This window comes from Lepus europaeus, chromosome 7, assembly GCF_033115175.1.
Source record: "Lepus europaeus isolate LE1 chromosome 7, mLepTim1.pri, whole genome shotgun sequence".
Lineage (NCBI taxonomy): Eukaryota > Metazoa > Chordata > Mammalia > Lagomorpha > Leporidae > Lepus > Lepus europaeus.
In genome coordinates this window covers 57186433-57330611 of record NC_084833.1, presented here as the reverse complement: position 1 = coordinate 57330611, position 144179 = coordinate 57186433, and the positions used below count along the sequence as shown (strand labels likewise).

The following is a 144179-nucleotide window of genomic DNA, read 5'->3' as shown; positions in this document are numbered from 1 at the left end:
ATTTTAACTGAAAAGTGATCCCTGTTAAATATAAGAGTGGGAATAAGAGAGGGAGGAGATGTACAATTTGGGACATGATCAATTGGACTTGCCCCAAATGGTGGAGTTAGAAATGTGCCAGGGGATTCCAGTTCAATCCCATCAAGGTGGCATGTACCAATGCCATCTCACTAGTCCAAGTGACCATCTTCAGTTCACAATTGATCACACTGATAGGTCTAAGAGTCAAAGGAATCTCACAAACAAGACTAGTGTCTTCTAATACTAACTGATAGAATTAAAAAGGGAGAGAATAATCCAGCATGGGAAGTGGGATACACAGCAGACTCATAGAATGGCAGATGTCCTAAACAACACTCTGGCCTCAGAATCAGCCCTTAAGGCATTCGGATATGGCTCAAGAGCCCATTAGAGTATTGTAGGCATGGAAAGCCAAGACACTCTGGGGAAAAAAAAAAAAAGACCTAAATGAAAGATCTCTGTGAGTGAGATCCCAGTGGAAAGAACGGGCCATCAAAGAAGGAGGTACCTTTCTCTGAAGGAGAAGCGAACTTCCACTTTGACTATGACCCTATCGGAATAAGATCAAAGTCGGCAAACTCAAAAGGCTTCCATAGCCTTGGCAACTCATGACTAGAGCCTAGGGAGATTACTGACGCCATAAAAAAAACTTGATTTAAATTGGAAATTGCATAGAAAATTAATCAATTTTTTAAAAAAATATCCTGTAGGATCTCTGTGCTTAATGTACAGTTCAATGTGATTTAATGCTATAACTAGTACTCCAACAGTATTTTGCACTTTGTGTTGCTATGTGGGGGCAAACTGTTGAAATCTTTACTTAATATATACTAAACTGATCTGTATATAAAGAGAATTGAAAATGAATCTTGATGTGAATGGAAGGGGAGAGGGAGTGGGAAAGGGGAGTGTTGCGGGTGGGAGGGAAGTTATGGGTGGGGGGAGCCATTGTAATCCATAAGCTGTACTTTGGAAATTTATATTCATTAAATAAAAGTTTAAAAACAAAAAACGTGACTACTCTACAAAGAGCAGTGCTTTGTTAGACTCACCAGACACAGTATTTTGATGGGTAATGTGGCTAAGCCATAATTTCTGTGATCTTGTTGTTGGCCTAACTAAGGTGTGTTAGACTACAGCACATCTCTAGTCCACTGATTTCTTCTATTGCATTGTCTGTATATCATGGCTATGTTTAAGGAAAATGTTAGAGCATTTTGAAGAAAAACAGGAACCAAGGTCAAATCATCATTAGAAAAATCAGACAACAGCTTAAAGAAGTAGTATATGCCCAATATTGGATAAACACACTAAATCTTGAATTATTTTTTATATTAAAATTGTATTCTATATGAAATTATAATTGTTCTATTAAAAAAGGCATAGCTTTTGAGCGTGCTTGGTTATATCACTGGAAAAAATAAAATGAAACTAAATTCCTTGGCAAGAACTACAAGTGCAAAGCTCAAAGACCCCATTCATAAAGAATTAAGGAGGTTGAAATGCTGGTTACCATGATTTGATCAGTATATATTATATACATATGTTAAAAATCACACTATACTACATAAATCTTTATAATTGTGTTAATCAAAAATTAACTTAAAAATAAATGATAAACTCTTCCACAAAACCCAAATTATCTCTGAAGGTAAGGTGATGTGAAAAGCTAGGTCACCACAAATAGCCACATTTAGAAATGCCACAGATTTCTGCAACCACACAAGTCATTGTTTTATGACTTATTTATTTATTTGAAAGGCAGAGTTCTGGAGAGGCAGAAAAAGAGAAATGTTTTCCAACCTCTGGTTCACTCCTTAAATGGCCGTAATGACCGGAGCTGCGCCGATCCAAAGCCAGGAGCCAGGAGTTTTTCTGGGTCTCTCACTTGGGTGCAGGGGCTCAAGGACTTGGGTCGTCTTCCACTGCTTTCCCAGGCCATAGCAGAGAGCTGGATTGGAAGTGGAGCAACCAGGACTCGAACCAGTGTCCATATGGGATACTGGCACTGCAGACTGAGGCTTTAACCCACTGTGCCAGCTCCCACACCAGTCATTTTGATCTAAATATCAATTTCAGTGAAAGTAAAATGTTATAATTTCTTTTTTCAATCATTTAATTGAAAGACAAAATGGAGCCCTTAAGTATTTAGGAAAATTTCATTCATACACCTTCACATAATCATGTGTGTATTTTATATCTGTCCCAATGTACATGTACATGTAATTTCTCTATCCCAATGGATCATCAGTACATTTTTTCAAGACAAGTAAAGTAGATAATTTGAGGTTATATCCCAAATGACCAAAACTTCACTTAAATAAGGCTTTGCTGTACAGCAACAATTCCTTGGAGCCCGTCCTAAGTCTTTCAGCTAGATGTATCGCTGGTTTGTGATTATTTTTAAGGATACAGAATTATTTGAATCTCCTATATAAACTAGAAGTAACAAATTGATTATTTCAAGAAAACTTCTAGGAATTGAGAAAATATTTCTTATATAATTAGTGCTTGTTGTTTTCATCCACATCATGTGAATTAGCACAAGAATTGTTGTATGTATTATTGTCATCTCCTATTTGAAGGAAAGGAAATGGAAGATCAGAGAGCTTTTGTTAAGTTGCCTGAGATTCCATAGATGTAGTAAGAGGCAGAGCTGGAAACTGATTCCAGTCTTAGATGCTGCACGGTCCATGGTATTTCTTTCTGTACACCACTTTGCCTTCCATTTGAACAACCATATCCAACTTGGAAAACATTTGTGTCTTTCTTACATCTATTTTCTTTAAAACAAAATTCATTTCTGGCTTGGGCCTTGGAGAATTCTTCTTTTTTTTTTTTTTTTTTTTGACAGGCAGAGTTAGAGAGAGAGAGAAGAAAGATCTTCCTTCCGTTGGTTCACCCCCCAAATGGCCGCTACAGCCGGTGCGCTGTGCCGATCCGAAGCCAGGAGCCTGGTGCTTCCTTCTGGTATCACATGTGGGTGCAGGGCCCAAGCACTTGGGCCATCCTCCACTGCCTTCCCGGGCCACAGCAGAGAGCTGGACTGGAAGAGGAGCAGCCGGGACAAAACTGGCACCCCAACTGGGACTAGAACCTGGGGTGCTGGTGCCACAGGTGGAGAATTAGCCTAGTGAGCTGTGGCGCCGACCGGGCCTTGAATTCTGACATGTACTTCTGTACTAGTCACACCATGGTGTACCATCGTCATGATTCACATGTAACTTTGAACACCATTTGATCGAATGTTGGCAAACATCATGGCTGCTGATAATGACTCTTCAAAGTTTCTTAAAGAAACAGCACATTATATTGAAGAATACATTGGTCTCCAGAGCGATGAGAAAGGATGAATATAACTACCATATTGTCCCTGTCCTTCATCATATGCTGTATTTAGAACATAGGGATCATTATTCTGAAATGCAAATTAGTATTATTTTCAATGTGATTTGCTGGCTTTCCTAAGGTGGATACTGCCATGCTGACCAGTTGCTCTGTGACTTAATCTTAGTTCACAGTGATTCTTATTACTTCAAAAAACTCATGATTGTAGAAAGGTATGGTGTAGGAGATAAGTCATAAGATCCTTTGTAAAATAGCTTGCATGCTGGTCCATGATAACAGTAAAAATGTGGTTTTTTGTATTCCAAGAAAAGGAAAAACAGAGAGGAACGGAGGGAGAGAGATAACGAAGTCAATTATATATCTGTTTCCTGTTCTAATCAACTGTATAAATGGAGATACTAATTAATAATAAAACACTGAGAAGTCAAAATATTTTGGATGGAAAGGAAAATCAAGAGCTTTCTATAAATGTTTAAGTTACATTTTATATTGTAGTCAATATTGTTATAAATAAGCTTTTATTTATATCTCCTTTCACATGAGGATTAGACTTCTGTGGCAGCAAGTAGGGGTACAATAGCTGGGTCCTAATAAAATTCAGTCTTCAATTTATTTTTTTATAATTATTATTTATTTTTTGCATGCATTTCATAAATAAACTTTAGGAACATATTAATTATTCCCACTATACCCACCCACACTCCCACTCCTCCTCCTCTTCTTTCTCAAATTCCCCATCTTGCTTTTTACTAAGATGTGTTTTCATTTAACTTTATACACAGAAGGTTAGCTCTATTCTAGGTAAAGAGTTCAAAAAAAAAGTATGAGAAAGGAAAAGAAAAAAATAAAACTATTCCTCAACAGTCCAGACAAGGGCTGTTCAAAATCATTGCATTGTGAAGGGAGTTTTGCCTTTTTTTTTTTAGAAACTTAATTATCTTTAAAGAAGAACCCAAAAATGATGCATATTTTGCGAGTGTTTAGACTTAATTATCACTTATGAGATATAAGAATATCCCCCACTTACTACACTTAAATGAAGTAAATCCTTGAGATCAAGTTTTACTATTAAGTCTCATAATATAACGCTTTGAGAACAGAGGTCCTGCATGGAAAGTTAGTGCACTCCACAACAGTGACTCCTGTTGTTTATTTAACAACTAACACTCTTATTTATGAAGTCAGTGATCACCCAGGCTCTTGACATGAGCTGTCTAGGCTATGTCTTAGCTATCGTGAATTGAGCTGCAGTAAATATGGACTTACAGATGTCTCTTTCATATGCTGATTTCATTTTCTTTAGATTCCCAGGAGTGGGGCTGGCGCTGCTGCTCAGTAGGCTAATCCTCTGCCTTGCGGCACCGGCACACCAGGTTCTAGTCCTGGTCGGGGCACCGAATTCTGTCCCGGTTGCCCCTCTTCCAGTCTAGCTCTCTGCTGTGGCCCAGGAGTGCAGTGGAAGATGGCCCAAGTCCTTGGGCCCTGCACCCACATGGGAGACCAGGAGAAGCACCTGGCTCCCGGCTTTGGATTGGCGTGGTGCGCCGGCCGCAGCACGCTGGCCACAGCGGCTATTGAAGGGTGAACCAACTGAAAAAGAAGACCTTTCTCTCTGTCTCTCTCTCTCTCTCACTGTCCACTCTGCCTGTCAAAAATTAAAAAAAATAAAAAATAGATTCCCAGGAGTGGGATGGCTGGGTCATACAATAGGTCTATATTCAGATTTCTGGGGTATCGCCATACCGTCTTCCATAGTGGTTTTACCAGCTTACATTCCCACGGACAGTGGATTAGGATACCTTTCCCCCTACATCCTCACCAGCATTTGTTATTTGTTGATTTCTGTATGAAGGTCATTCTGATGGGTGTGAAGTGAAACTTCATTTTGGTTTTGATTTGCATTTCTCTGACAGCTAGTGATCCTGAACATTTTTTCATGTGTCTGCTGGCCATTTGGATTTCCTCTTTTGAAAAATGCTCGTTTAAGTCCTTAACCACTTCTAAACTGGGTTGTTTGCTTTATTGTTGTTGGGTTACTTGATCCCTTTGTATATTCTGGTAATTCTTTATCCACTGTATTGTTTCTAAATACTTTCTCCCATTCTCTCAGTTGCCTCATCACTTTGCTGATTCTTTCTTTACAGTACAGAAGCTTCTCAATTTGATGTAATCCCATTTTTTAATTTTGGCTTTGATTGCCTGTGCCTCTCAGATCTTTTCCAAGAACTCCTTGTCTATGCTGATGTCTTGTGGGGTTTCCCCAATGTTCTCTCTCTATTTATTTTGTGGTATCGAGTCATAGAGAGGTCTTTAGTCCATTTTGAGTAGATTTTAGTGACAGCGGTAAGGTAGGGTTCTTGCTTCATGCTTCATGCTTCCTTTGTAGTTTTACTAGAAGATTTGCTGCCTTCACCTCATTTCATAGTGATGACCTTGTTTCTGTGTGGAGCATATCCTTAAGCATCTTTTGTAAGGCTGGATGAGTGGCAACAAATTCTTTCAGTTTCTGTTTGTTACGGATGGTCTTTATTTCACTTCATTCATAAGTGAGAGTTTTGCAGGGTACAGTATTCTGGGTTGAATTGTTTTTCTTTTAAGACTTGGACTATATCTCGCCATTCCCTTCTAGACTGTAGGGTTTCTGATGAGATATCAAATGCAAGTCTAATTGGAGATTCTCTAAAAGTAGCCTGGCATTTCTCTCATGCATATTTTAGAAACCTTTATGTTTTATTGTGCAGACTTTGACTATAATGTGTCATGATGAAGTCCTTTTATGATCATGTCTGTTAGGAGATCAATGTGCTTCCTATAATTGGACATCCTTTTCTTTCTCCAAATTGGGGGAGTTTTCTGTAATTATTTCACTAAATAGGCCTTCTATTCCATTCTCTCTCCACAGCTTTAGGAACTCCTAAAACCTGTATGTTGGGTCATTTGATGGTATCCCATAAATCTGCTACACTGATTTTAAGTTTTCTATTTTTCTCTTGTGTTTTTTGGTCTGACCGTTGGATTTCCAAAGATTCGTCTTCTAGTTCGGATATTTTTCTTCTAGTTTGGATATTTTTCTTCTGCTTCACTGAGTCTGCTGTTAAGGCTTTTTACTACATTTTTACTTGATCTATTGAGTTCTTCATTTCTAATATTTCATTCTGTTTTCTCCTTAAAATCTCAATGAGAAAAATTTTCATTCATGTCATGATGGTTTTCTTTTTTTTTAAAGATTTATTTATTTATTTATTTGAAAGTCAGAGTTACACAGAGAGAGGAGAGAGAGGAAGCAAGAAAGCAAGAGTTCACTCCCCAGATGGCCTCAACGGCCAGAGCTGCGCGATCTGAAGCCAGGAGCCAGGAACCTCTTCCAGGTCTCCTACTCGGGTGCAGGGGCCTAAGGACTTGGGCCATGATCCATTGCTTTCCCACGCAATAGCAGAGCCAGGATTTGAAATGGAGAAGCTGGGTCTTGAACTGGTGCCCATATGGGATGCTGGCACTTCAGGCCAGGGCGTTAATCCACTGTGCTACAGTGCCATCTCCACGATGGTTTTCTTTAGTTCATGGATTTCCTTCTGATTGCTTCTGAGTAGTCCTATTATTAATCTTTTGAATTCTGTTTCTGGCATTTCATCAGCCTCTTCATCTTCCCATTCTAGTATTGAAGTGTTATGTTTCTTTGGAGGCATCATGTTGGCTTCTTTATTTTTCCTTCTTTGATTGTTGCATTTATTTTTAGGCATTTGTGAAGATATTTGTTCTCCTCCCCATCACCCCCACTCCCATGATGGCTTTTATCTTTGTACTGTGCCTCTGTGGCTTGGTGGAGTATCTGTTCTTTCAATGACTACCAAGAAGCAGGTGCTGGGTGTCAGCAGGGAGCTCTGTTCAATGCTCCAGGGTGGGGTGAGTACCAGGATATCACCTGAGTTGGGAATGGTAGCTCTCCTCTTATTAACAGAAGCGGGGATGGAGGGGGATGTTCACATCTGCTGGTGTTATCACTTCCTCCGTTCCTCTCCTTTAAATTGTGTAATGTCTGGATGTTAGTCCCTAGCGTGTTCAACACTTATCTGCATGAGTGATCTGTGCAGAGCTCCCTGTGCCCAGGGTTCTAGCTACAGTGAGCTGCCCCAGTGAATGAGGAGTTCCAAGAGTTTGGCTCTGCACCCAGAGCTTCCCAGAACCTCAGCTACACCCTATCCCCTCTCATGCAGTCTCAGTGTTTTCAGTCTCAACAACTAGGGCTCCCACACACATAAGGAGTGCAGGAGAGTCCACTCTGTCCCACTAGACTGTCCTTTCCACAGAGAGGCTGAGGGGTTCCCAGAGCCATTGCCTGTATGTGTTCCACCCTGTGTAGATTGAGTCTAATTCCCCCAGCCAGACTCAAGATCCATGGGGAACTCTCTGGGAGCCTGTTGGCCTCTGAGGAGCCTTGAGGTGGGTGCAGCCATAGTGGGAAGGTACATGTGAGTGGCCATCCCAGGGCAATGGCCAGGGGAGCAACCAGCCTAGAGCGCTTTGGAGCTTTTCGGGAGTCTGGGCACCCCTGGGGAGCCTTGGGATGGGTGTGGCCGGCATGGGGAGCGTGCAAGTGAGATTTTTTTCCCCTGGTAGAATCCATGGGTAGGCAAGCAGGCACAATTCCCACCAGCCCTAGTGCTTTCAGAATTGTGCAGGGCAGGTACAAGTATCTGCAGGCGGCACTTCCCTTCGTTAGGGATGTCTCCCCATCCCTGTCCATTATGGGGTGTGTGCAGCAGGGCTGGTGTTGTTCTCCTGATTACAAGGTGGGGACAGGCAAACACACACCCACTGATTTATACTGCTGTGGTTGCCCAGCTGGTGAGGGCTGGGTACGCTCAGAGAATGTGGGGCCACTGCCCCTGTTTATGTCCAAAATGGAACCAGCTCTATCCCAGCTGGTTAGCTGTAGGGCACTGGTGTGGTGAGGGAAGAAGTGGAGAGAGAGGTGTGCCACCTCTGTTCCCCTCTGGGCAGGCAGTCACCCAGCTACCCTGAGGGTTCTGGGCTGGATCCAAACATGAGGTAATCTACTAGACTCTCCAGCTGTATCAACAGTGAGGTGGGCTGGTGTAGTCTGAACCTCACCTTGCAAACCTGGGTGGATTCTTGTGATTCCGGGCTGCTGGCTCTTTTTTGCTGTGTTCCTGCTCCACACTCCGTATTTACTGTGCATCCTAGCTGCTTTCACTGCTTTCACAAGATCTTCCACTGCAGTTTTCCCTGTAATTTTTCCCTGAGAGTGTAACTTCTCCAATTTTTTTTATCCACCAAGCTCACAGAGCATAGGGAAGACCTCCCTGTTGCTGTTCCACCATCTTGATCCCCCAGCATTAACTTCTCCAGTCTTCAATTCAAATAAATTATGAAAAAAATTTGTGTGCATAAAGTATTCTAGAAATAAGGCAAAACAGGGGCTGGAGCTGTGGCGCAGTGGGTTAACGCCCTGGCCTGAAGCGTCGGCATCCTATACAGGCGCTGGTTCGAGTCCCAGCTGCTCTACTTCTGATCCAGCTCTCTGCTATGGCCTTGGAAAGGAGTAGAAGATGGCCCAAGTGCTTGGACCCCTGTACCCACGTGGGAGACCTGGAAAAAGCTCCTGACTCCTGGCTACAGATCAGCACAGCTCCAGCCATTGCGGCCAGTTGGGAAGTGAACCATCAGATGGAAGACCTCTTTCTCTCTGTCTCTCCCTCTCCTCTGTCTGTGTAACTCTGACTTTAAAATAAATAAATAAGGGCCGGCACCACGGCTCACTAGGCTAATCCTCCACCTTGTGGCGCCGGCACACCGGGTTCTAGTCCCGGTCGGGGCATCGATCCTGTCCCAGTTGCCCCTCTTCCAGGCCAGCTCTCTGCTGTGGCCAGGGAGTGCAGTGGAGGATGGCCCAAGTCCTTGGGCCCTGCACCCCATGGGAGACCAGGAAAAGCACCTGGCTCCTGCCATCGGATCAGCGCAGTGCGCCGGCCGCAGCGCGCCTACCGCAGCAGCCATTGGAGGGTGAACCAATGGTAAAAAGGAAGACCTTTCTCTCTCTCTCTCTCTCACTGTCCACTCTGCCTGTCAAAAAAATAAATAAATAAATAAATAAATCTAAAAAAAAAAAAAGAAATAAGGCAGAGCTACCATTTAAAATTTAATTACAAGATTATGTTAAGATCTTTATATTAATTGTAAGATAATTTAATAGCCAATTTAATATTCTCTGATCTGGTTTCAATAGGCACCATTAAATATATAGATGGAGACTAAAAATGATACAACAGTGAGAGAGTTCATTATTTTTCATTGACTAATAACTATACACTGTGTCGTATTTGTGGTTTGTCTAGCAGTTTATGTAGCTACAATAGTAGGAAATATCAGCATAGTTGTATTAATCTGGAGCTTATGTGCACTCTGAGAGGCAGCAGGTGATGGCTTGAATGCTGGGGTCCCTGCCACCTCCATGTTAGACCCAGATTGAGTTCGTGGCTCCTGGCTTCATGCTGACCCATCCCCAAATGTGTGGGCATTTGAAATGCGATCCATTGGATGGAAGACTTATATTGCTTTTTCACTCTCTGTATCTTTCTTTTTTTAAAAAAAAGATTTATTTTATTTATAAAGAAATTATGGAACACATACTCTATAGAATACTATACAGCAGTAAAAAACAATGAAATCCGGTCATTTGCAAAAAAATGGAGGAATCTGGAACACATCACACTGAGTGAATTAAGCCAGTCCCAGAGGGACAAATATCATATGTTCTCCCTGATTGGTGACAACTAACCGAGCACCAAAAAGGAAACCTGTTGAAGTGAAATGGACACTATGAGAAACAGTTGATGTACAACGTAATACTTTATCCTTTTTAGTATTTTCTTTTTTGTTCTACTTAATACTATTGGTTGAACTCTGTAATTAACACACAATTATTCTTAGGTGTTTAAATTTTAACTGAAAAGTGATCTCTGTCAAATATGAGTGGGAATAAGAGAGGGAGGAGAGGCCGGCACCGCGGCTCACTAGGCTAATCCTCCGCCTTGCGGCGCCGGCACACCGGGTTCTAGTCCCGGTCAGGGCACCGATCCTGTCCCGGTTGCCCCTCTTCCAGGCCAGCTCTCTGCTGTGGCCAGGGAGTGCAGTGGAGGATGGCCCAAGTCCTTGGGCCCTGCACCCCATGGGAGACCAGGAGAAGCACCTGGCTCCTGCCATCGGATCAGCGCGGTGCGCCGGCCGCAGCGCGCTACCGCGGCGGCCATTGGAGAGTGAACCAACGGCAAAAGGAAGACCTTTCTCTCTGTCTCTCTCTCACTGTCCACTCTGCCTGTCAAAAAAAATAAAAAAAAAATAAGAGAGGGAGGAGATGTACAATTTGGGACATGCTCAATTGGACTTGCCCCAAATGGTGGAGTTAGAAATGTGCCAGGGGATTCCAGTTCAATCCCATCAAGGTGGCTTGTACCAATGCCATCTCACTAGTCTGAGTGATCAATTTCAGTTCACAATTGATGGCTCTGATAGGTCTAAGAGTCAAAGGGATCTCACAAACAAGACTAGTGTCTGCTAATACTAACTGATAGAATCAAAAAGGGAGAGAACGATCCAACATGGGAAGCGGGATACACAGCAGACTCATAGAATGGCAGATGCCCTAAACAGCACTGTGGCCTCAGAATTAGCCCTTGAGGCATTCGAATCTGGTTGAAGAGCCCATAAGAGTATTTTAGGCATGGAAAGCCAAGACACTCTGGCAAGAAAAAAAAAAAACCTAAATGAAAGATCTCTGTGAGTGAGATCCCAGTGGAAAGAACAGGGCCATCAAAGAAGGTACCTTTTCAGAAGGGAGGAGAGAACTTCCACTTTGACTATGACCTTGTCTAAATAAGATCGGAGTTGGCGAACCCTAAAAGCTTCCATAGCCTTGGCAACTCATGACTAGAGCCTAGGGAGATTACTGACGCCATAAACAAGAGTGTCAATTTGTTAAATCAACAACAGGAGTCACTGTGCACTTACTCCTCATGTAGGATCGCTGTCCTTAATGTGCTGTACATTGTGAATTAATGCTATAACTAGTACTGAAACAGTATTTTACACTTTATGTTCTGTGTGGGTGCAAACTGATGAAATCTCTACTTAGTATATACTGAATCGATCTTCTGTATATAAAGATAACTGAAAATGAATCTTGATGTGAATGGAATGGGAGAGGGAGAGGGAAAGGGGAGGGTTGCAGGTAGGAGGGAAGTTATGGGGTGGGGAAGCCATTGTAATCCATAAGCTGTAATTTGGAAATTTGTATTTACTAAATAAAAGTTTAAAAAAAAAGAAAGAAAGACATTTACAGAGAGAGGTAGAGACAGAGAAGTCTTCCATCCATTGGTTCACTCCCCAGATGGCTGCAGCAGCCGGAGCTGCGCTGATCTGAAGCCAGGAGCCAGGACCTTCTTCCAAGACCTCCACATGGGTGCAAGGGGCCCAAGGACTTGGGCTATCCTCTGCTGCTATCCCAGGCCATAGCAAAGAGCTGGATTGGAAGAGGAGCAGCCAAGACTAGAACCGGCACCCATATGGGATGTCGGCGCTTCAGGCCAGGGCTTTAACCTGCTGCACCACAGCACCGGCCACCTCTGTAACTTTTAAATAAAAAAAAAAAAGAGACATATTTTGATGAAAAATCCAGTTCTTTTAAATACTCTCCTGGAACGAAATGGAGGAGATGTCAAGTGGAAACTTACAGCAACTAATATTTTCAGAAGCCAAAAACAATACAAGCTAATACTTTCTCAGCCATTTAGCTTCATTAAATTGACATCCTGGTTGTGTAACTATTTCAATGCCTACCACAAAAATAAGAATTGCTTGCTTTAGGGTCAGTGTTATGGGACTGCAGGCTAAGCAGCCACAGATGTGGGTTTGAGACCCAACTGCTCTGCTTTTAATCCAGCTCCCTGCTAAGGTGCTTGAGAAAGCAGTTGAAGATCACCCAAGTCCTCAATCCCCTGCCAACCAATTGGAAGTACCAGATGGAATTCCTGGCTCCTTGCTTTGTGGCCCTTTGAGAAGTAAATCCCTGGATGGACAATTTCTCTCTTTCTCTGTCTCTGTCACTCTGCCTTTCAAATAAAGAAATAAATATATTTTTAAAAGGAAAAAATACTCTCTTGTAAAATAACATTTAGGAAATAGTTTTCAGTAGATGTCTAATAATTGATAATGTTGACATGTCAGATAATTTGAGTCACTTTTTCTAAAGGTACTACCCTGCTGTGGTCAACAGATAATTAAACTTTTAGAAACAGTAATGTTCATATCTCAGAAAAACTTCTATTTATTATCATTTTATTTATTTTATCATTTATTTAAGCCAAGGCAAAAATCCTGATTCCTTTATTTGGTCATTAGGATTCCCAATCCATTGACACAGAAGAAATTCTGAGTAAAATGTCAATTGACTCTTCTCATCACTGAAGCCTTAGAGTAAGATTTTTGGAAGCAGACATTTCTTTGAGTTAAAAAACCAGCAAGGTAAGACTTTTTGAACAATAGCTTATAATAGGAGAAATTATGGTTCAGGGAAAGATGTAAGTGCACATATTTTTGTAATGTTTCTCAAGGAGACAGCCATCATCTCTGCTTCTCCCATTGCTCTGTCTATAGGCAATGATTATCCAGACTGGTTATTTCTCTTTCCTCCAAATTGATTCGAGGTTCTCATTGACTACTTCTGGCACTCCTCCTCATCCTGCCGTCCACACTTCACTCTTCCATAGGGTTCATATTCATTTCTGTGGCCTTCTCCTGCCTCCAAACAATACCCTTGGATGACCTCATCTTCTCCTTTCTTTCTTTTTCTTCTCTCAAAAGGAAGAAACATCACAAAATAGCTTAATTTTTATCTAAGTCCTTTTTGTTTACAGGCTTAAGTGGTCGCCTAATGACTGTGATATGTCCTGGAAAATATCTCTCCTGTGTATTTCAACTCAAAGGAATTCAAGTAATTTAGTCATCATTTGTACAGGGTATGGTTGTAACTGATGTTGTTATAGTACTTTTTGGGTTGGATATATGTTTACATTAATTTTCTTCTCCCAAGTTCTGAATCAGCTGGAGAATGACCAAAGGAGAGGTTACATGGAAGAGCAAAATATTACCTATAGAAATGAAAGATCTGAGAGAATGTAGCATATAGCTGTGAACACATAGGTTTTCATGTTCTGAATCCCAGAATATGATGTTCTGTGCTTCTCTATCACTGGCAGTATTATGCCTTTACCCATCAGCATACAGTATGCCCAGGGCAGTCAGGTGTACTGAGAGAAGGCTTATTTCCAAGACACAGGAGGTGGGAGAAGGAATGGGATGCTTTGGGGGGGGAGTGAATTGTATCCCCCCGTATTAATATCCTAACTTTGAATCCCCAGTATCTCAGAATGTGATTTTATTTGGGAATAGGTTCAATCACACATTCCTGGTTTGCATTTCTTTCTGCTTTCATCTTTGCTGGAGGTTGCAGCTCCACCAGACCTTAAAGGATGGAATATACCAAGGCTTTTCCTAGATAGCTTTGTTACAACCACTTTTGATTGCATGCAATTTCATAAGTTTAGATCCTACTTTTCTTAGTCTATTTTCTGTTGCTGTCACAGAATACCATAGACTGGGAAATCTATGAAGAATAAATATTTAATAGTTCTGGAGGCTTCAAGTCCAAGATCAGGTCACCAGCACCTGGTATCCAGCAAGGCCTGCATCCTCTGGCAGGAAAGAACCCTGTGTCTTTACATGATGGAAAGTTCAAGAACAAGGCTGTGAAGCCTTTTATAAGGGGGACACCTAATCACCTCTTAAAGGCTTGATCTCAAGATTGTCAAACTGGCAATACTTGAATTTTGACGGGGACACAGTCAAGTAAATCATAGCACCTCTTCAATGTTGTTCACTCCCAAAATTATGTGCCCAATCTCAATTCCTCTGGGAAATAATAGACTTCTACATTCAACAGTAATAGATAGTGAGGGTTTAAGGAAAACATTTAAGAACTGAGAAAAGGAAGACAGTTACTGAATACTGATGAAAAGTTTGACAATGTTGTCACCTGTGATAATGGAAAGTAGAAAGGCTCTCTAATATTCTTTTGGATCTAGATGGGAAGGTTCTCGGGAAGATTGTAGAAAGTGTTTCCAGACTTCTTACCAGCTATGTGCCTATTATAAAATATAACAAGAGAGCAATGAACTAAAGAAGAATTTGTTTGGTTTTTGTTTTTGTTTTTTTTTAACTTTTATGTAATGAATATAAATTTCCAAAGTACAGCTTATGGATTACAATGGCTCCCCCCCCCCATAACTTCCCTCCCACCCACAACCCTCCCCTTTCCCGCTCCCTCTCCCCTTCCATTCACATCATGATTCATTTTCAATTCTCTTTATATACAGAAGATCAGTTTAGTATATATTAAGTAAAGATTTCAACAGTTTGCCTCCACATAGTAACAGAAAGTGAAAAAAATACTGTTGGAGTACTAGTTATAGCATTAAATAACAGTGTACAGCACATTAAAGACAGAGATCCTACATGATATATTTTTTTAAAGTTAATTAATTTTCTATGCAATTTCCAATTTAACACCAGGGTTTTTTTTTCATTTCCAATTATCTTTATATACAGATCGATTCAATATATACTAAGTAAAGATTGCATCAGTTTGCACCCACACAGAAACACAAAGTGTAAAAATACTGTTTCAGTGCTAGTTATAGCATCACTTCACATTGGACAACACATTAAGGACAGATCCCACATGAGATGTAAGTACACAGTGACTCCTGTTGTTGACTTAACAATTTGACACTCTTGTTTATGGCATCAGTAATCTCCCTAGGCTCTAGTCATAAGTTGCCAAGGCTATGGAACCCTATAGGGTTCGCTGACTTTGATCTTATTCTGATAGGGTCTTAGTCAAAGTGGAAGTTCTCTCCTCCCTTCGGAGAAAGGTACCTCCTTCTTTGATGGCCCCGTTCTTTCCACTGGGATCTCACTCACAGAGATCTTTCATTTAGGTCGTCTTCTTCTTTTTTTTTTTTGCCAGAGTGTCTTGGCTTTCCATGCCTACAATACTCTCATTGGCTCTTGAGCCAAATCTGAATGCCTTAAGGGCTGATTCTGAGGCCAGAGTGCTATTTAGGACATCTGCCATTCTATGAGTCTGCCGTGTATCCCACTTCCCATGTTGGATTGTTCTCTTCCTTTTTGATTCTAAAAAATATAGAAAACAAATCTATAGAAGCTAGATCTTGCTGTATTTGAAAATAAGGCTATTTTCATCCTCAGTCTCTTCCAGAAAATAAGATTCTCTAGGTACAAAATGGCTTCAGATCAAATGTCAACTCCAGATTGATGTTGTGAGATCATTTGCTTAGACCCTGAAAAGATTTAAGGCTTCATTCATCCCTTCAACTAGACTACATGCTTTTAATAAACCTAATGGCATGTCTCAATGAGCCTCTCTTTAAAAAAAAAAGTTAATAAAATCTCAAGGGGTTCTCACAATAACCTCATGAGCCTCCAGAAAAAAAGAATTATCTAAATAGATTTACAGGAATGGATTTAGGGTTTTCTTTGTTTGATTCAATAGATTATGATATGATACACAGGAAGCCCCAAAATATTTTTAATAGCTCTGTTGAGATACAATTTACATATCATTACAGTTCACACATTTATGTTATACAATTCAGTGGATTTTAGTATATCCACAGGTGTTTGTGAGATTCTCCACAATATTAGAATATTTTTAGAACCTCATAAAAGGAGTTGTGTATCCTTTTATTATCAACTCACATGCACCCATTTCCCTAGTCACTAATGACCACTAATGTACTTTTTGTCTCTCACTATATGGGCATTTCATATGAATGACCTAAAACAATTTGTGATCTTTTGGTGTGACATATTTTTATTTCTCTTGGGCATATATCTAGGAGTGAAATTTCTAGGTCAAAGGATATTACTATAGTTAATAGTTTAGAAATGTCACTGATGAATCCCATGTTTTTGGAGAAATTATAGAGTGTTGTTTAAAGGAGTTACGGATAGTGTGAATTAAAAAGAGATCTTTCAACTTTCAATCTACAATGATTAGTAAATAGACAAGAAAGCTACTCAAGTATAACATGGCCTTTTTTTCTGGAAATGGAAGGCTTTTTCAAAGGATGGAACCAACAACCCAGAAGGCAGAGCCAAGAGACACAGAGATTTACAAAAAGGGAGCAAGACTGGGCCCTGATCAATGAAATAGCAATGTGTATCAAGTTAGATTTTGGAATTGCTATGAACCAATGATTGCTGTGTAATTTCTATATTCCCCCTTATGAATGTGACTATTTACTGCAGATTTCATACCCTTGTCTCAATGGTTGTCAGTTATATAAGAGCAAATGACTTTTCTCTTTATTTCACTTGACCTCAGATCAAGTGACTATTTTCAAGGAGTTGTGCTCAAACGATCTTGCTTGAACTTAATTTCAATCCCATGATGATAGACTCCGTATTGATTCTTAATAGCATGTTTTATGGAATTGTAAGAGACTGTAAATGCATTTTGGCACATGAGAAGCATATAAATAATTGTGGCCAGAGAAATTGCAGCAGGCTGGAGATGGCTACAACATCTTTGCTAATTCTCCCATTGAGAAATACAATCTAATGTCCTTCTCCTTAAATCTGAACTGGAGTTAGTAATTTAGGTTACCAGTAGATGAGGGTAGAAAAGATGTTCTGGGCTTCCTGAAGCTAGGTAATATGAAATACCTTCAGTTTTTTTTTTATTCACTTGAAATACTTGTTATTGGCGTACTGAGCCATAGAATAAATTCAACTACCTTGCTGATGCGACCTTTTGGAAAGAGTCTAAGAGAGTGGGGATTGCCTTAAAGTTATCTATGGAATTGGGCATTTGAATGAAACCAAAGTGGACTCTCTAGATATACCCATGTGCCATCTTTATATCACTAAGTGACCCAATAATAATTCCTTTGGTTTGTTTCTTCCACAGTGCTTATCATGTTCTGCATTTGTGATGTTTAGTTAATCTCTAGTGTGTATTCCACAAAAATCTAAATTGCATGAGGGTTCTGTTCTACTCATAAAAGTGTCTTTTTTTTAAAAAAAAGCTTTATTATTTGAGAGGCATAGTTATAGACAGAGGGAGAGACATAGAGGTCTTACATCCACTGGTTCACTACCCAGATGGCCATAATGGTAGAGCTGGGCCTATCCAGGGCCAGGAGCCAGGAGCTTCTTCTGAGTCTCCTGTGTGAGTGCAGGGACCCAAGCACTTGGGCCATCTTCCTCTGCTTTCCCTGGCCATTAGCAGGGAGGTGTATCAGAAGTGGAGCAGCCAACCTGAACCAGCACATATATGGATGCCAGTGCTGCTGCAGAGATTTAACCCTCTAGACCACAGCACTGGCCCCTCATAGAAGCACTTTAAATGTTTGCTCAGTTCCCAGGATGCAATGAAAGCTCAAGAATTTTTTGAGAATCAGAAAGAGAGAGCTTGCTTCCATATTTCTGATTCATTTCCCAAATGCCTACAATAGTCAGGGCTGGGCCAGGCTGAAGTCAGGGAACTCATAGATGGTAGGCATCCAAACTCTTGAGCCATCATCACTGTCCCCCAGGGTATTCATTAGCAGGAAGTTGGTGTCAGAAGCTGAAGCAGAGTGTCAGTTCCAGGCACTGTGATATGGCAGGTGAAAATCAACCATGAGACCACATGCCTGACTCTGAAATGGATGGATACGTGATTGTTCCTTGTTGGCCTATAGAACAACTTATGAGACTTGATAAAATGTTCCTCATAGAATTTGAGGCAGAAATCACTTATGTTTGAAACCTACTTCACCACTTTCTTTCTAAATTATTCATAAACATACCAAGAAGGAGATACTACTCTTAACACATCTGGAAATAAGTCTTTGTCTCTGGTCTTTGACTTGAGTTAATTTTCCACTATCAGAGCCAATACCTGAGTCAAAGTACAGGAGACCCTTGAAAGCTCTGATCTCCAAGATATGAGTCTAAAATGTCCATAGGAAGGCTGATCTTTATATCCAGGACCGAAGAGTTCACATAACTCAAGTTTATGTAACTAAGATGTCAAAGGAGTCAGGGTGCATCTGAAATTTTTAGCTGACAGTAGATGATACTTACCAAAAGTACCCAGAATAGGACCTCAGGAGAGAAAGGTAAAAAGATCCCCACTTGTGAATGTCTGTTATGAGGGAGAAGCAGGGTAGGAAATGTAGGATTGAATTAAAAGATTACAGAATAGCAACCTGTGGATTTAAGCAGTTTTTTTTTTCTTTTAGCTGGGCTCTGCGTCTCACAGTGTCTGCTCTTAGGATAGCAGTGGGCACAGTGTGAGTGATAACAGATTTTACAGCTACCCTAGTGTAGTCTCTTTTTTCCCTAATGTACCTCAGGACTTCTAATACTGGACTGCTGCCAGTAACAGCACCTACTCACTTGAATTGGAATTGTAGGAGTCACCCTGGAATATTCCTTCTTTATGATTTCTCACATCTTACAATCAACAGTTTCTGCCAATTCTCTCTCCTAAGTTTTCCTCAAAGCTGCGCTCTCTCTCTCTCTCTCTCTCTCTCTCTCGCTCTCTCTCTCTCTCTTTATTTTTCTATTAAATTGATTTGGATATTTATCCTCTGGCAAACTTCACTTTGTCATCAAAGTGATCTGAACACATCTAACCATTTTACTTCTTTGCTAAAACCAATGTATAGTTCTTCATGGAATAAAACACACCTTAACGTGAAACTTATGGTTCTTCATGAACTGCTTCCGTTTGACAGCATCTATCACTACTTCTCAGTCCATTTTTAAGGCTTCATAAATGTTGAAAGACTTCAATTCCTCAAATATCCTATCTTTTCATTCTTACACACCATTTCTTGTGTTGCCTCTTATCTTGGAATACTTTTCTGATGCCCTTGCCTTGCTTCATTTAGTTGTAAGACTAAGCTTTAGTGCTTTATTCTCCAGAAAGTGTTATACTGTAATCCTGGCTGAGAAAAATACTACTCTCTCCCTACCTTTGGAATACTGTTCCTCGTTGCATTTGTAAGTACTGAGTTACTCTGAGATTATCTATGGTGAATACATAGATTTTATGCAATAAAGTAAGTGTTGAGAGGTCAGACAGTGGTTTTGTGTTTTGTATCAGCACAGTGTCTAGCACAAAAATACTCAGTAAACTATTATATTAAACTGAACTATATCCAACAAAACTGAAAGAACATCTTCCTGGGTTCTGTATCCCTCTCAATGCCATGTTCATAGAGAAAAAAGAGAAAAAAGCCCTGGAAAGGTCGTGGGGATTTACTATGTGACTGCACCTCTATGGACCATAAGTGGAAAGTAAACTGTAATCTCTCAGTATGCAAAGGGGAAATTCAGACATCTGTTCTGCCTGTTTTTAGGATAGCTGCATTGTCTTGAATGTCTAGTATTTATAAACTATTTCTCTCTCTCTCTCTCTCCCTCTCTCTCTCTCTCTACTGTTCCTTCTCTCTCTGTGTAACTCTGACTTTTAAATAAATAAATAAATCTTTAAAAAAAAAAAAGGGACCTGGCACATGGTAAGTGCAAATTACTATTTGCTAAATAAAGGAAAAGTGTTTGGTATCCTTAGGAATTCAACAATAGTGGTAATTATTACTGTCATGTTTCAGATGTCACAACATCTCCTAATTGAAATACAAATTTATTAAGGTGAATTAGCACAAACAAATATTATAATTTAAGCAATTAGTTAAGCAGCATGCGGTAGGAACTAAGTGTGATACAGGTAAATGAAAACTTTATATAGAAGCCATCCTGCACCGCGCCTCCACCAACGCACAGGTTTATATCTGGGTGTTGACACCTAGCCACTTCTCTGCCAATGAAGTACATCCTGGTCACTGGTGGGGTCATCTCTGGCATTGGTAAAGGGATCATTGCCAGCAGCATTGGGATGATTCTAAAATCATGTGGACTCCGAGTCACTGCTATCAAGATAGACCCTTATGTTAACATTGATGCTGGTACTTTTTCACCGTATGAACATGGTGAAGTGTTTGTCTTGAACGATGGTGGGGAAGTTGATTTAGACCTTGGGAATTATGAAAGATTCTTGGATATTAACCTGTATAAAGACAATAACATCACCACTGGGAAGATCTGTCAGCATGTGATCAATAAAGAGAGGCGTGGTGACTACCTGGGGAAAACAGTGCAAGTTGTTCCACACATTACAGATGCTGTCCAGGAATGGGTTATGAATCAAGCCAAGGTGCCTGTGGACGGTCATAAGGAAGAGCCCCAGATATGTGTTATTGAGCTGGGAGGTACCATTGGAGACATTGAAGGAATGCCATTTGTGGAAGCATTCAGACAATTCCAGTTTAAAGCAAAAAGAGAGAATTTCTGTAATATCCATGTTAGCCTTGTCCCTCAGCCCAGTAATACTGGAGAACAAAAAACCAAACCCGCCCAGAACAGTGTCCGCGCACTGAGGGGGTTAGGCCTATCTCCGGATCTGATCGTCTGCCGAAGTTCAACGCCCATTGAGATGCCAGTAAAGGAGAAGATTTCTATGTTTTGTCACATGAAGCCCGAATTGGTCATCTGCATCCATGATGTTTCTTCTACATACCGAGTGCCTGTGCTTCTGGAGGGACAAGGCATTGTCAAATATTTTAAAGAGAGATTGAACTTGCCCATTGGAGATTCTGCAAGTCATTTGCTTTTCAAATGGAGAAATATGGCTGACAGATATGAACGGTTACAGAAAACGTGCTCCATAGCTCTGGTTGGCAAATACACTAAGCTCAGGGATTGCTATGCCTCTGTGTTCAAAGCCCTGGAGCATTCAGCCTTGGCCATCAACCACAAGCTGAATCTGATGTACATAGACTCCCTCGACCTGGAGCAGATCACCAAAACGGAGGACCCAGTAAAATTCCACGAAGCTTGGCAGAAGCTGTGCAAAGCTGATGGTATTCTTGTGCCCAGGGGCTTCGGAATCAGAGGAACATTGGGAAAACTCCAGGCAATTTCTTGGGCAAGGGCAAAGAAGATTCCTTTTCTGGGAATTTGCCTTGGGATGCAACTAGCAGTGATAGAGTTTGCAAGGAACTGCCTTAACTTGAAAGATGCTGATTCCACAGAATTTGAACCAAATGCCGCTGTTCCTCTGGTGATTGATATGCCGGAACACAACCCGGGAGATCTGGGAGGAACGATGAGGCTGGGAATCAGAAGAACTGTCTTAAGAACTGAAAATTCAATATTGAGAAAACTTTACGGTGATGTTCCTTTTATAGAAGAAAGACACAGACATCGGTATGAGGTGAACCCTAACCTGATCAGCCAATTTGAGCAGAAAGGCTTCAGTTTTGTAGGTCAGGATGTTGATGGGGAGAGAATGGAAATCTTTGAACTGGCAAATCATCCCTATTTTGTTGGTGTCCAATTCCATCCTGAGTTTTCTTCTAGGCCGATGAAGCCTTCCCCTCCATACCTGGGGCTATCACTTGCGGCAACTGGGAACCTGAATGCCTACCTGCAACAGGGATGCAAACTGTCCTCCAGTGACAGATACAGTGATGCCAGCAATGACAGCTTTTCAGAGCCGAGGACAGCGGACTTGGAAATGAGCTGAAATGGGTGTGTGACTCAGAAGAATGGCTGCTCCCTGACCAGCTGCTGAAGTAACTGCAGTCAAGACGAAAGAACTATGCGAAGAAATCACGACACTGTTACAGACTCCGTGTGATCTGCACCAGCCATGGGATGTAGAGTCTCGAAGTGAATCTAATACACATACGTCCAGGAGCCAGAGCCAAAGGGGTACTTTTCTTTTCCCTCCAGAGGCAGTCTTTGGTCGTCACAAATTTCTGCAACCAATTAAATTTTCTCCAACAACCTCACGGGGGAGAAAGTGTGTTTGTATTTTGTGCAGGCTGTCATGATGTCGAGATAATGAGCAGGGATCCCGGTAACTGGGCCTTTGCCACACTGAATGGGACGAGTGGCAGGGTACGTGGCTGGGACGAATTTTGAGTCAAAAACGAGTCTTTCTGTTACCTGGAATTCAACCACAGATTTGTGTGTCGCCCATGGTTTTTCCAGTTTCTCACCCTGTTTATTTCTTGTTAAACAGAAAACTTAGCAGGTCCAAGAATGTGGGGTGGTAAATAAGGGCCTTCACCTCAAGCATACAATTAAAGGAAGTTTTAAAAAAAACTCGGGAATCAGGATCAATAATATATCTGTTTTTCTTTGGAGGTGAAATTCACGTAACATCTTTTAACCATTTTAAAGTTCAGTGGCATTCAATGATGCTGTACAAGCACCACCGTTACCTATTTCCCATTCTCAGCACTGTGAAATAAAGCCCTGTACCTATTAGTTGTTATTCCCCGTTCCTTTATCCTTTGGTAACCACCAATCTCCTTTCCATTTCTATGAATTTTCCTATTCTGAATATTTCATATACATGGAATCATACAATATGTGTCACCTTTTGTTTTCTGGTTTCTTTCATGTGGCATAATGTTGTCAAGGTTCATCCTTGTTGTAGTGTGTATCAGAACTTCATTCCTTTTTATGACTGAATAAAATTCCATTGTATGTATTCACCACAAAAAAAAAAAAAAACTTTATAGTTCATCTTAAATTCTGTCCCGTCCCACGGGACGTCAACTAGGGCCAAGTACCTAGAATGGGAATGAAAGGCACAGGAGACACAAAGATGACAGCAAGTCAAGGGTCCTGATTAAGCTGTGTATTTTATTTTTCAGCCACACACTTATATATCATAAAGGCAGGGTGTCAGGCGGGGGAAGGAGGGAGAGTTTATCTTGTAGCTGCAATGCCTGTGAAAGTAGGGGAAAGGTTACAAGTGCAAGTAGGGGAAAGGTTACAAGGTCTTAAGGCACAAGGTCACACAAGGTTGCGTTATCAGTACTCTCTGGTCTGGGCTGTTTTAGCCCTGCCTCAGTAGTTTTCCACTAAGAGGCCACATGCTGCGTGGTCCCTGACAAATTCAAGAAGTGGATCCTATCTCTGTCTTTAATGTGCTGTACACTGTTATTTAATGTTATAACTAGTACTCCAACAGTATTTTTTTCACTTTGTGTTGCTATATGGGGGCAAACTGGTGAAATCGTTACTTAATATATACTAAACTGATCTTCTGTATATAAAGAGAATTGAAAATGAATCATGATATGATTGGAAGGGGAGAGGGAGCGGGAAAGGGGAGGGTTGCGGGTGGGAGGGAAGTTTTGGGAGGGGGAAGCCATTGTAACCATAAGCTGTACTTTGGAAATTTATATTCATTAAATAAAAGTTTAATTAAAAAAAAAAAAGAAGTGGATCCTAAGAATATATTCTGACAATTTTCTTTCTCAGAGCCTCCTTTACATCTCTGTTCCTCAGACTATAAATAAGGGGGTTCAACATGGGGATCACCACCGTGTAGAACACAGAAATCACCTTGTTCTGGTCAAGTGAGTAGCTGGACTTGGGCATCACATAAATGAAGGTAATCGTTCCATAGTAGAGAGTGACTGCAGTGAGGTGAGAGGTACAGGTAGAGAAAGCTTTGTGGCGCCCTTCTGTGGAGCGCATCTTCAAGATGGTGATGAGGATGTAGATGTAGGAGACAGCTATGACAAACACTGTGACCACAATAATAGAGCCAGAAGAGATGGAAGGGATAATTTCAGTAATGGAGACATCTGAGCAGGAAACTTTCAACAAAGGGGAGAAATCACAAAAAAAGTGATCTATCTGATTTGGTCCACAGAAGGAAACGCTCAATAAAGAACTAGTAAACGTGGAAGCATTCACACAGCCACCCAGATAGGAGGCCGCCATGAAGACAGTGCAGACTCCAGGGGACATGTGGGTGGAGTAGAACAGGGGTGAGCAGATGGCCACGTAACGATCATAGGCCATGGCAGCCAGCAGGAAGCACTCAGCTGTCCCAAACATCACCACAGAAGAGAGCTGGGCTTCACAGCCAATGACAGGAAGAACTATTCCATGACCAAGGAATCCCATAAGCATTATAGGTGTGACTGATGTGGTAATTCCAATGTCCACAAAAGCCAAATGGCTGAGAAAGAGGTACATGGGGGTATGAAGGTGGGAGCAGCTTCTTATTAAAGTGATTATGCTGGCATTGCCTACTAAAGTGACAACATAGATTCCTAGAAACATCACAAAGAAGATGACACAAAGTGTAGGGTCCTCTGTCAACCCCATGAGGATGAATTCTGTCACAGTGCTGTGGTTTCCAACCTCCATCTCCTCTGTGACTTGTTCCTGCTGGGGGAAATGTCAATATTCATTTCTTTTATTGCTGGTTTTCATTGGTTATCCCTCATACTTACTTACAGTGGCTACTTTCTTTGCTTAACCTGTAAATATCAGTGTTGCACAGGATTGGGTTTTGCCTCTTTTTCTATGAAAAAACATGGGTGAGCCTCACTTTCTGAGATACTAGTTTTATTCCTCTCTTCATATAATACTTAGACAAAATGCCTCTTAAAACTTGGTTCCTTTGCAGATATCTCCCATTGTCCAGATACATATTTTCAATTAACTGTTGGGATTCTCCAGTTGGAAATCCCCCAAATATCTCAAACAGGCTCCTCCACACCAAACATCATCACTTTTTTAAAATTTAAAAAAAATTTTTTTTTTTGACAGGCAGAGTTAGACAGTGAGAGAGAGAGAGAGAGACAGAGAGAAAGGTCTTCTTTTTTCCATTTGTTCACCCCTCAAATGGCCACTACGGCCTGCGCGATCTGAAGCCAGGAGCCAGGTGCCTCCTCCCAGTCTCCCAAGTGGGTGCAGGGCCCAAGCACTTGGGCCATCCTCCACTGCCTTCCTGGACCACAGCATAGAGCTGGACTGGAAGAGGAGCAACCGGGACAGAATCTGGTGCCCCAACCAGGACCAGAACCTGGGGTTCTGGCGCCACAGGCGGAGGATTAACCAAGTGAGCAGCGGCGCCAGCCCAAACAACATCACTTTAAAAACTGCTATATCTCATATCTGGGAAACAACACCACCATCCACCCAGTCTCTTAGGGCTTAACTTTGGGATCCTCTCAGCTACCTCCTTCCCATTATACTACATCTGATAAAATCCAGTTGAATCCATCTGTAATTCAGCTTCTAATTTTACCTCTCTGTCTCCTCTTTTCACTCACAGTATCCCTTTTTTAGTAGAGGCCCTGATAATTTTGTCTCTTTATTTTAGTTATCTGCTTAACTCTCTGCCATCATTCTTATCCCCTTCTAACTCATAATCATGTGCCAGAGTGATCTGTTCCTAGAGCAAAAGACGGAAGTTCCAGAAGGATTCCTTTAATTCTACCAAGGCTGTCTCAAGCCTTCATGATGAAACTTAATTTCATTAACACAGTGTACAGTATGTTTCCAGGTGTATCCCCTATGTATGGTTGTGCTTGTCTCTCATGATGCAGCCTTCATAGAGAAGAGAGATGATGAAAACTGTATTAGTTCATGAAAAGTGCTGAAATGGTAATATAAGTGATGATTTACTTGGTTCTTAAGTAAAAATTATTTAACATTCTTGGTTAAAAAACACTTGAAAATTCCAAAGAGTAACCCTCTCCAGTCTGGTTGCTGTCACAGATGTCCATGATTAGAAACTTGGGGCAGATGTTGGACATAGCAGCTGAGATGTCTCTTGGGATAACCACATCCCTTATTAAAGTGCCTGGGTTCCTGTCCCAAATATACTCCCGATTTCAGCTTCCTGATAATATGCATCCTGGAAGGGAGCAGATGATAGCTCAAGTGCTTGGGTCACTGCCACCCATGTTGAGACTCAGATTGAGTTCTAGGCTCCTGGTTTTAGTCTAGCCCACTCCTAGATATTAATTGACGTTTGGAAGATGAGCCAGCAGATGTAATAATCTCTCTTCTTCCTTCCCTTCCCCTCTCCTCTCTCTCTTTCTGCCTTTCAAATAAATAAAAATTTAGGGCTGGCGCTGTGGCTCACTGGGTTAATCCTATGCCTGTGGCAACGGCATCCCATATGGGTGCCGGTTCTAGTCCCTGTTGCTCCTCTTCCAGTCCAGCTCTCTGCTGTGGCGCAGGAAGGCAGTGGAGGATGGCCCTGGTGCTTGGGTGCCTGCACCGCATGGGAGACCAGGAAGAAGCACCTGGCTCCTGGCTTCAGATCGGCATAGCTCTGGCCACAGTGGCCATTTCGGGGGTGAACCAATGGGAGGAAGACCTTCCTCTCTCTGTCTCTCTCTCTCTATCTCTGTCAAATAAATAATAAATAAATACATAAATAAAAATTTAGAAATTTGTACACTTCCTTCCATAAACTTTTCCCCTCTGGATATATTATGCTTTTTATCACATTGTAATTAGTTTGTAATATTGCTGTTTTGACTTTATAGTTCAATATAAAAATTTTATCAGATAATTCCTAATACAGTTTTTGAGATCTTCCTGATAATATATTGAGTGAGTAGAACTGAATTTAATTAATTGCCATTATTTTTGAGCATTTAGCCATTCACCAATTTTTGCTATTAAAACTAGTAAGTCCACAAATAGAATGTGACATAAGGAATATAAAATAATAAAATATGACAATTTAATAATTTCATTCCTAGTTATTTTCCTTAAGGCAGTAATTCAAAAGAAGTATGATCTGTGGTCCAAGGGAAGTTTACTTCCATGATTTGTAATTGGGATAATACTAAACTGAAGTGTTCCCTGTGGCTTACTGACCTATTGAAATTTTGTTTGCCTTTTGATTACAGAGTGCCTTCTCCATGTTTTCCTATTCTGAAAGGACAGAGACAAAGTTCCCGTGTTTGTAGCAATTCTAAGAGTGGGAGAGTTAATAAATAATAATCAATAAAAAAGACACAAATTACAGCTATAATAGAGATTCGGTCACAACTAGAAAAGAAACTTATAAGAATCAGAAAATCAAGATATGAAAATTATCTGACATTCTGTCAAATATTATGAAACACTAAGGAATATTTCATGGTCTGAAAATTTCACTTATGTGCATTATTGTTTTCCATTAACTTGTGCTAAATCAGCTAAATAAAAATTCCTCTAGGTAAGGTATACAGATTTACAAAACCTTTTTGTACATATTTTCTCTTACTGTTTTGCATATTCTTTAATAAGTAAAGGTAGTCTCCTGTAATCTTTAACTTTACTAATGCCTCACAATCCATTTTGATTCAAAAGTATTTTAAGTTTGAGGTATACGTATTTACTTATTTGTAATCATTTGCTATATTCTATTTTGTCATTTAAATTTTTACTTAATGTATTAAGTGAAGGATATTTTTATGTCATAAGTTTTAGTTATGCCTAAGTGTCCAACTCCATTGCTTATTTTGTTAGGTGTTTTTTTAATTAAAGATAAAACTTGTTCTCAAGGACTTACTTTCTTAATGTATCAAGTGGAGGGTATTCTTATGTCTCATAAGTTTTAGTTGTGTCTCAGTGCTCACAAAAGATGTATCATCCCTGGGTGCTTCTTTAAAGTCAATTTTCTAAAAAAAAAAAAAAAGTGAAATTAACTTCGAGATGCAATGACTTTAAACAACCTTTGTCTCAACTGTTGAGACAAGGTGGGTGTGTGCAAATTGTTGAGCTCTTTACTTACTATAGAGTTGGTCTTCTGTGTATAAAGTTGATTGAAAATAGATCTTAGTAGAGAATAGGACTGGGGAAGGGTGAGGGAGGAGGAAGACGAGTGGGAGTGTGGGTTGGAGAGTGGGTACAGTGAGAAGAATCTCTGTATTCCTAAAGTTGTAATTATGAAATGCGTGAAGTCTGTATTCCTCAAATAAAAGGTTTCTTTGGAAAAAAATTTTACTTAATATCAATCAAATGTTTCCTATTTTCTGAGTAACATTCCTAATTGAAATACTGTATGAAATATATGTTACAATCTTTAGCATATTTTTCACAGAGCTGGGAAAACCATCTATAATAACTTTTCTAAATACATCTCCTTATTACATATGCTTCCTTACAATTTTCATACTTTTCATGAGTCATGTTAGCATTTTCTTCTCAAGATTTGTTACTTATAATTTTCATTGAACACAATTTTTTACTGACTTATTCTCTTCTCTTTTTAAAGTTTTAAATATTTATCAGAAATGATAGGTAACAGTATTAAATGCCTTTAAAATATCTAATTCCTTAAAAGGTTTAGAAATTTCTTTATACTATGTAATCACTTAGTTTCTCTAATGGTGGAACTGATTTATTTGATTAAATGAATTGTGAGGCATAATGAACCAATAGTTAAAAATATATCCCATCTCTTCTTTATTTTATCTGCTTTGTATTTAAATTCCTCTGGTGCTAGGGGCCTTACTGCCTTTATTACTAATTCTGTCATTAAAATCTCTCTTTGATCTTAACAATTGTTTCATCATTATTTAAAGTAAAAATAATCTTACTATATAAACATATCAAAGTGTTTTAACACAGCTATTGTATGTCCACTGTCTCTCCATTTCTAAAATTCAGCATCCATTGTTCCTTTGGCCATTCTACCTATGGTATACTTTTCAGTGCCTTGTAGTTCTCTTTTTCAGCTTCGAAATATACCCTGGTTTAAGGAATGGTGCAAACCATTAAGCAATATTTGTGTGCTTCAACTTCTGATTCAAGTAGAGTATGGTGGGGCAACCCTGTTGTCATTGTGACGCTATATAAACTTCAACCTGTGCTGTAGCAGAGTCATAGAGACTTAAGTCAGAAAATTCAGACCGTTGGGCCTCCCATTGGTCTGCTGTATGAACTTGCTCATAAGCTCTGACTCTCCATTTTAGCACTGATAAAATGGAAATAATTATCCCTACAATGCAACTTTGTTACGATTTTTGAAAATGATATATGTAAAGTACCCAGAAATATTTGGTCATACATTAGGATTATATAACTTTTAAAATAAAGTTTTAAAATAAAAGTCAACTATGGGCAGATTTTTTTTATTAAAAATGAGAAATATAATTTTCCGTTCAACACCTGTCAGAGTATTTTCAGCACAAATCCAAAGTAAGACAGGAAGTATAGTATCTCATGTCTTCTTAGTTCTGGACTAAGCCATTCAGGTATATAACATGCTGACTGATTGTCATCTTTCTCCTCCTCTCCACTTACTACCCAAGGTCCTTTCTAGAGCTCTCCATTTTAACATATTACTAATATTGTCCACCTGGACCAAGGACTCTGACTCTTCAAATATCCTTTCCATCAATACATTTGACACTTTGAAGAGAGGCATGGGGCTGTGAGCCTCATCCAACCTGAGAATCAGAGTGTTTTCTATGCTCAGTTACTCACGTTGAACAATAGCATTGGTGGTTGCAGATCATCCACACTTCCCTGACATCTCTTGAGAAGTCTGGAATAGATGTGCCCAGAATGACCACTGTGTAGTATATGTCATGCTGAAGGCAGACTTTCCAGGAGTCAAGAGCTAAAATTGGTGAAAGTAGTTGCTTTATTTTGAATTTCTTGTTAAATGAATAGAATTTAACTTATTTTAACAAAATTCATGAACCTTGCACTCACCTTTTGGAACCATAATTATTGATGCTAAATTCCAAAGAGAACATCATAAAGTGGATGTTTTCCATTTACTTGTATAGGTATTTGGGACCAAGTAGTCATGATTGTGAACCACTGATTACATCCATCAGTCTAGGAACATAGTCAGCGTACTGTGAGGATGCACATGGATATCTTTGCATGGTGGGGGAGAAAATAAGACCCTAATAGAATATGTAAAACCCTCTAGAGGCATTGTTCCTTGCCCCTTTGAGAGAAAGGTCCTTGGGTTTTTTGTGCAGTAATAACTTGTGGAACCAGGTGACTCATTAAGGCCTGGCTGGCCCTCCCTAAAGGGACATCTGTGTGCCATGGTGTCTTTGGAATTCTTTCTCCCTTTTTTAATGAAATAGAAGGTTTCCCAGAAGTATGATGTTGAGAACAAATAACTTACCTACTTAATTGGAGTTAGTATGATGATGCCAAGGTTACTCCCAACTATAATATTCTTTGATTCAAGTTGGAAAGGAGTATTGAAGTTGAAGGAGGGAATAGTAAGGCAGGAGATTATTGCTTGATTCAGTGACCATTTTACTGTGCAGAAAAATTTGGATGATTCTTTCAAGAATTCTGCACACGTGACGCCCCTTTTTATGTGTCTTGGTATTATTTTCTTCCCATCCCTCAACAAAACAATTAAAGAAGCTTTTCTGACGTATGTAAGTTCCTACAGTGCATTGAGATACAAGACAATAAACCAAGTACATAGTTGACTCAATTCATAGCCCAAATACCCCACCTTCCTTTAAATTCCATAAGGGTTAACATTGAGATCCATCACTCCTACAGCTCTTTTGACAACTTCAGTCAGCAGAGACATCTCAAAGTGTTTTCTTTTGTAATATGTGGCTATCAGTGCCCACCTTCAAGTTCTGTTCAGAGCCAAACTCCTTGACTTCTTGCATCATGCATTTCCTCTATGCCACTTCTAGGAGTCTAAAACCATCAAACTATTTTTTTTTTTGCCCCTGCTAGTTGAACACTAAACTAGATGCCACTGTGGATATTGAAATGGTCTTTCAAATCAGCTTCAGCTCCTCAATATTACAGTCTAAGAGCGTGATCAAGAACTCTTTAGGAAACACATACATTTGTGACCTCGGTAACAGACTTGGAGACGTTATTCTCAGCTACCATGAAATATCCCTGTGACTCAGTCCCAGTACCTCTTAGCCACATGCTGCAGCAGCACTAACTGCCCAGAGACTTACTCAGTGATTCAGCAGGAATCTTCCACTGACCCAAAGGAAGCCAGTTCTGTCCATAAATGTGATAACAGACCCACTATCTGCAGACCCACAAGAAATTACAAGAAATGCTAAATGGAGTTCTTCCAGTAGAACCAAAGGACCCTAAGTAAAAATATGAAAACATATGAAAGAATAAAACTCATGAGTAGTGGTAAATATATAGGTAAACTCAGAATACTATGATACATTAATGGTGTTATATAAATCTCGAATTTTAACTTAAAAGATAAAGGTATGGGGCTGGCATTGTGGTGTAGCAGGTAAAGCCTGTGATGCTGTTATCCCATGTGAAGCTCCTGGCTTCAGAATGGGCCACTTTTGACTATTTCAGCCATTTGGGGAGTGAACCAGCGGATGGAAGATCTCTGCTGCTGTCTCTCCCTCTACCCATTTAACTCTGCATTTGAAATAATTAAGTAAATCTTTTTTAAAAAGTAATAAAATGGACAAAGATGTGGGTGGACACTTAGTACAAGGGTTAAGATACTATTTGAGGGGCTGGCGCCATAACGCAGTAGGTTAATCCAGCAGTGCCGGCATCCCATATGGGCGCCGGTTCTAGTCCTGACTGCTCCTCTTCCAATCCAGCTCTCTGCTATGGCCCGGGGAAGGCAGTGGAGGATATTGCAGGTGCTTGGGCCCCTGCACCCACGTGGGAGACCGGGAGGAAGCACCTGGCTCCTGGCTTTGGATCGGCGCAGCATCAGGTGTTGCGGTCATACCCAAGTGCCTGGTTTGAATCCCAGATCTGCTTCCAATTCCAACTTCTTGCTAATGTGCACAACCTTGGAAGCAGCCAGTGATGGCTCAAGTACTTAGGTCCCTGTCAGCCATGAGGGAGACCCAGATTGAATTCTATACTTTTGGCTTCAGCCTGGCCCAGCTCTAGCAGTTGTGGGGATTTGGGGAATAAATCAACAGATGCAACAGATGGGAGATCTCGCTCTCTCTCCCTCTCTCTCCTTCACTCTCTCCCCATTTCAAATAAAATGAAAATACATAAATCAGTAAAATTGTTAAATACACCACTGAATTTTTTAAGATCAGAAAGGAAAAATTAAAAATATATCTATTTTACAAGGAGCAAAAAAGTTTACAGGGAAAATTCTGAGTGACTTCAAAAACATAGACTAGAACTAATTTAGCAAAGTTGGTGGAGATAGAGTTAATATGTAAAAAATGAATTCTGTTTTAGCTGAGCACATGATTGAAAATTTTAAAAAGAAAAGTCTGTTATAGCCGGCACCGCTGTAGCTCAATAGGCTAATCCTCCACCGGGTTCTAGTCCTGGTCAGGGCGCCGGATTCTGTCCCGGTTGCTCCTCTTCCAGTCCAGCTCTCTGCTATGGCCTGGGAGTGCAGTGGAGGATGGCCCAAGTGCTTGGGCCCTGCACCCGCATGGGAGACCAGGGGAAGCACCTGGCTCCTGGCTTCGGATCAGCGCAGTGCGCCGGCAGCAGTGCGCTGGCCGCAGCAGCCATTTGGGGGTGAACCAAAGGAAAAGGAAGACCTTTCTGTCTGTCTCTCTCACTGTCCACTCTGCCTGTCAAAAAAAAAAAAAAAAAAAAGAAAAAAGAAAAGAAAAGTCTATTATAACAGAACAAAAACTGCAAAATACTTAATGAATAATTTTGTCAAAGTGGTGGAAGATGTCTTTGTTAAAATCTGTGGAGCCCAAATGTTCCCAGTGGAGCAGTTGGGACTCGAACCAGTGCTCACATGGGATGCCGGCATTGCAGGCAGTGGCTTAACACGCTGAGCCACAATGAATCTTGATGTGAATGGAAGGGGAGAGGGAGTGGGAGAGGGGAGGGTTGCGGGTGGGAGGGAAGTTATGGGAGGGGGAAGTGATTGTAATCCATAAGCTGTGCATTGGAAATTTATATCATTAAATAAAAGTTTAAAAAATTTTAAAAAAGTCTGTGGAGCCCTAGAGATCTAGGATGGATGGCTAAATAGTGAAAACCCACACTGCCCTCAGCCGCAGAAAGATATCAGAGAAAAGAAGGAAACATCATATTCCCAGGGGATTGATGGACAGAAATTTTCAGTGGAGAAGTGACAAAGCAAAAGAGAGACTCCATGGTACTGCAAGGAAAGATGATAGACTACCACCTAGGCCAGCCAAACTGCCAACCAAACCCTGTATCTACACGGTAAATAGGAGTATTACACCAGATGCACAGATGTCATTGTAGGGACACAGAAAACATGAAGAAACAAGGTAGACTGACATCTCCAAAAGAACACAGTAGGTCGCAGAAATAGAAATAGCCTAACATATTTCTCACTGGTCTTCAAAAAAATGCTGCCAAGCATTGATTGAGAATGTATAAAAAGCACTAAAAAGCAACACAGCCAAACTTAGAAATACATTAGAACAGACACATAGGTAACTAATATTTTTCTGTATGCCAACTACAAATTGCAGTTAAACCTCTCTAGTAAGCTGCTTAGTGCTGTGAATATTTTCTAGTTGTAGAATTTCCACTTTTTTAGATATAATTTATTTATCTGATTAGATTCTATGTTCATTTGTTCAACTCTTTGAACATATTTATCATACCTTCTTTGAAGTAAATCCAAAAGTTGTTATATGGAGTCCATTTTAATTGACCACTGTTTTCCCCTTGACAAATATTCTGCTGGCTGAGGTACACAGGGCAACCAAAGTTGGATTAGCATTAATTTATTGGCTGAGTTTTACTTTAAAGGGAAAGGTTTAAGAAGAAACAGCCCCAGGGGCCAGCTTTGTGGCCTAGCAGGCACCAGTTTGTGTCCCAGTTACTCCACTTCCAACCCAGTTCCCTGCTAATGACCTGAGAAAGCAGTGGAAGGCGATCCAAGTGTTTGGGACCCTTCTATCCATGTGGGAGACCTGGATGAAGCTCCTGACTCCTAGTTTTGACCTGGCCCAGGGCTGGCCATTGTAGCCATCTGGGGAGTAAACCAGCAGATTGAAGATATGTCTCTCCCTCTCTGTCATTCTGACTTTGAAAATAAACAAATAAATCTTTAAAAAAGAAGAGGAGGAGGAAGAGAAATGAAGGAGGAGGAGATAGTGGAAAGGGTTGGAGGAAGTGGAGGAGGAGGAGCAGAATAAACAGCCTAGGCTTTACTTCACAGGAGGACTGTGAAGGGCTGTGCCTCAAGAAGCAACAGCTCTGTGAGGCTGCATCTCAAGAAGCGGCAGATGCTAAGGGGCTGGGAGGATGTGTTTAAATGCTTTTTCTCCTGGGGACTTACAGTTGCCTGTATCAACCAGGCAGGAAGCACACTGGGTAACCAGGTGTGAAGACTTCCTGTGAAAGATGCCTCAGAGGGAAGGGAGGGAAAAAAAAACTTAGCTGAATGTGTATTTAATTCTGTGCCAAAGAAAGTATGGGGGTGGTCTTTTCTCCCTAACATCCCTGATATGGATTACAGTTCCCATTTTCTTAGCATTTATAGCTATTTTGGGGGGTTGAAAGTGGAGCGTTGAAGGTAACATTGTGCTGACTCTGCAATCTATTATGTTCTTCTGAAGATGGTTGGTTTTATGTTGTAGTAGACATTATGTAAATGTTCTGCATTTAAACTGTAAGTGCTGTTCCCTCCATGTTCATAGCAGATGAGAGCTGTTCTTTCAGCCTCCAGATGCTGACCTTTAAATCGGGCTCAGAGGGGCTCTGTGATTGTGAACGTGTCAGCTAATAATTTGGAATGTTCAATCTCAGTTTGGGGACAGTGGGGTTCATACTCTGCAGTTTCCTTACATTTAGATACCCACTGGATTTCCAGCTGTTCTTCTGTTCCCAAGCTCTGTCCTCTGACTGTTCAAGTCATTTAATATTTATTCTTTCTGCACTTGATACCTGGATTTAAGAATTCATTAAGTCAAAAGAGCAGTAAACTCATAAAATTTATCCTAGATAGTCTGGCCATTCATAGGTAGGTTCTTCTTTGCTGCCTTTCCTCCAAAGCTCTTAATATAGTTCATACTTAAAATAATTTTATTGTAAGCCTGAAGTTTGTAAGACAGAGTCTATAGCGTCTTCAGAGTTAGATGTCCATCCTTTTGCCTCTCTGTCTTCTTTCCTGGATGTCCCTCTAAATTTCCAAACAAGTTGCCAGACCTGAACACTGTCTTGCTGCCTCTGGCTTATAAACCTGGATTTGTCATTTTATTTTTACTTTCCACTGGAGCTGTGGAATCTTAGGAGTGTCCTTAGAAACAAACATTACAAACTCAAAGTTCTTACCCATCGCCATTGGCATCTTTAAGTAAAAACATTATGAGGCTTCTGCTTGTTTGCGTTTATTATACAGTTTCATCTAAATGTGTTTTCAAAATACTGTGTTTTTTATCATTTTTATCTGAAGAGGGTTTGTCCAAACAATTGACAATACTCCAACCAAAATCCAGAATGTATCATTGAGTTCTCAATTTGAACTCTATATTCTTATGCTTGTTTACTGGTTAAACTAATTTGTTCTGTGATGAAATTCTTTGCCTAAGTTTCTTTTTAATCTTCTTTCCTTCCTATTGATATATATGAATTTTTATAACTAATATAAGCCATTTTAATTAAATATGTTGCCAATATTTTCTATTATCTGTTTTTTGATTTCCCTAATTTTAATTAAATTCTTAATTTGACTTTATTCAAATATATCTTCTCCTCCTCCCTCCTCCTCTTCCTCCCTCCTCCCTCCTCCCTTCTCCCTCCTCCCTTCTCCCTTCTCCCTCCTCCCTTCTCCCTCCTCCCTCCTCCTCCTCCCTCTTCCTCCCTTCTCCTCCCTCCTCCTCCCTCCTCCTCCTTGGTCTTTTAGTGTTTATGCTGTCTCTACTAGCCCCCATTTTTGTATCTTGTTTAGGAATAATTGCTGCTTGTGTTATTTATTTATTTCTTCACTTCACTTTGAGATATTATTTCTTTTTATTTTCATTTATTTTATCTTTTTGCACATTAACAAAGGTTTTATTTTCTTCTTTTCTTTAAGTTACACAAGCTTCAGATATTTCATATATACAGATTTAGGAACAAAGTGATATATCCCACCTTACCTTCCCTCCCGCCCATGCTCCAACAAGTCTTCTTCCTCCCTCTCCTATTCCCACTCTTGATTTTTACATAGATCTACCTTCTATTTACTTAATACTTGTAAGGTTAACTCTACACTAAGAAAAGAGTTCAACAAATAGTTTGAAGAAAAAAAAAACGTAGCTCCTCAACAGAAGAGACTACTTCTTCTTGATCAAGCTTTGAGACTTACATGACTTCCATGGCTACAAATCTGAAATGACTGCTTACTTCACATTTCTCTTCTTCCTTGTGTTATGTGTCAGGCATATCAATCCAGTTTCTCACCAGATCATGTTTTGTTTTTGTTTTGATTTGTTTTTGATAAGCCACATAGGTCAAATTAGTAACACTTTGTTCAGACTTGGCAAATTCTCTCAAGGCAAAATAATATTTAAGTGTTAAGTGTAGTTCCCTGGGTCTTCAACCTTTCTTATCATGAAGCTTCCATTTAATGCCACAAGATCTATTTGATATTTTTTGATTATGTGTGTTCTTACTATTTGTTTTACATGTGCTCACCATGAGACTGATTAAAATGACAAACCCTGCCATTGTTGGAATAGAAACCTCAAAAAAATTACATGTATCTGAATGAAATATTAGACTCACGTAACTTCACAGGCAACACCAAATTCAGTATGAGCTGTTGTCACTTCCTGAGATCCTTCCACAGGTATTATATTCATGTTGAGATATGCACTGGCCACTTCCTGCTTCTTGCACATCACTCTATACTGAGCTATATTTATCCTTTCTCTGTAGTACTCGACCTTTTCTATTGGTCTATGTTACTTGTTAGTTTTATTGTCTGAGTTCTGGACAAGAAGATAAATTCATGAGGGGAGACATTTTGACTATCACTCATATCCTCAATAGACTAGGACAGTACGTGGAATATAATTATTACTCAATATAATTTTTAAGTGTTCCTTATTCTGTTAAGGGAAAAATGGATTTTCTGTCTGAAACATTAAAGAGGGACAAGAAATAGGAATAAATGTGGTCGTTTTCAGCACATGGATATTGAATAATTCTCTCCTGCGGGCATTCAAGTTTCAGGAGAAAAAGTACCTTTGGGTTTTCTGAGCAGGATATGGGTCTGGCCATTAACAAGTAGTTGCAAAAGTCTATTTCTTTCAAGCTCAGTGTCATGCTATGAGCTATATTCTCTTTTTGGAAATTAGCTTGTTTATTTTTCACTAAGTCTTTAGGAGTTCAGGAACCTTGCTCATTCCAGCAGAGGAAGTCACCTGTTCTTGACCTAACAGAAAAATTCACAGATTAATTACGGGCATCTCATCCTGTTCTTGGTAACTAAGCCAGAGCTAGAAAATAGCAACACAGACTAGAATTTTATGAACCCACAAACTCATCCCGAGCAGATCACCTTTCTACAAGAATGTTTCCAGCAAGTTTCCTATCTGGCTCCACTGTGTCATTTCTTCTCCAAATGTACTCAATCATAACTGTAGTTATCAGACTTATCTCAGAATTAGCAAATGTTGAAGTGGACACAGTCTAAAAGATTGAAGTGTAATAACCTTAACTTAGATAAGAGAACAACTTTTAAAAATGTAACTATAATTTAAAAAGGATTTGTAGCAGATTATTTTCCTCTAAATAATTTATATTCTCAATTCTAAATTTAACTTGTTTTATCAAGGTAACTCACTAAGGGTCTCTGATTTACTATTTTTGTCTAAAAATCAAATCCTACATTTATCAAAAAGTCCAATACCTACTAATGATATAGGAACTATATTTTATAGTTTATAGGAACTATATTTTAACTACAATCACTCAGTTACTCAGCTTCCTGTTACTGTACTCATAGGATATTTTTATATCAAAATATATTAAAAATAGCAAAGGTCACTAATATTCTACTACCAATCTCTCTCTTCAGAGCCCCTTTAATCTCATTATTCCTGAGACTGTAGATGAGGGGGTTCAACATGGGGATCACCACCATGTAGAACACAGATACTATCTTGTTCTGGTCAGTGGAGTAGCTGGACTTGGGCATCACATAAATGAATGTAATGGTCCCATAGAACAGAGTGACTGCAGTGAGGTGGGAGGTACAAGTAGAGAAGGCCTTGTGGCGCCCCTCAGTGGAGCGCATCTTCATGATGGTGATGAGGATGTAGATGTAGGAGACAGCTATGACAAACACTGTGATGGCAATGATGGAACCAGCGGAAAATGAGGGAACAACTGCAGGGACACTGACATCAGAACAGGAGAGTTCAAGTAAAGGAGCAAAGTCACAGAAAAAATGGTTGACTCTGTTTGGTCCACAGAAGAGTAAAGAAAAGAAAGTAATTGTAAAAGTAGAAGCATTAAGAAAACCACCTACATAAGCCACTACAAATAACTGGATACAGACTTGTGTAGACATTTTGGTTGAATAAAGCAGTGGATCGCAAATTGCCACAAAGCGGTCATATGCCATGGAAGCCAGAATGAAGCATTCAACTGTCCCAAAGAAAACTGCTGAGCCGAGCTGGATGGCACATCCAAGGTAGGAGATTGTGCTTCTCTCCACCAGGAAGTTTACGAGCATGTTAGGTGTGACAGAAGATGAATAGCCTATGTCAGCAAAAGCTAGGTGGCTCAGAAAAAAGTACATGGGATGATGGAGCTGAGAAGAGATTCTGATAAGAACGATTGTGCTGAGATTGCCAGATATAGTCACCAGGTAGATGCATAGGATGATCATGAAGAGGATGACTCGTAGCATGGGATCATCTGTTAAGCCCAGGAGAATGAACTCTGACACTGCAGTGTGGTTTCCATCCACCAGGGAATCCATAGGACAATGTAACTACTGACAAAATGAATCTGTGATGAAAACAGTACATTTTAGAAGTTAACCAATATGGTGTCTGGCTCTGTGGTACAGCGTGTTAAAGCCCTGTCCTAAAGCACCAGCATCCTATATGGGTGCCAGCTCTAGTCCAGGCTGCTCCTCTTCCGATCCAGCTCTCTGCTCTGGCCTGGGAAAGCAGTGGAAGATGGCCCAAGTTTTTGTCCCCGCACCCATGTGAGAGACCCGGAAGAAGCTCCTGGCTCCTGACTCCTGGATCCTGGCTCCCGGCTTTGGATCAGCTCAGCCCTGGCCATTGTAGCCAGCTGGGGAGTGAACCAGCAAATGCAAGACTCTCCCTCTCTCTCTCTACCTCTCTCTCTCTGTCTTTCAAAGAAATCTTTAACAAAAAAAAAAAAAAGCGTGGGAGACAAAGACAAGTAATAAACTTAAAAAAAATTAACCAATACGATGGTTTTATTTTCATTATATAGCATGTTATTATTAAGATATCCAAGCACCAATACATTTCATAAGACATCTATCTGAAATTTTAAAAATTTTTGGCAGAAACCCCAGAAAAATACCTTCATGTAATATATCCTTTTCTTTTTCTATTACATTGTTTCAAAAAAATACATGAAAATGTCTTTAAAACAAAAGAATAAAACTATAAGACTAAGGAAAATAACAAGAATGGTTGCTGAGTATAATGAAAAATAAAAACATACATAGAATTTTGTGGTAAAGAATTCAATAATAGCTAACATTTTACATGCTGCCTAAAAGATAAGCAGATAGATAAGAATTATGTGTATATATTATATAATTACATAAATTATATATGCATACATATAATTATATATCATGCCTTTTCATAGTGATTTCATTACTATTTCAAAGTACTTGGTAAAACAATATTTTCAATTTCAAATTTTTTAAAAATACCCAGTAAATTTATAATAAATGATCTAATTCATAATCATGTTTTATCTCATTACATGATTATACATATATATGTACAGTACAGTAATTTTCTGTAAAATACTATTACCTTAGTTATTATTTTATATATTAATAAACAGAGTCAGAAAGAGACTGTAGAACTTGCCCAAGATGACACAGCAAATGGTGGATTCAGAATATGGGCTCTGAGAAATCAGACTGCCCATGCCTTTAGTGACCATGCAATAAATGAAGTTAAATAACAGCTACAATAAAGCCAACACACCTGAAAACAATGTAAACAGCAGACCCTTTTAAGCCTTCTGACAGCAAATGTATAAAAGTCACCTAGGTTGTTACATGTTTCACAATGTCTATCAGTTGAATACAATTGATATTATAACTGGGATTATCAATGAGATCACCTACTATGAATTTATGGTATATCTTAAAATATTTGAAAATCATAATGTTATTTTACCAAATACTCTAAAATCAGTATAATCTCATGAAAACAGGCATAATTAATACCTAACACATAATTTAAATAGGTTCTTTCAAACAAATTAATTCATTTTACTGAACAGCATTTTCTATTTGGGGTTTTACAGAATGAAATAATAGCATTTCCAGTATAATAAGTGGTTGTATATAGTATTGCCGAAAAAGTTATGAGAGATCACTGAGCTTGTGAGCAGGTTGACTTTATCTCCAGATTTTCCAGGCATATATACCAAGCTTTTCTAACTCATAATTGCCTTGATTATAATTCATTCAGACCCGTTAGAACCATAAACAAAGTAAATATATCTACAAATATATTCACAACATATTTTTAAATCTTCATTGTAAACCTGTAAACATCAAAAATTGCAGTTTTGGCACTTCCACCAAGTGCCAGTTTTGGGCGCTGTTTAAAGACCAGGAGTTCTGTCTTATAGGTGGATTAACAGGGAATGCTAATAACTTATATTAAGTTTATTTATTCACATAAAATTAATGATGGATACCAAACAATTCAGCCCAAGTTGCTCAGTACAGATTGATTGGTTCCATCTGCCCTGTGTCCTCAGTATGGCTTGTGAGTGCAGATAACTAACTTAGTAAAGTGTCTTCAAATGGTGAATGAAAACCAATACCTCTGGGAATGTCTTGGCAAGCCTTACCTCTTGGAATGAGAACTCATTCATCTTTTAGTAACAAACCAAAGTGATAGTGGCTATATAACTATCTTTTAGTTTTGTTTTCCTTTGAGGATAAACCTCAGAGGACGCTGGGGAATCTGATTTGAAGTCAAAAGCATCATGGAGTGTCATATTTTCTGGAGTAAATGTTTAGCAGTTGAACTCATATACAAAACAACTAATTTTTCAAGAGACTCAATTCTCAAGTGGTCAATTATTCTTTTCTTTCTATCTTGTTATTTATTCCTAGTTCCATAACCTTTGTTTAGTCACTTTAGAGAGTATGATATAACAAAGCATATTATCAATATTGACTCCAAGTTTGCTTTGATATTCTGATTAAAAATTACCTAGCAATAAATTCCAGATATCAAAATTAACCTTAGCTTTATCCATTCATTATGTGTTTATTCAACAGTATTTTGTCTCAATATCTGTAACACATGTGATTAAGTAACTTAGGGGTACAAAGGAAGCAAGTACCACATGGCCTGTTGATAAAATTCAGTCTGTATGATTCTGTGACTATGACGATTGAAGATTACAGGTTGTAGGCCGGCATTTAGAACTTGATGCTTATACTTCTTTTTATTTTAAATTTTAAATGTGATGGGTCCGGCGCTGTGGCTCACTTAGTTAATCCTCTGCCTGCAGCGCCGGCAACCCATATGGGCGCCAGTTCTAATCCCAGTTGCTCCTCTTCCAGTCCAGCTCTCTGCTGTGGTCTGGGAAAGCAGTGGAGGATGGCGCAAGTCCTTGGGCCCCTGCACCCACATGGGAGACCACAAAAAAGCACCTGGCTCCTGGCTTCGGATAGGCACAGTGCCGGCCATAGCAGCTATTTGGGGAGTGAACCAACGGAAGGAAGACCTTTCTCTCTGTCTCTCTGTCTCACTGTCTATAACTCTACCTGTCCAAAAAAATAATATGCACAATAAAGTATATGAAGTCCTCATTCTGTGACTTCATTGAAACTTTGTATAATGACAAGTTCTCCAAAATCAAAACCTTAGAAACTCCTGTATAAGTGATTTATAGTAAAGAATGATCTCAGGGAAAACAGTTCAATGTGAGAGAGAATTCAGGACAAAATTTTGTAAACATCAGATAAAGATGTACAATTAGTAGCCTCTGGCGTGGCTCAGGATGCCCTTGGAAGTTCTTGGCACACTGAGTCATGGCCAGTCCAATGCAGCATGGTGGGGCCAGGTCTCTGGACCTGCTCCCGTCTTTGCTGCCTCTGAACTTGACCAATTTAAATCCCAATCCCTGCTCCAGGATACCACTTCAGATACCAGTGTCAGCCTTTGAGATTCAATAGACTGCAGTCTCTTACTGATTTGAGAAGAGTTGACCCTACACAGCCTATTGACTTAACTCAGCTTATCAGTGGGAGAGGTGCGACCATCCAGCCACTAAAGGGGTTATGGTGTCCTACTGGTAGAGGGTGCTGACACCTTTAAGATGAAAGTTAATATTGAAGAACAGCTGGCTTCAGAACTAGCTTTGCTGCAACTGAGAAAAATGGTAATGTTGTCACTGTAGATTCTATGACCCAAGAAGTCTGGAGATTCTGTGAAAACCTGTTGCATTCTTTCTGTGTAGACAATCAGTGCCAAAGTGAATGCCTCCACCTGAAGCACTGGTGCCTTGTTACACCAATGCTAAGTATGTGGTCACCTGGGGGAAAACCTGCCAGATTTCCTAAAGCAAAACTTGAACTGTCCAGAAAGTGTGGTTAATTTTTACCCACTACCTATAAAAAGGAAGTCTTCAAAATGCCCAGTTCTCAAGAGGATACAGAGCAGACAAAGCAGAGTTTCTTTGGTCTTATTCCAGGATGGGTGGTGAAAATGGCAGGTGAGAAAATCTTAAAATGTACAGATGAGATCTCCTCAGGTATTGCAGCTTGTAGGGCCAGCATTATGGTGCAGCAGGTTGGGCTGCCACCTGCAATGCTGGCATCCCAGCTGACCATCGGTTTGAGTCCCAGCAGCTCAGCTTCTGATCTGGCTCCCTGCTAATGCACCTTGGAAAGCAGCAGAGGATGACCCAAGTGCTTGGGCCCCTGCCATCCACATGGAAGACCCAGGTGGAATTCCAGGATCCTGGCTTCAGCTTGGCCTAGCCCTAGCTGTTGTGGCCATCGAGGGAATGAACCAGGAGATGGAAGATCTCTCTGTGTCTCTATATGTAACTTGGCCTTTCAAGTAAATAAATCTTTACAATTAAACAAGTAAGCTAAACATCTTTTTTCTGAAAAAAATATTATATCTCATGAATTTCTTCTACAAAAAAGGAGTATTGAAAGAATACCAGAATATTGCTAATAGAGGCCACAGCATCACATGAGGAGTGCCTGCAGCCTCCCCCACAACACCTCCTTGCTTGCCTACCATGGCTGGAAAGGAAGCAGTCATTGATGATGCAGTGAAAGAAGGAGTGATCAGTGAGGATTACAAAATATGGAAAAAGAACACCTTTTTCTTTATGATTTGATGATGACTCATACACTGGAGTTTCCCAGCCTAACAGCATGTGGCTTTAAGATGTAACCAGACCAGAAGGTAGAGATTTCAGCATTCATCATCTTGTCCTGGGGACATATGCATCAGCTGAACAAAAGCCACCTATTGAAATAGCAGCTCCCTGATGATGATGCTCACTTTGATAATTCACACTACAACAGTAAGAAAAATTCTGGTTCTATTAGTGGAAAAATTTAAGTAGAAATCAAGATCAACCATGGAGGAGAAGTAAACAGGGGTCATTATATGCCCCAGCACCTTTGTGTCAATGCATCGTTCTTGTTTCTGACTATACGAAATATCCTTCTAAACCAGACCTTTCTGGAGAGTGCCACCCAGACTTACATCCCTGTGGACATCAGAAAGAGGTATGTGGGCTTTCTTGGACATCAGTGCTGTTCCATGGGAAGGATAAGTGGTGGATGTGAAGATTATCTTTACAGGGCATACAGCAGTAGTAGAAGATGTTTCTTGGCATCTGACCCATGAATCTTTGGATCAGTTGCTGAAGACCAAAATCTTAGATCCTTGTTACTAGTTCAAACAATGCCTCCAAACCAAGCCACTCATTTGATGCTCACACTGCTGATGTAAACTCTCTCTTTCAACCATATATTGACTTGTTTAGTCATGATGTTTACACTGCTAAGATACCTGGTTACTTTTGAAATCTCAATTAAATTTAGGTGATTTACTCTGTGTCAGAAGACAATATCTTACAAGTGTGGCAATGGCAAAGAACATTTGCAATGAGAGTTCCCTGACAGAAGCGTGGATCCAGAAGGACAAGGATCCTAGATATGTCTGCACTTCTTGTGATTTTATATCCGTTATTTCCCCTCTCAACCCTGAGATTGACTTAACACTAGTTTTGAGGCCCACAGACTTCCTTCTGCTATACTCTGCAATAGGTAATCACCAACAATGCTATTAGCACAAGCAGTAGATGTTTTCTAAGCATTAACTGGGGAGTTTGAGTCAGCAAAGCCACTGAATTTATATGTAACTTCAAGGACTTTTTCGTACCAAACCAGGTCTAATGTAGCCATATAAACGGGAATATTATGTATGTTTATTTTTCTCCTTGTATCCCAAGTTTTTCAGATGCATTTAAGGTTATAGTGAGGAAGGAATAGAGCAAGCTGAAGTAGGTTTCTGCACTATGAATTTTGAATATTATAAAATATCATTTTTATTCAGGAAATAGAAGAGATTTAAGTCATATATATTCCTACTCTAAAATCGTAATACCTGACTCTCCAGTATGTACATTTCCCTATATAGATCAATCTTATCTTCATTTTTCCAGTTAAGGCAAAATTACATGTCCTTCTTTCGAGAGATATTTTTGCTCATTAATGTATTTCTTGAGTTGTATTCCTTTCTGTGAATTTTTTTAACTTGGAACTACCAATATATAAAGATGTATATTTTTAAGTGGTAGTTATAATACAGGTAGCCTGTCAACATGGAAGAGCGAATCAGTAGCTTGTATTTGTTTTTAAAATTGAATTGTTGATTTTAAAAAAAGAAAGAGTACCAGAAAAGAGGTCAAAACATACAGATTTCTGATTGCATTTTTAATATATATTCTCCATATGCTGGGGCTGGCATTGTAGTGCAGCAGGTTAAGGCACATGCGACACCATAGTCCTGTGTAGAGTGATTGTCCAAGTCCCAGCTGCTCTGCTTCTGATCAGCTTCTTGCTAATGTGCCTGGGAAGCCAACAGAAGATGGTCTGCATACTTGGGACCCTACCGTGGAGACCCAAATGGAGTTCTCTGCTCCTAGATTCGGCCTGGCACAGCTCTGACTGTTGTGGTCATCTTGGAAGTAAACAAGCATATTGGAGATCTTTGTTTTTCACTCTCTCTTTTTTAGTAACTGTCTTTCAAATAAATATGTGTTTTTTAACTTTTATTTAATAAATATAACTTTCCAAAGTACAGCTTATGGATTACAATGGCTTTTTCCCCCACATAACTTCCCTCCTACCCACAACCCTCCCCTCTCCTGCTCCCTCACCCATTCCATTCACATCAAGATTCATTTTCAATTATCTTTATACACAGAAGATCAATTTAGCATATATTAAGTAAAGCTCTCAACAGTTTGCACCCACACAGAAACACAAAGTGTAAAATACTGTTTGAATACTAATTATAGCATTAATTCACAATGTACAAAACATTAAGGACAGAGATCCTACATGAGGAGTAAGTGCACAGTGACTCCTGTTGTTGATTTAACAAATTGACACTCTTGTTTATGGTGTCAGTAATCACCTTAGGCTCTTGTCATGAGTTGCCAAGGCTATGGAAGCCTTTTGAGTTCGTTGACTCTGATTATATTTTTTTTAACTTTTATTTAATGCATATAAATTTCCAAAGTATAGCTTATGGATTACAATGGCTTCCCCCCCCATAACTTCCCTCCCACCCACAACCCTCCCCTTTCCCGCTCCCTCTCCCCTTCCATTCACATCAAGATTCATTATGAAGTCAAAATTTATCATTATAGACAACAACCTAGACTGCTGCACTACATCTGTGTTGATATTCTGGTACCTACTGGAAGTATTCAAAATAAATGCTCCCACATTCCTTTATAATGACTGTACTGTCTGTCTTGCTTTCATATTTTAGGCAGGCAAGGGGCTGCTTCGGTGAGATTGCATTTGTACTGAACTTTCAAATATGGACAAAATTGTGCATGGATTAAGTCAATAAAAGACCTTTTTGATAGAAAAAGAATCATAATGTAGAATGTTGACTAGTTTGCCATAGAAATTAAGATTATGAGGGCAAATATTGGAGGTGAATTTGATAGTTCAGATGGTAAGGAATTTGGCAGGAAGATGAAAGGGCAGTTATCGCTTGTGTATATCAAGAATGTGAGTGAAGTAACAACATTTAGTCATAAATGTATATTTTTTAAGTAAGGACCTGTACAACAGAGTTTTCTCCCATAAGAAAGCAGTTATGGTGATCATACTGCATATTTATTTTCTTCCTACCAAACTTATTTTTCATCCCCAGGCAATTGCTTCTCAGATCACCACAATTCCTTGTCCTGTAAATAAGGTAGAAGGGACCTGGGAGACTTGGAAAACTTTCAAAATTATAAAATAAGTTGTATGATGAAATAAAGGATGCCCAGGGGAATAATCTACATTCCAACATAATACTTTAAAAAGTAGACTTTCAATCATTTCTACTGTTATGCAAAATAATATGGGCAAACATACCAGTAAGTCTCTGTCATGTGTCACGATTTTAAAAGCATTTTTGTGGATATCACCTTGAAGCAAGATCTGAATGCAGAAGATTTCTAGTATCTAAAGCAGAGGTTTCAAGACAATTATCTTCTTGGCCCCAGGACTCCAATTAAAATCTTCATGGGTTTGTACTCTACCTTTTAAGGTATGGAGAAGACAGGACCTGCCATGAGACTCTCATTTCAGAGGGAACTCATCAGACATTGAAAAGGAGAATACTGTCTTAAAACTTAACCCTGGATTATAAGGAGTGGAAAATCACAAGACGAACTGCAAAAAGCTACTCCTGAGTTATAGGATTGTAACTTCATCCTATAATTTAATTACCCCATAATTTTAAGAGACTGAAAGGTGGCTCTCCTTCTATTTATTTATGCATCTATCTATAATTTATTTATTTATTTTTATTTAGCAAAATTAGAGGCAGATAGACAGAAGGAGACAGTGCTCCCACCCACTAGCTCAGAGAGAAAAGGTAGTAATGGAGAGAGGCTTCACTCCCAAATGCCTGTAATGGCCAGAATTTGGCCAGAGGCAAAGCAGAATTTGGCAAGGTAATCAAGGTCCCCCACATGGGTGGCGGGAACCCAATACTTGACCCATCACAGCTGCCTGCCAGCATCTGCATTAGCAGAAATTTGAGTGAGGATCCAGAGTCAGGAAACACTAATGGGGAAAGCAAGTGTAAATGTCTGCCTTCCTTCTTGTTTTAAAGGTGGAAACATTCAATGTTTATTTCAACTTTAAAATGAACACTCTTTATCTTCTGATAATCAAGTACCTGTAAATTCTTATAGCTTGTTAGAAGTTCCTGAAGAAACTATGGACATAGGTAAGCTGGAAATTAAGAATGTTGTCAATGTCTTAAGTTGAGAGGGAGGGAAGCTCAAGAACTACGTGAGTAAGATCGGAGGGCAGAGATTAGGATGGCAAACTCAAGGCAGAAGCCAGGTTTTAAAAAAGGATAAGGCTTGAGCAAAACAAGCATCTGGGTTGGCACAATGTTATAGGCATCTTGTTGTCTGGTAGCTGCCAGATTTGTTGGATAGAATAGAAAAAAAAATGTTCTGATATTTTTTCTTTGATTACTGTACTTGAATGATATAAGAAAGCAGAGTTTACTATCAACATGTATGAAAACATTATAAAAATCAAGTTCTTAATCAAAATCACTAATGAAGATTATGTAAACTCTACATATGTAGTATCCTGCAGATTTCTCTCCTTGGAGAGACTTGCCAGAGTTTGAGGTTTTTGTGGATGTATATAAATTGTTTAGGTTAACACTCTCCTGACAATTCTGATGTGCCCCTTAAGAGAAGACCATTTATAGGGGAAGTATGATTTGATACTACAAAAAATATGGGTAGTGTCTAAATGCAAAAATGTTACTTTTTATTCTCCTAGAATCAAAGTAACCACTATTGGTGTTTTTTATAACTTCTACTACCTTTTATGTTTGCTTATTTCTTTATTATTTGTGTATTTGATAAGCACAAATGAGGAAAGCACCTATGCATTCGCTCACATCGCTAAGCAACATTATTCTTAAAATCTATTTAGAGAATAGTTAACTATCTTCGGTGCATATGGAAGTAAAATAAAAGCAAAATAGATTAAAGAATATTTTGGAGAGGACTTAGTAAATGAACTCAGATAATAATCATAGAAGGCTTTCTGGAAAGTGTAAGATTCTCTTTTTTCTTATAATCATTTCACTAATCTAGTAAAGATTTATTTTTATTAGGTTAGGCCATAAGATGTTGAGTCAGTAACTTAAAACATGTGTTTGGCCGGCGCTGCGGCTCAGTAGGCTAATCCTCCGTCTTGCGGCGCCGGCACACCGGGTTCTAGTCCCGGTCGGGGCACCGATCCTGTCCCGGTTGCCCCTCTTCCAGGCCAGCTCTCTGCTGTGGCCAGGGAGTGCAGTGGAGGATGGCCCAAGTGCTTGGGCCCTGCACCCCATGGGAGGCCAGGATAAGCACCTGGCTCCTGCCATCGGATCAGCGCAGTGCGCCGGCTGCAGCGCGCCTACCGTGGCAGCCATTGGAGGGTGAACCAACGGCAAAAGGAAGACCTTTCTCTCTGTCTCCCTCTACTGTCCACTCTGCCTGTCAAAAAAAAAAAACAAAACAAAACAAAAAACAAAAAAAAAAAACATGTGTTTGCCCTGTCTCTTATAGGAATCAAGCTTGTTTCAAACAGCAACAATAGACTACTTTAAAATTTATTGTACATGGATGTAATGGTCATTTTCCATTCAATTATTGTTATAGCCATTGTAGATATTCCCACTAAAATAGCGTCTCACAACATAGTCTTGGGTGTATTACAAAGTCATTGCTGTGGCATTGCAGTGTGTCATCCAGCACATTATCATTGTTGAGTAGCTGCTCCTTAGCTGGAGTAACTCCTCTTCTATTTTGTGCCAAAGACTACAATGCAAATAGAAAACAGTCACTCTTCAACTGACAACAGAGTTTTATTTTTTATTTTTTTCTTTAGTATTTGCAAATACTACAGAGTAATTGTCAGCCAGTGTTTCTGTTTCTTCCCTAGCACTTCATTATCCATCCCTGCTTTCTTTCTTTCTTTTCAGCAGTGACTGAAGTAAAAATCAAAATTCTGTGGTAAGTCTACATACAAATTTTCTGCCTTCATCTCCCACATGGGTTGAATGCTTGATGAATAATTGAAATAGAAATGTAATTTGCCAAATTGATATAAAGAACTTTAGTGGAAACGTTTCAATCCATAATGCAAAAAAAAAAAAATAAATAAAAAGTATCCTAGCTGGAAAATGTCCTAGAGTTTCTGCTAAAAACTCAAAATTGAAATGAATATGAATAGAAAAATGCTATTCTGAAATTAATATCTTCAAAATCATTTGATTTCAAACTATTTTTAGGCAAATTTTAAAAGAATTTCAATGAGTTGTTATAAACTAAAAATATTGACATATATTAACAACTTATTTAGTATTATATTATAAGCATCAATCATGAGCATTATTCAGAAAATATGTGGAAAATGGAATGTGAAGTAATGCTATAACTAGTACTGAAACAGTATTTTACACTTTGTGTTTCTGTGTGGGTGCAAACTGATGCAATCTTTACTTAATATATACTAAATCGATCTTCTGTATATAAAGATAATTGAAAATGAATCTTGATGTGAATGGAATGGGAGAGGGAGCAGGAGATGGGAGGGGCACAAGTGGGAGGGAAATTATGGGCGGGAAAAGCCATTGTAATCTGTAAACTGTACTTTGGAAATTAATATTTACTAAATAAAAAAAGATAAGTTATGTTGGCACAAAATATTTTGAAAATGCATAATTTTTCATATACATATTCCATTTTTTTTTAGTACTCTTTTATTGCTTCTCAGCGTTTTGGCTAAGATCAAGTGTAGCCCGGCACTGCAGCTCAATAGGCTAATCCTCCACCTGCAGCACCTACACACTGGGCTCTAGTCCCATCTGGGCCCTGGATTCTGTCCCGGTTGCTCCTCCTCCAGTCTAGCTCTCTGCTGTGGCCCAGGAGTGCAGTGGAGGATGGCCCAAGTGCTTGGGCCCTGCACCCGCATGGGAGACCAGGAGGAAGCACCTGGCTCCTGGCTTTGGATCGGCGCAGCGTGCCAGCCGTAGCGGCCATTTTGGGGGTGAACCAACAGAAAAAGGAGGACCTTTCTCTCTGTCTCTCTCTCTCACTGTCCACTCTGCCTGTCAAAAAAAAAAAAAAAAGGTCAAGTGTAATACTCTTTTATTTCTATACATCTTAACCCAGCAAAATCACATGTCAAATTCATTCATCTAGTCCAGTCCTTTTCACAGATATCACCCTTGGGACCACTACATGGTCAGGAGCTCTGACGTAAAGAGATCTACGAGAAAAATATCAGCTCTTTTGGAAATTTTCACTGATCTCTCCAAAATATTTAAATGTCAAAAAATAGTTAAACTCATTTTAAATTATTTAAATGATTCATAAACATTTTTATTCAGTTAGTTGATCAAAGAAATCATTTCAAACATGTGGCATTAGGGGCCAGTGCTGTGGCGCAGTGGGTTAACACCCTGACCTGAAGCACCGACATCTCATATGGGCACCGGCTCAAATCCTGGCTGCTCCACTTCCGATCATGCTCTCTGCTATAGCCTGGAAAAGTAGTAAAGGGTGACCCAATTCCTTGGGCCCCTGTACCCGCGTGGGAGACCCAGAAGCTGCTCCTGGCTCCTGGCTTGGGATCGGTGCAGCTCTGGACATTGCAGCCAATTGGGGAGTTAACCATCAAATGGAAGGTCTCTCTCTCTCTCTCTCTCTCTCTCTCTCTCTCTCTCTCTCTCTCCCCCCCCCCCCATCCTCTCTCTATAACTGTGACTTTCAAATAAATAAATAAATCTTTTTTAAAAAATGTGACAATAAAAAATCCAGGGAGGCCAGCGTTGTGGCACAACAGGTTAAGCTGCCGTCCAGGACATTAGTATCCTATGTGAGGGCCTTGTTCAAGTCCCAATTATTCTATTTCCAGTCCAGCTCACTACTAATGTTCTTGGGTAGGCAGCAGGCTACAGTCCAAGTATTTGCACCCCTACACACATGTGGCAGACACTGATGGAGTTTTCTGTTCCTTGCTTTGGTCTGGCCCCACCTTGGCCATTGTGGCCATTTGGGGACTGAGCCAGTGGGTGGAAAATCTCATATTCTTTTGTCTTGTCTTCTCTCTCTTTTTCTCTCTGATCCTGACTTTCAAATAAATATATCATCTTTTAGGAAAGAAAAACAATAGGCCGGCTCCGTGGCTCACTAGGCTACTCTTCCGCCTGCAGCACCGGCACTCCGGGTTCTAGTCCTGGTTGGGGCGCCGGTTCTGTTCCGGTTGCTCATCGTCAGTCCAGCTCTCTGCTGTGGCCCGGAAAGGCAGTGGAGGATGGCCCAAGTGCTTGGGCCCTATACCCGCATGGGAGACCAGGAGGAAGCACTTGGCTCCTGGCTTCAGATTGGCGCAGCACACCGGCGGTAGCAGCCATTTGAGGGGTGAACCAACGGAAGGAAGACTCTGTCTCTCTCACTGTGTAACTCTGCCTGTGAGAGAGAGGGAGGGAGGAAGGGAGGGAGGGAGGGAGGGAATAAATGAGGGGGCGAAGGGGAATTTTGTTAATATTTTCTCTCTTCCTTGAAGATACTGATAGGAGGAGAGATAAAGAACAATTTTTTGGTAGATTCCAAAATTCACCCTATTGCATTTATACAGACTCTCATAGAATCATTCTCATCATTCAACTCCTGACCTTGACTTCTGCCAGGTGCATTTTCTCCCTTTCCTGAGGCTCCTTCACTAAGAATTGCCCTACACTTGTCCTGGGACGCTGTCCAGGTGACATCAAAGCAGAGGCTTTTTACAGTTATTTCAGTCTTGCCCTTAAGCACCTGTGCACCTGTAGGAAAAGGCCCATGGGCACTGGGAGGATGCACAATCACAGCACAGTGAACACGTTCATTCTGTGGGGATTTTCCAGTTTCCCAGACCTTCAGAGGCTACTCTTTGTGGTGATTTTCTTCTCCCATGTGACCATCCTGGCTGCAAATGTGTCCATTATGTTGGCCATCAAGCTCAGTCACAGCCTTCATACCCCCATGTACTTTTTCCTTCTTGGCCTCTCTCTCTCAGAAACTTGCACCACTATGGTGATCATCCCCCGCGTGTTAGTAGATCTGCTGTCAGAGAGCAAGACCATATCTCTTCCTGAGTGTGCCACACAGATGTTTTTCTTCTTTGGCTTGGGGGGCAATAACTGCTTCATCTTGGCTGCTATGTCCTATGACCGTTACACAGCCATCCACAACCCACTGTATTATCCCATCCTGATGACTCATAAGGCATGTTTTCTACTCATGATGGCCTCTTGTATTGTTGGAATCCTAATTTCTTTGTGCATCATCACCATTGTATTCAACTTGTCCTACTGTGGTTCCAACATTATCCAGCATTTCTTCTGTGACATTGCACCTGTGGTTCACCTTGCTTGTGATTACACTTCCTATCATGAAATAGCTATATTTGTGCTCTCTGCCTTTGTATTGTTAGGCAGTGTTGTTTTAATTATGGTTTCCTATGTCTTCATAATTACCGTAATTATGAAGATGCCCTCTACAGAAGGAAGGTATAAGGCCTTCTCAACCTGCTCCTCCCACTTCACTGTGGTGTCCATACACTATGGATTTGCTTGCTTTGTCTATCTGAGGCCCAAAGAGAGTGACACATTCCATGAAGACATGCTGATGGCTGTGACATACACGATGCTAACACCACTGCTTAATCCCATCGTTTATAGCCTTAGAAACAAAGAAATGCGAACAGCTCTAAGGAAAATTCGAGACAATGGCAATCGATTTTTCCTCCAGCTGTCAAGTAAAAGAGGTCAGAACATTTAAAAAGTCTCTAGTTTGTTAAATAAAAGTAGTAAAGTAGAATACTTCTAATAAAAAATTATAACTCGGCTGGCGCCACGGCTCAATAGGTTAATCCTCCGCCTGTGGCGCCGGCACACCAAGATCTAGTCCCGGTCAGGGCGCTGGATTCTGTCCCGGTTGCCCCTCTTCCAGGCCAGCTCTCTGCTGTGGCCAGGGAGTGCAGTGGAGGATGGCCCAAGTGCTTGGGCCCTGCACCCCATGGAAGACCAGGATAAGCACCTGGCTCCTGCCATCGGATCAGCGCGGTGCGCAGGCCGCGGCGGCCATTGGAGGGTGAACCAACAGCAAAAGAAGACCTTTCTCTCTGTCTCTCTCTCACTGTCCAGTCTGCCTGTCAAAAATAAAAATTATAACTCACACAAAGAATTTAACGTATTATCTAAATTACCTGATATATACTTGTTTTGCTATTTTTCTATTGTATACAGTTTTAAAATATTTTTGAATATTAAAAATATGTATATACATTCAGAAATACATCAAACACATTTTGAAACAATAGTTTCATAAAAGTAGTGGCCTGTGGGGAAGGAAGAGAATTATGCTAACGAGATAAAGAGAGAGACAAGTGGGCTGGCATATGGGAAAAGGAAGGTAGGAAAAGAAAGAAAATTAGTTTACTTAATCAGAAACTAGGCAGAAACTTAAGAACGAGGAGGTGAACATCATACAAAGAAAATTGAAAGCAATTTAAGAAGATATTTTGTTCATCGCTTTATTGAAACAAATAAGGATATTAGGATAAAATGGATGGTTAGGGGAAAAAACAATTTACAGATTTGTTTACCCTGATTTGAACATTATACAACATATATGTAGCAAAACATCACATAATATACCACATGTATAATTTTTCAACATTAAATGATGATTTATTTTCCATGTTTAAAAGGTTTCAAAACATTTATAAACAAGTTTAAAAAACTACAGAGAATTAATGTAGAGCAAAATACATAAACATACAGTGCCTATTATAGGATACAAAACCTGTGTCACCAGGCATGGAAAGCCGTGACACAGTGGCAAAAAACCATCTAAATGAAAGATCCTGGTGAACAAGACCCCAGCAGAAGGAACAGGCCATCAAGGAGAGAGGCGCCTTTTTCTGAAGGGAGGAAGGAACCTCCACTGTGACACGGCCTTGACTAAACAAGTTCAGAGTCGGTGAACTCAAGGGGCTTCCATAGCCTAGACAGCTCGTAGCAAGAGTCTCTGGTGATTGCTAACAGGGCACAAACCGATGCCCATATGGGATGCTGGCACCACAGGTGGAGGCTCAACATACTTCACTACAGCACTGGCCCCAGATTTTTCCAATTTTGTGTGGGTGTTTTAGATTTCTTTTATTCAAGTTCTGTAATTTTCATGGTAGAGATTTCACATCCTTGGTTAAATTTTTTTGCAAGGTATTTTTTGTAGTTATTATTGAATGGGACTGATCTTAGAAGTTCTTTCCCAACCAGACCATTGTTGGAATGCTATTGATTTGTATGTATTGATTTTATATCCTGCAACTTTTTATCAGTTCTAATAGTCTCTTTAAAAACAAGATTTTATTTATTTATTTATTTGAGAGAGAGAAAGAAAGAAAGGTCTTCCATCTGCTTTGGTTCACTCCCCTAATGTACTCAACAATGGGAACTGGGCAGATCCAAAGCTAGGATCCAGGGGTTTCTTCTGGATCTCCCACATGAATGTCGGGGTCCAAACACTTGGATCATCTTCTACTGCTATCCCAGGCCATAACAGAGAGCTGGATTGGAAGAAGAACAGCCGGGAAACAAACCCGCACACATATAGGATCCTCTGCACACACGCAGAGACTTAGCTTACTGCACTACACCACTGTCCCCCTAATAGTCTCTTAATGGAGTCTTTTGAGTCCCCGAAATAACACATCATGTCAGGGCCAGCATTGTGCTATAGCAGGTAAAGTCATTAACAGCAATGCCACTATCCCATATGGGTGCTGGTTCACATTCTACTTCTCCAGTTCTGATCCAGTTCCCTGTTAATCACCTGGGAAAACCAGTGGAAGATTGTACTTGGACGCCTACCATCCATGTGGGAAAACTGGATGAAGGTCCTAGTTCCTGACTTAAGCCTGGTTCATTCCTCACGGTTTCAGCCATCCTGAGTAATCAACAGATGGAAGATTTCTCCCTCTTCTTTCTTGGTCCCTCAACTTTGATTTTGAAATAAATAACACTTTTTAAATTTTTCTAATGTTTAGTTAATTTTTAACAGATTCAATATGGTTTGAAGACATAATTCTAAGAACATAGCGATATTTCCTTCCTCCTTCCCTTCCTTCCTCCCTTTTCTCCCTTCCATAGCCCTTTTTTCTCTCCTTCAATCTTTTCTTAGTTTTTGAGATAACATATTGAAGGGAGGAGAGAACTTCCACTTTGACTATGACCCTATCAGAATAAGATCAATGTCGGCGAACCCTAAAGGCTTCCATAGCCTTGGCAACTCATGACTAGAGCCTAGGGAGATTACTGACGCCATAAACAAGAGTGTCAAATTGTTAAGTCAACAACAGGAGTAACTGTGTACTTTCGTCTCATGTGGGTTTTGTCCTTAATGTGTTGTCCAATGTGAAGTAATGCTGTAACTAGTAGTGAAACAGTATTTTTACACTTTGTGTTTCTGTGTGGGTGCAAACTGATGAAAGCCTTACTTAGTATATACTGAAGAAATCTTCTGTATATAAAGATAATTGAAAATGAAAAAAAAAACTTGGTTTTAAATTGGAAATGGCATAGAAAATTAATCAATTTTTAAAAATATCATGTAGGCACTCTGGCCTCAGAATCAGCCCTTAAGGCATTCGGATATGGCTCAAGAGCCCATGAGAGTATTGTAGGCATGGAAAGCCAAGACACCATGGAAAAGAAAAAAAAAGAAGACCTAAATGAAAGATCTCTGTGAGTGAGATCCCAGTGGAAAGAACAGGGCCATCAAAGATGGAAGTACCTTTCTCTGAAGGCAGGAGAGAACTTCCACTTTGACTATGACCCTATCGGAATAAGATCAAAGTCAGCGAACTCTAAAGGCTTCCATAGCCCTGGCAACTCATGACTAGAGCCTAGGGAGATTACTGATGCCATGAACAGGAGTGTCAAATTGTTAAGTCAGCAACAGGAGTCACTGTGTACTTATATCCCATGTGGGATCTGTCCTTAATGTGTTGTCTAATGTGCAGTGATGCTATAACTAGTACTGAAACAGTATTTTTACACTTTGTGTTTCTGTGTGGGTACAAACTGATGTGATCTTTACTAATTATATACTGAATCGATCTTCTGTATATAAAGATAATTGGAAATGAAAAAAAAAAAAACCCTGGTGTTAAATTGGAAATGGCATAGAAAATTAATTAATTTTAAAAAAAAATATTATGTAGGATCTCTGTCTTTAATGTGCTGTACACTCTTATTTAATGCTATAACTAGTACTCCAGCAGTATTTTTTTTTTCACTATGTGTTGCTATATGGGGCAAACTGTTGAAATCTTTACCTAATATATACTAAACTGATCTTCTGTATATAAAGAGAATTGAAAATGAATCATGATGTGATTGGAAGGGGAGAGGGAGTGGGAAAGGGGAGGGCTGTGGGTGGGAGGGAAGTTATGGGAGGGGGAAGCCATTGTAACCCATAAGCTGTACTTTGGAAATTTATATTCATTAAATAAAAGTTTAATTAAAAAAAGCTACTTTGTTCGTCACTTTATTTAAATAAATTAGAAATTAGGATAAAATGGATGGTTTGGGGAAAAAACAAACATAAATATGTTTACCCTGACTTGAACATTCCACCATGTATATATGTATCAAAATATCACATAGTATACCGTATGTATAAGTTTTTTCAACATTAAATGATCATTTATTTTTTATGTTTAAAAGGTTTCAAAATATGTATATACAAGATATACAAAATTCAGAGAATCATTGTAGAGCAGAATACATAAACATACAGGGTCTTTTATAGGATATAAAAACTATGTCACTAAATTAAAAATTTCAAGTGATGTAGGCAAACTAGAACTTCTCAACAAAGAATATATTAACTATAACTAAGATGGACTAGAACAAACCTGCTAAACCTCAAAGTGAAATGTCTTTTCTATGTTTCCTACCTGCATGGTTTCCCTTTTCTGTGTTGAATTGTGTACATCAGAATCATCAACCTCTGGTAGATGATCAAGCACCTCTTACTCTTCATTCTTCTGATTTTGTCCACACCCTGGATTTCTCAAGGAATATTGGCTTATTTAAATTTTGAGGAAATGTCAGCCTTTAGCAGGTCATCAGGGTTGGGTTCTGACATGAGCAGCTGAATAGATGACAACACGGTTGCAATGTTAAGGGATGGTTTCCAGACACATTTTGGTGGCAATTTGAAAACATCTAAACCAATTCTTGGAGCAGAATCAATGTTTGGATGATAGGTTGGAGTAAGAAATCAGATCTGAAGAGGATTAAATGGATACCTCTCAGCAATAATTCCTGCTTGAAAACACCTTTCCCCTAAGGTGTGTTAGATCCACTTAGTATTCCTAGAAGCAAACAGAGCTCGCACATCATCCTTTTCTTGCCAGCACATGATGTCTGGGGATGGTTCTGTGGCTAGCTTCATATGTATAATTTTTACATGAGGTAAAAATTTTTCATAAACATTTAAATAATTGACAAAAATGGTTTAGGTCTATAGATTATAGCATAATGTCTTATAATACATACAGATTGTAGAATGACTAGGTAGAATTATTTAACATGCTACATTACCTCCTGTACTTTTTTTGTGGTGAGAAATCGTAATATCTACTATCTTAACAGTTTTAAAGAATGCTACACATCTTTAGCTATCATCATCATGTTGTACAATAGACCACTTTAAGCATTTTTTCTATATATTGAATTTATTTAAGTTTTCTTTTGTTCTTTCTTACCTTTGAATTAAATATACCTTTTAAGTAACATTTTTTTGATTAACAGTAATTTATATGTGTGTGGAGTACAGTGTGACATTTCAATTTATGTTGGCAGTATACACTGATCAAATCATATTAATTAGTATTTTCTCCTTTTTGTTACTACTTTATGATTGGAGCTTTGGAGATCATCTCTGCCTTTGCTCGGAAAATATGTAATAGATTATTCTAAACTACAGACACTGCACTATGCTATGTAACACTAGGTTCTTACTTGTCTGATTTTGCAATATTACCTGTTAACCAACCTCCAAGTTGCCTTCTATGCCGCCTGGCCTCCAGAAATTACTATTCTATGTTAAGATTCATATTGTTTTTAGCTTCCACATGCAAGGGAGAGCATGTAGTGTTTGTCTTTCTGTATCTGGCTTATGTCACTTAATATAATGTCCCATCCATTTTGTCATGTGTCTGTTGCTCATTTATTTGTATGTATTTGTATTTCACCATTTTAAAACTGCTTATCCAGGCTGGCGCCGTGGCTTAACAGGCTAATCCTCTGCCTTGTGGTGCCGGCACACCAGGTTCTAGTCCCAGTTGGGGCGCCGGATTCTATCCCGGTTGCCCCTCTTCTAGGCCAGCTCTCTGCTATGGCCCAGGAGTGCAGTGGAGGATGGCCCAAGTGCTTGGGCCCTGCACCCGCATTGGAGACCAGGATAAGCACCTGGCTCCTGGCTTCGGATCAGCGAGATGCGCCGGCCGCAGCGGCCATTGGAGGGTGAACCAACGGCAAAAAGGAAGACCTTTCTCTCTGCCTCCCTCTACTGTCCACTCTGCCTGTCAAAAATTAAAAAAAAAAAAAAAAGGAAGACCTTTCTCTCTATCTCTCTCTCTCACTATCCACTCTGCCTGTCAAAAAAACTGCCTATTCATATAATTTTCCCATTTCTTTAATGGATTGTTTGTTGCTGATGAGTTTTGTGAACTTGTTACATATTCTGGATGTTAATTTTTTTATTGGAAATAAAATAAAAATAATAAATAAAAATAATAATAAATAATAAATAAATAAAAATGGAGTCTTTGATTCCCCTAAATAATGGATCATATCAGAGCTGGCATTGTGGCATAGCAGGTAAAGTTACTACCTGCAATGCCACCATCCCTTATGAGTGCTGGTTCATGTCCTGGCTTCTACACTTCTGATCCAGCTCCCTGTTAATTGCCTGGGAAAACCAGTGGAAGATTGTATTTGGACCCCTGCCTTCCACATGGGAGACCTGGATGAAGTTCCTGGCTCCTGATTTAGGCCTGGTTCAGTCCTTGCAGTTGTAGCCATTCTGAGTAAACCAGCAGATGCAAGATTTCTCCCTGTCTCTCTGTCCTTCAACTTTGACTTTCAAATAAATAAATAACACTTTTTAAATTTTTTAATGTTTAGTTTTTAACAAATTCAATATTCTTTGAAGATACAATTCTAAGAACATAGTGATATTTCCTTCCGCTTTCCCTTTCTCCCTCCCTCTTTTTCCTCCTACCCTCATGTTTTCTACCCTTCTGAATTTTCTTAGTTTTTGAGATAACATATTTTACATATATATTACAGTAAAAAGGTTTAAGGCTTCACCAAGTAAGAAGTTTAACAGATAGAAAGGAAAACCACCCTAGTTTCAAGGGAATATAGACAATGGCTATAAACAATAATTGAATGGAAAATGACAACTTCACCCATATACAGTAAATTTTAAAGTAATCACAGATCATTAAAACTATAGTAGTGTAACATTCCTAACTGTTGATTTAACAAAAGTATAAAACAGAGTTTCACAGAACTACACTCGCAGCAATAATGATATACACAGGCATTATTTTCCTTTTTCCTTTTTTTTTAACTTTTACTTAATAAATATAAATTTCCAAAGTACAGCTTTTGGATTACAGTGGCTTTCCTCCCCCCATAACTTCCCTCCCACTTTAACCCTCCTGTCTCCCACTCCCTCTCCCATTCCATTCACATCAAGATTCATTTTCAATTATCTTTGTATACAGACCAATTTAGTATATATTAAGTAAAGATTTCAACAGTTTACACCCACACAGAAACACAAAGTGTAAAAATACTGTTTCACTACTAGTTATAGCATTACTTCACATTGGACAACACATTAAGGATAGAGATCCTACATGGGTAATAAGTGCACAGTGACTACTGTTGTTGACTTAACAATTGACACTCTTGTTTATGGCATCAGTAATCACCCTAGGCTCTTGTCATGAGTTGCCAAGGTTATGGAAACCTTTAGGGTTTGCCAAGTCTGATCTTATTTAGACAAGGTCATAGTGAAAGAGGAAGTTCTCCTCCCTTCAGAGAAAGGTACCTCCTTCTTTGATGGCCCGTTCTTTCCACTGGGATCTCACTTGCAGAGATCTTTCATTTAGGGTTTTTTGTTTGTTTGTTTGTTTGTTTGTTTTGCCAGAGTGTCTTGGCTTTCCATGCCTAAAATACTCTCATGGGCTCTTCAGCCAGATCCAAATGACTTAAGGGCTGATTCTGAGGCCAGAGTGCTATTTAGGATATCTGCCATTCTATGAGTCTGCTGTGTATCCTGCTTCCCACGTTGGATCATTCTCTCCCTTTTTAATTCTGTCAGTTAGTATTAGCAGAAACTAGTCTTGTTTATGTGATCCCTTTGACTCTTAATCCTATCATTATGATCAGTTGTGCCTGAAACTGATCACTTGGACTAGTGAGCTGGCATTGGTACATGCCACCTTGAGGGCATTGAATTGGAATCCGCTGGCATGTTTCTAACTCTACTGTTTGGGGGAAGTTCGATTGAGCGTGTCCCAAACTGTACATCTCCTCCCTCTCTTATTCCCACTCTCATATTTAACAGGGATCACTTTCCAGTTAAATTTAAACACCTAAGAATAATTGTGTGTTAATTAAAGATTGCAACCAATACTGTTAAGTAGAACAAAAAATTTTCTGAAAGGGATAAAGAATTAAGTTGTGCATCGACAGGACAAGGGCTGATCAAGTTACTGTTTCTCATAGTATCCATTTCACTTCAACATGCAACAGATAAAGGATTTATAACCAGAATCTACAAAGAGATCAAGAAATTAACTCTACAACAACAAAACAAGCAACCCACTTAAGAGATGGGCCAAGGACCTCAATAGACATTTTTCAAAAGAGGAAATCCAAATGGCCAACAGACAAATGAAAAAAAATGTTCAAGATCACTAGCAATCAGGGAAATGCAAATCAAAACCACAATGAGGTTTCACCTCACCCCAGTTAGAATGGCTCACATTCAGAAATCTACCAACAATAGATGCTGGAGAGGATGTGGGGAGAAAGAGACACTTACCCACTGTTGGGGGGAATGCAAACTGGTTAAGCCACTATGGAAGTCAGTCTGTAGATTCGCAGAAACCTGAAAATAACCCTACCAGACACCCAGCCATCCCACTCCTTGGAATTTACCCAAAGGAAATTAATTTGGCTAATAAAAAAGCCATCTGCACATTAATGTTTATTGCAGCTCAATTCACAATAGCTAAGACCTGGAACCAACCCAAATGCCCATCAACAGTAGACTGGATAAAGAAATTATGGGACCTGTACTCTATAGAATACTATACAGCAGTAAAACCAATGAGATCTGGTCATTTGCAACAAAATGGAGGAATCTGGAAAACATGCTGAGTGAAATAAGCCAGTCCCAAGGGACAAATATCATATGTTCTTCCTGATTGGTGATAACTAACCGAGTACCAAAAAGGAAACCTGTAGAAGTGAAATGGACACTATGAGAAACAGTGACTTTTTGAATTTTTTAATATTTAGCTTCCACATATAAGGGATAATATGAGGTATTTTTTTCTATGTCTAGCTTATGTCATTCAACATGATGTTCTCCAGTTTCATCCATTTTACTGCAAGTGTTAGAAATTCATTGTTTTTATAGCTAAATAATATTACTGTTGTGTATATATATATATATATACCACATTTTCTTTAGCCATTCGTCTGGTTTTTTTAGAAAACTTTTATTTAATAAATATAAATTTCAAAAGTACAACTTTTGGATTATAGCAGTTTTCCCCCCATACCCACCCTCCCACCCGCAAACCATCCCATCTCATAGTCCCTCTCCCTTGCCATTTTTCATTAAGTTTCATTTTTAATTATTTTTATATACAGAAGATCAACTTAGTATATACTAAAGATAGATTTCAACATATTGCACCCACACAGACACACAAAGTATAAAGTACTGTTTGAATACTAGTTTTACCGTTAATTCACGTAGTGCAACATATTAAGGACAGAGATCCTACTTGGGGAGTACATGCACAGTGACCTCTGTTGTTAAGAATTGACACTCTTATTTATGATTTAAGTAATCACCTGAGGCTCTTGTCATGAGCTACCAAGGCTATGGAAGCCTCTTGAGTTCACCAACTCCAATCTTATTTATTTATTATTTTTTAATATTATTTATTTATTATTATTTATGTATTATTACAATCCATGAGCCAGGAATAGTTCCATTTTTATATATATGTGTCTTTGATGATTTCATTCATCTTGAATTCATTGCATCTTGAAGTTATTTTTTTCATTCCTTTTTTTAGAAACTTAATATACTTTAAATAAGCACCCAATATTGATAGACCTTTTATGAGCACTTAGACATAATTATAATACAACTTTTTGAGGACAGAGGTCCTTCATGGGAAGTCAGTGCACACTGACTCCTGTTGTTAATTTAATAATTAACACTCTTATATATAATGTCAGTGATCACTCAAGGCACTTGATATGAGCTGCTTAGGCTATGCAAGTCTTTTCAATCCACAGACTTCATCAGTATTTATTTTTTTTAACTTTTATTTAATGAATATAAATTTCCAGTGTACAGCTTATGGATTACAATGGCTTCCCCCTCCCATAACTTCCCTCCCACCCACAACCCTCCCCTCTCCCACTCCCTCTCCCCTTCCGTTCACATCAAGATTCATTTTCAATTCTCTTTATATACAGAAGATCAATTTAGTATAAAGATTTCAACAGTTTGCACCCACATAGAAACACAAAGTGAAACATACTGTTTGAGTACTAGTTATAGCATTAAATCAAAATATACAGTACATTAAGGACAGAGATCCCACATGAGGAGCAAGTGCACTGTGGCTCTTGTTGTTGACCCAACAAATTGACATTCTAGTTTATGGAGCCAGTAACCACCCTAGGCTGTCGTCATGAGTTGCCAAGGCTATGGAAGCCTTCCAAGTTTGCCGACTCTGATCATATTTAGACAAGGTCATAAAAGACAGAGTGAGGATAGCAACCAATGATCCTAAGAGTGGCATTTACCAGGTTTGAACAATTATACAGCATTAAGTGGGGAAGAGGACCATCAGTACACACAGGTTGGGAGTAGAGCCATTGGTGGTAGAGCAGAGGTTATGATTACAAAGGAATGAGGCCCAAGTACGTTAGACAGGGTCTAGAACAAAGGACAGAGTCATTATTAGAGGAGCTAAGAAAGGTGCTGTCTAAGCTACAATTAAGTTTTCTGATTGAGAGGCAAATAGAACCTGATAGAAGGGGCTTGATAATAATCTGGTGGGCTTTAGGCCTTGTAAGTTAAGAGGCCCAGACCTATCTATCTCTTCACATGGGGTATATCCTAAGGGAGGTGTGAACCTCCTAGGGGAAGGCACTCTGTTGACTTTCATTACTTGGCTGGCCTGGGAGGAGAGCTGGCCAGGTAAAGGCAGGGGGCATCTCTAACAAGAAATTTACAGTTCTGCCTGCAATGTTGCTGACCCTACTTGACCATCCCCTCAGCTGCAGTGGTCACTTTGGAAGTTGGGCTGAGTGAAGGGCTTTTCAGCTTAGAGCCAATAAGATCTGTGGCTCTGACCTGGGCATCCTTCGACTCCAGGGCAGGTCCATTTCCAGTGATCCAGCTCTTGGCAGAGCTGCCAGGGCACTTCACAAGCTGACTTCTGCTGAAGCCCAGGCTTACCACATTGCAAGCCACTGCAGTGGACTGGCCTGTTGGGTCTCCTTGAGGGCAGATCACTGTACAGATCAGCCATTAATAGGCCTGCCACCCATTGCTTCTGATGCCTAGCTTTCTTTTCCTCCTGGTTTGTGTTAAAGCAGACCAGAGGATGCAAGTCAAGGGAGTGCCCGTATCCCATCTCTAATCTTCGGTGGCCTGAACTACAAGTCTATAGTCACAGGCATGTTCTGTAGTAGTTTTTCTAAGGTAGACAATGCCCGTGAGGAAAATTATATTCTCACTTTAAAACTTTCTTTCCCTTTGGTCTGAAAGGGAGGTTTTTTCTACTTACTGTATACTTCGCTGATGGCGAAGTGCATCTAGCTATGAGATTATTATTTAAGTTCTTATTTTGGCTATGCTATTACAGAAAAATGTTAGCCATCTCTTTTATAAGGTCTAAAGATTAAATTGTGCATCCTACAGATTCCTTCATAATAGAATTAGTTTCCTACCTTGAAGAGAATAGAGAAATGAAAGAATAAGTTGGGCTTAGAATAGAGAAATGAGGGAGCAAGTCCTAGATCGCTTGCTGACAATAGCAATATTACATGAATACTTAGCAAACCGTTTCAACCATTAGATAACAACTTAAGAAAACATTTACCATAAGGTCCAATGCCTTCTATAAATTTTAAGAATCATGTATTTGAAAACATCTCTTAAATATCTAACATGGTGTAGTTTGTTTAACCAGTAAACTTAAGCACAACCATCTAAAATGTTTTTAGTTTCTTTCTACCAACAAGTTTAAAACATATGATACACAGATTCAGGTCACACAAATTAAAATGTATCTTTGATTGATTTTAGCAGCTTAAATTTATGGACAATCTTATCTATAAGCCATTTAAAATAAAACTCTTAATAAAATTTCCTATGTGGACATACAATATGTACACACATATAACATAGCATAATAGACCAATATAGCAATTTTAATAATAGCTTTTAAAATCTTTAACTCTTTTTGTAGATTGCCAATTGATTTAAATTGCTTTTTGTTTTTAGATTACTTTAACACATTGCTTTAACAGAGCATCAGAGTTTCATTCTATGTCAAAGAGAAATTGAGCTTCCTGTGATCTTTTGCTGTGAGGTTTCCTTCCTTTACCTTCTTTCATATTGGTGACCATGTTTCTGTGTTTCTGTGTGTAACACATCTTTAAGCATCTTTTGCAGGGCAGGATGAGTGGCAACAAATGCTTTCAGTTTCTGTTTGCTATGAAAAGTCTTAATTTCACCTTCATTCACAAATGAGAGCTTTGCAGGATATAATATCCTGGGCTGGCAGTTTTTCTCTCTTAGTACCTGGGCTATATCTCGCCATTCCCTTCTAGCTTGTAGGGTTTCTGATGAGAATCTGCTGTGAGTCTAATTGGAGATCCTCTGAGAGTAATCTGGCGTTTCTCTCTTGCACCTTTTAGAATCTTTTCTTTATGTTTCACTGTGGTGAGTTTGATTACAATGTGTCGTGGCGAGGATCTCTTTTGGTCATGTTTATTAGGGGTTCTATAAGCTTCCTGTACTAAGATGCCTCTGTCCTTCTCCAAACCTGGGAAATTTTCTGCTAGTGTCTCACTGAAAATGCCTTCTAATCCTTTCTTCCTATCCATGCCTTCAGGAACTCCCAGAACCCGAATGTTAGGTTTTTTAATAGTATCCTGTAGATTCCCGACAATATTTTTTAGATTTCTAATTTCTTCTTCTTTTCTTTGGTTTGCCTGTTTCCTTTCCTGTTCTCTGTCTTCTAAGTCTGATATTCTCTCTTCTGCTTTGCCCATTCTGTTTTTAAGGCTCTCTAATGTGTTTGTCATTTGATCTATTGAGTTCTTCATTTCATTGTGGTTTTTTGTCACTATCACAGTTTCATGTTCTACTAGTTGTTTCATTTCATTTTGATTCTTCCTTAATATTTCATTTTCACGAGAGAGATTTTCTATCTTGTCCATGAAGGATTTCTGTAGTTCAAGAATTTGTTTTTGAGAACTTCTTAATGTTCTTATCAATTTTTTGAGTTCTGCTTCTTGCATTTCTTCTATCTCATCATCTTCATAATCTTGAATTGGGGTGTCTTTTTCATTTGGGGGCGTCATAGTGTCTTCCTTGTTCTTGTTACCTCGGTTTTTGCATTTGTTGTTTGGCATGTTGGAGATATTTGGTTTCTTCACTGTGGTGTTTTTTCTTGTTACGCTATGGCTCTATATTAAGTGGACTGTCTGCTTTCGGTGGAGCCTTAGAGGCTTGAGATAAGTGTGGACTGAGAGCTGGGTTTGGTTCCTCAGGGTTGAGGGTGTGTCAAAGATGACACTCCCAGGTTAGGTGTGGTAAATCTCTCTCTCTTTTTCTGATTCAAAAGGGAAGTAATTCCGCACAGCTGAACGTAATTGGAGGTAGTTAGCAGGCAAATAATATACCCACAGGAGCCAGAGATCGGAAGCTCTTTCCCAAGGACCACACAGGGAATCTCTGCTGCCCTGGGTGTGGGCTCCAATTCTCCTGCAGTCTCCCATTGGGTTGCCAAGTTAGATGCTAATCTCCTGTTATTTCACCCCTCCCCCCCGAGTCAGGTGTTTCTGCTAGGCTCAGGGCCGGTGCAGACCTGAGGTTGCCCTGCTTATGACGTATGTCCAAAATGGCGCCTGCTCTTTGTCTTGCTCGCCTTTGAGGGGTGAGTGGAGGGAGAGAAACTCGTGTCTGTATCGGTCACTTTTTTTCTTTTTTTTTTTCCTCTCTCTCTTCTAGTTAGCCTGGTGAACTTTTCCCCACGGAGTTTCAAGCCTCGTTCCCTCTAGTCTCCTCTTTCTGCTTGCCTGCTGGTGTCTCGGGCTATTGAGGTTCGGCTCACCTCACGTTCCAGCGCTGGTGCGTTGAGTCTGCCGCTGGTGTCCCGAACTTGGGCTCCCACGCTCTCCACGCAGGTCCACTGTGAATCACTAGTTCCGGAAGAGTTTCTGCTGCTGTTTCTTCCCCTACTCTTCCTTGACCCTGCAGTATCTCCACTTTTATTAACCTGTGTGTCTTGCTGAACTATCAATGTGCTCCCTTCCTATTCCGCCATCTTGCCGCTCCTATGTTGAACATGCCAGACTTCATCAGTATTTAGACAAGGCCATAAGCCAAGTGGAAGTTCTCTCCTCCCTTCAGAGAAAAGAACATCCTTCTGTGATGACAACTTCTTTCCACTGAGGTTTCACCCACAGAGGTCCATTGTGTAGGACATTTTTTTTTTTTTTTGCCACAGTGTCTTGGATTTTCATGCCTGAAATGCTCTCGTGGGCTTTTCAGCGAGACCAGAATGCCTTAAGGGCTGATTCTGATTACAACTTTAGGAACATGGTGATTCTTCTCACCATGACTGTCCTCCCACACATGCTTCAAACCCTATTCCTCCTCCTTCTCTTATACTCACTATTATTATTTACTGAGATCCATCTTCAATTGACTTTGTACACATATGTTTATGCTAAATAAAGAGTTCAACGTGAAAAAAAACTGTTTAAGTCAAGACAAGGGCTGTTCAAATTATTGCTTCTCAAAGTGTCAATTTCACTTTTAGAGACTGCTTTTTAGGTGCTCTATTACTTATCACAGGTCAGGGAGAATATATGTTATTTGTCCCTTTGGAACTGGCTTATTTTGTTGTAAATGACCAGACTTCATTTTATCACTGTGTAGCATTCCTTGGTGTACCTATCCCATAATTTCTTTATCTGTTCTTCAGTTGATGAGCATTTGGGAGGATTCCATATCTTAGCTATTGTGAATTGAGCAGCAGTAGACATGAAGGTGCAGATAACTTTCATATGCTGATTTTGTTTCCTCTGGGTAAATTCTCAGTAGAGGTATTGCTGGGTCTTATGGCAGGTCTATATTCAGATTTCTGAGGTTTTTTCAAATTGTCTTCCATAGTGGCTTTACAGGTTTACATTCCCACCAACAGTGGATTAGGGTACCTTTTTCCAACATCCTCTACAGCATTTGTTGTTTGTTGAAATGTAGGAAAGATATTCTAACAGGGGTGATGTGAAACCTCATTATTGTTTTTGATTTTCATTTCCCTGAAGGCTAGTGATCCTGAGCATATTTTTATGTCTGTGGGCCATTTAATTTCCTCTTTGGAATAATGTTAACATCTTCTGACCATTTCATAACTGGGTTGCTTTGCTGTTGTTGGGTTTCAGGAACTCTTTATATATTCCGGTTATTAATACATTATCAGTTGCATAGCTTGCAAATAATGTCTCTCATTCTGTCCGTTGCCTCTTCACCCTCCTGACTGTTTCTTTTGCACTGCAAAAGCTTCTCAATTTGATGTAATCCCATATGTTAATTTTGGATTTTATTGCTTGTACCTCTGGGGCATTTTCCAAGAACTCTGCCTAAGGCAATGTCTTGCAGGGTTTTCCAATGTGCTCTTCTAATTTGATGGTATCAGGTCATAGATTTAGATCTTTAATCCCTTTTGAGTAGATTTTTGAGTTAAGTGTATGGTGGGGAGTGGCCCTGATTTATACTTCTGCATGTGGAAATCCAGTTTTCCCAGCACCATTTGCCCTTGCTCCAGGGATTCGTTTTAGCTACTTTGTCAAATATAAGTTGGTTATAGACGCTTGGATTGAAGTCCAGCATTTCTATTCTGTTCCTCTGGTCTATTCATCTTTTTTTTCTTTATCAGCATCAGGCTGTTTTGATTATAATTGCCCTGTGGTATGTCTTGTAATCTGGTATTGTGATGTTTCTGCCTTTCTTTTTGTTTTATAAGATTGCTTTAGCTATTTGGGGTATCCTGTGTTTCCATAAAATTTCAGCACCATTTTTTCTCTGAGAAGAATGTCCTTCATATTTTGATTGGTATTGCACTGAATATGTAAATCGCTTTTGGAAGAATGCACATTTTGATGATACTGATGCTTCCAAATCATGAACATGGAAAATTTTCCATTTTTGATATCTTCTTCTATTACTTTCTTTAATATTTTGTAATTCTTATCATAAAGATCTTTGACATCCTTGGTTAAATTTATTCCCAGTGATTTGATTTTGTTTGTAGCTATTATGAATGGAATTGATCTCTGAAGTTTTTTCTCAGCTATGGCATTGTCTGGGTGTGCAAAGGCTGTTGATTTTTGTGTGCTGATTTTATATCCTGCTACATTACTAAACTCTTCTATGAGTTCCAATAGTCTCTTAGTGGAGTTTTTTGGATCCCCTATATATAGAATCATGTCATCTGCATATAGGAATAGTTTGACTTCCTCCTTCCCAATTTGTAGCCCTTTAATTTCTTTTCCTTGCCTAATGGCTCTGGCTAAAACAATGGTGAGAGTGGGCATCCTTCTCTAAATAGGAAAACCTCCAACTTTTCCCTATTCAATAGGATTCTGGCCATGGATTTGTCATAGATGGCCTTGATTCTGTTGAGGAATATTCATTCTCTACTCAATTTGCTTATCGTTTTCATCATAAAAGGGTGCTGTATTTTATCAAATGCTCCCTCTGCATCTATTCAGATAATCATATGGTTTTTGTTAATCATTTGGTTAATGTGATCTGTCACATTGATTGCCCAGGATGTTGAAGTCACACACTGTCATTGTATTGGAGTCCCTCTATCCCTTTTGATCTAATAGTATTTGCTGTGTATATCTGAATGGTCTTGTGTTTGGGATATATAATATGTATAATGTCCTTTATCTCTTTGTACAGCTTTCAATTTAAAATCTGTTTATGTGATATCAGGACAGCTACTGCTGACCATTTTTTGTTTCCATTTGCCTGGAATAACTTTTTCCAGCCCTTCAATTTCAGTCTGTGTGTATGTTTGTGAAGTGAGTTTTTGTAGGCAGCATATAGCAGTGTCTTGGTTTTTTATCCATTCAACCAACCAAACCAAGACTTTTGATTGGACAATTTAATCCATTCACATTCAAGGTTAGTATTGACAGTAGGAACCAAGACCTGTCATTTTGTTGATTGGATACTGATCTACCTTTTCTGTTAGTGAATGTGGTGGTGTCATGTGTTTTCATGTTTACTTCTAATGCAGGATGCCCTTCAGAATTTCTTGTAAGGCTGGTCTGGTGGTCGTGAATTCTCTCAGATTTTACTCATCTGGAAAATACCTTATTTCTCCTTCACTATTAAAGGATAACTTCATTAGACATAATATTCTTGGTTGGAAGATTTTTTAAGACCTTGAATATATCATTCCACTCTCTTGTGTCATGTAGGTTGTCTGCTGAGAAGTTTGATGTTAACCTAATTATTTTCCTTTATATGTATGTAACTTAACACTTTTTTCTTGTCTCCTTGTCTTTAACTTTTGACAATTTGACTACATATGCCTTGGGGAAGATCTTTTTTGGTTGAGTCTGTTTGGTGTTCTTTGAGCTTCTTATATTTGGATGTCCATGTCCTTTTCATTCCTGGGAAATTTCAACTATTATTTCATTTAGCAGGTTCTCAATGACTTTTTCCTTTTCCTTTCCTCCAGGAATACCTATAATACAAAAAATTGATTGTTTGGTGGTATCTCATTTTTCACATAGACTTTGTTCATTCATTTGAATTCTTTTCTCTCTATTTTTGTCTCATTGGGTTATTTCAAAATTCTTGTCCTCTATGTCAGAAATTTTTTCCTCCACCTGATCTATTCTGCTGCTAAAGTTCTAAATCATGTTTTTGAGGTTTATTTTATTTGTTTACAAGAGTTACAGAGAGAGGTAGACACACACAGAGAGAGACACACACACAGAGAGGTCTTCCATCTGCTGGTTCACTCCCTAAATGGTCACAATGGTCAGAGCTGAGCTGATCTGAAGCCAAGAGTCAGGAACTTCATCTGGGTTCCCCAGGTTGGTGCAGGGGCCCATGGACTTGGGCTATTCCCTGCTGCTTTCCCATGTGCATTAGCAGGGAGCTGGAATAGAAGTGGAGCAGCTGGGACTTGAACCGGCACTCATATGGTATGCTGCCACTGTAGGCCAAGGCTTTAACCCACTGTGCCACAGTGCTGGCCCCTCAATCATATTTTTAAAAAGATTCTTTATTTACTTGAAAGGCATAGTTGCACTGAGACAAAGAGAGACAGAGAAATCTTCCATCTGCTGGTTCACTTCCCAAATGGCTCGGGGCTGGGCGAGGTCTAAGCCAGGAGCCCAAAGACTCTTCTGGGTCTCCCACATGAGTGTACTTGGACCATTTCCTGATGCTTTCCCAAGTGCATTAACAGGGAGCTGGTCAGAAGTGGAACAGCTAGGTCTCACCCAGCACCCATATGGGATGCCAGTATCACAGATGGAGGCTTCTCTTTCTGTGCCACACCACCAGCCCCTCAGTAGTAATTTTCCACTGGTTGAAGATTTTGTCTACAATGTTTATATTTGGTTCTTCTTAATGAGTTTTATCTTCTGAATAATATTTCTGCCTTTACATTCTTTCATGATGCTGTTGCCCTTTCTCTGTTCACTTCTAAGACTGGCTAGGGGGTGACAAATTCTTTTGCTTTTAGCTTGCCTTGGAAGGCGTTTATTTCTTTGTCATTTATGAATGAGAGCTTTGCTGTGTAAAGTATTCTGATTCAGCAGATTTTCTCTTTTAGAACTTGAACTATATCTCCATTCTCTCCTGGCCAATAGCATTTCTGTTGAGAAATTTGCTGTCAATCTGATTGCAGTACCTTCCAAAGGGACCTGATATTTCACTATAGCAAATTTTAGGATGTTTTCTTATGTTTTACTTGTGAAAGTTTGACTATAATGTGTTGTAGTGAGGAACTTTTCTAATTGTGCATGTTCTTATAATTAGATATGCATATCTGTCTCCAAATTGGTGTAGTTTTCTGCTATTATTTCATTCAATAGATTTTCCAAACCTTCTGTTTTCCCATTTCTTCAGCAATTCCTAAGACTTGTGTGTTCAGTTTTTGATGGTATCCCATAAATCCTGAACACTGTTTTCAGCCTGTCTAATTTCTCTTCAGTTGTGCTGGCTCTGCAATCTATTATGTTCTTCTGAAGATGGTTGGTTTTATGTTGTAGTAGACATTATGTAAATGTTCTGCATTTTAACTGAAAGTGCTGTTTCCTCCTTGTTCATAGCAGATGATAGCGGTTCTTTCAGCCTCCAGCTGCTGACCTTTTAATTTGCCTCAGAGGGGCTCTCTTTGATTGTGAACTTGGGAAGTTTATTCTCAGTTTGGGAGTAGTGGAGTTCATACTCTGCAGTTTTTTACATTTTGATACCCACTGGATTTCCAGCTGTTTCTCTGTTCCCAAGCTCTGTCCTCTGACTGTTCAAGTCATTTAATATTTATTCTTTCAGCACTTGATACCTGCATTTAAGAATTCATTAAGTCAAATTATACTTTTATTATCATAATTATAATTATGATATGACTATATGATATATGATATATATTATATGATATGACTATAATTCACTTAGAAATAATTTCTACAAGGCAGTTTAAGGTTAGAATCAGTATGTTTTCTTTTATAAAATTACAACATGGTTCTAGGACAAATTGAAAATTCAGAACCATTCCTATTGCTAGATGACTTTTAAGTATGTATTGATTGCATTTTCGCAAGTAGATTTTTAGAGTACTTATTTTTATGGCAATTCTGGATTCTTCATTATTGTTCCTTTCTTAAAAGTTTAGATACCTAATAGATACTTGAGAGAATGAGTCCTTTCTTGCATCCCTATTATTTTGTATTATTTTCCAAATAGTATTAGAATGATCTGTTCAAGTTTCAATCAAAACAAAAATGATGGGATTTTGAATAGAACTACATGAATTATCTATATCAAAAAGAGGAAAATTGGTTCCTTTAAAATAGTGTATCACCTAAGAAATGAATATGGCTTATCTCTCAATTTATTTAGAACTTCCTTAATTTCTCTAAATAATGTCTCAGAAATTTAACTGCATATATTTTGTTTTTTTTTTGTAAGGACTTCATTATTTTATGTTATTATAAATGATACCTACTTTAAAGTTGATTGTCCAATTGTTTATTGCTGATATATACGAAAAGTTTATTTTTACATTGATTTTTCAGTAATTTTTCTAATACTCTCTTTACTTCGATGATTTATTTGCACTTTACCACTTCTCCATGAAAAGTCATCTCTTCATATCATTTTATTTCTTTTTTTCCAATCATTATGCCCTTTATTTCTTTTCTTTGCCATAAAGCATTGGATAGTGCCATATCAATTTTCTGGAAGAAAAGAGATTGATAATCAGCAATCACTTCTCGCCCGCAGACGCAAAGGAAAAGTTTTCAAATATGAGTAGGTTTTCCCTAGATCAAGTATTTTTTTCCTTCTATTTCAGTTTAAAGCTTTTAAACACAAATGCTGAAAATTATCAGTCTTTTTAAACTATATGATAATCATGTTCTTTTTAGTCTATTAGTGTTTGGAGTTTCAAACATTGATTTTCTAATGTCAAATCCTAGAATGAATCCAATCTTATCCTGAAATGTTATCATTTTCGTAGATTGCTGATTACATCTGCTAATATTCTGTAAAAATTTTTCATCTAGTTTTAGTTTAAGAATGTTGAAGTATAATTCCCCTTCCTGTTGTTGTAGCTGTTCAAGGATATTCCAGCTGCTTTTATTGAGTTATAAAGTTTGTGCTCATCCCTATTGTCTCATTGAGGTTGGATTATTTCCATGAATGATTTAAATATTAGCTAAAAATTATTTATATGCATTTTTTATTTGTGGAAATATATATTGATTTTAAAGAGTCTCTAATTATTAAATGATTATTTAAATTGTTTAGTTATATTTAGTGTTTATTTAAATTATTGATTTGTTAATTTTGATTTTTTATTTCTGTTTATATCAGTTTTATTACACTGAGTTCTTTAGTTTCATCTAAGTTATCAAAAATTTTACATAGATTTGTTTATAATTAATCCTATAATCCTCTACCATATCTGAAAAATTTTATGCTGTAGTTCCTTTATCTTCCTTATAGTAGTTGTCTGAACATTTCTTTTTATTTTTTCACACTAAGACCAGCAAAAATCAGCATAACAAAATAGATATTTGGCTGTGTTTCTCCTCTATATTATGTGTCTTCTATTTGATTAAATTATGTTATTATTTTGATTATTATTTTCATTCTATAGCCTGAATTCTAAATTACTATTCTTTTCTGGCTTTGAAGTGAATGCAAATCTTAATTGGTGTTTTAATATTTTCCAGCATGTGAATTTGAATTTTCCTTATAAAAATGTTACCTCTATCACAAGTTTTTATATTTAGCACTGTTCTTTTCATTCAAGTGTTTCCTGATGTCTATTGTAATTGTTTAATTTAGACTACGGATTTTTTTAATGCTGCATTAATTCAATTCCAGTAAATAAGGGTTTTCTAGTTTTTTTCTATCAACTTCTAGTTTTGTAGTACTATCTTTAGAAATGATAATTTGTGTAGCTGAAAACTATTAAAACAAGTTGAAACTTGTGCTATTTCAATTCTAGATCAATTTTTAAAATATACTTGGTTTAATGGATTCTTTATAATAGGTTGCTGTGTTTTAATTATATTCTATGTCTTCAATGTTGTCATTTTATGGTTTGTATTTTTCACCTTATGCTGCTTAGAAAGTGTTAAAATTTATTCTGAAGCATAAATGTTTTTCATTTTATTTAACTGAGAAGTTAGTTTTAGTTTTTCTACAGCTATTACATTTTTTCATAAGAAGATCGATTTGTGCCAATTACATTGATAGACATGCAAAATAGTGTAAAATCTGTTGAGAACCAAGAAAATATAATTTTCAAATTAAGACTTTTCAGTATGAACTTATTAGTAAATAGTTATGTAGTTATGGCAAAAAAATTTTTGAGAATTTTGCCAAAGAAATTGGGAGACTTCAAAGACTATCGTGGTACCACTTTTGTAAAATCTGAATATGTTTCATGATTTCTCTGAAAATCTTGTACTCATTACACAGGGTAGGTGGCTCATTTCTCAAATAACCCTAATCTAGATCCCTTGTTTTGTCTATGATCCAGTACAGAATCTTAAATAATGCATTTGTTCAGATGTCTGCTTGAAACTACATGGTACTGAAGATCGCTGAGGACATGTAGCATACATTTTAGCACAGAGTTAACAAAATATGTTTATTTTTCTGAGGACAAATTAGACCGTGGAAAAACTTCCTGTTTCCCCTAACTTGTACAAAATGAAATAATAGCTCTGTTAATGTAACATTGCTTATAACAAAAACATTGTTTTTAGAGATGTGTTTATGTATTTAAGAAAGAAAGGGAGACTATACCTAGCATAACTATAAGATATATTGGTTCTAGTTAGGGTCATAAGGCTGCCAAGCTAGGATGACTTCTCTGCCTGTGTGGTCACTTGCGATCCTATGTAAAAACCCATGAGGGCTATGCTCACCAAACAAAAATGCCTGGTATAACTGTACTAGCATGGTTAATTTTCATTTACTAAGTTCTATATGATTGTGCTGCATGCTATTATCATTAGTTTTTATTTTCTTTGTGTACATTTCAAGTAGTCTTTTTATTGTTTTAACAAAGAAATATAGTATGTGTCAATTCCCATATTTTAAATCTTGGTCTTTTAGTGTTTCTGATATCTCTACCAGCCCCCATTTTGGTATCTTGTTTAGGAATAATTGCTGCTTATGTTATTTATTTATTTCTTCACTTCACTTTGAGATGTTATTTCTTTTTATTTTCATTTATTTTATTTTCTCCCAAATTAACAAAGGTTTTATTTTCTTATTTTCTTTAAGTTACACAAGCTTCAGATATTTCATATATACAGATTTAGGAACAAAGTGATATATCCCACCTTACCTTCCCTCCCGCCCATGCTCCAACAAGTCTTCTTCCTCCCTCTCCTATTCCCACTCTTAATTTTTGCAAAGATCTCCTTTCTTTTTACTTAACACTCATAAGGTTAACTCTACACTAAGAAAAGAGTTTAACAAATAGTATGAAGGAAAAAAAAAACATAGCTCCTCAACAGAAGAGACTACTTCTTCTTGATCAAGCTTTGAGACTTACATGACTTCCATGGCTACAAATCTGAAATGACTGCTTACTTCACATTTCTCTTCTTCCTTGTGTTATGTGTCAGGCATATCAATCCAGTTTCTCACCAGATCATGTTTTGTTTTTGTTTTGATTTGTTTTTGATAAGCCACATAGGTCAAATGTAGTAACACTTTATTCTGACTTGGCAAATTCTCTCAAGGCAAAATAACATTTAAGTGTTAAGTGTAGTTCCCTGGGTCTTCAACCTTTCTTATCATGAAGCTTCCATTTAATGCCACAAGATCTATTTGATATTTAGAGTATGTGTGTTCTTACTATTTGTTTTACATGTGCTCACCATGGGACTGATTAAAATGACAAACCCTGCCATTGTTGGAATAGAAACCTCAAAAAAATTACATGTATATGAAAAAATATTGGACTCACGTAACTTCACAGGCAACACCAAATTCAGTATGAGCTGTTGTCACTTCCTGAGATCCTTCCACAGGTATTATATTCATGTTGAGATATGCACTGGCCACTTCCTGCTTCTTGCACATCACTCTGTACTGAGCTAATTTTTTCCTTTCTCTGTAGTACTCAACCTTTTCTATTAGTCTATGTTACTTGTTAGTTTTATTGTCTGAGTTCTGGACAAGAAGATAAATTCCATGAGGGGAGACATTTTGACTATCACTCACATCCTCAATAGCCTAGGACAGTACGTGGAATATAAGTATTACTCAATATGATTTTTAAGTGTTCTTTACTCTGTTAGGGGAAAAAATGGATTTTCTGTCTGAAACAATAGAGAGGGACAAGAAATAGGAATAAATGTGGTCATTTTCAGCACATGGATATTGAATAATTCTCTCCTGAGGGCATTCAAGTTTCAGGAGAAAGACAAAGTACCTTTGGGTTTTCTGAGCAAGATATGGGTCTGGCCATAAACAAGTAGTTGCAAAAGTCTGTTTCTTTCAAGCTCAGTGTCATGCTACCAGCTATATTCTCTTTTTGGAAATTAGCTTGTTTATTTTTCACTAAGTCTTTAGGAGTTCAGGAACCTTGCTCATTCCAGCAGAGGAAGTCACCTGTTCTTGACCTAACAGAAAAATTCACAGATTTTTAGGGGCATCTCATCCTGTTCTTCTTGATAACAAAGCCAGAACTAGAAAATAGCAACATATACTAGAATTTTATGAGCCCACGAAACTCATCCCGAGCAGATCACCTTTCTACAAGAATGTTTCCAGCAAGTTTCCTATCTGGCTCCACTGTGTCATTTCTTCTCCAAATGTACTCAATCATAACTGTAGTTATCAGGCTTATCTCAGAATTAGCAAAGGTTGAAGTGGACACAGTCTAAAAGATTGAAGTGTAATAACCTTGATTAGATAAGAGGACAACTTTTTTAAAGTGTCTATAATTTAAAAAGGATTTGTAGCAGATTTTTTCCTGTAAATAATTTATATTCTCAATTCTAAATTTAACTTAGTTTATCAAGGTAACTCACTCAGGGTCTCTGATTTACTTTTTTTTTGTCTAAAAATCAAATCCTACATTTACTGAGAAGTTCAATACCTACTAATGATATAGGAACAGATATATTTTAACTACAATCACTCAGTTACTCAGTTTCCTGTTACTGTACTCATAGGATATTTTTATATCAAAATCTACAAAAAATAGCAAGAAAATTTTCTACTACCAATCTCTCTCTTTAGAGCCCCTTTAATCTCATTATTCCTGAGACTGTAGATGAGGGGGTTCAACATGGGGATCACCACTGTGTAGAACACAGATACTATCTTGTTCTGGTCAGTGGAGTAGCTGGACTTGGGCATCACATAAATGAATGTAATGGTCCCATAGAACAGAGTGACTGCAGTGAGGTGGGAGGTACAGGTAGAGAAGGCCTTGTGGCGCCCTTCAGTGGAGCGCATCTTCATGATGGTGATGAGGATGTAGATGTAGGAGACAGCTATGACAAACACTGTGATGGCAATGATGGAGCCAACAGTAAACGATGGAACAACTACAGGGACATGGACATCAGAACAGGAGAGTTCAACTAAAGGAGCAAAGTCACAGAAGAAATGGTTGACTCTGTTTGGTCCACAGAAATGTAAAGAAAAGAAAGTAAATGTAAAAGTAGATGCATTAAGAAAACCACCTACATAAGCCACTGCAAATAACTGGATACAGACTTGTGTAGACATTTTGGTTGAATAAAGCAGTGGATTGCAAATTGCCACAAAGCGGTCATATGCCATGACAGCCAGAAGGAAGCATTCAACTGTCCCAAAAAAAGCTGCTGAACCAAGCTGGATGGCACATCCAAGGTAGGAAATTGTGCTTCTCTCCACCAGGAAGTTTACGAGCATGTTAGGTGTGACAGAAGATGAATAGCCTATGTCAGCAAAAGCTAGGTGGCTCAGAAAAAAGTACATGGGATGATGGAGCTGAGAAGAGATTCTGATAAGAACGATTGTGCTGAGATTGCCAGATATGTTCACCAGGTAGATGCATAGGATGATCATGAAGAGGACGACTCGTAGCCCTGGATCATCTGTTAAGCCCAGGAGAATGAACTCTGACACTGCAGTGTGGTTTCCACCCACCAGGGAATCCATAGGACGACATAGGTACTGACAAAATGAATCTGTGATGAAAACAGTACATTTTATAAATTAACCAATATGGGGGCTGGCACTGTGACACAGAAAGTTAAAGCCCTGTCCTAAAGCACCAGCATCCTATATGGGTGCCAGTTCTAGTCCAGGCTGCTCCTCTTCTGATCCAGCTCTTTGCTATGGCCTGGGAAAGCAGTAGAAGATGGCCCAAGTCCTTGAACCCCCACACCCGTGTTGGAGACTTGGAAGAAGCTCCTGGCTCCGGTTCCCAGCTTTGGATCAGCTCAGCTCTGGCCATTTTAGCCAGCTGGGGAGTGAACCAGCAAACGGAAGACTCTCCCTCTCTCTCTCACTCTTTCTCTCTACCTCTCTCTCTCTAACTCTTTCAAATAAATCAAAGAAATATTTAACAAAAAAAAAAAAAGAATGGGAGACAGACAAGTAATAAAATTTTTAAAAAGTTAACCAATATAATGGTTTTCTTTTCATTATCATATATAGCTTTTTATTATAAAGATATCCAAGCAACAATATATATCATAATAAGTCTATCTTAAATTTTAAAATTTGCAGAAACCCCAGAAAAATACCTTAATATAATATATCCTTTTCTTTTTCTATTACATTGTTTCAAAAAAATACATGAAAATGTCTTTAAAACAAAAGAATAAAACTATAAGACTAAGGAAAATAACAAGAATGGTTGCTGAGTATAATGAAAAAATAAAAACATACATAGAATTTTGTGGTAAAGAATTCAATAATAGCTAACATTTTACATGCTGCCTAAAAGATAAGCAGGTAGATAAGAATTATGTACATATTAGATAATTACATGTATTATATATGCATACATATATAATTGATGCCTTTTCATAGTGATTTCATTCCTATTTCAAAGTACTTGGTAAAACAATATTTTCAATTATAAATCTTTTTAAAGTACCCAATAAATTTATAGTAGATGACCTAAATCATAATCATGTTTTATCTCATTATATGATTATACATACATATGTACAGTACATTAATTTTTCTGTAAAATAATATTACCTTAATTATTATTTTATATATTATTAAACAGAGTCAGAAGAAACTGTAGAACTGGCCTAAGTTGATACAGCAAATGGTGGAATCAGAATATGGGCCCTGAAAAATCTGACTGCCCATGCCTTAGTAACCATGCCATAAATGAAGTTAAATAACAGCAACAATAAAGCCCTGAAAACGAGTAAACACACCTGAAAACGAGTAAACAGCAGACCCTTTAACCCTTCTGACAGCAAATGAGTAAGAGTCAACTAGGTTGTTACATGTTTCACAAAGTCTATCAGTTGAATACAATTGATATTATAATTGGGATTATGAATGAGGTCACTTACTATGAATTTATTGTGTATCGTAAAATATTTTAAAATCATATTATTTTACCAAATAGTCTAAAATATCAGTATAGTCTAATGAAAACAGGTATGATTAATACCTAACACATAATTTAAATAGGTTCTTCAAACAAATTAATTCATTTTACTGAAAAGCATTTTCTTTTTGGGGTCATAGAGAATGAAATAATAGCATGCCCAGTATAATAAGTGGTTAAATAAAGTATTGCCTAAAAAGTTATGAGAAATCACTGAGCTTTTGAGTAGATTGACTTTATCGCCAGATTTTCCAGGCATATATACCAAGCTTTTTCTAACTCATAATTGCCTTGATTATAATTCATTCAGACCCGTTAGACCCATAAACAAAGTAAATATATCTACAAATATATTCACAACATATTTTTAAATCTTCATTGTAAACCTGTAAACATCAAAAATTGCAGTTTTGGCACTTCCACCAAGTGCCAGTTTTGGGCGCTGTTTAAAGACCAGGAGTTCTGTCTTATAGGTGGATTAACAGGGAATGCTAATAACTTATATTAAGTTTATTTATTCACATAAAATTAATGATGGACACCAAACAATTCAGCCCAAGTTGCTCAGTACAGATTGATTGGTTCCATCTGCCCTGTGTCCTCAGTATGGCTTGTGAGTGCAGATAACTAACTTAGTAAAGTGTCTTCAAATGGTGAATGAAAACCAATACCTCTGGGAATGTCTTGGCAAGCCTTACCTCTTGGAATGAGAACTCATTCATCTTTTAGTAACAAACCAAAGTGATAGTGGCTATATAACTATCTTTTAGTTTTGTTTTCCTTTGAGGATAAACCTCAGAGGACGCTGGGGAATCTGATTTGAAGTCAAAAGCATCATGGAGTGTCATATTTTCTGGAGTAAATGTTTAGCAGTTGAACTCATATACAAAACAACTAATTTTTCAAGAGACTCAATTCTCAAGTGGTCAATTATTCTTTTCTTTCTATCTTGTTATTTATTCCTAGTTCCATAACCTTTGTTTAGTCACTTTAGAGAGTATGATATAACAAAGCATATTATCAATATTGACTCCAAGTTTGCTTTGATATTCTGATTAAAAATTACCTAGCAATAAATTCCAGATATCAAAATTAACCTTAGCTTTATCCATTCATTGTGTGTTTATTTTTTTATTGAAAAGTATTTTTTCTCAATATCTGTAACACATGTGATTAAGTAACTTAGGGGTACCACAGAAGCAAGTACAACGTGGCCTATCAATAAAAATTCAGTCTGTATGATTCTGTGACTGACTATGACGGTTAAAGGTTACAAATATTTCCTCATGCAGGTTGTAGGCCAGCATTCAGAACTTGATGCTTATACTTCTTTTTATTTTAAATTTTAAATGTGATGTGGCCGGCACCAGCATCCCATATGAGTGCCGATTCTAGTACCGATTGCTCCTCTTCCGGTCCAGCTCTCTGCTGTGCCCCGGAAGGGCAGTGGAAAATGGCCCAAGTGCTTGGGCCCTGCACCCACATGGGAGACCAGGAAGAAGCACCTGGCTCCTGGCTTAGGATCAGCGCAGTGCCGGCTGTAGTGGCCATTTGGGGAGTGAACCAACAGAAGGAAGACCTTTCTCTCTCTCTCTCTCTCTCTCTCTCTCTCTCTCTCTCTCTCTCTCTCTCTCTCTCTCTCTTTCTCTCACTGTTTATAACTCTACCTATCCAAAAAAAGAAAAGGTGCACTATAAAGTATATGGAGTCCTCATTCTGTGTCTTCATTGAGACTTTGTATAATGACAAGTTCTCCAAAATCAAAACCTTAGAAACTCCTGTATAAGTGATTTATAGTGAAGGACTGATCTCAGGGAAAACAGTTCAATGTGAGAGAGAATTCAGGACAAAACTTTGTAAACATCAGATAAAGATGTATGATTAGTAGCCTCTGGGGTAGCTCAGGATGCCCTTGGAAGTTCTTGGCACACTGAGTCATGGCCAGGTCTCTGGACCTGCTCCCATCTTTGCCGCCTCTGAACTTGACCAATTTAAATCCTAATCCATACTCCAGAACACTAACTATTTCAGATACCAGTGTCAGCCTTTGAGATTCAATAGACTGCAGTCTCTTACTGATTTGAGAAGAGTTGACCCTACACAGCCTATTGACTTAACTCAGCTTGTCAGTGGGAGAGGTGCGACCATCCAGCCACAAAAGGGGTTATGGTGTCCCACTGGTAGAGGAGGGTGCTGACACCTTTAAGATGAAAGTTAATATTGAAGAACAGCTGGCTTCAGAACTAGCTTTGCTGCAACTGAGAAAAATGGTAATGTTGTCACTGTAGATTCTATGACCCAAGAAGTCTGGAGATTCTGTGAAAATCTGTTGCATTCTTTCTGTGTGGACAATCAGTGCCAAAGTGAATGCCTCCACCTGAAGCACTGGTGCCTTGTTACACCAATGCTAAGTATGTGGTCACCTGGGGGAAAACCTGCCAGATTTCCTAAAGCAAAACTTGAACTGTCCAGAAAGTGTGGTTAATTTTTACCCACTACCTATAAAAAGGAAGTCTTCAAAATGCCCAGTTCTCAAGAGGATACAGAGCAGACAAAGCAGAGTTTCTTTGGTCTTATTCCAGGATGGGTGGTGAAAATGGCAGGTGAGAAAATCTTAAAATGTACAGATGAGATCTCCTCAGGTATTATAGCTTGTAGGGCCAGCATTATGGTGCAGCAGGTTGGGCTGCCACCTGCAATGCTGGCATCCCAGCTGACCATCAGTTGGAGTCCCAGCAGCTCAGCTTCTGATCTGGCTCCCTGATAATGCACCTTGGAAAGTAGCAGAGGATGACCCAAGTGCTTGGGCCCCTGCCATCCACATGGAAGACCCAGGTGGAATTCCAGGATCCTGGCTTCAGCTTGGCCCAGCCCTAGCTGTTGTGGCCATTGAGGGAGTGAACCAGGAGATGGAAGATCTCTCTGTGTCTCTATATGTAACTTGGCCTTTCAACTAAATAAATCTTTACAATTAAACAAGTAAGCTAAACATCTTTTTCCTGAAAAAAAATTATAGCTCATAAATTCCCTTCTGCAAAAGAGGAGTATTGGAAGAATACCCCAAAACTGATAATAGAGGCCACAGCATCACATGAGTGCCTGCAGCCTCCCCACAACACCCCCTTGCCTGCCCACCATGGCTGGAAAGGAAGCAGCCATTGACAATGCATGAAAGAAGTTATGATCAGTGAGGATCACAAAATATGGAAAAAGAACACCTTTTTCTTTATGATTTGATGATGACTCATACACTGGAGTTTCCCAGCCTAACAGCATGTGGCTTTAAGATGTAACCAGACCAGAAGGTAGAGATTTCAGCATTCATCATCTTGTCCTGGGGACATATGCATCAGCTGAACAAAAGCCACCTATTGAAATAGCAGCTCCCTGATGATGATGCTCACTTTGATAATTCATACTACGACAGCAAGAAAGATTTTGGTTCATTTGTGGAAAAATTCAAATAGCAATCGAGATCAGCCATGGAGGAGAAGTAAACAGGGGTCATTATATGCCCCAGCACCTTTGTGTCAATGCATCGTTCTTGTTTCTGACTATACAAAATATCCTTCTAAACCAGACCTTTCTGGAGAGTGCCACCCAGACTTACATCCCTGTGGACATCAGAAAGAGGTATGTGGGCTTTCTTGGACATCAGTGCTATTCCATGGGAAGGATAAGTGGTGGATGTGAAGATTATCTTTACAGGGCATACAGCAGTAGTAGAAGATGTTTCTTGGCATCTGACCCATGAATCTTTGGATCAGTTGCCGAAGACCAAAATCTTAGATTCTTGTTACTAGTTCAAACAATGCCTCCAAACCAAGCCACTCATTTGATGCTTATACTGTGAAGTGAACTGTATCTCTTTCAATCTGCATAATGAGTTGTTTAGTCATGATGTTTACACTGCTAAGATACCTGGTTACTTTTGAAATCTCAATTAAATTTAGGTGATTTACTCTGTGTCAGAAGACAATATCTTACAAGTGTGGCAAATGGCCAAGAACATTTGCAATGAGAGTTCCCTAAAGAAAGTGTGGATTTAAGGATTCTAGATATGTCTGCACTTCTTGTGATTTTATATCCCTTATTTCCCCTCTCAACCCTGAGATTGACTTAACACTAGTTTTGAGGCCCACAGACTTCCTTCTGCTATACTCTGCAATAGGTAATCACCAACAATGCTATTAGCACAAGCAGTAGATGTTTTCTAAGCATTAACTGGGGAGTTGAGTCAGCAAAGCCACGGACTTTATATGTAAATTTCAAGGATTTTTTAGTACCAAACCCAGGTCTAATATAGCCACAGAAATGGAAGTATGATGTGTGATTATTTTTCTTCTTTTATCCCAAGTTTTTCAGATGCTTTTAAGGTTACAGTGAGCAAGGAATAGAGCCAGCTGAGGCAGGTGTCTGCACTATGAAGTTTAAATATTATAAGATATCATTTTTATTCAGGAAATAGTAGAGATTTAATTCATAGATTCCTACTCTCAGAACTTCACACCTGACTATCCTATCCAGGATGTACATTTCCCTACATAGAACAATCTTCTCTTCGTTTTACAGTTAAGTCAAAATTAGATGTTCTTCTTTCGACAGATATTTCTGCTCAATCATGTATTTCTTCAGCTGTTTTCGTATTCCTTTCTGTGAATTTTTTTTGCTTGGAACTACCAATTTATAGATATATGATTTTAACTGGTAGTTATACTACAGGTAGACTGTCAAGATGCAAAGGGTAAATCAATATCCTGTATTTTTTTAAGTTTTATTTTATTTATTTGAAAAACAGAGTTATAGATGAAGTAGAGAGAGACACAGAGAGAGGTCTTCCAACCGCTGGTTCACTCCCCAGATGGCCGCAATTGGCCAGTGCTGTGCTGATCAGAAACAATGTGCCAGGAGCTTCTTCCAGGTCTCCTACGTGGGTGCAGGGGCCTAAGGACTTGGGCCATCTTCTGCTGCTTTCCCAGACTATAGCAAAGAGCCTGATCGGAAGAGGAGCAGCCAGAACCAGAACCAGCACCCATATGGGATGCCGACACCTCAGGCCAGGACTTTAACCCCCTGTGCCACATCGCCAGCCCCCATATTTGTTTTTAAAATTAATTGTTGATTTTAAAAAAAGAACAAGTACCAGAAAGGAGGTCAAAACATACATATTTCTGATTGCATTTTCTTAAGGTATAATTCTCCATATGTTGGGGCAGCCATTGTAGTGCAGCGGGTGAAGGCACATGCAACACCATAGTCCCGTGTTAGAGTGATTGTCCAAGTCCCAGGTGCTCTGCTTCTGATCCAACTTCCTGCTAATGTGCCTGGGAACCCAGCAGAAGATGGTCTGCATACTTGGGACCCTATCATGGAAACCCGAATGGAGTTCTGTACTCCTAGCTTCGGTCTGGCGCAGCTCTGGCTGTGGTGGTCATCTTGGGAGTGAACAAGCATATGGGAGATCTTTGTCTCTCCCTCCATCTCTTTTAGTCACTGCTTTTCAAATAAATATATGTTTTTATGAATTCTAAATTTATCATTATAGACAACAACCTAGACTGCTGCACCACATCTGTGTTGATATTCTGGTACCTACTGGAAGTATTCAAAATAAATGCTCCCACAATCCTTCTCAATCACTGTACTTTCTGTCTTGGTTTCATATTTTAGGCAGGCAAGGGGTTGCTTCGGTGAGATTGCATTTGTACTGAACTTTGAAATATGGACAAGATTGTGCATGGGTTAAATCAATAAAAGACCTTTTCAATAGAAAAAGAAACATGACTACTTTTCCATAGAAAGTAAGATTATGAGGGCAAACATGGAGGTGAATTTGGTAGTTCAGGTGGAAAGGAATTTGGCAAGAAGATGAAAGGGCAGTTATCGCTTGTGTGTATCAAGAATGTGAGTGCAGGCCGGCACCTCAGTTCAATAGGCTAATCCTCCACCTGCAGCACCAGCACACTGGGTTCTAGTCCCAGTCGGGGCACCTGTTCTGTTCCGGTTGCCCCTCTTCCAGTCCAGCTCTCTGCTGTGACCCGGAGGTGAGTGGAGGATGGCCCAAGCGCTTGGGCCCTGCACCCGCATGGGAGACCAGGAGAAGCACCTGGCTCCTGGCTTCAGATCAGTGCGGTGCGCTGGCTGCAGCAGGCCGGCCTCAGCAGCCATTGGAGGGTGAACCAACGGTAAAAGGAAGACCTTTCTCTCTGTCTGTCTGTCTCTCTCTCTCTCTCTCAGAGAAATTCTGCCTGTCAAAAAAAAATGTGAGTGCAGTAACAGCATTTGGTCATAAATGTCTATTTTTTCAGTAAGGTCCTGTACAACAGAGTTTTCTCCCATGAGAAAGCAGTTACAGTGATCATACTGCATATTTATTTTCTTATACCAAACTTATTTTTTATACCCAAGTAATTGCTTCTCAGATCACCACAATTCCTTGTCCTATAAACAGGGTAGAAGGGACCTGCGAGACTTGGAAAACTTTCAGAATTATAAAATAAGTTGTATGATGAAATAAAGGATGCCCAGGGGAATAATCTACATTCCAACATAATACTTTAAAAAGTAGACTTTCAATCATTTCTACTGTTATGCAAAATAATATGGGCAAACATACCAGTAAGTCTCTGTCATGTGTCAAGACTTTAAAAGCATTTTTATGGATATCAATTTGAAGCAAAGATCTGAATGCAGAAGACTTCCAGTATCTAAAGCAGAGGTTTCAAGACAATTATCTTCTTGGCCCCAGGACTCCAATTAAAATCTTGATGGGTTTGTCCTCTACCTTTAAGGAATGGAGAAGACAGGACCCGCTATGAGACTCTCATTTCAGAGGGAACTCATCAGACATTAAAAAGGAGAATACTGTCTTAAAACTTAACCCTGGATTGTAAGGAGTGGAAAATCACAAGACAAACTGCGAAAACCCAATCCTGAGTTATAGGACTGTAAATTCAACCTATAGCTTAATTACCCCATAATTTAAGAGACTGAAAGGTGGCTCTCCTTCTATTTATTTATGCATCTATCTATAATTTATTTATTTTTATTTAGCAAAGTTAGAGGCAGACAGACGGATGCAGAGTGCTCCTACCCACTAGCTCAGAGAAAAAAAGATAATAATGGAGAGAGGCTTCACTCCCAACTACCTGTAATGGCCAGGATTTGGCCAGAGGCAAAGCAGAACTTGGCAAGGTAATCAAGGTCCCCCACATGGGTGGCGGGAACCCAATACTTGACCCATCACAGCTGCCTGCCAACATCTGCATTAGCAGAAGTTTGAGTGAGGATCCAGAGTCAGGAAACACTAATGGGGAAAGCAAGTGTAAATGTCTGCCTTCCTCCTTGTTTTAAAGGTGGAAACATTCCATGTTTATTTCAACTTTAAAATGAACACTCTTTATCTTCTGATAATCAAGTACCTGTGAATTGTTATAGCTTGTTAGAAGTTCCTGAAGAAACTATGGACATAGGTAAGCTGAAAATTAAGAATGTTGTGCATGTCTTATGGTTGGGAGGGAGGGAAGCCCAAGAACTACATGAGTAAGGTCAGAGGGCAGAGGTTAGGATGGCAAACTCAAGGCAGAAGCCAGGTTTAAAAAGAGGATAAGGCTTGAGCCAAGAAAGCAGATGGGTAGCCGCAATGTTATAGGCATCTTGTTGTCCAGTAGCTGTCAGATTTGTTGGATAGAATAGAAATAATGTTCTGATATTTTTTCTTTAGTTACTGTACTTGAATGATATGAGAAAGCAGAGTTTACTATCAACATGTATGAAAACATTATAAAAATCAAGTTCTTAATCCAAATCACTAATGAAGATTATGTAAACTCTACATATGTAGTATCCTGCAGATTTCTCTCCTTGGAGAGACTTGCCAGAGTTTGAGGTTTTTGTGGATATATATAAATTGTTTAGGTTAACACTCTCCTGACAATTCTGATGTGCCCCTTAAGAGAAGACCATTTATATAGGGGTAGTATGATTTGATACTACAAAAAATATGGGTAGTGTCTTAATGCAAAAGTCTTAGTTTTTATTCTCCCAGGCTGTAAGTTACCACTACTGGAGTTTTGATAACTTCTATTACCTTTTTTATTTACTTATTAGTTTAAGCTTTATATATTTGTTAAGCACAAATGCGGAAATCAAGTATGCATTCTTTCACATCGCTATGCAACATTATTCTTAAAATCCATTCAGAAAAGTGATCCCTGTTAAATTTAAGAGTGGAAAAAGAGAGGGAGGAGATGTACAATTTGGGACATGCTCAATCAGACTTGCCGCAAATGGTGGAATTAGAAATGTGCCAGGGGATTCCAACACAATCCCATCAAGGTGGCATGTACCAATGCCATCTCACTAGTCCAAGTGATCAATTTCAGTTCACAATTGATGGCTCTGATAGGTCTAAGAGTCAAAGGGATCACACAAACAAGACAAGTGTCTGCTAATACTAACTGATAGAATCAAAAAGGGAGAGAAGGATCCAACATGGGAAGCGGGATACACAGCAGACTCATAGAATGGCAGATGTCCTAAATAGCACTCTGGCCTCAGAATCAGCCCTTAAGGCATTCGGATATGGCTCAAGAGCCTATGAGAGTATTGTAGGCATGAAAAGCCAAGATACCCTGGAAAAAAAAAAAAGACCTAAATGAAAGATCTCTGTGAGTGAGATCCCAGTGGAAAGAACGGGGCCATCAAAGATGGAAGTACCTTTCTCTGAAGGCAGGAGAGAACTTCCACTTTGACTATGACCCTATCAGAATAAGATCAAAGTCAGCGAACTCTAAAGGCTTCCATAGCCCTGGCAACTCATGACTAGAGCCTAGGGAGATTACTGACGCCATGAACAGGAGTGTCAAATTGTTAAGTCAGCAACAGGAGTCACTGTGTACTTACACCCCATGTGGGATCTGTCCTTAATGTGTTGTCTAATGTGCAGTGATGCTATAACTAGTACTGAAACAGTATTTTTACACTTTGTGTTTCTGTGTGGGTACAAACTGATGTGATCTTTACTAATTATATACTGAATCGATCTTCTGTATATAAAGATAAATGGAAATGAAAAAAAAAACCTGGTGTTAAATTGGAAATGGCATAGAAAATTAATTAATTTTAAAAAAAAATATTATGTAGGATCTCTGTCTTTAATGTGCTGTACACTCTTATTTAATGCTATAACTAGTACTCCAATGGTAGTTTTTTCACTTTGTGTTGCTATATGGGGGCAAACTGTTGAAATCTTTACCTAATATATACTAAACTGATCTTCTGTATTTAAAGAGAATTGAAAATGAATGATGATGTGATTGGAAGGGGAGAGGGAGCGGGAAAGGGGAGGGTTGCGGGCAGGAGGGAAGTTATGGGAGGGGAGAAGCCATTGTAACCCATAAGCTGTACTTTGGAAATTTATATTCATTAAATAAAAGTTTAATAAATGAAAAAAAATCCATTCAGAAAATAACTATCTTTGGTGCGTTTGGAAGTAAAATTAATGCCAAATAGATAAAAAAATATTTTGGAGAGGAGTTAGTAAGTGAACTTAGGTAATAATCATAGAAGGCTTTCTGGAGAGCATAAAATTATTTTTTCCTATAACCATTTAATTAATCTAGTAAAAATCTATTTTTATTAGGTTAGGCCATAAGATATTGAGTCAATTCCTTTAAACAAGTCTTTGCCTTGTCTCCTATAGGATTCAAGCTTGTTTTAAACAGCAGCAGTAGATTACTTTAAAATTTATTGTGTATGATGTAGTGGTTATTTTGCATTCAATTATTGTTTATAGCTATTGTCCATGTTCCCACTAAAATAGAGTCTTTGCTTTTTACTTATTAAACTTCTTATTTGGTGAGATATTAAGCCTTTTACTGTAATGTAAATTTAAAGTATATTATCTCAAAAATAAGAAAAAGAAAAGGAAGGAGGGATAGATGTAGGGAAAAACAGGAAAGGAGGGAGAGAAGGGTAGAGATGGAGGAAAGAGGGAATATCATTATATTCTTAGAATTATATCTATGAACTATATAGATGGTTAAAACTAGTCAAAAATATAAAAATCTGTTGAAGTAAAACAGCAACAATGAAAAACTGATGTGAATCTGGCAGAAAAATAACTCAGACAACCAGGAGAATTCCCAAGTTAAATGACGTTTGAATGATCTTTTAAAGAAAACCATGTTTGAGCAGGCAGAGAAAGACAGTAAGGATGTTGCAAGTTAGAGAAGTACAAAGTAGGAGAACCCTGAAAGGAAATGTTTGAAAACCAGTAGAATATTCCTTATATAAGGGAGGTTGGCAATAATAAATAAGACAGAACAAAGACGACCTTGAACTCATATTGAGTACCAGCACTTGAGAAGGCTATAATCTAGCTCATAAGAAGGGGATTCAAAAGAAGTCTCCATAATAAGGAGATATTGCATGATCGGAAATATGTTGCGAAAAAGCTCATTGAGTGAGGCTGTTGAGAAAATCTAAGTGAGGGATACAATTAAATGAGTTTTTAGTTAGAGTTTTTAGTTCAGATGCTATAATCTAGAAAATATGAACCATAAGAATGAGGCATCACATGAATTGAAGAAAGGGCCTTAAAAATGTGTAAAAGTAAAGGCTGGTGTTGTGGCAAGGCAGGTAAAGCCACCACCTGCAACACCAGCATCCCTTATGGGTACCAGCTAGAGACCTGGCTGCTCTGCTTCTGAGTCAGCTCCCTGCTAATGTGCCTGGGAAAGCAGCAGAGGATGGTACAAATGCTAGGGCCTCTGCACTCACCTGGGAGATCCCGAGGAAGCTCCTGGCCCCTGGACCTCAGATGGCCCAGCTCTAGCCAGTGAACCAGCTAGCAGAAGGTATCTGTGTGTGTGTGTGTGTGTATCTCTCTCTGTAATTCTGCCTTCCAAATCTTTTAAAAATGTGCAAAAGTCTGATAGGAAGCCAAACAGAGGAAGGAGAGAGAATACCCTATAAGGTAGCCCAGCAATGTGAAGAACTGTGATGTGTTTGGAAGATAAGGGTAATATTGTCTCTTTTGAGTATAAGGCAAGTGGAGGTACAGGGTAGAAAATGAGGCAGAAGTCTCTTGGTATCAGATAATGAACAGCGTTGCACCTCATGCTGAGCTATTTGGATTTTCTCTTATAAGAATCTTACTCTCTATTTTTGATGCTGTCGTTGACTTATATCCTGCCTTAGGAATCTGATATCTGGCCACAGTATGATGAATGAAATGAACATGTAAGAGACTTGTAACTAATGAATAGTTGGTGGGTGCCATATTCACCTGTGGGAAAGAGCCAAGGCAATTGGAGAAGGAATAAGAAAGGGCTAATGATGTGAGCTTGTAAACATGTGGAATATTGGAACTGACATTGGTTAAAGAGATAAGAAAGGAGTTAAATGGAGCCTCATGATAGCTCCTGGGTATCTGGAACTAACTCACATAGGAAAAACAGGGAGAGAGAATATTGACAGCTCTACTCTGAACATCTTGCATTTCAATACCTGCAGGAATTCTGACATTGGAAATGTGCCAGAGGAAATTTGAGAGTCTTTTTTTTTTTTGATAGCTGAAGCAATAAGTATAGAAAAGATTTCTCTTTAGAGGTAAATAAACTAGGAAACCTTCATATGAAAGAGAATCCATACAGAGTGGTCTCAATGATAAGCCATATAAAACTTGGTTGAAGATTGCTTGAGAAGATTTGTTTCTCAACTTGAAGTCTTTATGAATTGTCCTTGTGCCTGTTATATTCTTTTCCCATTTTCATTTTGCTCACATATCTCTTCTCTTCTCTGTATAAACACTCGGAGAGGGCTTCCCTGACTGCATAAACACTGGCCGTGTACTCTGCATCAGAGATCCTACATGTCTGGTTCCAAGTTCTATTTCCTATGTTTCTGTTTCTCCCCTGGTACTTCATTCTCCATCCCTGCTTTCTTTCTTTCCTTTCAACAGTGACTGAAGTAAAAACAAAATTCTGTGGAAAGTCTTCATACAACTTTTCTGCCCTCATCTTCCACATGGATTGAATGTTTGCTGAATAATTGAAATAGAAACATAATTTGCAAAATTGATCTAAGGAATTTTAGTGGATTCTTTTCCGGTCCATAATGCAAAAAAATCATTTAAAAAGTATCCTAGCTGGAAAATGTCTTAGAGTTCCTGCTAAAAACTCAAAATTGATCATAATATGCTATTCTAAAATGAGACAGTACCTTCAAAATCATTTATTTCAAACTATTTTGTTAGGCAAATTTTAAAGAAAATCAATGAGTTGTTATTAACTAATATTGACATATATTAATAACTTTCTAAGTATTATATTACAAACATTAAACATGAACATTCTTCAGAAAATTTGTGGAAAGTGGATTTAAAGATAAGTTTATGTTCACACAAAATATTTTGAGGCCGGCGTCGCAGCTCACTTGGCTAATCCTCCACCTGCGGCGCCAGCACCCCGGGTTCTAGTTCCGGTCAGGACACTGGATTCTGTCCTGGTTGCTCCTCCTCCAGGCAGTGGAGGATGGCCCAGGTGCTTGGGCCCTGCACCCGCATGGGAGACCAGGAGGAGGCACCTGGCTCCTGGCTTCGGATCGGTGCAGCACGCCGGCCAGGGTGGCCATCTGGGGGGTGAACCAACGGAAAAGGAAGACCTTTATCTCTGTCTCTCTGTCTCACTAACTCTGCCTGTCAAAAAAAAATAACATTTTGAAAATCATACATGATTTTTCATAATACATATTCCATGAATTTTTTGAATACCCTTGCATTGCCATACACCTTAACCTAGCAAAATCACATGTCTAATTCATTCATCTAGTCCAGTCCTTGTCACAGTTATCACCCTTGGGACCACTGCATGGTCAGGAGCTCTGACGTAAAGAGAACTACTGAGAAAAATATCAGTTCATTTGGAAATTTTCACTGATCTCTCCAAAATATTTAAATTTTAAAAAGAAGTTATAATTATTTTAAATTATTTAAATGATTCAATTACATTTTATTCAGTGAGCTAACTGTTTATTAAGTATTCCTGAGTGCTAAGCTACCATTTGATCAAAAGAAGCAAATTTCAAAAATGTGGCATTAAAATATCCAGTGAGGCCAGCATTGTGGCACAGCAGGTTAAGCTGCTGTCCAGAACACTAGCATCCTATGTGAGGTCCAGTTCAAGTCCCAAATATTCTACTTCCAGTCCAGCTCCTTGCTAATATCCTTGGGAAGGCAGCAGGAAACAGCCCAAGTACTTGGGCCCCTGCACACATGTGAGAGACCCAGGTGGAGTTTTGTGCTCCTGGCTTCAGCCTGGCCCATTGGGGACAGAACAAGTGGATGGAATAATCTCATATTCTTTTGTCTTGGCTGGCTGTCTGTCTGTCTGTCTTTCTCTCTCTTTCTCTCTCATTCTGACTTTCAAATAAATATATAATCTTTAAAAGAAAGAAAAACAATAGATGAGGGAGACAAGAGGAATTTTAATAATATTTACTCTCTTGATTGCAGATCCTGATCAGAGGAGAGATAAAGAACAATTTTTTGGTAGATTCCAAGATTCACCCTATTGCATTTATACAGACTCTCACAGAATCATTTTCATCATTCAACTCCTGACCTTGACTTCTGCCAGGTGCATTTTCTCTCTTTCCTGAGGCTTCTTCACTAAGAATTCCCCTACACTTGTCCTGGGACCCTGTCCAGGTGACATCAAAGCAGAGGCGTTTTACAGTTATTTCAGTCTTGCCCTTAAGCACCTGTGCACCTGTGGGAAAAGGCCCATGGGCACTGGGAGGATGCGCAATGACAGCACAGTGAACACGTTCATTCTGTGGGAGTTTTCCAGTTTCCCAGACCTGCAGGGTCTACTCTTTGTGGTGATTTTCTTCTCCCATGTGACCATCCTGGCTGCAAATGTGTCCATCATGTTGGCCATCAAGCTCAGTCACAGCCTTCATACCCCCATGTACTTTTTCCTTCTTGGCCTCTCCTTCTCAGAAACTTACACTACTATGGTGATCATCCTCCGCGTGTTAGTAGATTTGCTATCAAAGAGCAAGACCATATCTTTTCCTGAGTGTGCCACACAGATGTTTTTCTTCTTTGGCTTGGGGGGCAATAACTGCTTCATCTTGGCTGCTATGTCCTATGACCGTTACACAGCCATCCACAACCCACTGCGTTATCCCATCCTGAAGACCCCTAAGGTCTGCTTTCTACTCATGATGGCCTCTTGTATTGTTGGGATCCTAATTTCTTTGTGCATCATCACCATTGTATTCAACTTGTCCTACTGTGGTTCCAACATTATCCATCATTTCTTCTGTGACATTGCACCTGTGGTTCACCTTGCTTGTGATTACACTTCCTATCATAAAATGGCTATATATATATATGCTCTCTGCCTTTGTATTGTTAGGCAGTGTTGTTTTAATTATGGTTTCCTATGTCTTCATAATTTCTGTAGTTATAAAGATGCCCTCTACAGAAGGAAGGTATAAGGCCTTCTCAACCTGTTCCTCCCACCTCACTGTGGTGTCCATACACTATGGATTTGCTTGCTTTGTCTATCTGAGGCCCAAAGAGAGTGACACATTCCGTGAAGACATGCTGATGGCTGTGACATACACGATGCTAACACCACTACTTAATCCCATCGTTTATAGCCTTAGAAACAAAGAAATGCGAACAGCTCTAAGGAAAATTCGAGACAATGGCAATCGATTTTTCCTCCAGCTGTCAAGTAAAAGAGATCAGAACATTTAAAAATTTCTGGTTTGAGGGGCCAGCGCTGTGGTGCAGCGTGTTAAAGCCCTGCCCTGAAACGCCACCATCCCATGTGAGCGCCAGTTCATGTCCTGGATGCTCCTCTTCCAATGTAGCTCTCTGCTATGCCTGTTAAAGCAGTAGAAGATATCCCAAGTCCTTGGGCCCCTGCACCCATGTGGGAGACCCAGAAGAAGCTCCTGACTCCTGGCTTTGGATCAGCGCAGCTCCAGCCATTACAGCCATCTGGAAGTGAACCGGTGGATGGAAGACCTCTCTCTCTCTGTCTCTACCTCTCTCTGTAACTCTGTCTTTCAAATAAATAAAATAAATCTTTTAAAAAAAATTTCTAGTTTGATAAATAAAAGTAGTAAAGTAGAATACTTCTAATAAAAAACATAACTTTTTGTTCAAAGTATTTAAAATATTATCTAAATTATCTGAGATATCCATGCTTTGCTATCTTTCTACTCTATACAATTTTAAAACATTTTTAATATTATTAAAGTGTGTATACATTCAGAAATCCATCAAACACATTTTGAAACAATAATTTCATAAAAGTAGTGGCCTGTGGGTAATGAAGAAAATTAGTTTACTTAATACAAACTAGGCAGAACGTGAGAATTAAGAATGAAGAGGTGCATGCGGATCCGGCTGAAGAGCCCATGAGAGTATTTCAAGCAAGGAAAGCCAAGACACTCTGGCAAAAAAAAAAAAAAAAACACCTAAATGAAAGATCTCTGTGAGTGAGATCCCAGTGGAAAGAATGGGGCCATCAAAGAAGGAGGTACCTTTCTCTGAAGGGAGGAGAGAACTTCCACTTTGACTATGACTTTGTCTAAATATCATCAGAGTCGGTGAACTCAAAAGGCTTCCATAGCCTTGGCAACTCATGACTGGAGCCTACGGAGATTACTGATGCCATAAATAAGAGTGTCGATTTGTTAAGTCAACAACAGGAGTCACTGTGCACTTGGTCCTCATGTAGGATCTCTGTCCTTAATGTGCTGTACATTGTGATTTAATGCTATAACTAGTACTCAAACAGTATTTTTCACTTTGTATTTCTATGTGGGTGCAAACTGTTGAAATCTTTACTTAATATATGCTAAACTTATCTTCTGTATATAAAGAGAATTGAAAATGGAAAAAAAAAGAATGAGGAGGTGAACACCATGCAAAGAAAATTGAAAGCAATCTAAGGAGATACTGTGTTCATCTCTGTATTCAAGCAAATGTAGAAATTAGGATAAAATGAATGGTTTGGCAGAAAAAACAAACTTTTAGATTTGTTTATGTTGATTTAAACATTACACAATGCATATATTTATCAAAACATCACATAGTAAATCATATGTACAATTTTTTCAACACTAAATGATAATTTGTTTTTCATGTTTAAAAGCTTTCAAAATATGTATATACAAGATAAATAGATTACAGAGAATTACTGTAGAGCAAAATACATAAACATACAGGGTGTTTTATAGGATACAAAAACTATGTCACAATTAAAAAAAATTCAAGGGATGTAGGCAAATTAAAACATGTCTACAAAGAATATGCTAACTATAACTAAGGTGGAACTAGACAAATCCCTAAACATCAAAGTGAAATTAATTTTCTGTGTTTCCTACCTGCATGGTTTGCCTTTCTGGGGCTGAATTGCGTACTTCAGAAACATCAACTTCTGGTAGATGATCAAGCACCTCTTCCTCTTCATTCTTCTGATTTTGTCCACAGTCTGGCAATCTTAAGGAAGACTGGCTTATTTACATTCTGAGGAAATATAAGCCATTAGCAGGTCATCAGGGTTGGGTTCTGACATGAGCAGCTGAATAGAGGTCAACACGGCTGCAATGTTAAGGGATGGTTTCCAGACACATTTTGGTGGCAATTTGAAAACATCTAGACAAATTCTTCCAGCAGAATCAATGTTTGGAGGATAGATTGGAGTCAGAAGTCAGATCTGAGGAGATTTAAATGGGTACCTCTCAGGAATAATAACTTCCTGCTTGAAAACACACTTCTCATAAAGTGTTTTAGATCTATCTAGTATTCCTATGAGCTAACAGAACTCGCACGTCAATCATTTGGTCCTTATCTTCACAGCGCATGATGCCTGGGGGTGGCTCTGTGGCTAACGTGTGCAACTCTCTCTTAAGGCATGAAGTTATCTACATGATCCCCAAGTGAAAGTAAAACCACACAGGGTTCACCAATGCACACTAAGAGCTGACTACTGTACACTCAGTGCAGCAGCACACAACATGTGCACAACCTACTTCATATACATAATTTTATATCAGGTAAAAAAATTTTATAAACATTTCAAAAATAATTGACAAAAATTGTTTAGATCTATAGTATATAGCATATTGTTTTGCAATACATACAGATTGTAGAATGACTTGGTAGAGTTATTTAACATGCTGCATTATCTCATGTACTTATTTTTCTGGTGAGAAATCTTAGTATCTACTATCTTAACAGTTTTGAAGAATACTACACATCATTAACTATCATCATCATGTTGTGCAATAGACCACTCAAGCATTTTAATATATATTGAATCATGTTTTTGTTTGTTCTTTCTGTATCTTTGAAATAAATGTACATTTTAAGTAAAATTTTTTTGATCAGCAGTAATTATATATGTGTGTGGAATACAGTGTGACATTTCCATTTATGTAGATAGTGTATACTGATCAAATCAAGTTAATTAACATTTCCTCCTCTTGGTTACTACTTTATGATTGGAGCTTTAAAGACCCTCTATCCTATTTGCTAAGAAAATATGTAATAGATTATTCTAAACTACTGACACCACACTATGCTGTGTAACACTAGGTACTGACCTGTCTGATTTTGGTATATTTTCTGTTATCTAACCTCTGAATTGCCCCACTATGTCTACTGTTCTATCTTCAGATTCATATTGCTTTTAGCTTCCACATACATATTTGTCTTTGAGTCTGGCTCATTTCACTTAACATAATGTTTCATCATTTTGTTAGGTGTCTGTTACCCATTTATTTGTATTTTATCATTTTAAAACTGCCTGTTCATATCCTTTTCCAGTTTCTGAAATGGATTGTTTATTGCTCTTAGTTTATTGAGCTTGTTACATATTCTGGATGTTAATCTTTTCTTGGATACTTAACCTGCAAATATTTTCTCCCATTCTGTTGATTCCTCTTCGTTTGGTTAATGGTTCCCTTTGGTGTGCAGAGGCTTCTTTGCTTGATGTAATACCATTTGTTTATTTTATTTTTACTGGTTTTGTATTGGTGAGATCTTCAATCACTGCTTCACTTCTCAAATGGACACAATGGCCAGAGCTGTACTGATCCCAAGCCAGGAGCTAGGATTTCTTCCAGGTCTCCCACATGGGCACAGGGGCCTCAACATTTGGATGATCTTCTGCTGCTTTCCCAGGCCATAAACAGAAAGCTGTATCAGAAGAGGAATAGCCAGGATATGAACTGACGCCCATATAGGATGCTGGCACCACAGGTGGAGGCTCAACATTCTACACTACAGCACTCACCCCAGATTTTTCCATTTCTGTGTGGGTGTTTTATATTTCTTTTATTCAGGTTTTATAATTTTAATTGTAGAGATCTTTCACATCTTTGGTTACATTTTTCAAAGTATTGTTTGTAATTATTGAGTGGGACTGATCTTATAGGTTGTAGTCAGAACATTGTTGGTGTATAACAATGCTATTGATTTCTATGTATTAATTTTATATCCTGAAACTTTTTATCAGTTCTAAATGTCTCTTTAAAAATATTTTATTTATTTATTTGAGAGGTAGAGGGAGGGGAGGAGAGAGAGAGAGAGAAAGAGAGGGACTGCAGGGTCTTCTATCTGCTTTGGTTCACTCCCATAATGTCCACAACAGCAGGAGTTAGACAGATCCAAAGCCAGGAGCCAGGAGTTTCTTTTGGGTCTCCCACATGAATATAGGAGCCCAAGCACTTGGATCATTTTCTACTGCTTTCACAGGCAATAACAGAGAGCTGGGTTGGAAGAAGAGCAACCAGGATACCAACCGGCGCCCATATGGGATCCGGTGCCACAGGAAGAGGCTTAACTTACAACACTACAGCACTGGCCCCTAATAGTCTTGTTTGTTTGTTTGTTTGTTTGTTTTGACAGGCAGAGTGGACAGTGAGAGAGACAGAGAGAAAGGTCTTCCTTTACCGTTGGTTCAACCTCCAATGGCCGCTGTGGCCGGCGTGCTGTGGCCAGCGTACCACGCTGATCCGAAGCCAAGAGCCAGGTGCCTCTCCTGGTCTCCCATGCAGGTGCAAGGCCCAAGGACCTGGGCAGTCCTCTACTGCACTCCCGGGCCACAGCAGAGAGCTGGACTGGAAGAGGGACAACCAGGACAGAATCCGGTGCCCTGACTGGGACTAGAACCTGGTGTGCTGGCACCACAGGCGGAGAATTAGCCTTTTGAGCCACGGCGCTGGCCCCTAATAGTTTCTTAAATTACTCTTTTGATTCCCCTAAATAATAGATCATGTTAGAACCAGCGTTGTGGCACAGCAGGTAAAGTCACTACCTGCAATGCCACCATCCCATATGGGTGCTGGTTCATGTCCTGGCTTCTACACTTCTGATCCAGCTCCCTGTTAATTGCCTGGGAAAACCAGTGGAAGATTGTATTTGGACCCCTGCCTTTCTTGTTTGAGGCCTGGATGAAGGTCCTAGCTCCTGACTTAGATCTCATTCAGTCCTCACAGCCATTCTGAATAAACCAGCAGATGGAAGATTTCTCCCTATCTCCGTCTCCCTGTCCTTCAACTTTGACTTTCATATAAATAAGTAAATCATTTTAATCTTTTTAATGTTAGTTTTTAACTCATTCGATATGGTTTGAAGACACAATTCTAAGAATATAGTGATATTTCCTTCCTCCTTCCCTTCCTCCCTGCTCCTTCTCCTTCCCACCCTCCTTTTTTCTCCCTGTCTTACTTTTTGAGATAATATATTTATTTTAAATATGCATTACAGTAAAAAGGTTTAATGCTTCAAAGAATAAGAAGTTTAACAAGTAGAAAGGAAAAAGATCCTAGTTTCGTGGGAATATAGACAATAGCTATAAACAGTAATTGAATGGAAAAATGACCACTTCATCCATATACACTAAATTTTAAAGTAATCACAAATCATTAAAACTATAGTAGTATAACATTCTTAACTGTCGATTTAACAAAGTAATAAAACAAAGTTTCACAGAACTATGTTTGCAGCAATACTGATATATACAGGTATTATTTTCTTTTTTTCCATTCTTTTTTAAAATTTTAGTTCCCATATATAAGGGAGAATATGAGTTATTTGTTTTTCTATATCCAGCTTATTTCACTCAACATGATGTCCTCTAGTTTCATCCATTTTACTGCAAATGGTAGAATTTTATTCTGTTTATAGCTAAATAATATTCCATTGTATATGTATACTGCATTTCTTTACCCATTCATCTGATGATGAACACCATCATTCATTCCAAATTTGACTATTGTGAACAATGTTGCTCTAAACATCATGGTGCAGGTATGTGTTCATATATTTGGAGTATGTACCCTGTAGTTGGTTGCTAATCTTTTTTTTTTTTTTTTTAGAAATCTTCAGTATTTTCCACAGTGGCTACACTAATTTACATTCCCACAAACAATGTATAGCTGTTCCCCTTTTTCCATATCCTAGCCAGCATTTGTTACTCTGTGTTTTGGGCTTTAGCCATTCTTATGGGTGAGGTGATATCTCATTGTGGTTTTGATTTGCATTTCTCTAATGGATAGTGATAGCATTTTTTCTTATATTAGTTGGCATTTGTTTTTCTTCTTTTGAGAATTAACTATTGAAGTCCTTTGCCTATTTTTTTTTGACAGGCAGAGTGGATAGTGAGAGACAGAGAGAAAGGTCTTCCTTTTTGCCGTTGGTTCACCCTCCAATGGCCACTGCGGCCAGCGCATCTTGCTGATCCGAAGCCAGGAGCCAGGTGCTTCTGCTGGTCTCCCATGTGAGTGCAGGGCCCAAGGACCTGGGCCATCCTCCACTGCCTTCCCGGGCCATAGCTGAGAGCTGGCCTGGAAGAGGGGCAACCAGGATAGAATCCAGCGCCCCAACCGGGACTAGAACCCAGTGTGCTGGCGCTGCAAAGCGGAGGACTAGCCTGTTAAGCCACGGCGCCGGCCCATCTCTGATTTTATAGATTTGGGTCTTTTCTCCTCTTTTTTTAGTTAGTTGGGCCAATGGGGTGTCAATTTTGTTTATTTTTTCAAAAAACCGGCTCCTCATTTGGCTGATTTTTTGTAATTTTTTTTTTATTCAATCCTGTTGATTTCTTCTCTGATTTTACTTATTTCTCTTCTCCTACTAGATTTGGGTCTGGTTTACTGCAGATATTCTAGATCCTTGAGATGAATTGAAAGCTCATTTATTTGGTGCCTTTCCAATTTCTTAATGTAGGCACCTATTGTTATAAACTTTCTTCTTAATACTGCTTTTGCTATATCCCATAAGTTTTGGTATGTTGTGCTGTTATCCTCATTTACTTCCAGAAAATTTTTGATTTCTTTTTTAATTTCTTCTATGACCCATTGTTCATTCAGGAGCATGTTGTTCAATCTCCATGTGTTTGCATGTGCTCTAGGGATTCCTGAGTTCCTAATTTCCAACTTCATTCCTCTATGGTCTGAGAAGTTGCATCTTATGATTCTAATTCTTTTGAATTTGCTGAGACTTGCTTTATGGCCTAGTATGTGGTCAATCCTAGAGAAGGTTCCATGTACTGCTGAGAAGAATGTAAAGTCTTTATGTGTAGGATAAAAAGTTCTGTAGATATCTGTTAGATCCATTTCAGCTATAGTGTCGTTTAAATCTACTGTATCCTTGTTGATCTTCTGTCCTGTTGATCTATTTCTGAGACTGGAGTATTGAATCCCCCAGTACTATTTTATTGGGGTCTAAGTCTCCCTTTAAGGCCCTTAACAAATCTTTTAAATAAATCAGTGCCCTGAAATTAGGTGCATATACATTGATAATCATTAAATCTTCCTGTTGAATTGATCCATTAGTCATTCTATAGTGCCCCTCTTTGTCTCTCTTAACAGTTTTTTTTGTTAAAGTTTATTTTGTCTGATATTAACATGGCTACACCTGCTCTTTTTTCATTTCTGTTGGCATGGTATATCTTTTTCCAGCCTTTCACTTTCAGTCTGTGTGCATCTTTGTTGTTAAGATGTGTTTCTTGTAAGCAGCAAAAAGATGGGTTTTGTTCCTTAACCCAATCTGCTAATCTGTTTCTTTTAACTGTACAGTTCAGGACATTAACATTTAATGTGACTATTGATAAGTAGTAACTTAGCCCTGCCATTAGCCAAAGATATTTTCTAATATATGCTTTGAACTCCCTGTGATCTTTTGCTGTGAGGTTTCCTTCCTTTACCTTCTTTCATACTGATGACCGTGTTTCTGTGTGTAACACATCTTTAAGCATCTTTTGCAGGGCTGGACGAGTGGCGACAAATTCTTTCAATTTCTGTTTGCTATGAAAGGGCTTTATTTCACCTTCATTCACAAATGAGAGCTTTGCAGGATATAATATTCTGGGCTGGCAGTTTTTCTCTCTTAGTACCTGGGCTATGTCTCGCCATTGCCTCCTAGCCTGTAGGGTTTCTGATGAGAATCTGCTGTGAGTCTAATTGGAGATCCTCTGAGAGTAATCTGACGTTTCTCTCTTGCACATTTTAGGATCTTTTCTTTATGTTTCACTGTGGTGAGTTTGATTACTACGTGTTGTGGTGAGGATCTCTTTTGGTCATGTTTACTAGGGGTTCTATGAGCTTCCTGTACTAAGATGCCTCTGTCCTTCTCCAAACCCGGGAAGTTCTCTGCAGGTATCTCACTAGAAAGGCCTTCTAATCATTTCTCTCTCTCCATGCCTTCAGGAACTCCTAGAACCCGAATGTTGGGTTTTTTAATAGTATCCTGTAGATTCCCAACAATATTTTTTAGATTTCTAATCTCCTCTTCTTTTCTTTGGTTCGACTGTATACTTTCCTTTGCTCTCTCTTCTAAGTCCAATATTCTCTCTTCTGCTTCACTGACTCTGTTTTTAAGGTTCTCTAATGTGTTTTTTATTTGATCTATTGAGTTCTTCATTTCATTTTGATTTCTCTTTACTATCACACTTTCCTGTTCTACTAGTTTCTGTAGTTTCTGTATTTCGTTTTGATTCCTCTGTAAGATTTCATTTTCATGAATGAGATTTTCTATCCTGTCCAGTAAGGATTTCCGTAGCTCAAGCATTTGTTTTTGAAAACTTCTAATTGTTCTTATCATAAATTTTTTGAAATCCATATTTGCATTTCTTCCATCTCATCATCTTCATAATCTTGGCTTGGGGTGTCATGTTCATTTGAGGGTGTCATAATGTCTTCCTTATTCTTGTTTTCTCAGTTTCTGCATTTGCTGCTTGGCATTGTGGAGATATTCTTTGGATTCTTCTTCCCTCGCTGTGGTGTTTTTTTCTTTTAATACTATGACTGTAGTAGGTGGACTGTCTGCTTTTGATGTAGCCTTAGAGGCTTGAGATGGATGTGGCCTGAGAGCTCTGTTTGGTTCCTCAGGGTTAAGGGTGTGCCAAAGGTGACACTCCTAGGTTAGGTGTGGTAAATTTCTCTCTCTTTCTTTCCTTTTTTTTTTTTTTGATTCAGAAGGGAAATTATTCCACACAGCTGAGCAGAATTGAAGGTAGTTATCAGGTGAGTGATATACCCACAGGAGCCAAAGGTCAGAAGCTCTTTCCCAAGGACCACACAGGGAATCTGTGTTGCCCTCAGTGTGGGCTCAAATTCTCCTGCAGTCTCCCACTGGGTTGCCAAGGTTACCGAATTGTCACGTCTCTGGAGAGTACTCACTTGAATTCTGTGAGTTCTCTCACCCACCGTCTCTTTTTTTCACAGTCTCAGTTCATTAGCACCACACATTCACTACGTCCTAATTTCCAGTTATTTCACACACACACCACCACCACCACCCCAGAGTCAGGTTTTTCTGTTTTTCTGAGGGTGGGTGCAGCCCTCAGGTTGCGCCACTTATTATGTCCAGAATGGCACATGCTCTTTGTCTTGCTCGCCTTTGAGAGGTGAGCGGAGAGAGAAACTCGTGTCTGTACCGGTCACTTATTTTTTTTTTACTCTCTCTTCTAGTTAGCCTGGGGAACTTTTCCCCACGGAGCTTCAAGCCTCGTTCCCTCTAGGCTCCTCTTTCCACTTTCCCACCGGTGTCTCAGGCTATTGAGGTTTGGCTCACCTCACGTTCCAGTGCAGGTGTGTTGATTCCACCATTGGTGTCCCGAGCCGTGGGCTCCCATGCCCTCCATGCAGGTTCACTGTGAATCACTAGTTCCAGAAGAGTTTCCTCTACTGTTTCTTCCCCACTTTTGAACCTGCTGTATCTCCACTTTTATTAAACTGTCTCTTCCCGGACTATCAGTGTGCTCCCTTCCTATTCCACCATCTTGCCTCTCCCCCTCAACAGACATTTTTCAAAAGAGGAAATCCAAATGGCCAACATACACATGAAAAAAATGCTCAGGATCCCTAGCCATCAGGGAAATGCAAATCAAAACCACAATGAGGTTTCACCTCACTCTGGGTAGAACGGCTTACATATAGAAATCAACGAACAACAGAGCTGGCGAGGATGTGGGGAAAAGGGGACACTAATCCACTGTTGGTTTGAATGCAAACTGGTAAAAGCACTATGGAAGACAGTTTGGAGAGTCCTTAGAAACCTGAATATAGCCCTACCACAGGAACCAGCCATCCCACTCCTTGGAAATCACCCAAATGATATTAAAGGGGGGAAAAAAGAGCTATTTGCACCTCAATGTTTGTTGCAGCTCAATTCCCAATAGCAAAGGCATGGAATCAACCTAAATGCCCATCAAAGAAGACTGGATAAAGAAATTATGGGATATGTATTCTATGGAACAGTATACAGCAGTAAAAAAAATAATAATGAAATCTGGTTATTTGCAACAAAATGGAGGAATCTGGAAAATAGCATGCTGAGTGAAATAAGCCAATCCAAAAGGGACAAATATCATATGTTCTCCCTGATCAATGACAACTAAATGAGCATCTAAAAGGAAACCCGTTGAAATGAAATGGACACTATGAGAAACAATGACATGATCAGCCCTTGTCTTGACTGTTGAGGAACAACTTACTATTTTATTCCTTTTACTATTTTTTGATGTTGTTGTTGTTCTTTTTGTTCTACTTAATAGCACTGGTTGAACTCTGTAATTAATACACAATTATTCTTAGGTGTTTAAAATTAACAGAAAAGTGATCTCTCTTAAATATAAGAGTTGGAATAAGAGAGGGAGGAGATATACAGGTCAGCACATGCTCACTCAGACTTATCTCCAATGGTAGAGCTAGAATTGTGCCAGGGGATTCCAATTCAGTCTCATCAAGGAGGCATGTACCAATGCCAGTTTACTTGTTAAAGTGATAAGTTTAAGTACATAATTGATCAAAAAGATAGGGTAAGTATCAAAGAGATTTCACAAATAAGACCAGTGTCTGCAAATAACGAATGATAGAATTAAAAGGGAGAGAATGATCCTGCAGGGAAAGTGGGACACACAGACTCATAGAGTGGCAAACACCCTAAATAGCACTCCAGCCTCAGAATCAACCCTTGAGGCATTCAGATCTGGCTAAAAGGTCCATTATAGTCTCACAAGCATGGAAAGCAAAGACACTGTGGCAAAAACAACCTAAATGAAAGATCTTGGTGAACAAGACCCCAGCGGAAAGAATGGGCCATCAAAGAAGGAGGCACCTTTCTCCAAAGGGAGGAAGGAACCTCCACTGTGATATGACCTTGATTAAACAAGTTCAGAGTTGGTGAACTCCTCTCCTCTCCCCACCTCGCCTCGCCTCGCCTCTCTTCACTTTTTGTTCAAATCTTCCATAGCCTCAACAGCTCATGGCAAGAGCCTCGGGTGATTACTGATGTCATAAATAAGAGTGTCAATTGTTATATCAACAACGGGAGTCACTGGGCACATGCTCCCCATGTAGGATCTCTGTCCTTAATGTATTTTACTATGAGAGTTAAAGATAACACTACTAGTTGAACAATAATCTGTATCTTATGCAGTTGTGTGAGTGCAGTCTGTTGAAGTCTTTGCTTATATACTAAGTTGATCTTCTGTATATAAAGATAATTGAAAATGAAACTCAATAAAGAGTGGGATGGGAGAGGGAGAGGGAGATGGGATGGCTGTGGGAGGGAAAGAGGTTGGGGGGGAGCCACAACAATGCAAAAGATGCACTTTGTAAATTCACATTTATTAAATAAAAAATGGAAAAAAAGAGATTGCTAATAAAGATCAGGATGGATATTTGTCCATAGACCTACTATTATCAAAAATATAAAGAGGCTGGTGCCATGGCTCAACAGGCTAATCCTCCGCCTTGTGGCGCCAGCACACCAGGTTCTAGTCCCGGTCGGGGTGCCAGATTCTGTCCCGGTTGCCCCTCTTCCAGGCCAGCCCTCTGCTATGGCCCAGGAGTGCAGTGGAGAATGGCCCAAGTGCTTGGGCCCTGCACCCGCATGGGAGACCAGGAGAAGCACCTGGCTCCTGCCATCGGATCAGCGTGGTGCACTGGCCACAGTGCACCGGCCGCAGCGACCATTGGAGGGCAAACCAACGGCAAAGCAAGACCTTTCTCTCTGTCTCTCTCTCTCTCCCTGTCCACTCTGCTTGTCAAAAAAAATATATATATATATGTATATATATATATAAATAGAAATACAAACTGTTCTTCAGTATTGAATTTAAAGATATCTTACTGTATTGAGTTTACATCATTTTTATACCTTCCATGTTTCTGTTCATGTAGACGTTTATACTTATCATTTGTATGGTTTTGAAAGATTTGAACAAAAAAGATTTAAATCATAGCAGGGTTTGCTCTATTCAAAACTGGTACAGAAAACAGCTAAGTTTTTTTTTTCCTTTGTGCTCTATAAACCTTGCAGCTACAAACCCCAAATAAGGAAGATATATATATATATATATATATATATATATATATATATATGGAAGATATATATATATATATATAAGGAAGATATATATATATAAGGAAGATATATATATATATATATATATATATATATATATATATATATATCTCCAATGCCAAATACAAATTACAGTCCTGATTCCTGGAAAGAGGCTTTGAAATGGACCCAGATGACATGAAAGGAAAAGGATGCAAAAATAGTTGACATGAAAGCTTTCTTTGTGCACACCTGTGCAAGTCTTTGATATTCTGTTGATTGATAACTTCTCTGAGAAATCAATTTTAGCAGTGAATTTTTAAAAAACAGATGCTGGCGAGGATATGGGGAAAAGGCATACTAACCCACTGTTGGCGGGAATGCAAACTGGTAAATCCACAATGGAAGTCAGTTTGGAGATTCCTCAGAAACCTGAATATAACCCTACTGCACGACCCAACCATCCCACCCAAGGGAAATTAAATTGGCAAGTAAAAGAGCTATCTGTAGCTCAATGTTTATTGCAACTCAGTTCACAATAGCTAAGGCATGGAATCAACCTAAATGCCCATCAAAGAAGACTGGATAAATAAATTATGGGATATGTTCTCTATAGAATACTACACAGTGGTAAAAAAAAAAATGAAATCTGGTCATTTACAACAAAATGGAGTAATCTGGAAAACATCATGCTGAGTGAAATAAGCTAGTCCCAAAGGGACAAATATCATATATTCTCCCTGATCTGTGACAACTAACTGAGCACCTAAAAAGAAACCTGTAGAAGTGAAACTGACACTATGAGAAACAATGACTTGATCAGCCCTTGTCCTGACTGTCGAGGAATAGCTTACTGTTTTATTCTTTTCAGTATTTTCTTTTTCTACTTAATACCATTGGTTGAACTCTTTAATTAACACACAATTATTCTTAGGTGTTTAAAGTTAACTGAAAATTGATCCCTGTTAAAAATAAGAGTATGAATAAGAGAAGAGGAGATGTACAATTTGGCACATGCTCACTTGGACTTACCCCTAACAGTAGAGCTAGAAATATGCCATGGGACTCCAAATCCCATTAAGGTGGCATGTACCAATGCCATCTTACTAAAGTGATCAGTTAGTGTATAATTGATCATAAAGATAGGATTAGTGTCAAAGGGATCACATAAGTAAGACCGGTGTCTGCTAATAATAATTGATAGAATTAAAAATGAGAGAATGACCCAACCTGGGAAGTGGGATACACAGCAGACTCATAGAATGGATAGTGTCCTAAACAGGACCCTTGCCTCAGAATCAGTCCTTAAGGCATTCAGACCTGTCTATAAAGCCCATGAGAGTATCTCAGGCATGGAAAACCAAGACACTGTGGCAAAAAAAAAAAAAAAAACGACCTAAATGAAAGTTCTCTGTGAATAAGATCCCAGTGGAAAGAACGGGCCATCAAAGAAGGAGGTACCTTTCTCTGAAGAGAGGAGAGAACTTCCACTTTGATTATAGCCTTTTCTAAATAAGGTTGGAGTTTGTGAACTCAAGAGGCTTCCATAGCTTTGGCAGCTCATGACAAGAGCCTCGGGTGATTACATGAGTATACTTCATATTTTTATTAATTTTTACATATATTTTCTACTGTTAACTTTGTGAAGTAAAAATTTTCATCAGAAAAAGGTAGTGAAAAAATCCATTCTTTATTAGATTTTCAGTATTTAACAATAACAATGTAACAATCAAAACAATATAATGTAGTGACTGTGGAAAATGATAGCAAATAAACAGTAAAGAAACAATCATCTATCATATATATGATACAAATATATATAAACTGATATGTGGAGATATACAAACACATGACTGTTTCAACAAATAATGCAATAAATGTTTTTAAGGAAACCTACAAGGTACTAACTTACTAGGTTTGATGTATAAATTCTGGGGGGTAAGAAAATGCTTTCTAGGCATGGTGTCAGTGCAGAATCATGAAGGTAAAATGTTGCAGATTTAACAACACAATGTAAGTGTTCCTTATTCTAAAAAATAGCCAAATTGAAATGAAAATCAAAAATTTTGAAAAACATACTAAGAAATATATAATATAAATTTGCTGTATGTATAGAGAGTTCTCAAAAAATCAAAAGAAAGTTCTGGGCCGGCACCGTGGCTCACTTGACTAATCCTCCACCTGCGGCACCAGCACCCTGGGTTCTATTCCCAGTTGGGGCACCGGGTACTAGTCCCTGCACCCGCATGGGAGACCAGGAGGAAGCACCCTGCTTTTGGCTTCAGATTGGCACAGTGCTGGTCGTGGCGGCCATTAAGGAAGTGAACCAACAGAAGGAAGACCTTTCTCTGTCTCTCTCTCACTGTCTCTAACTCTCTCTCTCTCTCTCTCACACACACACACACACACTGTCTAACTCTGCCTGTCAAAAATTTTTAAAAATTTAAAAAATTTTAAAAACTAGTATTCAGTTAGTACTGTATATTTTGTGTTCTGTGTGGGTACAATCTGTTGAAATCTTTCCTTAGTATATACTAAGTTGATCTTCTGTATATAAAGATAATTACAAATGAATCTTAATGAAGAATGGCATAGGAGAGGGAGTAGGAGAAGAGATAGTTTGTGGGTGGGAGGATGATTATGGGGGGAAAACTGCTATAATCCAAAAGTTGTACCTTCGAAATTTATATTTATTAAATAAAAGTTTTCTTAAAAACTTGTGTTTTATCCCCAGTGGAAATGGAGGTGGATGCCCCTAAGCAGTGGAGAAGGTCCCTGCCTAAGAAGAGGGTTAGGAAGGAGGAGGAAGGAATGTAGGAGTTACCTCTCTGAAGGTGCAATATAAGGGAGGGGTCTTATCAGGCCTTTCTATTAGACCTTTCATGCCAACAATAGATACTAAGAAAGGAAGGAGTGGACCACAATATTCATTTAAAACAGATAAACTAGTCCCAGTGTCCACCAAGAAAGAAACTCACTTGCCAGACACTGTCCCTGTTACCCTTGGGTCCCTGGACTCATCTGCGATGCAGGCTCTGGAACCCAGGCCTTCTCATTCTGTTAAGTTTAACAGAGATGAGATGTCCTGTGCTGGAGGGGTTTGAGCATAGGGGTGTCCCAGAAAGGGAGTTTCCCTCCCTGGGGGCAGTCCATCTTCCAGTGACCCCATTGTCCACACTTGGAAAGTCTTGGGTTAGGGCAGCTCCTGGTCCAGTGTCCTATATCGCCACACTTAATACAGGCTCCAGGAGGGCTAGAGCCTTTAACCAAGGTGGGATTTGAGTCATAGCAGGTCTCTAAACTCTCAGATGCTTGCCTCTATAATCCACCAAGACCCCAGTTGCCAGCTAAGTCTCACCCCTTAGGGGCCCTGTTATTAATGCGGCAATGCCAGTCACTGGTTTGGGTGAATGATCTTTCTGATGTGTTGTTGGATTTGATTAGCTAATATCTTGTTGAGGATTTTTGCATCTCTGTTCATTAGGGATACTGATCTATAGTTCTCTTTCCCTATTGCATCTTTTTCTAGCTTAGGAATCAAGGTGATGTATGCTTCATAGAAGGAGTTTGGGAGTATTCCCACCATCAGCTTGGGAAGAATTGGAATTAATGCTTTGTCTGGTAGAATTCAGCAGAGAAACTGTCTGGTCCTGGGTTTTTCTTTTTTGGGAGTGTATTACTAATTCAATTTCCTTCTTGGTTATGAGTCTGTTTAGGTTTTCTGTGTCTTCATGGATCATTTTAGATAGGTTGAATGTGTCCAGGAATCTACCCATTTCTTCTAGGTTTTCTAATTTGTTGACATACAGACCTTCGTAGTAATTCCTGATGATTCTTTTTATTTCTATGGTATCTGTTGTTATATTTCCTTTTTGTCTCAAATTTTATTGATTTTGGTCTTCTCTCTTCTTTTTTTGGTTAGCTGGGCCAATGGTGTATCAATTTTTGTTTTTTAAAAAAACCAGCTCTTCATTTCATTGATCTTTTATATTGTTTTTGGTTTCAGTTTTGTTTATTTCTTCTCTTTCATTATTTCTTTCCTCCTAATTTGGGGTTTGTTTTGTTGTTGTTTTTCTATGTCCTTGAGAAGCGTTGATAGATCATTTATTTGTTACCTTTCCAATTTCTTCATGTGGGCACCGATGGCTGTAAACTTCCCTCTTAGTGCTGTTTTTGCTGTATCCTGTAAGTTTTGATTTGTTGTGGTGTCATCTCCATTCATTTCCAGAAACTGTTTTACTTCTCTTGATTTTTCCTATGACCCACTGTTCATTCAGGACCATGTCGTTCAGGTTTCATGTGTTTGCAAATGATCTAGAGATTCTGGAGTTGTTGATTTCCAGCTTCATTCCATTGTGATCAGAGAAGAGACATGCTATGATTTCAGTTTTTTTTTTTAATTTGCAAAGACTTGCTTTATAGCCAAGTATATGATCTATCCTAGAGAAAGAATCATGTATTGATGAGAAGAATGTGTATTCTGCAACTATGAGATGAAAGGTTCTGTAGATATCAGTTAGGTCCATTTGGTTCATAGTGTTTATCAGCTCTGTTATTTCTTTGTTCATTTTGTGTCTAATGATCTGTCCATTGATAAACATGGGGTGTTGAAGTCCCCCATTACTATTGTGTTGGAGTTTATGTCTCCCGTTAGATATCCATTAACATTTATTTTAAATAGCTAGGTGCCCAGTTATTGGGTGCATATACTTTTATTATAGTCACATCTTCCTGTTGAATTGATCCCTTAATCATCACATAGTGCCCTTTTTTGCCTCTTTTAAGTGTTTTTATATTAAAGTCTATTTTGTCTGATACTAGGATGACGACACCTGCCCTTTTTTGCTTTTATTAACATGGAATACCTTTTTCCTTCCTATCACTTTCAGTCTGCAGGTATCTTTGTTGGTGAGATGTGTTTCTTGTAGGCAGCAAATAGATGGGTCCTGCTTTTTAATGCATTCATTAAAAAGCATTCATAGTCTGTATCTTTTAACTGAAGAGTTTAGACCATTAATATTCAAGGTAACTATTGATAAGTAATGACTTTGCCCTGCATTTTTTCATAAATATTCCTACTGTTTACTTCAGATTTCTTTTGTACTTAGGGAGTTTCTACCTTCTCATTCTTTCAAAATGATGGCTGTCTTTCTGTGTTTCTGTGTATAGCACATCCCTAAGCATCTTTTGAAAGGCTAGATGAGTAGCAACAATTTTTTTTCAATTTCTGCTTGTTATGGAAGGTCTTTATTTCACATTCATTCATAAATGAGAGCATTGCAGTTTTCAGTGATTCTAGGTTGACAGTTTTTTTTTTTTCTTTTAAGTCTTGGAGTATGTCCCACGATTCCCTTCTAGCTTGTAGCATTTCTGATAAGAAGACAGCTGAGGCCGGCGCCGTGGCTCAACAGGCTAATCCTCCGCCTTGCGGCGCCGGCACACCGGGTTCTAGTCCCGGTCGGGGCACCGATCCTGTCCCGGTTGCCCCTCTTCCAGGCCAGCTCTCTGCTGTGGCCAGGGAGTGCAGTGGAGGATGGCCCAAGTGCTTGGGCCCTGCACCCCATGGGAGACCAGGAGAAGCACCTGGCTCCTGCCATCGGAACAGCGCGGTGCGCCGGCCGCAGCGCGCTACCGCGGCGGCCATTGGAGGGTGAACCAACGGCAAAAGGAAGACCTTTCTCTCTGTCTCTCTCTCACTGTCCACTCTGCCTGTAAAAAAAAAAAAAAAAAAAAAAAAAAAGAAGAAGACAGCTGTGACTCTAATTAGAGATCCTCTGAAAGTAATCTGGCATTTCTCTCAGTAATTTTAGACTCTTTTATTTATGCTTTACTTTGGAGAATTTTACTACAATGCGTTGTGGTGAAGATCTTTTCTGATCATGTCTGTTAGGAGTTCTATGTGCCTCGTGTACTTGGATGTCTCTTTCTCCAAATTTGCTGTCCTCCCTAATTAATTAACAGGCCTTCTAGTTCTTTCTCTCTTTCCACACTTTCAGAAACTCCTAAGACCCATATGATGGGGGTACCTTTGATGGTATCCTATAAATCTCCAACACTGTCTTTAAGTTTTTCTAATTTCTTCTTGTTTTTGGTCTTACAGTAAAATTTATAGATATTTGTCTTCTAGCTTGGATATGATTTCTTCTGCCTCACCAACTCTGCAGTTTAGGATAAGGCTATCCACTGTGTTTTTTTCTTTGATCTATTGAATGTTTCTAATATTTCATTTTGATTTCTTTTTTTTTTTTTTTTTGACAGGCAGAGTGGACAGGGAGAGAGAGAGAGACAGAGAGAAAGGTCTTCCTTTGCCGTTGGTTCACCCTCCAATGGCCACTGCGGCTGGCACATTGTGGCCAGCGCACCACGCTGATCCGATGGCAGGAGCCAGGTGCTTCTCCTGGTCTCCCATGCAGGTACAGAGCCCGAGCACTTGGGCCATCCTCCACTGCACTCCCTAGCCACAGCAGAGAGCTGGCCTGGAAGAGGGGCAACCAGGACAGAATCCGGCGCCCCGACCAGGACTAGAATCCAGTGTGCCAGCGCCGCAAGGCGGAGGATTACCTAGTGAGCCACGGCACCGGCCTTGATTTCTTTTTAAAATCTCAATTTCATGGGAAAAATTTTCATTCATGTCATGTATTAGTATGTGGATTTGCTTCTGAATGCTTTTTTTTTTTTTTTTGACAGGCAGAGTGGAAAGTGAGAGAGACAGAGACAGAGACAGAGAGAGAGAAAGGTCTTCCTTTGCTCTTGGTTCACCCTCCAATGGCCGCCACAGCTGGCGCGCTGTGGCCGGCACACTGCACTGATCCGAAGGCAGGAGCCAGGTGCTTCTCCTGGTCTCCCATGGGGTGCAGGATCCAAGCACTTGGGCCATCCTCCACTGTACTCCCGGGCCACAGCAGAGAGCTGGCCTGGAAGAGGGACAACCAGGACAGAATCCGGCGCCCCAGCCAGGACTAGAACCTGGTGTGCCGGCGCCGCAAGGCGGAGGATTAGCCTGTTGAGCCATGGCGCCAGCCTATATTATTTTTACAATAATATTTTAGTATATCAATTTTACTCATATACATTATATTTTTTACTCTGTTAATTACCACAAATCAAGGAAAACATTTTTCTTTTTAGGTTTGAATTATTTCATTAATTATTTCCAGTTGCATCCATTTCTGTTGCAAAAGACAAGATTTCATTCTTTTTGTGGTTAAGTAGTATTCTACACTATGCATATACCACATGTTCTTTAACTTGTCATCGGTTGATGGACATCTTGTTTGATTCCCTCTCTTAGCTTTTTTAAATTGAGCTGCAATAAACATAAGGGTATAGATAACTCTTTCATATGCTGATTTTATTTCATTTGGGTAAATTCTCAGAGTGGGATGGGTGGGTACTATGGTAAACCTATTTTCATATTTCTGAGGAATCGCCATTCAGTCTTCCACAATGGCTGTACTAGTTTACATTCCCACCAACAGTGGATTAGGGTACCTTATCCCCACATCCTAAGCAGCATTTATTGATTGTTTTTTGACTTCTGTATAAGAGTCATTCTAACTGGGGTGAGGTGAATCCTCATGGTGGTGTTAATTTGCATTTGATGGCTAGTAATACTGACCGTTTTCTCAAGTGTCTGTTGGCCATTTGAATTTCTTTCTTGAAAAGTGCCTCTTGAAACAAACACTCTTAACTAGAGTGTTTGTTTCCTTGTTGTTGACTTTCTTGAGCTCTTTATAGATTCTGGATATTAATCCTTTATCAGTTGTATAGTTTGCAAATAATTTTTCCAATTCTGTTGGTTGCCTCTTCACTTTGTTGAGTGGTTCTTTTGCAGTGCAAAAGCTTCTCAGCTTGATGTAATCACATTTGTCAAATAGAACTTTGATTTCCTGTGCTTCTAGGGTCTTTTTCAGGAAGTCTTTGCATATGTCAATATCTTGCAGAGTCTTCCCAGTGTTCTCTAGTAATTTGATGGTATCAGGTCATAGATTTAGGTCTTTGATCCATTTTGAGTGGATTTTTGTGTAAAGTTTAAGGTAGGGGTCTTGCTAAATAATTCTGCATGTGGAGATCCAGTTTTCCCAGCTCTGTTTTCTGTTGAAGAGACTATCTTTGCTCCAGGAATTTATTTTAGCTCCTTTGTCAAAGATAAGTTGGGGGCCGGCTCTGTGGCATAGCAGGTAAAGCCACCACCTGCAGTCCTAGCATCCCATATGCATACTGGTTTGAGACCCGGCTGCTCCACTTCTGATGTAGCCTCTGCTATAGCCTGGTAAAGCAGTAGAAGATGGCCCAAGTCCTTGGCCCATGCCCCTGTGTGGGAGACCCAGAAGAAGCTCCTAGCTCCTGCTTCGAAAGGGCACAGGCTATTTCAGCCAATTGGGGAGTGAACCATCAAATAGAAGACCTCTGTGTGTGTGTGTGTGTGTGTCTCTCTCTCTCTCTCTCTCTCTCTCTATCTATCTCTATCTCTATCTCTATCTTTGTGTCTCCTTCTCTCTCTGTGTAACTCTGATTTTCAAATAAATAAATAAATAAATAAATCTTTAAAAAAAAGATAAGTTGGTTGTAGATGCATGGATTGATTTCTATAGTTTCTATCATGTTCTATTGTTCCACACATCAATTTTTTGCCTGTAACAGGCTGTTTTGATTATAACTGCCCTGTAGTATGTCTTGAAATCTGATATTATGATGCCTCTTTGTTTTTGTTGCATAAAATGGCTTTAGCTATTTGGGGTCTCTTTTGTTTTCATATGAATTTTAGCCACTATTTTTGAGATTTGAGAAGATTGCTATTGGTATTTTGATTGGGATTGCCCAAGATAAGCAAAATATGAAGAAATTAATTACCATCAGACTGCCCTTAAAAAGATGCTTACGGGAGTCTTACAGACAGAAACACAGAAAGCTAACAGCCATCATGAAAATATGAACACAAGTATGAAAACAACAATTAAAAACCAAAGGATATTAAAAATAAAAATAAATTTTTAAAAATCATAGGACTAAGTCATTATTTCTCAATAATAACTTTGCATGTAAATAGAATAAATTTCCCTATTAAATGGCATAGACTGGGAATCAAAGGGATACAAAATGGAAAGGAGGAAGTCAAATTATCCCTGTTTGCAGATGACATGATTCTATACATAGGGGAACCAAAAGACTTCACTAATAGACTATTGGAACTCATAAGAGAGTTTGGTAAAGTTGCAGGATATAAAACCAAAACACATATAACAGTAGTTTTTGTATACCCAGACAATGGCTGAAAAAGAACTTGTAAGATAAATCTCATTTACAACATCTATAAAAAATTTAAATATCTTGGAATAAATTTAACCAAGGAGGTGAAAGATATCTACAATGAAAATTATAAAACAATACAGAAAGAAATGAAAGAAGACACAAAAAAGGGAAAAATCTTCCATGTTTGTGGATTGGAACAATTAATATCTTAAATATTAATATCTTAAAAGCAATTTACAAATTCCATGGAAGTTTTTATTTTTCTTCATTTATGATAGATAAGTTAGCTGGGTAAAATGTTCTTGGTTGACAGCTGTTTTCTTTCAGAACATGGAATGTTCTTTTCCTCCTAACCTATAAGGTTTCTGTTGAAAAAGCTGATGTTAGTATAATGAGGGGTCCATTAGAAGTGACTTAAACTCCTTTCTCCGGGAGATTTTAGAAATCTGTCTTTGCATTGTACTATTTTTTGTTAAGATTTATTTATTTATTTGAGAGGCAGAGTTACAGACAGAGGGAAAGATAGAAAGAAGTCTTCCATCCACTTGTTCACTCCCCAGATGGCCACAATGGGCCATCCAAAGCCAAGGGCTAAGAGCTTCCTCTGGGTTTCCCAAGGGGGTACAGGAGCCCAAGCACTTGGGCCATCCTCCATTGCCTTCTTGGGTCATTAGCAAGGAGCTGTATCAGAAGTAGAGCAGACAGGTCTCCTACCAGCACCCATAGGAGATGCTGGTGCCATAGGCAGAAGCCTAACCTATTATGCCATAGCACTGGCCACTTTGCATTGTACTTCTTTTTTTATTTATTTTATTTTATTTATTTTATTTTATTTATTTGAGAGGTAGAGCTACAGACAGTGAGAGGGAGAGACAGAGAGAAAGGTCTTCCTTCCATTGGTTCACTCCCTAGATGGCCACAATGGCCAGAGTTGCGCCGATCTGAAGCCAGGAGCCTGGTGCTTATTCCTGGTCTCCCATGTGGGTGCAGGGGCCCAAGCATGTGAGCCATCTTCTACTGCTTTCCCAGGCCACAGCAGAGAGCTGAATTGGAAGAGGAGCAGCCAGGAAGAACCGGTGCCCATATGGGATGCCAATGCTGCAGGCAGAGGGTTAACCTACTGTGCCATGGTGCCAGCCCTGCATTGTACTTCTGAGAGGTTGGCTATAATGTGTTCTAATGATTATATTTTCTGGTCATATCTATTTTAAGTCCCATGGGCTTCCTGCACTTGGATGTCCTATCTTTGTCCAGATAGGGAAAGTTTTCAGCTATTATTTCATTGAATAGGTTTTCTATGTCTTTACTCCTTTCTTATTCCTCATAATATCCCAAAATTCAAATTTTTCTTCATGTAATAGTGCCCAAAAGGTCTTGGTAAATGTCTTCATTCTTTTTGTTTTTGTTTTGTTTTGGCTTGGCTTTTTTGACTGACTAGGGTATTTCAAAAGGCCTGTCTTCATATTAAGTTATTATTTCTTCTTTTTCTTAAGATTTATTTATTTATTCTGAAGTCAGAATTACAGACAGAGAGGGAGTTCCTGAGAGAAGGAGGGAGGGAGGGGGAGAAGGAGAAAGAGAGAGAGAGAGAGAGAGAGAGAGAGGAGAGATCTTCTATCCACTGATTCACTTCCCAGATGTCCACAACAGCCTGGGCACGCCAGGCCAAAACCAGGAGCTGGAGGTTTCATTCTCCCACATGGGTTCAGGGTCCAAAGCACTTTAGTCATCTTTCACTGCTTTCCCAGGCACATTAGCAGGGAACTGGTTTGGAAGTGGAGCAGCTGGACTTTAACCAGTGTCCATGTGAGATGTCAGCCTCTCGGGCTGTGGCTTTACCCACTATGCTACAACACAATCCCCCAGTTACTCTTTCTTCTGCTTGATCTAGTCTGTTGTTGAGTATTTCAACTCTATTTTTCATTAGTGTTATCAGGTTCTTCATTTCTGACATTTCTGTTCAGTTCTTTTTCAAGATCTGAATTGAATTCTTGTATTTTTTTTTTCCTGATTTAATTCCGCCATCTGTATTCTTTGGTAACCCTGTGAGTATACTTATAATCATTCTTTTTACTTCTTTATCAGGCATTTCCTCAATCTCCTTTTCATTGAAGACCATAAGGAAAAGATTCTTTTTTAAGATTTATTTTGTGGGGCCAGTACAGTGGCTTTCAGGTAAAGCTGCCACCTGCAGTGCCAGCATCCCATATGTGTGCTGGTTTGAAACCCAGCTGCTCCACTTCTGATCCAACTTCCTGGGAAAGCAATGGAAGATGTCCCAAGTCCTTGGGCCCTGCACCCACAGGGGAGACCTGAAAGAAGCTCCTGGCTTCAGATCAGTACAGCTCTGGCCATTGCTGCCATCTGGGAAGTGAACTAGTGGGTGATACTTCTCTCTCTCTCTCTCTCTCTCTCTCTCTCTCTCTCTCTCTCTTTCTATCTCTCTGCCTCTGCCTCTCTCTACATCTGCCTTTCAAATAAATCTTTAAAAAATATTCATTTTGTTTATTTGAAAGTCAAAGTTAGAGGGAGACACGCACACAGACACAGAGAGAGCGAGAGAGGGAGAGGGAGAGGGATGGAAGGGGGGAGGGAGGGAGGGAGAGAGAGAGAGAGAGAAAGCTTCCATCTACAGGTTCACTTCACAGAGGGCCGTAATGGCCAGGGCTGGGCCAGACCCTAACTGGGAACCAGGAGCTTCATCTGGATCTCCCATGTGGGTGGCAGTGACCCAAACAGTGGGACCATCTTCTACTGCTTTTCCCAGGTCATTAGCATGGAGCTGGTCAGAAGTGGAACAGCCAGGAAAGGAACCGGTGCACAATGTAATGCTGGCATCTTAGGGGACATCTTTACTTGCTACACCACAACATCAGCCCCTAAATAGTCTTGTTTTACTTTGGAGGTGTCGTGTTGTCTTGCTTTCTCAAGCAGTTTTTCATCCTGTGTTATTTGAACGTCAGTAGTGAATCAGTTGTCTCTATCACCTTTATAGAGTGATATTCTTGATAAAAGACTTTCCTGAAGAAACACTTCAGATTTTGGTTTGGTAGACACATACTCCTTTAGTGATTGTACAAGGCAGGAGCCAGAGCTGCAGGAGTGGCACTGGCACTGAGAGAAGGCTAGGCTGCTGCTATGAGCAGGTAGAGTGTATGGATCCCTAGCTATCCTCCGCCTTGCAGTGCTGGCACACCGGGTTCTAGTCCCGGTCGGGGCACCGGATTCTGTCCTGGTTGCCCCTCTTCCAGGCCAGCTCTCTGCTGTGGCTAGGGAGTGCAGTGGAGGATGGCCCAAGTGCTCGGGCCCTGCACCCCATGGGAGACCAGGATAAGCACCTGGCTCCTGCCTTCGAATCAGCGCAGTGTGCCGGCCGCGGCGGCCATTAGGGGGTAAACCAACAGCAAAGGAAGACCTTTCTCTCTGTCTCTCTCTCTCTCTCACTGTCCACTCTGCCTGTCAAAAAAAAAGTTAAAAAAAAAAAGAAGCTAAAATTAATTTGTGATGTTGCTACTGCCTACTAATACTGTTAATTTTATTTTCTTTATTATGTAGTCACATTGGCATGCTAGCTCTGATCTAAAACCAGAGCTGGCTTATCCTACTGTAGTCATAGTAAATATACTTTCTGGCTCATTAGAATACTCATTCCTTTTGATCTGGAAGTTGTTTACCTGAATCTAGTATTTGAGTTTGGATTATTTGGCTCGAAGTAAGTGGTTTAGTCACTCAGGCAATGAGGCAGCATGAGTTCAGTCAGTTTTAGAGACCACATTGAGTCTGAGGATTAATCCGGGGATTCTGTCTCCTGTGTTTGGGCTGAGATGAGGTGCAGAATTGAAGACAAAGCTCTTGAGGACAATAAGTGAAATAGCATCTTCTGCTCACCCTTGCTTCCCCAGCTACTCAAGCTGATACGTCTGCAATTCATAGCATATCCCCCAGATAATGGAAACTTTAGAGTAACAGGGAACATCATTAATTCTCAACCTTTTTATGTACTCATATCTCAGCACCTTTAGGGGATCAGTCCCAGTATCACTGCAGATACCAAAATCCACAGATGCAGGAGTCCCTTACATTAAGTGGTATGGTATGACCTCTGCACATCCCATCCTCTCATGTACTGTAAATCATCTCTAAGCTACTTATAATACCTAATACAATGTAAATACTAAATAAATAGTTGTTTTACTATATTGTTTAGAAAATACAGTTAAGAGAAAAGTCTATGTATGTTCAGAACAGATGCAATTTTTCCTCAAATATTTTTTTTAAGATTTATTTTATTTATTTGAAGAGTTACAGAGAGAGGTAGAGACCCTTCCATCTACTGGCTCACTCCCCAGGTGGCCGCAACGGCCGGAGCTGTGCCGATCAGAAGCCAGGAACCAGGAGCTTCTTCCGGGTCTCCCACATGGGTGCAGGGGCCCAAGGACCTAGGCCATCTTCTACTGCTTTCCTAGGCCATAGCAGAGAGCTGGATCAGAAGAGAAGCAGCCAGGACTAGAACTGGTGCCCATATGGGATGCCAGCGCTTCAGGCCAGGGATTTAACCCACTGCGCCACAGCACTGGCCCCTTCTTAAATATTTTTAATACATGTTTGAATTCACAGATGCTGAAGCTCTGAATTTGGAGGGATAATTGAAATAGTAATTACAAATATTATGAAATATACCTTTGCCTCACCCCTGAGGCCAGAAACTATATGGATCTATATGGAAATTTAAGAAACCTGGTATCTTAAAATTTCTAAAATCTCTCTTTACTGCTTGGTGGATGGCTGTTGAATACCATCTGAATCTGTAGCTCACCTCACCATTAAGACTCTCTGGCCAGATTTCAATCAGAATCAACAGCAAGCTTGAAATTCATCTCTTAAATCAATTACATTCTCAGAAAATCTGTGCATATTGACCAAATGAGATGTCAGACTCTAGGAATGGTGGAGGTCCAGGTTTCAAGCAAATACCATGTAACTTGCAAATAGTGAAACTGGACGCCAATGAATGAGGCTAAAGAAGGCATTTTTAGTCTCCATAAAAAATAACTCCTGATAAAAAAGATTCAGAATATTTTGTTTAATGTTTTATTTAAAATATTCAGAATGTTTTATTGCAAAATTCTTCAGCCTCAAACCAAATGCAACAGCACATCAGCTCTTCCAGAACAAATACAATAACACAGAGCAAGCACTAACTCTCAGTTCCATGAAAGAGACATCGAGTCCATGGGTTCCTGATTGTGGCAGAACAAAGGATCAATTCAGGAGGAAAATTTCACTATAATAAATATATATGCACTCAGTGCCAGGGCACCTGACTATTTAAAACAAATGCTAATGGATGTAAAGGGAGACATAGACTCCAATACAATGCTGAGGACTTCAACACCCCACTTTCATGAATAGACAGATCCACTAGACAGAAAATCAACAAAGAAACAGCAGAGCTAATCTATACTATGGACTAAATGGACCTAACTGATATCTACAGAACTTTTCATCCCAAAGTTGCAGAATACACATTCTCTTTTTCTTGTTGTTTAAGATTTATTTATTTTATTTGAAAGGCAGAGTTAGAGAGGGAGAGACAGAGATCTTCCGTTTACTGGTTCACTCCCCAAATGGCTGCAGCTGGACCAGTCAGGAGCCAGGGGCTTCTTTCAGGTCTCCCACATGGGTTCAGGGGCCCAAGGACGTGGGTCATCTTCCACTGCTTTCAAAGGAAATTAGCAGGGAGCTGGATTGGGAGTGGAGCAGCAGTAACTTGAACCAGAACACATATGGAATGCCAGCACCGCAGACAGAGGCTTAACCTACTACACCACAGCACCAACCCCTACACATTCTTTATCAGCACATGGAACTTTCTCTAGGATAGATCATATGCTAGGCCATAAAGCAAGTCTCAGCAAATTAAAAAAATAAAATAGAAATCATATCCTGCATCTTTGCTGACCATAATGGAATGAAGTTTGAAATTAACAACTCAAGAATCTCAAGAATGTATGCAAACTCATGGAGACTGTACAACATGTTCCTGAATGAACAATGGGTCATAGAAGAAATCAAAAGAGAAGTAAAAAAGTTCCTGGAAATGAATGAAGTTGACAGTACAACATATCAAAAGTTATGGAATACAGCAAAAGCAGTGTTAAGAGGAAAGTTTATAGCAATTGCTGCTATAAACTACATGAAGAAATTGTAAAGGCGCTAAATGCATCTCAAGGACCTAGAAAAGCAACAACAAACCAAACCTAAAATTAGTAGGAGAAAAGAATTAATTAAAATTAGAGAAGAAGTAAGCAAAATTGAAACCAAAAAAAATACAAAAGATCAGTGAGGGGCCGGCACTGTGGCACAGCGGGTTAACCACCTGGCCTGCAGAGCCGGCATCCTATATGGGTGCCAGTTCAAGACCCGGCAGCTCCACTTCCAATTCAGCTCTCTGCTATGGCCTGGGAAATCAGTAGAAGATGGCCCAAGTCCTTGGGCCCCTGACCCACGTGGGATACCCGGGAGAACTCCTGGCTCCTGGCTTTGGATTGGCACAACTCCAGCCATTACAGCCATCTGGGGAGTGGACCATCGGATGGAAGACCTCTCTCCCTCTCTGCCTCTCCTCTCTCTCTCTCTCTCTCTCTCTCTCTCTCTCTCTGTAGCTCTGACTTTCAAATAAATAAATAAATATTTTTTAAAAAAAAGATCAGTGAAATGAAGAGCAAGTTTTTTGAAAAAAAATAAAGAAAACTAATACAACATTGGCCCAATCAAAAAAAAAAAAGAGAGAGAGAGAGAGAAGACCATAATCAATAAAATTAAACATGAAAAGGGAAATGTAACAACAGATACCATAGAAATAAAAAAAATTCGGGGTCGGCATCATGGCTTACTTGGTTAATCCTCTGCCTGTGATGCCAGCATCCCATATGGGTGCAGGATTATTTCCCGGTTGCTCCTCTTCCACTCTAGCTCTCTGCTGTGGTCGGGGGGGGGGGGGGGGGCAGGGTGGGCAGTGGAGGATGACCCAAGTGCTTGGGCTCCTGCACCTGCATGGGAGACGAGGAAAAAGCACCTGGCTCCTGGCTTCAGATCAGTGCAGCGCCGGCCATAGCGACCATTTGGGGAGTGAACCAACGGAAGGAAGACCTTTCTCTCTGTTTCTCTCTCTCTTTCTCTCTCTCTCTCTCTCTCTCTCTCTCACTGTCTATAACTCTACCTATCAAATAAATTTTTTAAAAAAGAAATAAAAAGATTCATCAGTAATTACTACAAAGAGCTGTATGCAAACAAATTGGAAAAATTGTCTTTGCTTTGAATGCTGAGGTAGGGGGTCCTATTGTTTGCATTTGAAGGGCTGTGCTAAGTCATTGCAGTGACCTAGTGGACCAAGTTCTAATTCTTTTCCCCTAGTGGCCAAGACTAAATGCCTTGAGAAACTGACCCTGTTCATACCAGGAGGCCCTGATTGCCCCAGTTTTCCTGGAGAGGCAGAGAAAAGGAAGGAGGGCTATGAGACGATTAGAATATTTACCATCTGCCTGGTTTTATGATTTTATTCCTTAATTTGATTCTTTGGGAAAGACACAACAGTAGGAGAAATGAAGACTATTGTTCTCATATAGAATCTGTGATAAATATCCTAGTAAAGACCACCTTTTCTTTGCAAGCAAAAATGTCCTGTATGTCCATTCTAGTCATGAAATTTTTGCATAATTTTACCTAATCCCCCCAAAAAAAACATTCACTGGACCTAACCCTAAACTGCAGCTTTAAGGCCTCCTTAGCAAGTCAGAACAGCCGAACCCAGCATCCTACACAAGGTTGTGGACTTAGGAGTCATCCTGAGAAGAGGCACCAAAGCATCACAACCTGAGTCATCGTTAGTTACTAGGATGACTCAGAGATTCTAATTCCCAAGAGTGATTGAAATCAAATGTAAAATATGTTACCGAAACTATGTATAAACTGTTCCCTTGGTACCCAGAAAACTCTGTAGTAACAAGAGGTAAGAGGCTCATTACACTTTAGCTTTATAAATACAGCTTTGTGTGGAACACAGAAACCAAGCCTTCCAGTCAGAAATGAAGAAGTCTGTTTCTTGGGTTGGAAATGCAGTAGGTGGATTCTTCCAGGGCATTGGGAATTCCAACTGACTGTCCAGTAGGTCCTTGGTAAGTTGTGTTTGCTTCTAAGGCTGTCAGCAAAAACAGAAAACAACCAAGAAAAGAGTAAAGAATTTCAGTTCTGGGGCCATGAGAAGGACAGGGCCTTGGGAAAGATGTGCTCTGTCAGGGATGGAATTGGGAAGAATCAACTGACTTTTACTTGGAAAGACTAGGAGTTTTTGTTGGTACATTATTCTCTGCAGAAACCATAGTAGCAGCTTCCCTAGAAACAGATTCTTAGCGTTCATCAGGCTCTCATAGTAGTTCACTGTGCCCCTCTCTTCTGCTATTAAAGAAAGCTAGAGTCTGCACGCTGGCTTTACAGGCTCTTCCGAAAGTTACTAAACCTTTCCAGAGCTCAGCTTGAGGTAGGAAATGTTATTGCCTAATGGAGGTGAGATGTCTTCATCAAGTCTAGAAATGAATCCAAGAATATGGTTTTTTTAAATTTTAGATGGCACAAAATTCTGAAGAAGCATTTTATAAGCAAAAATGTTACTGAATAATCTTCAGTGCAATGATTGACGTTCTCAAGGTTTGGTTTTGTTTTAAGCAATTAATGAAAGAGATACAAACTGAAACAAAATAGGTTACATCTTCCATAAACCATTATGTCAGAAAAGCCCATATTTAAAAGGCCTTGTTACTATTTCCTAACATGAGCTAGCCTGGACAGCATAGGTCACCATTTCTTCCATGCTGATGCCTCATCCCATCCCTTAAAGAAATAGTTTCCCCAAAGCTCTGTCCTTGAACCCTTGCCTTCATCTGTTTCTCCCTCCCTGAATGATCTCAGTGGTTCCCACATCTTATACTGTCATCTGTATGTTTATGACTCTCAGGTCAGTGTCACTATCTCTGACTGCACAGTGACACCTGCCATCCCTTTAAACTGAATTCAGCACTCCTCCCTCCAATTTCACTCCAAGCCTAGGCTTCCTGTTTCTACTACAGTCACTACTATCTCAATGCAGTATAATTAAGTAAATACAGTGAGATTTATTCCCTCAGCTGATTGTCTACTTTTAAGTTCATTGATGATAATTTTTGTACATATGTGTTTGTTTAAATTCTGTCAGATGTCCTTAGGAAAGAGAAAAGGTAAAATTATAAATTAAACTCCCAATTTTCATTATTATCCTTATCCTGGTCTCCTAGACTTGAATGCTCTCAAAGACTCAGTCAACCTCCAAGTGACATAGACCCTTGTCTTTGGGATATCTCTCATAACCATCTCCTTTCTTTATTCCAATCAGCTTTCCCTAGTTCAAATCTTTATTCCTCTTATGTGGAAATATCCCAGCTGGTGTCTCTGCTGGGTACTGTATACATTCACACATATTGCCAGGTTAATTCCCTGAAAGTTGAGCACTAGTCAAGTCATTCTATTGGTCAAATGTTAATGGTGCCTCCATGTTCACTACTGGACTAGTTATTAAATCTCTCTAGCATTCAAAGCTCTTCACACCTCATGCAGTCTGTCTCCCACTAATGTCTCTCATGTGCACTTACGCTTACCCAAAAACGATGCTCACAGTCCCCTGAACATGCTCTGGCCTGTTCTGACTCAACTCCTTGTTCAATTGTTCCCTCCACTTAAAACATTGGCCTTTAATCCTTTTACTAATGCCAGAAGATCTGAAGGTTTTGTTTTGTTTTAATTTATTATTGAGAGAAATAAAACAAAAAAAAATAGATCACATATACCATAAGCTATCCTTCATCTTTTGAGAGTCCTTCCATCTTCCAGTGACCATGTCAGCTCATATAAAAAACTGTCTACTTCCTACAGGATACAGACCAAACTCCTTCTACAGTAATGGGATATCAATTATCTAGTCCATGTATATATTTCTAACCACATTTCATGTCATTCACTCAGACAGAACTACATGTAGGTCCAGACAATCCCTGTCTTGGTTCCATTCTTTAAGATTATTTTTGGACTTTTACTACCAGAAGGGTGTACCCACTCACAATCCATGCTATTCACCCCTTCTACGCTATCTTCCAGGTAACAGGACCCTAAAATTCCTGCCCAAACAACTCCCAAATTGCAACCAGGGTATACAAGTGCCCCTTTCCCAAGTCACCCTTATAAAGGTGGACTACATTGCTGATGTTCTCACAAGTAGTTTTTTAGGGTAGCAAATTGTTGGCTGTTTGCTGGAGTATGAACAGAGCATGTACTTGCAGGCTGACATGTCCACATATGTGTAGCCACGTGTGAGAGCTGGAGACAGGTTCTCCTTACACTTTTGTATTCTAGCCCTAAACTATAAGGATCCCAAAAATTCTGCCTTCCAGGTCATTTTAAAAGTACAGATGTTAAGAAGGGAATATTGAACGTATTTTATTAATTTTTTATTGAATTGAAACTTGTAATATTTAGGCATAAATAGATATGCATGCAGGCCTCCATCTGTTATTCTTTCCCTGGGTCCTGCCAATGTCAAAGGCAGGCCTGCTCATAGGGTGCCTACTTTCTAACCACACTAAATACTTGCAGCTCTTTAGTGCCTGATCCTTCTCAAACTTCAGTTGTTTTGCACAGGCTATTCTCTTCTGTCTGTAATCCCGAGAGTCTCCTTGTGCTTCTAAAGCACCTTCAAGGGGGTGAAAGGTAAAAGTTGTCACCATTGTTAATATTTTTTAACCTTGTTCTAGAAGTTCTCAACAGTACAAGTAGAGAAGAGAAAGGAATGACAGATACTATATAGAAATGAGGAACATATTCACATGTCTTATAAATGTATATCGGAAAAACCCAAGAAAAGCCATTGAAAAACTGTTTTAAAATCGTAGGAAACTATGGTAAAGAATATGGTTGTAAAATTAATTTAAAAATCAGTAGCTATCCTGAAAGTAAATACTAAATGATCACGAATTTTTAAAAATATATATTTCGTCCGGCGCTGTGGCTCACTAGGCTAATCCTCCGCCTGCAGCACCAACACTCTGGGATCAAGTCCCGGTTGGGGTGCTGGTCTGTCCCAGTTGCTCCTCTTCAAGTCCAGCTCTCTGCTGTGGCCCGGGAAGGCAGTGGAAGATGGCCCAAGTGCTTGGGCCGTGCACCTGCATGAGAGACCAGGAAGAAGCACCTGGCTCCTGGCTTCGGATAGGCTCAGCGCGCCGGCCATAGTGGACATTTGGGGGGGTGATCCAAAGGAAGGAAGACCTTTCTCTCTGTCTCCTTCTCTCACTGTCTAACTCTGCCTGTAAAAATAAATAATGTGTATATATATATATATATATATATTTCATTTACAATAATGACAAAAAGGTAAAATAGCTGTGAAATATAGAAATATACAGATGTATATCTAAAATTTAAAGGAAAACACTAAAACTCTGTTTAGGAAAGCCTTTAGTAAATGAAATACTACTTTGTATAAAAGAAGGTTTGATTATAAAGATGTCACTTCTCCCAAATTAATGAATCAGTTCCATACATTAGCATCCTAAAGGCAAACAGGAGTATTTAATTTTTTGAAACTTGATAAAATAATGTTAAAGTGCATATGGAAAAATATACATGTGAAAATAGAAAGTTTGCTACCCAACGTTAAAATGAGTTATGCATCTATTGTATTTAGATGTTTGGTGTTGTTTCTAGAAGAGACTGCAAAAAAATTGACCCAATGAGCAGGTGGTTAGACTTGCTGTTAAGATGCCAGTTAAGATGTCGGTATCCGTTATCAGAATACCTGGGTTCAATACCTAGCTCTGACTCTTGACTCCATCCTTCTGCTACAGCAGACCCTGGAAAACAACGGTAATGGCTCAAATAAGTGGGTTCTTTATACCTAAGAGAGAGACTTGAATTCCTACTCCTGGCTTCAACCTGGCTATGGCCTGGCCATTGTTGGCATTTGGCGAGTAAACCAGCAGAGAAGAACTCTCTGTCTCTCACTTTCCATTTGTGCCTCTTAAATAATTAAAAAGGAAAAGAGAAAATGATTCAAACACCCAAGAATGTTTTAGTGTATGGTAAGGCTGGAGTTTTAAATCAACAGACTCAACAAGAAGTTATTTTACCAACAAGAAGTTGCATTAGAACACCTGGATAGGGGCTGGCGCCATGGCTCACTTGGTTAATTCTCCGCCTGTGGCGCTGGCATCTCATATTGGTGCCGGGTTCTAGTTCTGGTTCCAGTCCAGCTCTGTGCTGTGGCCTAGGACAGCAGTGGATGATGGCCCAAGTGCTTGGGCTCCTGCACCCGCATGGGAGACCAGGAAAAAACACCTGGCTCCTGGCTTCAGATAGGCACAGCGCCAGCCTTAGCAGCCATTTGGGGAGTGAACCAATGGAAGGAAGACCTTTCTCTCTGTCTCTCACTGTCTATAACTCTACCTGTCAAATTAAAAAAAAAAAAAAGGAACATCTGGATAGCCTTTTACAGGCTATTAAATTAAATTCCAGGGAGATCAAAAATTGCAATTTAAAAATTGAATCCAGCAAAACTCCAAATAAGGTAATTTTTAATAATTTTAAATTGAGAAATGTTTATCTAACCAAGTCACAAGGATCAGAATTTAAAAGGAAAAGATTCTATGTCAAACCACTTAAAACTTACTGCGAAGCACAAAGAAAAAAATACCATGCCAACATTATGAGCCCCAGAGCACTCTCTTATCATACTCACTCCCCCTTGTAAAATAAATGCTTTGTGAACCTTTCCTCTGGACCCCTGAGAACAAAGTGTGTTATGCCCATCTTCCAGCACACTACATGCTTTCTGGTGTCTGGTAGGGCCCAAAAGTATGCATTTGTTGCATTGAACTAAAAACACTTCCACTGTTAGCCTGGAAAATTGGACCTATGCTAGGAAACAGTTGTTCTGATAACAAAATGGAAAGAGCTCAGAATTTCTCAGTCTGAATTAGCAGAATAAAGCCCCATGACTAATGGCAGGCTTTAACTGTTGAGAAAGTAAAGCTACATTTTTGTCATTTGGCACTGTAACACAGAGGTGTGAGAAGCTCCTCTTTTTAAGTGTCTCATCATTGTGTAAGCCATGTTTCTTCTTTTTGCAAGAGTCGAAACAAAATGTCAAGAAGCAATCATACCACAGTGACAGAATTTGTCCTCATGGGATTCACGGACCGTCCTGAGCTTCAACTGCCCCTCTTTGTGGTGTTCCTGGTAATTTATCTCATAACCCTGGTGGGGAACCTTGGCATGATCCTGCTCATCAAGGCAGATTCACGGCTCCACACCCCCATGTATTATTTCCTTAGTCACCTGGCATTCATTGATCTTTGTTTCTCATCTTCCATTGGGCCAAAGATGCTGCAAAATTTACTGGTGAAGAAAAAAACCATCTCTTTTACAGGCTGTTTTGCTCAGCTGTATTTCTCCAGTGCTTTTGCTACTACTGAGTGCTTCCTCTTGGCCACAATGGCCTATGACCGCTACATGGCTATCTGCAACCCTCTGATTTACACAGCCATCATGACACAGCGGGTTTGCAAGGAACTGGTGATTGGGGTCTACACTTATGGCTTCCTAAATTCTGTTATACAAACAGTTCTGACTTTCCAGTTGTCCTTCTGTGACTCCAATGTCATCCACCACTTCTACTGTGCTGACCCCCCTCTCCTTGCCCTCTCCTGCTCTGACACCCACAACAAAGAGAAGCAGCTGTTGATTTTCTCTGCAGTGAACCTCACTGGATCCCTCCTGACAGTCCTCATCTCCTATATCTGCATCCTCCTCTCTATTATAAAAATCCAGTCTTCTGAGGGCAAGTGCAAAGCATTTTCTACATGTGCCTCCCACCTCACAGTTGTCATCATCTTCTATGGAACACTGTTTTTCATGTACCTGCGGCAACCCAAAGCAGAGAATTCATGGAAGTACAACAAAGTGGTCTCTGTATTTTATAGTCTTGTAATTCCCATGCTTAACCCTCTGATCTATAGCCTAAGGAACACAGAGGTAAAGGATACTCTGAAAAAAATGCTGGAGGGCAAACAGTCTTAGTGAGTGAGCTACCAGAATGCAGCCTTACTGCTACAGGATAACCAATCTGATGGAAATTTAGAAGACCAATTGTCCAGTCAAGAAGCAGACAGTTACTCCATTTGGGAGTTTTAATGATCAAAAGTACTTGACTGCTTGCTCGACATAGTAATGTTAGTACAGTCAGTTATCTTGGACTAACTAGATCATCATCTAACTATGATGTCCATAGCATGTCTTTCAGATGTTGAAATGAAATGATTTACTACCAATTAGATAATTAAATGAACTCTAAAATATGTTTAAAAGATCTTAAAAAGCAGCATTTTGGGTAAAACTATAAATTAATGAAGCTGAGTACAAAACCCATAACTGAAAATGTATGTTATTAGAAACATTCTCCAGGTTGAAACAGATACGGTAGCAAGTCACTTGTTAATCTTACAATGTATTTCTTTATGACACATTACTATAGATGTTGTTGAAATTTTAAGGCGGGTTCACAGAAAGCTTACTTAATCTGAATATAGGTAAAATACCATATACCTTAAATGAAAAATAATTTCATAACTATTGCACAATTAAATAGTTGCATAAATAAATATAGCGCATTTAAATATAAATAAATACAATTGTGATTTAAGTTAATTGTGAGGTTTGTTTAGAAAAGAAAATATAATTAGAAGAGAAATGAAAGGTTTAGGGTATTTTCTGAGATGTTTAAAGTAGTCATTAATTCAACAGTCTGGTTTAATTTTTCTACTCTCTGAAAAATACAGCTACAATTATTATTTTTCCTTTTTGAGGGGTGAGGGAGAAGTAGGGGGAAAAAGAAAGAGAAAGGTAGTTAGTTTCCTGAGATAACCAAGAGAAGTTATTCATGTTTCTGAGAGATTAAATTGCCATTGTATTAATTTGAATGATCTAGAGAAGTATTTTAGTTTTGCAACATTGTCCATGTTCTTTATTTCTGTTTTCACATCTCTGTTATTCCAGTTTCTAGGAAATAAATCTACATAAGTCTGGCTGTTTGTGAGAATAGATGGGGAAAAAAAATCTTCAATTTTAGTTAGGCAAGAATACAAGTACTTTGATTTTTCTAAGCCTCAATTCTAATACTTTTTTGAAAATAATTCTTAAGACACACAAATCTGCTACAAACCTTTTGATTTTCCCTCAAACTATTTTTAAAGGTTATTATTGTTAAGATAATAAAATAGAATCTCTTTTTATTATTGTTTGATCGAGTAATTTTTAAAAATTGAAATAACCACATATTTACAACTTACTTCATTCAGAAAGCCATTCTGGAGAGTTGAATTACAAACAGTTCGGGATGGAATACTGGCTATTTTTAAAAACACATACTGCGCCGCGGCTCACTAGGCTAATCCTCCGCCTTGCAGCACCGGCACACCGGGTTCTAGTCCCGGTCGGGGCACCGATCCTGTCCCGGTTGCCCCTCTTCCAGGCCAGCTCTCTGCTGTGGCCAGGGAGTGCAGTGGAGGATGGCCCAAGTCCTTGGGCCCTGCACCCCATGGGAGACCAGGAGAAGCACCTGGCTCCTGCCATCGGATCAGCGCGGTGCGCCGGCCGCAGCGCACCTACCGCGGCGGCCATTGGAGGGTGAACCAACGGCAAAAGGAAGACCTTTCTCTCTGTCTCTCTCTCTCTCACTGTCCACTCTGCCTGTCAAAAAAAAAAAAAAAAAAAAAAGAGAAAAAAAAAAAACACATACTAGCTGGATAAAGGAACAGAAACAGAAGAAGTAGGAAGCAGACCAGGGAGATAAGGAAGGAGGTTGTACAGGTAATGAACAAGAGGGCAGTAAGCAAAGTGGATAAGATGAAGCTGAGCGATAAAATGAGTGTGGGATTTAGACAGGAAGCTCCTTTAGAGTAAGCCGGTCATCTTCCTTCCTTAGTACCCTAGCACCTACCACAGTGCCTGGCACAGGACAGATGCATCAAAACTGTTTGATGAATTGAATTGAACTCATATTTTTTCCCAATTCTGATAGATGGGTGGACATGGTTCTCAGTAATGGTTCTGTGGTTAGGAAATAACAAAGATAAGGAAAATTTGAGGATTATGGTAGGAGAAAACTTTTAGTATCTCCACAATGAAGCTAACATCCACAAGGAAGAAGACATACAAAGATAGTAACACAACCTAACCTGAGAAAGAGATGTCTTTAATTAGGTGCTCATTATGAAGAATCTAATAACTGGAGCTGTTGATGGACCGTGACAGGCAAGGGGCCATTGCTATTGGAAGAGCTACTAATTGAGATAAAGATGAGAAGGTTCCCACACTGAGACTGAAAATTGTGTTTTTACTCAAAAGGCACCCTTTGTCTTTAATATTTTTTCTCAAGCTATATCAGTTTAATTTAAAGAGAAAAAACATTAATACCATGTTTTAATACATGCCTTTGACAAATGAATTATATTCATGTTTTCAAATGTATATTTGGTACAAAATTTTCATCAATTCTACAGTTCTTTTCAAACAAAACTGAAGAACGTATGTCACAGGACCTCTCCATAACACCTTCCAACCACTAAATTGGTTCATTTTGTTCAACATGCTTCTTTGGTTCTCCTGTGAAAAAAAGCAAAAAACTGAGAATATTGTACAGGATTCCTAAACTGTGAAAGACATAAAATTCATGTTTTACTAAATTTCCCAAAGATTTGAAAAGCAGGGAATCAGCTATGAGGAGATCTGAACAAACTACATTTTGAGCTATTATTTTCCCTTTTCTTTTCGCATGGGGAGTCCTTAGCCTTCTAAACTTATCTCCCTGTATCTGGCCTTGTAAAGTAAGGAAGTTCTTAATTGAATAATTATCTGATTATTTACATTTTTAAAAAACAGAGAACACTATATACCCATAGAGTATTAAAATGGCAATGTTTAAGCTATAGGAGAAACCAACATGGTTATGCACCTTTGCTCATTTATGAAGTGAGGCTATTTCAATCAATATACATAACAGTTCTACTACCTTTTCAGTCCAAAATAAAATCTTCTCAATACATAAAATAATGGAAATTTTAACTTTACCAGATTTTAGGAGTACATTTCATTGAAAGTGAAAATGTTCTCACATGTAAATAAAATGCAAATTCCTTTTTCTTCATGGTAATCCTAACAATGAATGTTACTTGCCAGCATTCATTTTGTGGACAATTTTTGTTAACAAAAGTAACATGTAACTAAAATATATGACATATGCATCGGTATGTATAAATTTCTACTCGTTTGCACATAAAATGCTGAAATTTTCAGTCATTTAAAGGTCTTATTTTTCCTCATCTGATACTCTGCTAACTTACTGTGCTTGGAAGCATGCCAAAAGGATTTTTTATTATGGTGATCATAAAAAGGAAATATGAAAGGAAAAGTACTATTCCTTCCCATTTTCTTTCATGCTATGTGATGCATAGGTGTTTCAGAAATTTAGGCATTTTAAAATCTCAAGTATGTGCCTCCAAATTTTCAACTCTTATCTGGATGTGTAGTTCTAGCATTCTTTGGTGAACAAAGAGAATAGAAAGTGCTAACTCAGCGCTTCAGAGCAGCTCTGCCTGCAATTAAGCGGTGCATCCACCAGAGATAAGGAGACACTGGAGGCTCCTGGGAAAGTGATAGATTTAGCCTGCTCTTCCAAGCCAGGTTCCTGTGAAAATACATGCATTTTATATATAACCACAGCTTCCATTTCTGGTAGGATAGTGCAAACTAAAGATGAGAAAGATCATTTCTATTTTCAAAAATTCAAATAATTAGGTCTTTGCAGCAGCTTAACTGTCCCAGAAAATTTTATTCTATACGATGAAAACAAAAGTCTTGTTCTCCCACAAGATTAGTTTCCTTGCTGGATGTGTTAACCTCTCTGGGGACTGGACATGTACTAGCCTGCAGCCTCTTCTGTCTACACACACAGACGCTGTCTGCTGACCACACTGGGCATGGTAGGAGGAGAACAAGGAGTCTACCAGGCTGAAGCATGCTCCAGCCCAGCTGGGGTTCACTTTCAGTGAGGGATCTGAACTGACTGCAGGTTTTTTAAATCTGGATAAGAGTAGGAATAGATTCTAGGTCCCTTTCTGGTTTCCCACAAAAGCTTTTCATTCCATTTTAATTGCCTACTTTTCACCTTTTTTATCCTATTCATCTCCTGTTTCATCTGAAAGTTATTATAAAATAGTATTTTATTTACCCTTTACTTTAGCAAAACTAGCAGTCAGGTTTCCTTAGAAATCCTTTTGATGCAGAACTTAAATTAGAATTTGTTACAATAAGAAGCAATCTGAAAGAAAACTAATTAATGTTCTTTGTATTGAGAGGGTAATCATTTTCATGAAAAAAATGTTGAAACATCTTATATATGTTGAATTATCTTTCTTTCATATTCAAGAGCTTACCACAATGACAGTTGGATCCCAAAGTGGACATAGGAGCACAATAACAGCTCTTACCCACTTTAGTCTAAGAGTACAGTTTTCTGCCCTGCTTTAATTTTGTGTTAAAACACTGTCTGCTAAGCTTTTCTATTCATATTTTCCTAAACATTGAATTCTTAAATTTCTCAGAAGAAGGTTGTACCTTTGTGATCACTTCATTAAATCGGTAACTGATTACCAATAATGTCCACAATTGCACATTCAAAAAATTGTATAAAGAACACATTAATAAGCACCCACATACCAAGCAAGTAAAATAAATCACGCTGGGCCTAAAAAGATGCCTGATCTGGGAGTGGGCACTAAGCCTAGCAGTTAAGATGCTCACACCCACACCAGATGCCTGGATGTCATTCACGGCTCTGACTCCTGACTCCAACTTCCTGCCAATGCAGACCCTGGGCAGCAGTGATGGTAGCTCAAGTAACTGAGTTCCTGCCACCCACATGGGAAACCTGGGTTGTGTTCCTGGCTACCCAGCTTCAACCCGGAGTGGGGTCACCACAGGCATTTGGAGAATGAACCAGCAGATAGGAATTTCTGTAACTCTGTTTCTCTCTCTCCCTCTCAAATATTTTTTAAATATATTTTCTTGGAGGTGAAGATTTTGCTTACCAAAAAAAAAAAAAAAAGCAATACCTGTAGAGGCACTAGGGATATGGTAGGAAGCTTCCTAGACAAGGAAGCTCAAGATCTAAACTTGAGTCCTAGGTCTACTCTGAACCATGGGGTATCATCAAGCAGCTTGACCCATCAAAGTCTTAGCTTTTTCATCTGGAAAATTAGGAAAGTAGTACCTCAGGGTCCCTGTAAGAACAGAGTAGTATAGGGTATGCTAAAATATATTTTAAACATAATTAAAGTGTAAAATTTTATTAACCAGACTGCATGATTTCTGACTGGTGTTCAACTTTCAAAATCTTTTATTTGAAGCTACTATTTGAAAAACTCTTGCCTGAAAATGTTATTACATCTGTCTGTATGGTAACATATGGAAGATGCATGTATCTCCAATAATAGATTTTCTTCATCAGCATAACCAGAAAAAATATCACAAGCTAGGGACAACTTACAAGGACCTCTGTGACAATCTGCAAGTCAGTGATTTGGACATGGACACTGTCTCCTGGAAAGAAAGTTGCCTTCTAAACTCATAATCTTCATTGAGAATTTTTGACCCTGAACAATAATACCTTTACTCCCTGAAAACAGAGTAAAATCATTTAAGTGTTAATGAGCCATCCAGGAAAATGAAGCATTGCCTATAAAATATTGTAGCGTGCAAAAAATGTAAACCAAATCTTTGTTTAATCTTCTCTCCCTCTTCCTCTCACATAAATATCACTACAGAGATAATCTATTGGGACCATGAACTCAGTCTTGATGACTGAACTTACTGTCTTATTGTTTCACAGCCAACTTCTGCTTTCCGCTTTTTGTACAAGGCATTTTCTTAGTCACCTGTTCAAAAAACTTCTACTACTTTTGATCTCTGCTTATTACTCTCAGATTTCAAAATGAAGACAAGATTGATTAATAATCTGTGCATCAACTCTTGCACTAATCGTCTTCCTTTTCATTTCTATTACCACCCTTCTGTAGCGTCTCTGCTTCTATTCTCCCACCATCAGTGGAGTCATATATATATATGAATAGAGTATATAGTAATATCAGTGATTCAAATCAGTGGGGGAAAGGAAGGAGTTACAATAAATTCAATCATAAATAAAAACCAAAAACTAAGGCATAAGTGTAATGATATATTATTTGTATAAAAATAAAATTAGAATCTATCAGATCTAATGTAAAGTGAAACCTAAAACACTTGAATAAAATATAGGTGAATATTTGCTAGTCTTGGTGTAAGAAGAGCTTTTCTAAGGAAATGATGACCAGAAATTGTAAATAAAATCATGACAAATTTGGTGAAATCAAAATTTTTAATTTCTGTTACAGTAGTTAGTAAATAGACATTAAGTTGGAGGATATTTACAATTTATATGACAGAATTGACAATGGCAAATTAGAATATGAGTCAAATAAAAGGTTAAGTACAGAAGACGAACAGACAACTCACAAAATAAGAGATGTAGATAGGCTAAAACATACAAAAGATCTCAGTCTTATTAGTAATCAGGGAAATACAAATTAACAAAATAATGAGAACATTTTTCACCTTTCAGATTGACAAAGATGCTAGCAAATATTCATAACCAGAGTGGTTATATAAGAAAACAAGAGGCACATTTACGGGCTACTTTGGGAAATGTAAATTGCTATGAAATTTCCAGAGAGCAAGTGGACAATATTCACCAAAGCCTTAAAATGAAACACCCTTTTATTTTACAAGAATTTACTAGATAAAAATACTCCAACAAATTCACAGTGATATATGTATTTAGCAGTTTTCTATGATAGGATTTGTAGTGGCAAAACAAAATCAGTAGCAATAGTACATAAATGAAGGATTAATGAAATAAGGAATGGTGTTACAATAATATATATCACTTAAAATGATGTAGGTTTATTTTCATGGTAACAGTCATGAGATATGTGCAAATGGTTTCATATTATGCATATAACATTTTATTTTTAATTATATATATGAAATATATAGATATATGTATTGCTGGCTGTGGCTTTTCACTGAAGTCTTTAGCTAGAAATAGACAAACAAAACTAAGAAAGTAATCTCATTCAAAAAAAATCTAAAATCTCTGATCAAAATTCTACCCTACATTTGTAACTCCAAATTACCTTCCTAGTATCCAGTGCCAAGCCTAGAGGTAGGAGTCAAGTTAAAGGATTCTACTCAATTTAGTGAGTGAACAATGATAGTGGGAAGGCATGGAAGAATGAGATGATAAGGGGCTCAAAGATGATCCTGAACTTTCAGACCTGTTAGACTGGGAGGCCAATGGCCAAAACAAGAAACAGTTTAGCAGAAAGATACTGGCTCTTGAAACATCCAAGTCAGAGCCTTGGACACGGCAGTCATTGGATTTTTTTTAATGAGAGAGTGGTATTCCATATGCTCATAATTATGTTCAGTTGTATCCACACTCCATCCAAAATATTTCCAGGAGATTTCAAGGAGACTCTTACTAGAGGCAGTTTGATGCAATAAAGAAGACCTCAAAATGGGAGTCGGGAAAGTTCTTTTGCCTCCACCTTTCCTCATTCTAGAACTACTGTGTTCTACACAGGAACTGAATGTCACTTTTCAGAGGAGGTCACTTTTCAGAGGAGGTCTTCCCGACTTTCAACCCTCAAGAAAAAGGATCTGACTCCTGTTCTTACTTGTCTGGTTGTCAGAATCCAGCTGGTGCCCTTCCTGTCTGGGCTTGCCACTGACAATGTGTAGTCCACTTGTCATGGTTTGAACTTAAAGAATAAAACAAGGAATCTGGTCAGAATCCCCCAAGATATCATCCAAAGAGCTGGGCCTCTGTAAGGGGTCTTAAATCCTCTACTTAAAGTTCACTGGGTTCTCACAGCCCTCTAGGGACTATATAGGCAGTTTGCACACTTGGGCATATCTCACTTCATCGTCACAATAGCAGATGCTGTGATGATTAACTGTAACACAGACAGGCAAAGTGGGACTTAGAGAAGCTACATGACATATTTTGGATCACATATTGTACAAATAGATTCAGACCTGAAGAAGAGATCGAGAGGGGATTGGTCATCTACCTTTCCTTAAAGAAGGGCAAACACTGCTTCAAGGCCATCCTGAGAGATTGCACTTCTCTCTTCATTAAAGTTTTTCACTTCCCTTCATCACACTTTGTACACTAAATGTATATTAAGTAATGACATTGTACACCTTGACTATGTATACTATTTGTCAATCAAAAAAATTTAAAGAATTGGAAGTATAGGTCCTGGTGGAATGTTATTGGAGAGAGGTGTGAATATACAAAAGCCTCTGATTCAAGCTGTCCGTCTAAATGATGGAGCTGGGTGTAGAGTCCAGACTGCTCTGGTACCGTACAATGGGCTGTGGACTATTTTCTCTATGATCTCAGGGACTGAACTGCTTCCTTGCTGTTCTCACCAGGAGAAAGCCCAGAGGTAGGCTTGGCAGGAGAGCTGAATACAGGGCTGACCTGGGTGTCAGTCTGTTCTCACCAATCCCCACAGCACGGCTGAGCTTTTCACACTCAGTCTGCTATCTGTACCAGAAGCCCAGCTTGCTTTTGTCCAACAGGTTCACAAGTGAACAAAGCACATCTGTAGATTTCCTGCAGGCTTTATGTACTCTGCTCCAGAGAACACACTGGGGCTCCACGTAAGAAGCTGCGACTTGCCGCCCCAGACCCTTCTGCTGAATAAGTCACGTCAGAGATGTCTGAGCCCCGCGTATTTTAATATTCTCTATGTTTTTACACTGCAGGATCAAATTACTGTCACAATTCAAAAAACATTAGCGTGGACCCAATGATTTTGACAATTTAAATTCCATTTGAACCTCTAGGCTTGTAGTGAAAACCAATTTCTGAGATGTGATATGTGAGGACCTAGTAATTGTTCAAATTCTGAAATAAGAGTAAAAGAGAAGGGAACACCCTCTAAAAGTTTGCAAGCTTTAGCTTGACTAGGAAAGGAGCAGCAAATAATTCACACACCCCTGCAACAAACATCACAACTAAGAAGAAACATTTTCTTCAAGAGCCTTTAAGGCATTTTCTAAAAACTAATGTATGAGTTATGATACCTTTTAAAACTTGGCAGAATTCAAGCATATCATGATAAAAACATTGATTTAAAATATTCATTTAAGGATTGAGTTGAACTAAACTGTGATACATTTATTGCACACTCCTGATAAATTCTAGTTTAACCCTTTAAACTTCCTTTTGCCAAACATAGTACCTGTGAATTATAATTTTAAGCTAATCTTTTAAAATTATCTGAGGCATTAGAGCTAAGAGGCACTTACTTGGATGTCCTTGCTATGTTGAATGTCTTGTTACCAGATTCATATTGTGGTATCAGTGGGGGAAGTTTTTGAGTCTGAGTTTTAAATAACTTGAGAAAATGGGTTCTTGTAACTATCCCCTGGGATTTAATACTAATCCTGTTATTGAGAAAATTATGAGGATATATTAGGAAAGTTACAGCATCTGTACCCCCTTGCAAAACATGAACGCTGTGATCAAAGTGTCAGTCTTTCTAGCCTTTGTAAACCCTATGTGATATACATGTTATTTCTGATATCAATTTTTGTTACCCTTTATTAGTTGTAAAAATAAGGTCAGCCTGAAACTAGAAGCCCCATAGGAAAAGTGCAGGAGGAAAAATTAGGTCAGGCCGTAAAGAAATTTCCCACTGCCTCCTCCATAGGCCCCCTCTACCACACTTACTGCCTATGGTAAAAGTGGTTGTTTATGCATCTGCCATCCCAATTGGACTGTAAGCTCTTTGAGGATGGGAAATGTATCTTAGACATCTCTGGAAACTCAGCTTCTCTCATTTTTGTTGTTTACTTCATCCTCCATTCACATACTATGGCCTTGATCCTTACAGAACAATACACAGGATGCTTCTTACTCCAGAACTGTGCGTCATTTAGAAGGAGAATGCGTGGGCGAAGGAGGCAGGAAGGTTGGCAGAACACAGATGGCAGTACTGTCTCTACAACGCCCCATGCATGGGTGGGTTGTGTTGGCGGGGGCGGGGGGGGGGGGGAAGGCTGTGGGTGCAAATCAATCATGGTTTGGGGAATGGGTACATGAAGACACCAGAACCACTGCCACTTAGTGCTATGTTGTAGCAGGTCTCCCCACCCAGTGATCCTGGGCTCAGTAGTTAAGCAGGTGGGAGTTTCCAGAACACTGGAACTGAGATTTCTGGCTTTGCTTATTTTAATGGGCTAAAAATGGCATCTGGCCATACCGTAAGCCTCTTGTGAGCCTTGTTAGAGTGACTCACGTCAGCTCTGTGGCAGAGTTTCTGAGCATGGCTACTGAGGGTCAGGTCGTTAGATGACAGTGCATTCTCAAATTGGCTGCTTCTGAGTGATCCGTCTGCTTCCAAAAACATTCTCTTATACATTTGCCTCAACCCTAGACTGGGTGCTGAGTGGATGAGGCTGAATTAGACTTGCTTTGCAAGAATCTCACAGTCAAGCAAGCCAAAAACAGAGGAAACATCCTGAGTGCTATGATAAAAGATTATTATGCTACTCGTGTATGGATCCAGTTTCTCCCTCTTTCTTGGCATCCATCATTTTGCTGTAGCATTTCTTCTAACTTTCTCTTAAAAGTAATGACAATTTAGTTTTCTGAGTTCTTGCATTTCTTTTTTTATTATTATTAATGGCTTCCCCCCTCATAACTTCCCTCCCACCCGCAACCCTCCCCTTTACCGCTCCCTCTCCCCTACCATTCACATCAAGATTCATTCTCAATTCTCTTTATATACAGAAGATCAGTTTAGTATATATTAAGTAAAGATTTCAACAGTTTGCACCCACATAGAAACATAAAGTGAAAATGAGTACTAGTTATAGCGTTAAATCACAATGTACAGCACATTAAGGACAGAGATCCTACATGAGGAGTAAGTGCACAGTGACTCCTGTTGTTGACTTAACAAATTGACACTCTTGTTTATGGCATCAGTAATCACCCAAGGCTCTTGTCATGAGTTGCCAAGGCTATCGAAGCCTTTTGAGTTCACAAACTCTGATCATATTTAGACAAGGTCATAGTCAAAGTGGAAGTTCTCTCCTCCCTTCAGAGAAAGGTACCTCCTTCTTTGATGACCTGTTCTTTCCACTGGGCTCTCACTTGAGGAGATCTTTCATTTAGGTTTTTTTTTTTTTTTTTTTTTGCCAGAATGTCTTGGCTTTCCATGCCTACAATACTCTCATGGGCTTTTCAGCCAGATCCGAATGTCTTAAAGGCTGATTCTGAAGCCAGAGTGCTGTTTAGGACATCTGCCATTCTGTGAGTCTGCTGTGTATCCCACTTCCCATGTTGGATTGTTCTCTCCCTTTTTTACTCTATAGGTTAGTATTTTCAGACACTAGTCTTGTTTATGTGATCCCTTTGACTCTTAGTCCTATCATTATGATCAATTGTGAACAGAAATTGATCAAATGGACTAGTGAGATGGCATTGGTACATGCCACCTTGATGGGATTGAATTAGAATCCTCTGGTATGTTTCTAACTCTACTGTTTGGGGCAAGTCAGCTTGAGCATGTCCCAAATTGTACGTCTCTTCCCTCTCTTATTCCCAGTCTTATATTTAACAGGGATCACTTTTCAGTTAAGTTTCAACACTTAAGAATAACTATGTATTAACTACAGAATTCAACCAATAGTATTAAGTAGAACAAACAAACAAAAAATACTAGGAGGGATAAAGTATTAAGTTGTTCATCAACAGTCAGGGCAAGGGCTGATCAAGTCATTGTCTCTCATAGTGTCCATTTCACTTCAACAGGTTTCCTTTTTGGTGCTCAGTTAGAAGTCACCATTCAGGGAGGACATATGATATTTGTCCCTTTGGGACTAGCTTAATTCACTCAGCATGATGTGTTCCAGATTGCTCTATTTTGTTGCAAATGACTGGATTTCATTGGTTTTTAGCTGTATAGTATTCTGTAGAGTACATATCCCATAATTTCTTTATCCAGTCTACTGTTGATGGGCATTTAGGTTGATTCCAGGTCTTAGCTATTGTGAATTGAGCTGCAGTAAACATTAAGGTGCAGACCGCTTTTTTGTTTGCCAATTTAATTTCCTTTGGGTAAATTCCAAGGAGTGGGATGGCTGGGTTGAATGGTAGGGTTATATTCAGGTTTCTGAGGAATCTCCAAACAGACTTCCATAGTGGCTTAACCAGTTTGCATTCCCACCAACAGTGGGTTAGTGTCCCTTTTTCCCCACATCCTTTCCAGCATCTGTTGTTGGTAGATTTCTGAATGTGAGCCATTCTCACCGGGGTGAGGTAAAACCTCATTGTGGTTTTGATTTGCATTTCTCTGATTGCTAGTTATCTTGAACATGTTTTCATGTGTCTGTTGGCCATTTAGATTGCCTTTTTGGAAAAATGTCTATTGAGGTCCTTGGCCCATCTCTTGAGTGGGTTGTTTGTTTTGTTGTTGTGGAGTTTCTTGATCTCTTTGTAGATTCTTGTTATTAATCCTTTATCTGTAGCATAGTTTGCAAATATTTTTTCCCATTCTGTCGGTTGCCTCTTTACTTGCCTGACTGTTTCTTTTGCAGTACAGAAACTTCTCAATTTGATGCAATCCCAAATGTTAATTTTGGCTTTGACTGCCTGTGCCTGTAGGGTCTTTTCCAGGAAGTCTTTGCCAGTGCCAATATCTTGCAGGGTTTCTCCAATGTTCTCCAATAATTTGATGGTGTCGGGTCATAGATTTAGGTCTTTAATCCATGCTGAGTGGATTTTTGTGTAAGGTGTAAGGTAGGGGACTTGCTTCAAAAAAAAAGACTTCATTTTATTCTAATGGGGTAACAAATAATAACAAATAGATGATTTTCTATGGTTGTGTGGGTGCCAACAGCATAACTCAACTACATATTACATATGTACCCACTCTACCTCCTGTCATCACTGACTCACTTATTTCCAAACTACTTTGTATATCTATCATATATTTTATGACTTCACTCTCACCTTCATCATATTAGTGT

At 39.1% G+C, this 144179-nt stretch overlaps 6 protein-coding genes and 7 pseudogenes across 6 annotated transcripts; 8 read left to right on the top strand and 5 right to left on the bottom strand.

Moving 5' to 3' along the window:
• Positions 1–20273: 20273 nt before the first annotated feature.
• On the top strand, positions 20274–22243 carry LOC133764453 (CTP synthase 2-like). Its single transcript, XM_062198129.1, has one exon. It carries the CDS (start codon positions 20345–20347, stop codon positions 22103–22105), a length of 1761 nt encoding a protein of 586 aa, XP_062054113.1. The 5' UTR covers positions 20274–20344; the 3' UTR covers positions 22106–22243.
• A 1583-nt stretch (positions 22244–23826) lies between these two features.
• On the bottom strand, positions 23827–24771 carry LOC133764452 (olfactory receptor 5P1-like). The gene has a single exon (XM_062198128.1). The coding sequence runs from the start codon at positions 24757–24759 to the stop codon at positions 23827–23829; it is 933 nt and encodes a 310-aa protein (XP_062054112.1). The 5' UTR covers positions 24760–24771.
• Positions 24772–38260: 13489 nt separating this feature from the next.
• Positions 38261–39230, bottom strand: LOC133763755 (olfactory receptor 5P76). The gene has a single exon (XM_062197507.1). The coding sequence runs from the start codon at positions 39227–39229 to the stop codon at positions 38261–38263; it is 969 nt and encodes a 322-aa protein (XP_062053491.1). The 5' UTR covers position 39230.
• Positions 39231–42529: 3299 nt separating this feature from the next.
• Positions 42530–43704, top strand: LOC133763754 (large ribosomal subunit protein uL15m-like; annotated as a pseudogene).
• Positions 43705–43749: 45 nt separating this feature from the next.
• LOC133763752 (histone-binding protein RBBP4-like) lies at positions 43750–44548 on the top strand (annotated as a pseudogene).
• An 8084-nt stretch (positions 44549–52632) lies between these two features.
• On the top strand, positions 52633–53598 carry LOC133764450 (olfactory receptor 10K1-like). The gene has a single exon (XM_062198127.1). The coding sequence runs from the start codon at positions 52633–52635 to the stop codon at positions 53596–53598; it is 966 nt and encodes a 321-aa protein (XP_062054111.1).
• A 4147-nt stretch (positions 53599–57745) lies between these two features.
• Positions 57746–58232, bottom strand: LOC133764451 (ubiquitin-conjugating enzyme E2 T-like; annotated as a pseudogene).
• Positions 58233–78384: 20152 nt separating this feature from the next.
• Positions 78385–79351, bottom strand: LOC133763751 (olfactory receptor 5P76-like; annotated as a pseudogene).
• Positions 79352–82017: 2666 nt separating this feature from the next.
• Positions 82018–83419, top strand: LOC133763750 (large ribosomal subunit protein uL15m-like; annotated as a pseudogene).
• A 478-nt stretch (positions 83420–83897) lies between these two features.
• Positions 83898–84696, top strand: LOC133763749 (histone-binding protein RBBP4-like; annotated as a pseudogene).
• Positions 84697–94564: 9868 nt separating this feature from the next.
• On the top strand, positions 94565–95534 carry LOC133764449 (olfactory receptor 10K1-like). Its single transcript, XM_062198126.1, is given in 2 exon segments — positions 94565–95167; positions 95169–95534. Coding segments are annotated over 2 exon segments (969 nt in total).
• A 1619-nt stretch (positions 95535–97153) lies between these two features.
• Positions 97154–127708, bottom strand: LOC133763748 (ubiquitin-conjugating enzyme E2 T-like; annotated as a pseudogene).
• A 2410-nt stretch (positions 127709–130118) lies between these two features.
• On the top strand, positions 130119–131054 carry LOC133764448 (olfactory receptor 5M5-like). The gene has a single exon (XM_062198125.1). The coding sequence runs from the start codon at positions 130119–130121 to the stop codon at positions 131052–131054; it is 936 nt and encodes a 311-aa protein (XP_062054109.1).
• Positions 131055–144179: the final 13125 nt, after the last annotated feature.

Excerpts from the sequence above, each read along its gene's own strand:
- LOC133764453 (XM_062198129.1), top strand. The coding sequence starts at position 20,345 with ATGAAGTACATCCTGGTCACTGGTGGGGTCATCTCTGGCATTGGTAAA.
- LOC133764452 (XM_062198128.1), bottom strand. The coding sequence starts at position 24,759 with ATGGAGGTTGGAAACCACAGCACTGTGACAGAATTCATCCTCATGGGG.
- LOC133763755 (XM_062197507.1), bottom strand. The coding sequence starts at position 39,229 with ATGGATTCCCTGGTGGATGGAAACCACACTGCAGTGTCAGAGTTCATT.
- LOC133764450 (XM_062198127.1), top strand. The coding sequence starts at position 52,633 with ATGCACAATCACAGCACAGTGAACACGTTCATTCTGTGGGGATTTTCC.
- LOC133764448 (XM_062198125.1), top strand. The coding sequence starts at position 130,119 with ATGTCAAGAAGCAATCATACCACAGTGACAGAATTTGTCCTCATGGGA.